The 144,179-nt window shown below is 40.7% G+C and overlaps 2 protein-coding genes across 5 annotated transcripts in view; both read left to right on the forward strand.

Annotated features, from left to right (window-relative positions):
• Positions 1 to 405, forward strand: part of TACSTD2 (tumor associated calcium signal transducer 2) — a 1,865-nt gene extending 1,460 nt beyond the window's left edge. The window contains exon 1 of the mRNA XM_019957375.2: positions 1 to 405. This exon is cut by the window's left edge and continues 1,460 nt beyond it. The gene's annotated coding sequence lies outside the window, so the exon portion shown is untranslated.
• Positions 406 to 20,104: 19,699 nt separating this feature from the next.
• On the forward strand, positions 20,105 to 114,609 carry OMA1 (OMA1 zinc metallopeptidase). Of its 4 annotated transcripts, none has more exons than XM_070786458.1 (9): positions 20,105 to 20,209; positions 30,635 to 31,153; positions 34,418 to 34,646; positions 40,204 to 40,377; positions 40,489 to 40,596; positions 43,165 to 43,293; positions 47,004 to 47,078; positions 64,354 to 64,503; positions 111,910 to 114,609. In XM_070786458.1, the coding sequence occupies exons 2-9, from the start codon at positions 30,654 to 30,656 to the stop codon at positions 111,925 to 111,927; spliced, it is 1,383 nt and encodes a 460-aa protein (XP_070642559.1). In that variant the 5' UTR covers positions 20,105 to 20,209; positions 30,635 to 30,653; the 3' UTR covers positions 111,928 to 114,609. The 4 variants fall into 4 exon arrangements, with proteins under 4 accessions (XP_070642559.1, XP_019812935.1, XP_070642558.1 ...); XM_019957376.2 differs by lacking the exon at positions 111,910 to 114,609 and adding an exon at positions 84,493 to 85,340; XM_070786457.1 differs by lacking the exon at positions 111,910 to 114,609 and adding an exon at positions 84,493 to 85,340 and having other exon boundaries at positions 20,131 to 20,153.
• Positions 114,610 to 144,179: the final 29,570 nt, after the last annotated feature.

Consider the following 144,179-nt stretch of genomic DNA (forward strand, 5'->3'; position numbering starts at 1 on the left):
GAAACAGCTGCTGTCTTGGGTTTAAGTTATTTCATTAGCTCCACTTGTCTCGTGGCCTTCCTGATGAGGAGTTCGCTAATTGGGCCCATGCTGTATCTTCATTTCCCATCGTTTGTATTACTGACCACACATGCTTGTCACCGGGAAGGAAGCCTGTCTGAGCTGCCTGCACATTTTAGATGTCTTTATTTGAGGGCAGACTTTGGCCCAGAAACTCAGCATCTGTTCCTCAACTTGCCCTTATTACAGCTGATACTAGTAATGTTTCTTTTGTAAAATGTTTGTACATAGGTTGTCTTTGATAATGCTGTTGTGATTTTTTTTTAAACATGAATTTAATAAAATATGGAAAAGGCACAAACCAAAAGATGGAATTTGTGAAAACTTGCTCCAGATTTAATATGATTTGGGACTGCTCTAATTTCCTATGACTCAGATTTCTTATTTCAAATTCTAACACTTCTTAGCAGGATGGGCCTTTTCCCATAGCCACTCTGGTGTTTCTGAGATCCCTGAGCTGGCAAGTGTAAACACAGGTGTTTCTAAATAAGGTTGTTTAGAAACCCACTGCTTGAGGGTAGGTCTGAGGGAACCGCCTAGAACCAGCCAGTGTTGTCAGGAAAGGGGACCAGCCTAAGGTTATCACCAAATGAGAATTCTCCCCTGGAGAAGAAAACTCTACCTTTGTCTCTGAGTTAAATGACTTTCGCACATGGGCACAGCCAGTCTGTAGCGGGCTCCTGCTCTGGCTGTGTGTGCGCATGCGCCCACGTAGTCTGTTTTCTTAAGATTTTACTAGTAAGGTGCTTTAAAAACGTACTACGTTTTAGCTGCAAAAACTCTTGTCTCACATTTATCTTCTTGTTTTTACTCATTCACGCTTATTTATGTGAAGCAGGGTGTGTTAGAAGGTCACGGTGGGGTAGCCTAGTGGTAAACAAGTTACTGCAGTTCTGGGAGTTGCTGCAACCACGGGCATGTACGAGGATGGAGCGGTACATCCAACCCCAGATAGCTAGGTCCAGGACCTCAGTTTCTTCCCCAGAATACATCTCACATTCCTCCTCTGACTTGCACTCTGGTCTATGCCTGCCCCTCAGGAATGAAGCACCAGTAAGATTTGGCGTGAGAGAGCTCTAAGCTGCTGCCTGGGCAGCTTGGCGCGGTGACAGGTGTGTGTTGAAAGAATGATACCTTATGGTCCCCAGAGTCTCTTCAGCCTGCAAGCACTCCTGCTAAGGGAAGGCTTCAAACATCCTTTCAGGTGAAAATAAGGCTTAAAAAGCGGAGAAGGCTGATGTAGGCTGGCTGTGGAAAGGACAGCTGACGTGCCTGAGGTTAGAATGAGAACCTTAACAACGAGTGAAACAACTCTCAGGCCACCTTCCAACCCCTCACCCACCCTCCGCACCCCCACTCCCCCCGTCACTGAAATACCTTAGCTAAAGAGACCTTGGCAATCACTTCTATCCTAACCTCTCATCTTACGGATGAAAGGGTGAGTGACTTCTCAAGATTAATGTTTCTGTGACCCAGCTGAAACTAGACAGATTCTTGATTCCTCATCCAGTATTCTTTTCACTGCATCACACTGCCATTGTTTCGAGAGTCACTTCAGAAAACTATCACTTGACTGCCCAGAAAGTAAACAGATTAAGGACTGAGTGGGCGGCTGAACAAAGGAAAAAGTTCTGAGCAACCCCATTCTTCATCAGAATGTGGCTTTTGAATAATTTCTGAATGTCTGCATTAATTCTGGGCTGAGTCATTGATTGCACTTTGTTTACAGTTTGTAAAGCACTTTCGCTTGTATCATCTCTGAGGCGCTGGGTTACTGACAATCAAGTGTTGACAAACCTGGGTTCAAATCCTGCTTTACTGGGCAATAAGTCACTTAACTCTCCACTTTCCTCATCTGCTGAAAACTACAAATCTCTATTATAAAAATTAAATGAAGGTAATTGATAGGAGTGCCTAGAACTTGGTGTTCAGTTTTTCCCTCTCTTATAGATTAGGTCCCCCGTAGCTCAGTTGGTAAAGATTCTGCCTACAAACGATTCCTGGGTTGGGAAGATACCCTGGAGAAGGAAATGGCAACCCACTCCAGTATTCTTGCCTGGAGAATCCCACTGACAGAGGAGCCTGTCAGGCTACAGTCCATGGGGTCACAAGAGTCGGGCACAACTTAGGACTAAATCACGATGGATTATGTTCATTTCACATGTCAGAAAACAGGTCCACAGAGGCTGAGGCTGAGTGACTCATGATCACACATCCTCCATGTGCCAAAGCCAGAATGTAGAACCCTTGTTTTAGCTTTCTAGCCCAGGTTTCTACCCCAGGCACCAAGCAGGTTCCATGCCTGTGTGCTCAGTCGCTAAGTCATGTCTGACTCTTGGCGATCCCATGGACCACAGCCCGCCAGGCTCTTCTGTCCATGGGATTTTCCAGGCAAGAATACCAGAGTGGGTCGCCATTTCCTCCTCCAGGGGATCTTCCCCACCCAGGGATCGAAGCCAAGTCTCCTGTGTCTCCTGCATTGCAGGTGGATTCTCTACCCACTAAGCCACTTGGGAAGCTCCAGCAGGTTGAGACATCTTTCCTATTCACTTCTTCCAAGGAAGAGCTCCTCATACTCTGTTCTGTACTCAGCTCACTTCTGTCAGTCACAGAACTATACTATCCAGAATTGGCTCTCTCCAGGGGTTTAGCCACCACCAGATTCCTCCTTCCCACCCCCCTACCCCAACTTAACATTTACTATTTTGAGCTCTGGCCTGGGGCTGCTTTTGACAGGAATGTGAAGAGCAGGTATGATTCACCTTGCAGGTCACAACTTGTCTTCTGAGCCCTGCAGGAGGTTTCATTTGATTTCCTTGTTTTGGTCACCAGGGCTGTCTCCACTCTCGCTATTTCCTTAATTGGAGCAGTTTTTTTGGACCCACCTCATGGCTTGTGAGATCTTAGCTCCCCAACCAAGGATTGAACCCATGCCCTCAGCAGTGAGAGCATGGAGTCCTAACCACCTGTACCACCTGGAAATTCCAAGAGCAATTATTTAAATCACATACTTTTTACCTGCTTACGTACTTTTGGCGTCACCGTTTTTCGAATAGAATCACAACGTCAGAGCTGGAAAGAGGATCATTTAGTCCAAGAGTGCATTTTCTGGATGAAGAAACTGAGGCCCAGAGAGGAGAATGGGTTTAACCAAGTCTTGCAGATAGTGGCTGAGCTACTCTATAGCTCCAATACCCTGACTTCTGTCTTGGCTAATGTCTGTTCCACTTGTCTCCCTAGTCTCCTCTTCATTTTCACTCTATCATTTCTGTTCTTAAATTGTGCGTTTCCTTTAGTTTCTTAATATCACTTAAATGGGAGCGATACTTTGGTCGAGTGTAAAATGTGTGGATTTTGAATTTACCTGGCCTTTCAGACCTCTTTTTTTCTTGTTTGTAAAACAAATGAGTCTTGTCTATTATGCTTGGTTTTAAAGATTAGACATAAGAAAAGATTGAGTACATATTTAGTAAATGATCAGTCTTGATAGAATGACAGCAAGACCCCTCAAGATCCAAATAACTAACTAGTCACGGTTGAACTCTCTCCAATGCAATGCAAACAGCACTTTCAGCCTGCTTCCCTAAAGGGACTTCTCTGTCCATAGGCGTTTGCTCTTAGGGAGATGAGAGCAAACTTTGAGGTTACCTGTTTATAGAGGTGAAGTCACAGTCTGCCTGGTTTGTATGAAAGGGCTGCCAAAGCTGAGTGAGATACCTTCAACTCTGATGTGAGAAAGAAATAAATGCTTTTGTTTTTAAATTATGTCATTGTTGGGTCTCTGTAAGAGTCTTTTATTTTAGCATAATCTTTTACCCAAACAAGTATTGGTGGCCATATTATTATTCCTGTAACAGACAAAGGAAAAAAAAAAAAGACACTGAAAGTTAAATTACTTGCCTGTAGTCACACATCTAATAAGTGGCATATCTGAGTTTAGAGCCCTGGCAATGCTGCTGCTGCTAAGTCGTTTCAGTCGTGTCTGACTCCTAGCGACCCCATTGATGGCAGCCCACCAGGCTCCCCTGTCCCTGGGATTCTCCAGGCAAGAATACTGGAGTGGGTTGCCATTTCCTTCTCCAATTCATGAAAGTGAAACGTGAATGTGAAGTCGCTCAGTCATGTCCGACTCCTAGCGACCCCATGGACTGCAGCCTACCAGGCTTCTCCGTCCATGGGATTTTCCAGGCAACAGTACTGGAGTGGGTTGCCATTGCCTTCTCCCAGAGCCCAGGCACATTGGCTCTTAAACCCAGATTCTTAACCAATGTATTATACTGTCTCCTAGGGTTTATAAATTTGCTAGCCAGAGTATACTAGCTTCTGTTACAACATATTACTGCAAATCTAGTGGGTTAAACAGTACACATTTATACATAGTTATTACCTTACAGTTCTCTAGATAAGAAGGCTAGAAAAGACACTGGTTTCATTAGGCTAAAATCAAGATATCTGCATGTTGCATTCCTTTCTGAGGGTGCCAGGGGAGATTTTGTTTCCTGCTCATTCAGTTTATTGGCAGGATTCAGTTCCTTTTCAGTTATGGGACCTAGATGTTTGATTTCTTCTCACAGGCTGTAAACGAAGTGCTTTCCCCAGTTTGTAGTGGCAGCCTATGTTTCTTACCTCATGCCCCACTTTCTTCATTTTCAAAACCAGTGATGGCAAGTAGAAACTTCACACTGAATCTTTCTCCATTGTCCCATCTTTTTACGAAAAGTGTCTCACTTGTGAGGACCCACGTGATTAGGTTGGGTCACCCACATAGTCCAGGATAAGATTATCTTCCCTCAAGGCCTCTAACTTTAATCATATCTGCAAAGTCCCTTTTGCCATTAATGTAACATATCCACAAATCCTGGGAATTAATTTGTAGGCACCTTGACTGGGGAGGGCATTATTCTGTCTACCCCTCAGAGAATGCCCTGTTCCCCACAAATCCATGCTCTTAACCATTATACTCTACTGCCTCTGTAAAATTTCAGGCCTGAGTGCAATTCTGTATTTTGTGATAAAAGAGCTCTTTCCCCCATGACCCTCTGCTTTGTCCCTTTTTGAACAAAGCCTTCACAAGGAGCAAAATGAACTCTTGGGAGAATTATTCCTGTATCACACATGGGGTCATGCAAGATGCCTAGCTCTGAATAGGCTCTCAAGAAATGTGTGTTGAAATGAAACCATACCAACTACTGGCATTTACTGAACATGTATAATGTGCCAGACACTGTCCTACAACTTTACAATGGATTATCTCATCCATTTCACAACAATCCCATGAACAGAAGATATGTTCTGTTGTTCCTGCTGAGGAAACCAAGGTATTAATAAGTGACTTGCCAGAAATCACATTGCTGGTAAGGAATACAGCTAGAATGTAAATCCAGGGCTACCTTCCCCAGAGTCTGTGCTTCTATCACCACGCTCTACAATACCACAGGGTAAAGAACCATGTTCCGTGCCAAAAAGAGATGATGCAAGTTGAGAAGCTTATTCTCAGGGACCCAGAGGGAATCCCCTGAAGGACCACTTAGGAATGTAACACATTTCTTTTACAATCAACAGCATACCCTGATGGGCATCTTCCAGTTGTAATTTCCCTCCTGGAGCCATTCTCTGTCATTGCTAAACACCATCGGCGGTATCGTTACTGCTCTGTATGATGAACTCTAGGAAGGAATTACTGGAAAGGTGGGGATACATAAAGGGTTCTAGTTTCATTCAGCGTTAGGAATTCCACTGAGCTCAGGAGAACTGTGTCCCCTGATTCCACAGTAAGCTAAGATATCCTCAATGTCAGTGGAAACTCTCAGGTCCATGCTATACCAGGAGGGGATGGAGGGGAAGAGAAATGTCCCAGAGCAGCAGTGTGAACACTCAGCTTACCAACATATCATGTCTTCTTGGACAGACAGGGCCAAGAGTCTCTTGACTAGATCAGTTTAACATTTCAGTAGCCTTAGGTCCTCGTGGCTCCCACTCTGGAGCATCGCAGCCCCTTTGGGGTCCCACTACTCTCAACTCACTGGTTGGTTGGTACTGTTGGAGGAAATGTTCCGATCACCCAAACATTTTGATGGGAAGCACATTATCACGTGCTATCGAAACACAGCTTGATACAGAAGGTGTCAGTTCAACTAGGTCAGCAAGGAAGCTTGATGTCTTGGTTCTCTCTTTTTAGCCATGTGATCTTGAATCTGGTAGTTTACCTCCCTGGTCCTCACATTTACATCGTCTAATGGATCTAATAATATCCAGTCACTCTGGTTCATAGCACTCTTGTCTTCTAATCTCACCTCAATGGGACTAAGGTAAGTGTGACCAAGAGGCTAAGTTTGGCCAGTACTAGCCAAACTAGTACTAGGGAAGAGGTCTTGAGTAACTGTAAGTGTTACCTGGACGCCCTCCCAAATTGGACGACCTATGTCCTTAAGGATTCTGAAGTTTTATCATTCACTCATTCTCTCAAATTTTTTTTTGTCTTATTTTATGCCAGATATTGTACTAGCTTTTGGAGTGTTTGATGCACTGAATAGACATGGTTTCTCTGGTGTTTGTTTTTTGCTTGACTGGCAACCCTTCTCAATGAGGAGACACACCCATTATTATGTGAGTCTTGGTGAGAGGCTCGGTGGTCCTGCTCCTGGCTGATGGAATATGCGTGTGTGACCTGGCTTAGTCAACTGAACTCTCCTGCCTGGGACATTGATCTAGAGGACAGGAAGCCATCCATCAGCCATCCATCACCTGATAAATTAGTCCCAGCAGCGTTAACTTTGCCAACTGTACAACCGCTTTATAGATGTCAACTGTCCAGTAGCAGCATACCAGTGGGCCATGCTGATTAGACTGTCCCATTGCTTGCTTCTGGCCGTATTCCTACTGCCCAGCCAACCTACTTCCTGACCATTTTCTGAATCTGGTTCTCCAGTCTTCCCACTGATTCTGTATATTTACCCCAAATCCTCCAATAAATTACTTTTATGCTTGAGTTTAGCCAGAATCAGTTTCTGTTGTTTACAACCAACAATCCAACTGGTAGAGTCCCTGACTTTGTATAACTGAAAGTCCAGAGGCCAAGACAGTCTTTAAGTATATGATCATAAAGGTAAGGGCACAATTGAAAAATGAGATAAGTGCTCTGAAGACAAACAGCACATATGGAAGTTCTGACTCTGCCTTAGAGGGAGTCACATCCTTAAGGAATTGATGCTTGATCTAAGAGTATGGGTAGATGTTATTTATGCAGGGAAGGAAGGATTTTAGCAAAGGAAAGTAGCAGGTGGGAAGGTCCTGAAGCAGAGGGAATATGGCTTATCTGAGAACCTCAGAGTAGACCGGCACCCTAGAATGTAGATAGCAAGGAGAAGGGTGGTGCTGCTTGAGGCTGGAGAAGTGGGCTGGGGACAGACTTGTTTAGTGGCTCACTTGTATCCAACTCTTCTGCAACCCCTTGGGCTATAGCCCACCAGCTCCTCTGTCCAGGGGATTTCCCAGGCAAGAATACTGGAGTGGGTTGCCATTTCCTTCTCCAGGGGCTCTTCCTGACCCGGGGATGGAACTCATTCTCCTGCATTGGGCAGCAGATTCTTCACCACTGAGGGAAGCTCCAAGGACACACTAAGAAAAGCCTTTCAAGTGAATATTTTGAACTTTGTGCAAATTAGTATAGGGCATGCCTCTGTACAGATAAGCAGAAACGGGCCTCCTGTCTAGTTGGACTTGTAGTGAAGGGCTTGACAAATGGGTGAGTGGGGACCTTTGTATGAAGAAAAAGGGGCTCCCTTCTCCCTACTGACACCACCTTATCCCAACCCCATTCAAGAGTAGCAATTTTACAATATATTGTTGTTCAGTTGCTCAGGCGTGTCTCTTTGCAACCCCATGGAATGCAGCATGCCAGGCTTCCCTGTCCTTCACCATCTCCCAGAGTTTGCTCAAACTCATGTCCATTAAGTCAGTGGTACCATCCAACCATCTTATCCTCTGTCATCTCCTTTTCCTCCTGCTTTCAATCTTTTCCAGCATCAGGGTCTTTTCCAAGGAGTTGGCTCTTCTCATCAGGTGGCCAAAGAATTAGAGCTTCAGCTTCAGCATCAGTTCCTCCAGCGAATATTCAGGATTGATTTCCTTTAGGATGGACTGGTTTGTTCTCCGTGCTGTCCAAGGAACTCTCAAGAGTCTTCTCCAACACCACAGTTCAAAAGCATCGGTTCTTCATCACTCAGCTCTCTTTATGGTCCAACTCTCACAGCCATACATGACTACTGGAAAAACCATAGCTTTGACTAGGCAGACCTTTGTTGGCAAAGTAATGTCTCTGCTTTTTAATACACTGTCTAGATTTGTCATAGCTTTTCTTTCAAGGAGGAAGAGTTTTTAAATTTCATGACTGCAGTCCCTGTCCACAGTGATTTTGGAGCCCAGAAAACAGTCTGTCACAGTTTCCCCATCTATTTGCCATGAAGTGAAGGGACTGGATGCCATGGTCTTCATTTTTTGAATGTTGAGTTTTAAGCCAGGTTTTTCACTTTCCTCTTTCACCTTCATCAAGAGACTCTTTAGTTCCTTCTTTGCTTTCTGCCATAACGGTGGTGTCATCTGCATATCTGAGGTTTACAATATATACAAACATCAAATCATTATGTTGTATACCTGAAACCAACAGAAGATAGAAAAGCCCAGAAAGTAAACATACATTTCAAACAAAAATAAGTAGGGTTCCATGAAAGTTTTGTTTCTACTGTATTTATGTGTATAGGTGGGTAGGAGAGTTGGCTGACAATGTAAATTGTATTTTGTCTTGTGGATTTCTTGTTCAAAAGAGTCTAAATCCTTTGATATAAAGCTTCTTAAATTCCTGTGCAAAGTGACACATGAGCTGCATTAGTAACACAGGACCATGTAGTTCATAATGTATTCAATAAGCAATTCATTTAGTGAAAAAAAAAATAAGTGTAGTAAAAATCATTGAACATGGAGAAGGAAACAGCAACCCACTCCAGTATTCATGCCTGGAAAATCCCATGGACCAAGGAGCCTGGTGGGCTACAGTCCGTGGGGTCGCAAAGAGTCGGACACGACTGAGCGACTTCTGTGTTTTTGAAGCTCAAAGGGATATGGGCCACTGAAAAGGATATAAACCAGGGCAGAATTTCTTAAAGAAGTAACAGATTAGTTAGTTACAACATCAAGATAAATGGAATTGAAAGAGAGATGCTACCAAGAGAGTTGGGCAGTACTGCTTAAATAATGCTCAAGAGTTTCTATTCTTAAATTGTTTCCTCTTGAGAGAAGATGAGCAGCACTGGGCCCACTCACCTCTGCCTTTTTTTTGTTCCCCACTTTGGTTATGTGTTGTTACTTTCAGAATTGCACTTTTTTCACCTTGTCATAGTAGCTGCCAAAGTGTGTTTTTATAAACATGGGGTTCTAGAGCACTGGCTTCCTGGGGCAGAGGAAAGAAAGAAATACGTGTTGTACAAAATCAGTACGTTCATATGTTTAATAAAATAGTTCTGTTATTGAAAAAAAATAAAAATAAAAATCATTGAACATACATATATATGTGTACACACACACACACACACACACGTTTACACAGATGTGACATGGGCTGCCGTCCATGGGGTCGCACAGAATTGGACACGACTGAAGCGACTTAGCAGCAGTAAACATAATCCAATTTTGGGAAAAAAAATCACTCTGGCTGGAGTCTGGAGAATAGACTGAAAAGGAACAAGAGTAGAGGCAGGGAAACAGGAGAAGACCAGATTCTCAGGTGAGAGATAAAGGTAGTTTAGACTGAGAACAAGTGTAGAGGATAGTGATGGTGATGGAGAGGAATTAGTGTATTGGAGGGATACCCAGGTCACAAAATCAGTAGGAGTTGGGGCTGGAGTCCACCTGGTGGTGAGGAAGTGGGAGGTGTCAACAACAGTTCTCTGGTTTCAGGCTTTCATGACTGGTTGGGGATACCATTACCCACGATAGAGGACTCAGGAAAGAGAATGTGTTTGGTGGGAGGAAAATAATGTGTGCTATTGGATATGTTGAGTTCAGTTAGGAGTTGGATACAGATGTCTGACATATTATGTATGGGCAGCAGATGGGGATTTGGGAGAAGCTGGCATATAGGTTTTGGGAAGCACTAGTATGTAGGTACGGAGAAGGCAATGGCACCCCACTCCAGTACTCTTGCCTGGAAAATCCCATGGATGGAGGAGCCTGGTGGGCTTCCGTCTATGGGGTCGCACAGAGTCGGACACAACTGAAGAGACTTAGCAGCAGCAGCAGTATGTAGGTAGGACAAAAATCTATAATCACAGATGTAAGTGGCTAGAGGAAAGCGATAAATGGAAAAGGGGAGAGAACTAGTTCCAGGCCTCTGAAGACTTCAGCGCTTCAGGACATGAAAGAGGAGGATGAGCTGGCAAAGGAACCAAGAATGGTCAAAACCAGGCATTGAGATAAAAGGACCAGCCCAGTTTGGCCTCAGGAGATGAGACTGAGTCAGAAAGTGGTGGCTACTGAACAGATGGTTGAGGGGAGCATTGGTGGGAGCAAAAGCCCAGATCAAGAGAGCCTGAGTGTCTGACACTTACAGATTTTGTCCACCAGCTGCCTGGTCTTTGGGGACAGCTATATGGGGAAAAGGAGAGGTTTTGAGTAGACAGTTCAAGAGACTAATCTGTGAGCTGCTTGGAGGGACCCAGGAGGCTGAGATTGCCAAATGCAGCTTCTGGTAAAGTTCCTTTTCAGCATATGATCTTGGACCAAATCGCTTAAACTTCCTGAGCGTCATTTCCTTACTTGTAGAAGGGCTTCCCAGGTGGCTCAATGGTAAAGAATCCTCCTGTAATGCAGGAGACCTGGGTTTGATCCCTGGGTTGGGAAGATCCTCTGGAGAAGGGAAAGGCAACCCACCCTAGTATCCTGGCCTGGAGAATTCCACGGACTGTATAGTCCATGAGGTCACAAAGAGTCAGACATGACTGAGCGACTTTGACTTCACTTCACCCCTTGGCCTTGGCGTAGCACATACACAGAATAACTTTACAAGATGGCCTGTTTTCAGTAAAAAAAAAAAAAAAAAAAAAGACAAAGGTCACAAATAGACAATTCTGGAAGAGAAACTAGAAATGATAATAAACATGTTTTAAAAATATTGCTAGGACTTCACTGGTGATGAAGATAAAATGGAGGAAGTCCTGTTCAGGTTTCAGAAGCAGGAGAGCAGAACTTTGAACTTGCTTCTGACCTGCTTGGACACAGCCCAGATTCTGTGCCTGCCCGCAAGCACAGCTAGCCAGGCGACACTTTAGATAAGAGAGAAATGGAGTGTGTCTTGGAATTCTTGAGCCCCTGGAGGCCTAGCCAACCCCCCAGGATCTAGTGAAATCCTATGACTTAAAAGGTGAAAAAAACAGCATTGTAAAAATGTTACAGGAAAACCAGAGCTGCATTTTTGCACGCAAGATCCTTGGGTCAGGAAGATTCCCTGGAGAAGGGCATGGCAACCCACTCCAGTATTCTTGCCTAGAAAATCCTATGGATAGAGGAGCCTGGCAGGCTATAGTTCATGAGGTCACAGAGTCGGACACGACTGAAGTGACTTAGCATGCATGCACAAAGGTTTACATATAAGACATGTTCCCTGCAGCAATTTTATAATAACAAAAAGCTGAAAATAATCGAAATATCCAACAACAAAGGGACGGTTATACACATCCACAACTCTGAGATCCAATGTGTTTCAGAATCTTTGAATTTTCAAAAAATAATTTTGTGCATATACTATTTAGCATTCTCAATAAGGTCTGGAGCAACATCATCAACACATCCAGATTTCTGCCATGAAACTTACTAATAGCCACACTAATTGGTATAAATAGACCATAAATAGCTATAGGCCACTTCTGGTCATTGGTCATCAAATGAGTTGGCACTAAATTTTCAAAAGTTTTCAGAGCATTCTGAATTTGTGGATAAGGGATTGGGGATCTGTATAAATTATAGTATAATCTTTTAGGACTTTTTAATATGAAGAAATGATTACAATATATTGTTAGCTGAAGGAGCGAGGGAGGGGAGAGAGTACCAAAGTGACACAGTGGCCCCCCTCCACTTTAAAAGAGAAAAATGGGAACAAATTTGTTCATTTAAATGCAAAATTGGCTGTTTTAAATCCAAACTGACCATAGCTGCTTTTGTTTTCCTCTTTTTTCTTTCTGTTTTTAATCTTCAAGAGCAATAGTATAATTTTTATCAGTGTAGAAATCAGCCATTACTTCACTCAGCTTTCTTTGACTAATTTTTCTCTTTTGGCCCCAGTGCCTGGCAATACAGAACTTCTCTGACCAGGAATCAGATCCATGCCCCTTGCAGTGGAAGCACAGAGTCTTAGCCACTGGACCACCAGGGAGGTTCACTGGTTTTCTTTGAACGGTCTGCTGGGGCGGGAGAAAGGGAATCCCTCCATCCCATCTCCTACTTGGTGAAGCAAAGGATAAGGTCAGCTAGTAAAGAATCCACCTGCTATGCAGGAGACCAGGGATTGATCCCTGGGTCTGGAATATTCCCTGGAGAATAGAATGGCAACCCACTCGAGTATTCTTGCCTGAAGAATCTCCTGCACAGAAGAGCCTCGTGGGCTACAATCTATGGGGTTGAAAAGAGTCTGACATGAGTGAGTGACTAAACCCTTGCTCCGAGGACTGGAAAAAGAAACTAAATTGCTTTGCACAAAGAAGTGGGAGGAAATCTGGGGGCATTGAGTGGAAGCAGGGGGGTGAGTGTGGGGGTAGAGAGGGTGGAGAGGTGGGGAGAGGAGATCACTCAGCATGGGGTTGACCCGTGTATTAGTTTCCTGGGGTTGCCATAATTATGCACAATAAATGTAGTGGCTTAAAATAATACAAAGTAAATTTCTCACAGTTGTAGAGGCTAGAAGTCTGAAATCAAGGTGTCAGCTGGGCCGCATTCTCTCCGAAGCCTCTAGTGAAACAGCCTTCCTTGCATTCTCTAGCTTATTGGTTCCTTAGCTTACGGCAGCATAATTCCAGTCTCTGCCTCCTTCCCACACCTGTCTTTCCTCTGCGTGTGCTGTGCCGTGCTCAGCTGTGTCTGACTCCTTGTGAGCCTGTGGACTGTAGCCCACCAGGCTTCTCTGCCCATGGAATTTTCCAGGCAAGAATACAGAAGTGGGGTGCCATTTCCTTCACCAGGGGATCTTCCCCACTCAGGGACTGAACCCACATCTCTCGTGTCTCCTGCGTTGGTGGATGGATTCTTTACCACTGCTGCCACCTGGGAAACCTCTCTTCTGTGTGTGTGTCTGTGTCCAAATTTTTCTCTTCTTATAAGACACCAGGCATTGGATTGGGCTGTGCTGCAATTTAGTATGACTTCATCTTAACTTGATTGCATCTATGAAGAGCTTACTTCCAAATAAGAGAACATGTACAGGTTCAAGGTGGGCATGAATTTTGGGGGGATACTTTCCAACTTCATCCAGACTACTAGTGTGTGATTTGGCTAAGGAATGGAAGTTCTAATATTCCATTTTTAAACGGAATGAATGAATGAATGATAAATATGGAACTGTGATATAAAATTTCTCTTTGTCTTTACCCCCAGATTTTTAGGGTAAGTTGGCTATGCAAGTGTGGAAATCAAGGAAAAGGCATCTCTCTGTTTCTGTGAGATAAGAAGGGGACACACATGAGAAGTGAAATCAGGAATGCTGGAGGGGGGATCCTGAGAAGGTAAGGCCAGGAAAGTCCCTGGGGACAAGAGCCAGGATCTGAACTGATATCTGGTTACAGACATGCAGAGAAATAAAACACAAAGATTCATCAGTGGGGATAATGGGGCTTCTCATTTTCTCCAACCGTACTTCTATGTATATTCCAAATTTTGTATGATGATTATAATTTGTTTCAACAATCAGGGAAAAAAGCAAAAGTTATTTAAAAGAAGCCCATTCAAGGTAATGGATTGTTTAGATTTAAATTCAGATCTTCAGAAAATGCCTAAAGAACTGCAAACTGAGTTCTTCCTTTCTTTAAGTCTCATCAGACAGCTCAGTATTATTAAAGCCGTAATCTTCATCCTCCGTGAGTATAATTATCCTTTTCAAATTATTCCCTTTGATCAGCTTGGGAGTTTTCAAGAAATTATTATGATGATTTTATTAAGAAATCCCTAAGTTAAAGCAATTAGTAGTTTCCATACTAAAAATTAATCAGGACATATTACAGTTGTCCAGTAGCCACACAGACACACAGACACACACATGAAGTAGCTATGACTTATAATTGGTCATAGTCTATTTTACTTTGAAAAACAAATGAAGATTGAAGTTGTGAATGAACAGACAATAATCACCTACTACTTTCATCACTATGCTATAAACTGGAATATAGCAATAAACAGAATTTTTTTCTGTTCTCAAAGGTCTTACATTTCAGCACAGTGGAAGTGTTAGGATTGTTGTTGTTTAGTTGCCAAATCGTGTCTGACTCTGCAGCTCCATGGACTGTAGCCCACCAGGCTCCTCTGTCATGGGATTTCCCAGGCAAGAATACCGGAGTGGGTTGTCATTTCCTTCTCCAGGGGATCTTCCCTACCTAGAGATCAAATCCACCTCTCCTGCACTGGCAGGTGGGCTTTTTACCACTGAGTCACCAGGGGGAGGAGGGGGCAACAGAGAATGAGATGATTGGAGGGCATCACCGACTCAATGGACATGAGAGAGCAAACTCCAGAAGACAGCGAAGGACAGGGAAGTCTGGTGTGCTGCAGCCATGGGGTCGCAAAGAGTTAGACATGACTTAGTGACTGGGCAACAACAACCAGGGAAGCAACCTTAGGATCGGGGAATAAATTAAACAGACAATTACAACGACGTGGTATAAGTGTTATGATAAAGGAGTGCTAGGCTATGAGAACATCCATCTGGTAGAACTGATGTAATCTGGGGTGGAGGAGGGGGAGGTTTAGGGAAGGTCTACTCCAGAAAGTTTGAACTGAGCTCTAAGAATAAATAGGACTTTGTCAGGTATAAGAAGAGAAGGGAAAGCAGATCCATCAAGGAAGAAATTAAATGTGTAGTACTTGATTGTATTAGTAAGTAAGAACTGTTTCAGTTGCTGGTGTTAGTGACTCAAACTAGTTAAGCAAAAGGAATTTGTTAATTCATGTAACTTGAAGGTGAAGAGGAAGTGTTAGCTTCACGCGTGTCTGGATCCAAGGGCTCAAATAATGTCAGGTTTCTGTTTCTCTCTTTATATCTTTATTATGCTCATGACTTGGCATCATTTTCTAGGGCAGCTTCCTCCTCATCTGGAGCAACAGGGCCACTAGCAGTTCAGTCTCTTATTCTACTAATTCAAGAACCACACAGAATGTTTTCTCCCTCCAATTTCCACTGGAAATAGTCTTTGTAGATGTTAACTCCTCTTGGTGATGTTAACTCTGGGACATGGTGAAGGATAGGGAAGCCTGACATGCTGTAGTCCATGGGGTTGCAAAGAGTCAGACACAACTGAGCAACTAAATAAGAGCAACAACTCCTCTTGAGAGGAGATCATCCTGACCGAGGGAGGGCCCTAAATCCAATGACTGGTGTCCTTATAAGAACAGAGGACACAGAAACACAGAGAAAACAGTGGTATGAAGACAGAGGCAGAGCTTGGAGCTGTGTCTCTACATCCAAGGGGCTCACTTGTATGTGAGCATGTTAGTGGTTTCATCCTGGGATTTGGAGTCAGGAGCCAATTTGGGTCTCAGAGCCACTTACAATCTCTTAGTAGGAGAGACATGAGAACAAAGTGCTGCTGGTGCACAGAAAATGGCGCAACTCACCAGGCTGGCTGCATAGGCACGCAGGACTTTTCAGAGGGTGACTTCTGCCTTGTGTTCTAAAGAATGAATTAGCTGGGTGACAGTAGAAAAGGCATTGGTAGCAGATGTTAGTGGTGCCCACTTACACCTCCCTGGATGTTGCTGCCTGGCCCAACAGGTGTATTTCTGCACATGCTCATTATACTTGCAAAAATCAGCATCTGAACGCCTCTGCTTGAGACTTCTGGACCTCCCAGAAACATATGCAAGAGGCTGGAAGTGCAGAGAATTAATCAGCCTCGGGACAACTTTCCCTCAGTGACTGGTTAGAGTTGGTAGATAAAAAACCAAGCAAATTCATCCTTCAGCTGGGAAAATTCTGAGTGTGTGTTACATAGTACCCCCATACTCATTAGAGAAACTCCGCTTCATTTGACTCCATCTGTAACCAGTTTGTTAATGCATCATTTATTGGCTTCCCTTCCTTTCCCTGCCTCACTTTTCTGCTTTGAACCTCAACTGGTACTTCCTGGGATGGTCTCCCAAATAAATCACTTGCATTTGATTTCTTGTCTCAGGGTATCCTTCTGAGGGAACCCCAAATTAGATAACATTCCACACAGAAAGGACAGCATGTACCAGAGTGTAAGAATGTAAGCATGGACATCTCACAACATATTTAAGACATTATCCCAATTATTTGAGAATTTGCTGCCTGGTCTTTTGGTCTAAAGTGTAAAGAATTATCCGGAGCTTAGAAATAAATGTGTACCATGTTATAACGACCCCTCTTTAATTCTGGAAATTGTTGGAGTCCAAAAGAAAAGCTGGGGATTGTTCATTTTCCCTGGAGCCCTCAGACCTACACAGGGCCCAGCACATGGTGTGCACTCAGTAAGTATTTTTTAAAAATACTGTATTGTTGATTGACTGATTTTTGGCTGTGCTGGGTCTTTGTTGTTGTGCGTGGGCTTTCTCTGGTTGCCGTGAATGGGGGCTATTCTCCAGGTGTGGCGTACGGGCTTCTCATTGCAGTGGCTTCTCTTGTGGACGCACAGGCTCTACGCATGCAGGCTTCAGTAACTGCAGCTTGGATGATCCAGAGCACGGGCTCAGTAGTTGTGGCACATGGGCTTAGTTGCTCTGCAGCATATGGGATCTTCCCAGACCAGGGATCAAGCCCCCATCCCCTGCATTGGCAGGTGAATTCTTAATCACTGGACCATCAGGGAAGTCCAATAAGTATTTTTGAAGTGATGATTTTATTGTGCTGAAATTGGGGTATTGCAAAATTCCAGTGCTTAGTATACAATCAGATCAGATCAGATCAGTCGCTCAGTCGTGTCCGACTCTTTGCCTACTATACCCATCTGATAAATACTTTTTGAACAGAACTAAAGTTCACTTTTCACTTTCGTGCATTAGAGAAAGAAATGGCAACCCACTCCAGTATTCTTGCCTGGAGAATCCCAGAGACAGGGGAGCCTGGTGGGCTGCCGTCTATGGGGTCGCACAGAGTCGGACACGACTGACGCGACTTAGCAGCAGCAGCAAAGGACACTTAACAGCCAAAAAAATTTTAAAAAAGCCTTTCTTTGTCAGGCATTGTGCCATCTAGTGGTGACTTTGAGGAGGGGGACTTTGCAGGCACTGGTTGTGTGGTCTAGACTCTCAGGAACTTCGATTTTAGTTAGGGTGCAAAGTTGTAAACTGAGTTCTTTGTAAGATCAAAACAATAGAAATAGTTAAATGTCCACAACAAGGGAATAATAAATTAAATGATGCAATATCATTTCCATAAAACATTACGCAGTGATTAAAATGAATTAACTTGATAAGAAATTTCTCCAAGACTTGCTATTCAAGTGATAAACTGAAGTCACAGAAAATACATGTAATATGATGTCACCATGTCAAAAAAATTCACCAAAATACACCCCATCTCTTTGCTTGTTTGATTGAGTGGGGTGATGAGATGATTTTTAAGTCCTTTCCAGTTCTGAGATTCTGTAATTTTAAGACAAGTCAAAGTCTATAGTTTCTTTAAAAAACATACTGCTTTGACCCATCATATAAGAAAACTGTAAAACTTTATGGAGGGACATAAAAGAAGATCTGTATAAATGGAGACACATGCCAGTTTCCTAGATTGATAGAGTCAACACTGCAAAGATATACTTTTTTTTTCAGAATTAATATAAATTTAAAAACACAGTGATAACAAAACCAAAGTCTCAATGCACTTTTGATGGAGAAGATTTGAAAAAAGTTCTAAAGTTCATCTTCAAGGTCAAATGTATAAGAAGGGGCAGAAAATATTTGAAAATAAAATCTGTATTGTAACGTTAGAATAATTAGAATTGTATACTAGTGCCAGAACAGACAGACAAAGGAACAAAGAGAAAGTCCAGAAACAGATGCAGGTATTTATGAAAATTTAGTATGTATCAAAAGTAACACTTCAACTGAGTCAGGAAAGGATGGGCTACTCAGAACTGTTGGGACCACAGTTATCTTGGTGGTCCTTACCACAGGAAGGGCATATGCATGTGTTTGTAAAAGCTCCACGGGCCTAATCATTCAGAAAATATTTTAGAATATTTTCTAAATATTCTAGCCAACTGGTTTCTGCTTAATATCTATGACCAGAAAAACACAAGAATGGAGGAAGAGGAGTCTCAGTGTGGTTATCCAAATAAAAAGTCATGTTCCTTTCTTAACTCTCATATCTGAGTAAATTTTCAGACCTAGACCATGGAACCCATTGATCAAAGGAGGTGGCTAGGTCCCTAGGAAGAAGGACCCTGCAACACTGAGACAAGTATACTGGGGAAAGAAGAACATCCAGATATTTCTCAGGATTTGAAAGGATCTTGTTACCCAGAAATACAAAGTACCACCATGGCTCCTCTGTAAGAAAGGGGACTTCTGAGTGTCAGGTAATGAGCAGAGTCCTTGATAACACAGAGCTTACAATGGTCCCTGGGCCTACAGACCCACCCATTTCCCCACTCTTGAATTCACAATTGGGAATATAAATTGGGCAGTTGGAGCAAGCCTGCACATTAGGTTCTTGGCCTTTAGTTCTCATGTGGGGAAGTCCAAGTGAACACCTTTGAAACTATCCCTTCTCTATCAAGTTGAAAAAATAAAATAAAATCAATATTTCATCCAAGGGGATGTGGAGGTGACGGTAGAATTAATGCTGCCATGAACAGCCTAAAGGATGCAGGAATGGTCACCCCTTAAGTGGTCACGTTTCCATTTAGTTTGCCTGTCAGCCCTCTTCAGAAACCAGGAGGATGGCTTACAAACTACTGCAGACCTAACCATGTAGGAGCCCTGATCACAGCCATCGTGTCAGCTCTGTGACCAACATAATACAGAATCTGGACCACTTGGGCATGCCACAGAACACAGAACACCTGTTTCACTGATGACATGATGCTAATCAGGCAGAATGAGCAAGAGGTGGCTAGTATATTGGAAGGATATTTCCTTGTTAGAAAACATGCCCTTCAGAGGGTGGGAGATAAATCCGTGAAGATTCAGGGAACTGCCACTTCAATTTTCAGGGAACCAGTGGTTAGAGATATGCCAACATAGTTCCTTTGAAGCAAAAAGCAAACTACACAATACAGACAAGCAAGATAAAAGAAAAAATTATTTTAAAATGCTCTAAAAGTGATACCTAAAAATAGTGTTTCTATCCTTTAAGATGTTCTTCACTGTGCATAGAATATAACAGACTAAATTTGTAATTAAAGTATATCACTATCTGGTATCTTGAAGTCTACTATACACATCACTTTGTAGCCAGTTATTTTCAACTAACTTCCAGACGCCGCAGGTTATCCCTCATCTTCCTTAAAACGTGCCATGTGAAAGCAGACAGATCTCACACTCCGAAGACTACTTCTATCAGTGCAACTTCTGAACCAAGAAACCTTAGCGTTATGGTAGCCTTCGAATCACTTTCCTTTCGGCCAGCACAGCAGGCCGTATCTACAGCAGGCACACCCTTGACTGGATCACACTAGTGAAGATGTTCCTAGGCAAGCGGCCTAGCCCATAGTCACGTCCCTCCTCCAGCCACGCGGGGGCACTAGAGCGCCATAGTTCACACGGGACCCCGGCCCTCTGGGAGGACGATCTGGGCGGGTGTGTTGACTGCCCGGTGTGGGCGGAGCAAAAGGCGTCCCGGTCCTTGCCGAGGGCAGGAAGTGAAGAGGCCGGGCTTCTCTGACGAGGTGTGCGCGTGCGCATAGGTCGAGTCGGCGGACTCTTCGCTTTTGCTACTGCTGGGGTCTGTCATGGTGGGGACGCCTTTGCTATAGAGTGGGCCGGGCCCCGGGGAGGGGACAGAGTACTGGAGTTGGGCCGGAGAGAGCTTTCAGGGGCGCTGGGGTGCGGAGCAAGGACCCTGTGTACCCGGCGGGGTGGGGATGGCGAGGCCTGGGGTAGGGGAGGGACGACAGGGCGCCCGGGCGGGAATAGAGGGGGCGGCGTGTGGAGTCGGGGAAGAGGGGAGAGGGGGAAAGGAGGACGTGGGAGTAAAGCCTCCTTCTCCCGCCTGGTCCCCTTTTGGTGTGAATTGCAGGGACTCCAGGGCGCTACCGTGTAGCGCGGGAGTTCAAATAGACAGGTGGCTGTATTTCCGGCAAGATGACCTCCCTCTCCCAGCGTTCTCTTTTAGGCGTCCCTTTTTAAAAGTTGTGTTTCTAATTAACGTAATATGGCTCACAGTAACACCTTCTCCCGTGGAAAACTGATTCCAACCGATTTAGGCATCTTGAGACTCAAACCTCTTGTACTTCCTCACTCTTAAAGTAGAGAAAAGTTTTCCTACCTAAACCCCAGTGAAAAATAGGAAATTCCCTGTCTGAACAGCTGTAGGGTATTGAAACAATTTCTTTATGAACTTGTCTACAAAAATCACTTTTTGTGCTCTTTAAATAATGTCTCTTGTTTGTGTAATGTGGAACAACAGTTAACAATGTGCATGAGAAATTTTAGTCCAGGGAAATGAAAATACTTGCATTGAGAATTCAGGGATTGATCAGCTATAGTGACTCCAACCAAAGCAACCAAATCCTCACTAAAAGGGATTTGGGTTCGTATCCATCATTCTCAGCTGTGGTGAAAGGATGGAGGCTGACATTTGGAAGCCTAAGAACCAAGTCTGTTGCCTTCCTATTTATTATTATTTTTTTAAGCCTTCCATCATGTGTGTACTTTGCTTGAATGATTATTTTAAAGTACATGTCCTATTTTTGCCGATCCGACAGCTGTTGCCATAGAAACTAGAGAAGAAATAGTCATTTTCAGCAGAGTTGTTAAAACTGTCTTCTAGGCTTCAGCTGTGAGTGCCAGTGAGGGCTGTACTTGCGCATTCTGAGATGGTACTTAAAGAATTAAGGATCTGAAATGTTCTTAGAAGCTAACAATCCAAATTGTTTAATTTCCTCACATCGTTAATTTAATAATCCTAGAAGTTTGCCAGCTATGTTTGTTGACCTGCTGCTGTTCTTTGAAGAGGATATGTAAGCCCGGATTCTTCTGCTCTGTGTAGTCTAGTCATTGGTTCTTTGAAAATGTATAAATAGACTCCTTCTCCCATTCTCTATCCTTTAAGGATAAAGCAGGGATTACAAACTATCAGGCACTATTTCTGTTCTAAGTGACACTTGTCGGTGATATAAATGATAGTGTTTTTGCTTGTATGTGTAATAGGTATGGTGTTGGGCTTTTGCTTATACCTTCTGTGTCAGTAGAACACTTTACATTTCACGGAAGTCGAGAGTGATGAGCAGGAGTTTGCTTGACATATGAGCAGAGCTAAGCAGTGTAAATAGATACGCGCAGACAGAGATGAGAGGTTTTTTTCTTTATTTCCGCTGAGAGGTGTAAGTAAATCCATGGGTCTGGAACTTAGGAGTTGGTGAAGAAAGGGTGGGGAAGGTGCCTGGAGAAATAGTGGGAAGTGGTAATTTGCAGGGTTTGGTCTACAGTATGTAGGAGTTTATTGAAGTGCATGGAAACCAATGAAAATTACAAATACAGTTGGCTTTATTGGCTTGAGGCTTACAACAGTAGTCACACATTCTGTAAAAATGTAAATAGCACAGAAATACAGAAGATGGGAATGCTGAATCCTTAAAACCATCATCCTGCCGCTCCAGATAACCACTGTGAATGCTTTGGTGTATATTCCTTTAGATTTATTTATATTTGTGTATACTGCCATATTTTAAGCTTTACTATTTTTGCAAATTAGGTAGTGATTTTTGTCTGGTTTGTTTTCTGTGGTATCCCTGGCATTCAGAAAGGTATGTGGTATGGCATGTAGCAGGCACTTATTAAATATTTAATGTATGAATGAATAATAAATAATTCAGAGGTCAGAATCAAAAGGGACAAACATGGCAGTCTAGGCCTATGCCCCAAATTTAGGCTGTAGAGTGTACTTAGAAAAAGGGAGTGTGGTTGATAAGTGACTGAAACTGGTCCCCCAGAGTAATGAAAAGAGAATGTTTGTTTTTGCAGTTTGGACTTGTGGTAGAAGACGTTCTATATATAAACCTTAAGTACACTTTCATATTTGAAATCTTAAATTTTTTTTTATGCATCTGCCCAAATGGTGTGCATAATAATTGCCTTCCTGAACTATTTTGCTACTCAAAGATATACTTTCTTTTTTAAAATTCATACAGTGTATGGCACTTAAGGCCATGTTTTACTGTCCTTTAATAGTCTTACTAAAGTACTTTCCCCCCAGTCCCAACTAGATTATAACCTCTGTGAGGTCAGGGATTGAATTTTATGCTGTGTCCATAACTCACATACCACCTAGCCAATGAAGAATCTTCCTAGCTACCCAAATACTAATTTTAAAATGATTTCCAGGCCTAAAATATTTTACCACTTTTCAGCTAGGTTCAAAGGAGAAGAAAACTAGAAAATATCTTGTTATTAATGTTAAACTATTATATACAATATCAGCTTCAACTCTACTGATTTAGAATTGGTAGGAATTCAAAAAGGGTTAACTAGAAGTTAACACTTGCTTAGCATGCTCTTTATTCAGATTATACATTAATGCAAGGGCAGAATGTATAAAGTATGTAAAAATGTTGAACAGTATTCAAATAGTTTGATATATAGATAATACTATTTATGAAAATTGATGTTCTGAAGCATCTTTCCAGATAATAGTATATTAACCTAGATGAATTAGATTTATGTATTTTTACCTTCAAGTTTTATTGGGCTTCCCCAGTGGCTCAGCTGGTAAAGAACCTGCCTGCCAATGCAGAAGATGCAATTTTTATTATGAAGATTTTGAAACACTAAAGAAAACTGAAAAACAAATTTAATGGCACGTATATAACCACCACTTTACACAAAGATTGCTACCATTTTTAGTATATCAGCTTTATGTCCTGTGTGTATGTATGTAGGTAATTTTATTATAAAATTTGGAAGTTTCATTCATGATGAAGAGAGTGTTCAGCAAGTATTTCAGGTATAAGATACTCACCTCCATAACCACATCTTTTGTCAACTAAGAAAATAAGCAGTACTTACCTAAAAGAATCTAAAAGCAAATTCATATTCAGATTATTCCAGTAGTTCCAATTGTCTTCTAAGGCTAATTTTTTTCTTTCAAAGTAGGATCTAATCCGAGTTTACACATTGTGTTTGGTTGCCTCTTTTTAGTATCTTTTAAAAAAATATCTTAAATGTATAGTTTATACACAGTAAATTGGACATATTTAAACTGCATATGTTTGGGCTTAGTGTATATTTATGAAATCAGCAACACAATCACAATAGTGAGCATTTTAATTGTCCCCCAAACTTTGTAATTCCTCCTCTTGCCCCTCTTTACCTCTCCAACCTCTGATTTCTCTGTAACTATAAATTAGTCTGCATTTTCTACAGTTAATATTATAAAGCTGGAATCATAGAGTATGTTTTTTGGAGGGAGAGTAGTGTTTTTTCCTGTGTATGGGTCTGGCTTCTCTCACTTGCTAGTATGGAGAAATAAAATTGTTTTTGTGTACTGCTCTTGTATTCTGCCACCTTAAGCTCATTCTAATAGTTATTTTATTTATTTATTTTTTTGGTTTGGTTTCTAGATTTCTTTGGATATTTTGGATAGACAGTCATGTTATCTAGGAATAAAGATGATATATATTTCTTATCTGGATGCCATTTATGTACATATTTACTCAATTCAATCACACTCACCAACATCTCCAGTAAAATGAATAGAAGTGGTGGGAGTGGACATCTTTTCCTTGGTCGTGATCTTAGGAGGAAAGTATATCCTTTACCAGCAAACATACTGTTGGATATGCTGCTGCTGCTGCTGTCACTTCAGTTGTGTCCGACTCTTGAGACCCCAGAGACGGCAGCCCACCGGGCTCCCCCGTCCCTGGGATTCTCCAGGCAAGAGTACTGGAGTGGGGTGCCATTGCCTTCTCCACTGTTGGATATAGATACCTGTAAATATCTTAGTTTACTGAGTGTTTTTAAAAGATTGGTTGTTGACCTTTTTGGGGGCTGTGTTGGATCTTTGTTGTTTTATTCTAGTTGCAGTGAACAAGGGCTGGCTCTTCTCTTGTTGCAGTGTGTGGGCTTCTCATTGCAGTGGCTTCTTCTGTTGCAGAGCACGGGCTCTAGGGCCTGCAGGCTCAGTGTTGCGGCTCCCAGGCTCTGGAGCACAGGCTCAGAAGTTGCGGCTCCCAGGCTCTGGAGCACAGGCTCAGAAGTTGCGGCACGCAGCCTCTGTTGCTCCTTGGCATGTGGGATCCTTCTGGGTAAGGTATTGAACCCATGTCTCCTGTGTTGGCAGATGAATTCCTTATCACTGAGCCACCAGGGAAGCTCCTGGTTGTTGGGTTTTATCAAATGCTTTTTCTGTGTCTTCTGAGATGATCACGTGGTGTTTTTTCAGTTAGGGTGAATTACTTTGATGTATGAATTTTTATTCAGCCTTACATTCCTGGGACAGATGTTGCTTGGTCATGATGTATTGTCTTTTTAATATATTGTTGAGTTAGAATTCCTAAAATATTAAGAATTTTTGTATCTATACTCATGAGGGTTATTATTTTGTGGTCTTTTTGTAATTATCCTTTTTTTTTCTGTCTTTGTTATCAGGTGATGCTGGTCTTAAGGAATGGGTTGCAAAGTATTCCTTTTTAATTTCCTGAAAGAGTTTATATAGAATTGTTATTTCTTCTTTAAATATTTAGTAGAATTCCCCAGTGAAGCCTTTTCGTTCTGAAACTTTCATTGTGGGAAGGTTTTCAACTACAAACTCAATTTAAAGATCGTGTATAAGGTTCTTTAGGTTATTTATTTCTTCTTGAGTGAGCTCTGGTAATTTGTGTTTTTCAGGGAATGTGTCCATTTAATCTAAGGTGTCAAATTTAAGATTTTCTCTTTCATTGGTTTTAAGAAATTTTATATACCTTGGAGTAATTTTGTTTGTGTTTCCAGTGTGTGTGATTTGTTAAACTTCTTGATTTGCAGGTTTACAATTTTCATCAAATTTGGAAAATTTTCAGTCAGTCAGTCACTTTAGTCGCTCAGTCGTATCTGACTTTGAGACCCCATGGACTGCAGCACACCAGGCCTCCCTGTCCATCAACAACTCCTGGAGTTTACTCAAACTCATGTCCATTGAGTCAGTGATACCATCCAACCATCTCATCCTCTGTTGTCCCCTTCTCCTCCCACCTTCAGCCTTTCCCAGCATCAGGGTCTTTTCAAATGAGTCACTTCTTCGCATCAGGTAGCCAAAATATTGGAGTTTCAGCTTCAGCATCAGTCCTTCCAGTGAATATTCAGGACTGATTTCCTTTAGGATGGACTGGTTGGATCTCCTTGCAATCCAAGTTACTCTCAAAGGTCTTCTCCAACACCACAGTTCAAAAGCACCAATTCTTCAGCACTCAGCTTTCTTTATAGTCCAACTCTCACACCCAGACGTGACTACTGGAAAAACCATAGCCTTGACTAGACAGACCTTTGTTGGCAAAGTAATGTGTCTGCTTTTAAATATGCTGTCTAGGTTGGTCATAACTTTTCTTCCAAGGAGCAAGTGTCTTTTAATTTCATGGCTGCAGTCACCATCTGCAGTGATTTTGGAGCCCCCAAAAATAAAGTCTGACACTGTTTCCATTGTTTCCCCATCTGTTTGCCATGAAGTGATGGGGCCAGATGCCATGATCTTAGATTTCTGAATGTTGAGTTTTAAGCCAACTTTTTCACTCTCCTCTTTCAGTTTCGTCAAGAGGCTCTTTGGTTCTTCTTTGCTTTCTGCCATAAGTGTGGTGTCATCTTCATATATGAGGTTATTGATATTTTTCCTGGCAGTCTTGATTCCAGCTTGTGCTTCATCCACCAAGACATTTCTCATGATGTACTCTGCATATAAGTTAAATAAGCAGGGTGACAATATACAGCCTTGATGTACTCCTTTCCCTGTTTGGAACCAGTCTATTGTTCCATGTCTGGTTCTAACTGTTGCTTCCTGACCCGCATACAGATTTCTCAAGAGGCAGGTCAGGTGGTCTGGTATTACCATCTCTTTCAGAATTTTCCAGTTTGTTGTGATCCACACAGTCAAAGGCTTTGGCATAGTCAATAAAGCAGAAAGGGATGTTTTTCTGGAACTCTCTTGCTTTTTCGATGATGCCACAGATGTTGGCAATTTGATCTCTGGTTCCTCTGCCTTTTCTAAAACCAGCTTGAACATCTGAAAGTTCACGGTTCACGTACTGCTGAAGCCTGGCTTGGAGAATTTTGAGCATTACTTTACTAGCGTGTGAGATGAGTGCAATTGTGCAGTAGTTAGAGCATTCTTTGGCATTGCCTTTCTTTGGGATTGGAATGAAAGCTGACCTTTTCCAGTCCTGTGGCCACTGCTGAGTTTTCCAAATTTGCTGGCATATTGAGTGCAGCACTTTCACAGCATCATCTTTTAGGGTTTGAAATAGCTCAACTGGAATTCCATCACCTCCACTAGCTTTTTTCATACTGATGCTTCCTAAGGCCCACTTGACTTCACATTCTAGGATGTCTGGCTAGGTGAGTGATCATACCATCGTGATTATCTGGGTTGTGAAGATCTTTTTTGTATAGTTCTTCTTTATATTCTTGCCACCTCTTCTTAATATCTTCTATTTCTGTTAGGTCCATACCATTTCTGTCCTTTATTGAGCTCATCTTTGCATGAAATGTTCCCTTGGTATCTCTTAGAATTTCTTGAAGAGATCTCTAGTCTTTCCCATTCTACTGCTTTCCTCTATTTCTTTGCATTGGTCACTGAGGAAGGCTTTCTTATCTCTCCTTGCTATTCTCTAGAAAATTCTGGCCATTATTTTTCAAGTGTTTTTCCCTGTGTGCTATCCCTTCCCACTTTTCTTGGAGTCCATTTACTCCTTTTGAGTTATCCCACACCTCATTGATGCTTTATGCATTTCTTACAGTTTATTTTTTCTCTGCATTTGATTTTCGATGGGTTTTATTGTTATTTCAGGTTCATAAGTCTTTATTTCTACAGTGTCTAATTTGCTGTTAGTCTCATCCAGGGTAATTTTTATTTAAGACATTGTATTAATAGTTTTCCTATCTGGAAATTCAATATCAGTCTTTTGAAAAATTATATTCTTTGTCTCTATATAACATGCTCAAACTTTCCTTTAAGATTTAACACATGTGCAGTGTATATAACTACTTTAATATCCTTGAATTCTCATCTTCATCTCTTTGATTTTGGAGGACCATTGGGCTGCGCTAGGTTTTACCTTTTTGCGTAGTGGCCTGAAAACTCTCCAGGCAGGAGATTGGGGTGGCCATGAGGTTCCTTTATCTGTTTTCTCCCTGTCTCTCAGGGATGACTGGTCTTCATTGCCTAATGTCCATATGGTGCAACCTTTGTTTTCAGTTTGGTCGCTCAGTCGTGTCCGACTCTTTGCTACCCCATGAACGGCAGCATGCCAGGCCTCCCTGTCCATCACCAACTCCCAGAGTCCACCCACACCCATGTCCATTGAGTCAGTGATACCATCCAGCCATCTCATCCTCTGTCGTCCCTTTCTCCTCCCGCCCTCAATCTTTTCCCAGCATCAGGGTCTTTTCAAATGAGTCAGTTCTTCGCATCAGGTGGCCAAAGTATTGAAATTTCAGCTTCAACATCAGTCCTTCCAATGAACACCCAGGACTGATCTGGTTTAGGATAGACTGGTTGGATCTCCTTGCAGTCCAAGGGACTCTCAAGAGTCTTCTCCAACACCACAGTTCAAAAGCATCAGTTCTTCGGCGCTCAGCTTTCTTCACAGTCCAACTCTCACATACATGACCACTGGAAAGATAGCCTTGACTAGACAGAACTTTGTTGACAAAGTAATGTCTCTGCTTTTTAATATGCTGTCTAGGTGTCATAACTTTCCTTCCAAAGAGTAAGCGTCTTTTAATTTCATGGCTGCAGTCACCATCTGCGGTGATTTTGGAGCCCAGAAAAATAAAGTGTTCCACTGTTTCCCCATCTATTTCCCATGAAGTGATGGGACTGGATGCCATGATCTTAGTTTTCTGAATGTTGAGTTTAAGCCAACTTATTCACTCTCCTTTTTCACTTTCATCAAGAGGCTTTTTAGTTCCTCTTCACTTTCTGCCATAAGGGTGGTGTCATCTGCATATCTGAGGTTATTGATATTTCTCCTGGCAATCTTGATTCCAGCTTGTGCTTCATCCAGCCCAGCATTTATCATGAAACCTTTGTTTTATTTACTCTTTTTAAAAATTATTGAGGTATAGTTGATTTACAATATTGTGTCAGTTTCAGGTATACAGCAAAGTGGTTCAGTTATATATATATATTTTTTTTTTCAGATTACCTTCCATTGTAGTTTATTACAAGATATTGAATGTAATTTCTTGCACTATATAGCAAGTCTTTGTTGATTATCTGTTTTATGTATGGCAGTTTATAACTGTTAATCCCATACTGATAATTTATTCCTCCCCTTTCCTCTCCCCAATAATCTTCAGTTTGTTTCCTGTGTCTTTGAATATGTTTTTGTTTTGTATATAGACTCATCTGTATTGTTTTTTTAAGATTCTGAATATATGTGATGTTATGTAATATTTATCTTTCTCTGTGTGACTTATTTCACTAATATTCTCTAGGTTCATCCATGTTGCTGCAAATGGCAGTATTTCATTCTGTTTTATGGCTGAGTAGTATTTCATTGTGTATACATATATATACCACATCTTCTTAAGCCAGTTATCTGTTGATGGGCACTTGGGTTGTTTCCATGACTTGGCTGTTGTAAATAGTGCTGCTGTGGGCACTGGGGTGCATGTATCTTTTTTCAATTAGAGTTTTTTCTTTTCTGGATAAATAGCCAGGAGTGGAATTGCTGGATCATATGGTAGCTCTATTTTTAGTTTAAGGAAGCTCCATACTCTTTCCCATAGTGACTGTAACATTTATATTCCCACCAACAGTGTAGGAGGGTTCCCTTTTCTCCACACTGTCTCCAGCATTTATTGTTTGTGAACTTCTTAATTATAGTCATTCTGAGCAGTGAATGGTGATACTTCATTGAAGTTTTGATTTGCATTTCTATAATAATTGGTCCTTGTTGAAAGGACTGAAACGAAAGCTGCAGTATTTTGGTCATCTGATGTGAACAGCTGACTCATTGGAAAGTCCCTGATGCCGGGAAAGATTGAGGGTAGAAGGGAAAGAGGGTGTCAGAGGGTGAGATGGCTGGATGGCAGCACCAATACAATGGACTTGAACTTGGGCAAACTTTGGGAGATGGTGACGGGCAGGGAGGCCTGGCATGCTGCAGTCCGTGAGGTCACAAAGAGTTGGACGTGACTGAGTGAACAACAACAATAATAATTTTCAGTGTTGAGTACCTTTTCATGTGCTTGTTGGCCATCTGTATGTCTTCTTTGGAAAAATGTCTATTTAGGTCTTCATATTCTGTTCTTTCAGTTGTTTTCAGTGAGAAGATAAGTCCCTTTCCCTCTGTCTTGACCTGAATCAGAAGTGTCAGCATAATATTTGAAAGGAACAAATTGGTATTTTAAAAAATACATTTTGTGTTAGACTTTAGTATTCCATTAAATGCTCTTTGACCTGGTTACTACCAATTACTGAAACTTTCCCTGGTGGCTCAGCTGTTAAAGAATCCCCCTGCAATGTGGGAGACCTAGGTTCAATCCCTGGGTTGGAAAGATCCCATGAAGAAAGGAAAGGCTACCCATTCCAGTTTTCTGGTCTGAAGAATTCCATGGACCGTGTACAGTCCATGGATTTGCAAATAGCTGGACACGACTGAGCGACTTTCACTTTCTTACTTTCAGTCTTGTTTTTGTTTAATCTATTTCTTGTTCCCCAAATAATTTAGCTGTTAAAATAAAAATAGACTTCTTTCAACTAAAATTAAAAAAATGAAAAGAAGCAAAAAGGTCAGATTTGTTGGACATTGGAGGTACATGTTGCTGAGTTTAAAAAAGTTAGTAAAACCTCTTTGGTTTTTGTTGTTAAGAGGAATTGCTGCGTGAGTGGTGAGTAGAAACCCAAGGTAATTTGGTTGGAGACGTGTTGAAGGAAGAACTTTTCAATGTGTTATATTTCCAGTTTGGTAATAAATATTTTGCTGGGATTATTTATAGTTTATATTTTGTGTTCCAGATAATCAAGTAAAACAAAAATGAGCTTCATCTATGGACTGCAGTCTGCTGCTAGAAACTGTTTTTTCTTCCGATTTAATTTACTGACCAACTGGAGAAAATGTAACACACAAGCTGTAACCTCACGAGACTTTCATCAAGTGAAAATTAACCATATAGTAAATAAATCTCTGGGCCTGGGAGTAAATCACGGTGATAGATGGACTCCTTTGCCTGAAAACTTTCTCTTCTATAGGACTTTTAATACCAAAAGAAAAGGCTGCCTTTTGAGTTCCAGAAGTAAGGAAATTTGGATGATTAGCCGAAAATGTACTGCATGGACTGACTCTTTTTCAAGACAGCTACCGATGAAGAATGTTCCCGTAGTTCCTGCTCATTCAATGTCGCATCCCTTGAACTGTTTACCCACAAGAGACATCAGGAGTTTCCACACTTCTCCACGGTGCCAAGCTGCTCCTGCTCCTCTGTTGTTGATGATTCTTAAGCCAGCGCAGAAACTGCTTGCAATCATTGTGGGCAGGTAAAATGCTTTTCAAAATATAAGCTTTTATATTAAAAGTTTGTAAAACTGTACTTTTAAAGAAAAATTGGTAGATTTCCCTCCCATGATTAGCTCAGTTCAGTTTCTAAATAGTTGGTGTGTATATATATATATATATGTATGTATATATATGCCTTAATAATCTTGAAATCATTTGCTGCATATATAATACAGAAATGTGATCTGTGAGAATTATTCTTATATATATTATCTAGACACTGTTTTAAAGATCTTATAATTACAAAAATCAAAAATATTTATTACAGTTCATGTGTAAGAACTGTACTTAAAACATTCCTTTTTAGTTCATGAAATTTGAGGCAATGAATCATGAAACTGAAGAACTTTGCTCATTTAAGAAAGAACTCCTAGCCAAGTTAACTCTTAATTAGTATTTGTTTATTTTTCTATTCTGTTTCCAACAAATCTTTATTTTCTTTTGGTGATCCTTTATAGCATTTAATGTTTTTAAAGCTAAATAATGCTTCGTATTTAACTTAAAACTCCTCCCTCATAATTAATCTTGTTTTCTCTTATTTGCTCCATGAAGATTGAAGAAAGGTAAAGTTAAGCATTGTCTCCCTATAAACTTATTTCATATTTGATAGTTATGAAGTGCCTTCTAGCTTTTTTACTTCCATAATTATCCACCCAGTTTTCTTTTTATCCAAAATCGAGAACTTGTACTCTAATTTATTGTGTTCTTTATGACTAAGCTTTGGCACTCAGAAAATACACAGTTAATTTAGCTCTCAATTTAAGTATGACTTCGAAGAAAGCTAGGGTTAGGCAGTAGTCAAAGAAGTAAAACCAGCTTTTATTCAGAACTTTTGTGGTAGGAGAAAAGAGACCTCAGTATAGAACCAGAGTCAGTTTTGAATACACCATGGGCTGTGCAGGTAGTGTGGTGGTTGGTAGATGGAAAACTACAGAGGAAACATCAGGAGCCAGGAGGGATTCTACTCAATCTGGTCTACCAGAGTTACTGCCGAAACAGGTGAGAGTGATCAGATACCACCCAACCATGGTGCCTATCCATGGCCTGTTCAGAAACACAACTTCACAGCAAGAGGTGAGCAGTGGGTGAACAAGCAAAGCTTCATCTGTGTTTAACAGCTGCTCCCCATCATGTGCATTACTGCTTGAGCTTTGCCTCTTATTGGATCAGCAGCAGGATTAGATTCTCGGATCAGCAGCAGGATTAGATTCTCATAGGAGCATGAGCCCTACTGTGAACTGGGCATGTGAGGGATCTAGGTTGCGTGTTCCTTATAAGAATCATCCCGAAACCATTCCCTCACCACCACCCCAGGTCCATGGAAAAATTGTCTTCCACAAAACCAGTCCCTGGTGCCAGAAGGGTTGGGGACCACTGACCTGGGGGATACTGGAGAAGGCAATGGCACCCCACTCCAGTACTCTTACCTGGAAAATCCATGGACGGAGGAGCCTGATAGGCTGCAGTCCATGGGGTCGCTAAGAGTCGGACATGACTGAACGACTTCACTTTCACTTTTCGCTTTCATGCATTGGAGAAGGAAATGGCAACCCACTCCAGTGTTCTTGCCTGGAGAATCCCAGGGACTGGGGAGCCTGGTAGGCTGCCTGTGTATGGGGTTGCACAGAGTCAGACATGACTGAAGCAACTTAGCAACAGCAGCAGCAGCAGACCTTGGAGATGATGAATGATAAGTAACAGGTTAGATATCACGAGTAATCAGATATGGAGGATAAGGGATTCTGACTTAACTGACCTGTGCAGAGATGAACACAGGAGTCCCGAAGTCAAAACATTCATGGGCGTCTAAGTAGAGTTTGGTCCAGGAGAGAATCTTTGTCACAACTCAGCCCAGGCTCTTGGGCTGATAGATCTTTTTCCTCCTTTTAAATTATTTAACTTTTTGTTATTACTATTATAAATCACCTGACATTTTGTTTTAGGTTATGTTTTCATACATTTTAAATAATGGTGTCATAAATTTTTAAATTGGAAATAAGTATACTTCATAGCTTGATCTAAGTCTTTTTAGGTTGAAACACTTTAAGGGCCTTTTAGGTATATCACTTAGCAGGACTAAAATAACTTAAAGAAATTGTTTTATAGAATAAATTTTGTCTAGAGAATGATGTATATATTTTAAATATTTGTTGTAATTTCACAGATGAACTCATGGGGGAAATTTTTTGTTCAGGTACTGAAAACAGCATTATTATTTTAGTTGCTAAGTCGTGTCCAACTCTGCGACCCTGTTGATTGTAGCCCGCCAGGCCCCTATGTCCATGGGTTTTCCCAGGCAAGAGTATTGGAGTGGATTGCCATTTCCTTCTCCAGGGGATTTTCCAAACCCAGGGATTGAATCTGGGTCTCCTACTTTGGCAGGCAGGTTCTGTACCACTGGGCCACCCGGGAAGCTACTGAAAACATTACTGGTTGTCACAATGTCTGTGAATCCTAGGAAGCAGCAGAGAACGTTGTTGCCTGGTAGAGTTGGACCTCCTCAGATGTTATCATAAAATCTCTGATTTCTGTGTTTACAGTGCCTGTGCTCTTATTACCTCTCCTTTGTCGTGTTCTCTGTAGCTTAGTGGAGTTTCTGCTACTGTGCAATATTTGTTTCTAAAATCAGTGCTGAGATAGTTTCCCTTGCATCTGACTGAAGTACTGGCAGATTGTGCCAGATGTCTGATGTCTGATGAGCAGTGGGGGGACTGGTGGTTAAAGGTGAAGATTCATTGTACCATAAGCCTTCAGTTGTTTATTTGCGCAGTTCATCCCTATTATCACATTGCCTTCCTGATTTTCCTCTTATTAACTCTGTGACCTTGGATAAGTTGTTTAACTTCTCTATGCCTCAGTTTTCTCTTCTGTAACAGGGTTATTATGAAGATTAAATGAGATGACATATGTACAGCAATTAGAAGAGTACCTTGAATGTGCTCATTAGTCAATAAATGTGAACTAATGGTAGAGTAAAACAACTTCTCACTTAGCTCGTTTAAAATAACCGAAGAAGAAAATTCAAATGAACATTAGAATTTTTAACTATAGCTCTGTATAATTGATTGCTTTTTTATCATTCGGCTAAGAATTTTATAAACTGGAAAAAAACCCCATCTATACAGACATATATAAAAATTCAAGCCTTTGATGACAAAATTTTAGCATAAGCATAAAGTTTTGGTGGTATGTACTGATTTTGTTATCAGAACTTTTTGTTATCAGAATTTTTCTTTTTGCTCTAGGGGCATAAGAAAATGGTGGCAGGCACTTCCTCCTAACAAGAAGGAACTATTTAAAGAAAGTTTAAGGAAGAATAAATGGAAGCTCTTCCTTGGCTTGAGTAGTTTTGGATTGCTTTTTGTAGTGTTTTATTTTACACATCTGGAAGTGAGTCCAGTCACAGGAAGGAGCAAGCTACTGATACTGGGGAAAGAACATTTCAGACTTTTATCAGAACTGGAATATGAAGCAGTAAGTAGAAAGACTCATTTTTTAATTAGATTGCTTGATATAATATTCAAAGCAGGAAAGTTTCTTAAACATGAACAATGCACTACTTTTTAATTTTAATTTCTGATGGGGAATTAGCCTTTTTTCCAAAAAGTCTCAGACCTTTCATGCTTTGTATTCCTGCCATCTACATTGCCTTTCCTCACAACCACCTAGCCAATTCCTGATTGCAACATGTCACCTTAAATGTCACTTTCTCAGGAAAGCCTTCCTCGATTATCCCGACTGGGTTAAGCAGTGAGGCTGTGTTAGGCCCTGGGGGGCATCCTTCATAACAGACTGCATTATGAATCAGTCATTTGTAGCTTGATCACTGCTTGACTATATTGGGGCTAGGTATCCTACTTTTATTTTCTCTTTGCATACTGTACTTTCCTTTTAAAAACCACTTATGAGGGTAGAAGCATCATAATTATTTGCATAATTATCTATTTGCTGATCTGTCTCCCTTGCTAGACTAACTCCAGGGGTTCAAAGAGCCTGTTTGTTCTGTTTATCATTTTATTTTAAGTACTGGTACAGAGTACAAAGTATGCTTACTATGTATTTTTTTTTAACAAATAGATCTATAATTTGAATTTTTGTATCTTGAAAATTAAGTAGAATAACATAGTTCCCCATCCCCTAAACATCAATTGGGGCAGTTTATGTATATATTTTCTTTTTCATTAAAAAAAAAATCTATTCATTTATTGGTTTCCCTGGGCCTTCACTGCCGCGTGAGGGCTTTCTCCAGTTGCAGCAAGTGGGAGCTACGCTCTAGTTGCAGTGTGCAGGCTTCCCACTGAGGTGGCTTCTCTGGTTGTGGAGCACAGGCTGTGGGTGCACAGGCTTCAGCGGTTGCTGTGTGGGCTCAATAGTTGCAGCTCCTGGACTCTAGAGCACAGGCTTCTGTAGTTGTGGCCATGGGCTTAGCTGCCTCGTAGTGTATGGAATCTTTCCAGACCAGGGATCGAACCCATGTCCCCTGCAATTGGCAGGCAGACTCTCAATCACTGGGCCACCAGGTTGCCACAGTTTATTATGTTCTTTTTAAAAGATTTTTAAAAATTATATTCTTTGAATACAAAATAAAGTTGGATTTCAGAAGCCTTAACTCCTTGGAAAGTATAGTAACTCAAGTGAACATCTTACACCCTTAGTGAGTTCCTTGAGGGCAGATCATCTTTCTGTCCCTCATGCTTAGCACACATACGGTATACACACTTCATTTTATTGTTATTTGCTTTATTACACTTTGCAGATACTGCATTTTTAAACTTAGGAGGTTTGTGGCAACCTTGTGTCAAGCAAGTCTGTCGGCTCCATTTTTCCAGCATCATTTGCTCACTTCCTATTTGTGTCACTTTTCAGTGAGGCAGTATTTTGAGTCTTTTCATTATTATTTGTTAGGCAAAAGAGATTATGTCTCTCCCAAGGCCTAGGTGATGCTTAACATTTTTTTTAAGCTATGAAGTGTTCTTTAAGGTGTGTGCATGCACACAATAAACAGTGGGAAACCGAAAATTCTTGTGACTCACTTTACTAAGACATGCACTTTGTGGTGAATATCTCAGCAAAGATATTGAGAACTGGAACTGAACCCACAATATCTCCAACGTGTGCTATATATGCTTAATTAATATTTGTTGAATTTATAGCCTCACTTGACAACTTTGCTGTGGTTAGATTTTTATATATCAATATTTTTATTGATATATTAAAATATTTATATATTTTTATTGATATATAAAAGATATATAAGATAAGATATATAAAGATAAGACCAATCTCTTTTATACAGCTTATACAGAGATTTGAGATGTTTCTTAGAATAGTCAGAAGCAAGTTTGACAAAAGTGTTTTATTAAGGTTGATAAAGGCCTAGTGTTAAATTAGTGTATGTTCTACCATTTATATCACTAAGAAGTTAAAAAAATTACATACATGTACATATATTTTTAACTTATTTTTAGCCTATGCATGTAATACCTGCTTGATATGAAAATTCAAGCACATGTTCTTATGGGATTATTATAAAGTACTGTAATTACATATAATCTTGTTGTATCTACTTCAGTAGTGTTCTTTTAAGACAGTTTACATTGGTGACTTGTGCTTTTAGAAAATACTATGTAAAGATTTTAAAATTCATATTCTGTAAAATCTTGTTTGTAATGTATTATCAAGGTTACAGACTTCTTAATTCATATATGAAAGAAATTACACATTTTTTGGAAATTTAGTAGTTTCAGAACATCCTTAATTTTCAAATGGATGTCTGAGGAACTTTACAAATAGCTGCTGCTGCTAAGTCGCTTCAATCGTGTCCAACTCTGTGCAACCCCATAGACGGCAGCCCACCAGGCTTCCCCGTCCCTGGGATTCTCCAGGCAAGAACACTGGAATGGGTTGCCATTTCCTTCTCCAATGCATGAAAGTGAAAAGTGAAAGTGAAGTCGCTCAGTCGTGTCCGACTCTTAGCGACCCCATGGACTGCAGCCCACCAGGCTCCTCCGTCCATGAGATTTTCCAGGCAAGAGTACTGGAGTGGGGTGCCATTGCCTTCTCAGTACAAATAGCTGAGGAAAGAAGAAAAGCGAAAGACAAAAGAGAAAAGGAAAGATATACCCCTCTGAATGCAGAGTTCCAAAGAATAGAAAGGAGAGATAAGAAAGCCTTCCTCAGCAATCAATGCAAAGAAATAGAGGAAAACAATAGAATAGGAAAGACTAGAGATCTCGTCAAGAAAATTAGAGATACCAGGGGAACATTTCATGCAAAGCTGGGCACAATAAAGAACAAAAATGGCATGGACCTAACAGAAGCAGAAGATATTAAGAAGAGGTGGTAAGAATACATAGAAGAACTATACAAAAAAGATCTTCATGACCCAGATAACCATGATGGTGTGATCTCTCACCTAGAACCAGCCATCCTGGAGTCTAAAGTCAAGTGGGTGTTAGGAAGCATCACTATGAACAAAGCTAGTGGAGGTGATGGAATTCCAGTTGAGCTATTTCAAATCCTAAAAGATGATGCTGTGAAAGTGTTGTACTCAGTATGCCAGCAAATTTGGAAAACTCAGCAGTGGCCACAGGACTGGAAAAAGTCAGTTTTTATTCTAATCCAAAAGAAAGACAATACCAAAAGATGGTCAAACTACCACACAATCACACTCATTTCACATGTTAGTGAAGTAATGCTCAAAATTCTCCAAGCTAGGCTTCAAGTACATGAACCGAGAACTCCCAGATGGTTTTAGAAAAGGCAGAGGAACCAGAAATCAAATCGCCAACATCTGTTGGATCATCGAAAAAGCAAGAGAGTTCCAGAAAAACATCTTCTGCTTCATTGACTACTCTAAAGCCTTTGACTGTGTGAATCACAACAAACTGGAAAATTCTTAAAGAGATGGGATGCCAGACCACCTTACCTACCTCCTGAGAAATCTGTATGCAGATCAAAAGCAACAGTTAGAACCAGACATGGAACAGCAGACTGGTTCCAAATTGGGAAAGGAGTTCGTCAAGGCTGTGTATTATCACCTGGCTTATTTAACTTCTATGCAGAGTACATCATGAGAAATTCTGGAGTAGACAAAACAGGCTGAAATCCAGATTGCTGGGAGAAATATCAGTAACTTCAAATATGCAGATGACACCACCCTTGTGGCAGAAAGCAAAGAGGAACTAAAGAGTTTCTTGATGAAAGTGATAGAGGAGAGTGAAAAAGCCGACTTGAAACATTTAAAACACTAAGATCATGGCATCTGGTCCCGTCACTTCATGGCAAATAAATGGGGAAACAAAGGAAACAGTGACAGACTTTATTTTCTTTGGCTCTAAAATCACTGCAGATGGTGACTGCAGCCATGAAATTAAAAGACACTTGCTCCTTAGAAGAAAAGCTATGACCAACCTAAACAGCACATTAAAAAGCAGAGACATCACTTTGCTGACTAAAGTCCGTATAGTCAAAGTTATGAATTTTCCAGTAGTCATGTGTGGATGTGAGAGTTGGACCATAAAGAAGCTAAGTGCCAAAGAAGTGATGCTTTTGAACTCTGGTGTTGGAGAAGACTCTTGAGAGTCCCTTGGATTGCAAGGAGATCAGACCAGTCAATCCTAAAGGAAATCAATTCTGAGTATTCATTGGAAGGACTGATGCTGAAGCTCCAATACTTTGGTCACCTGATGCGAAGAGCCGACTCACTGGAAAAGACTTAATGCTGGGAAAGATGGAAGGCAGGAGGAAAAGGGGACTACAGAGGATGAGATGGTTGGATGGTATCACCGACTGAATGGACATGATTTTGAGCAAGCTCTGGGATTGTGAAGGACAGGGAAGCCTGGTGTGCTGCAGTCCGTGGGGTCACAGAGTCAGAGATAACTGAGCGACTGGAACAGCAAAATTTTTCAAAGTATACTTGGAAGAATCTCTCATGCATATAGCTTCAGAAAAAATGTCTTTGTATGGTGGTTAGTCTTAACACAGTAAAAAGAAAATGATATGCTCATTAGTTCTACAGTTCCAGTAATTTCCTTTCAGTCGGTGTGAATAAGACACTTTAAAATTAATGAAATGTTGTCCTTTTTCTGGTAGAAGTTTAGCTTTCTTATTAAGCATAGGGCATTTTATGTTATGAAAGAAAGTTTTCATTAATTTTTATTGGAGTATAGTTGGTTTACAGTGTTGTGTTAGTTTCTGCTATATAGTAATTTCTTTTGTGTTTTGCTTTCTTATATAAAATCTTTATGTTCTCTAGGAAATGCTTTGTTTTCTAAAATATTTAGGAAAGTAGAAATAATATTTAAGCATTTTATTTGTTTATAAGCTAATAGAAAAGATGAATGAAATTTTTATTTCAACCAATTTATAGGAAAAATCTTAAGTTATTAGAACTTACTCCATTTGTGAAAAGCCAAATTTTTGCCTTTGCATAAATAATTCAAATTTGAAAAATTTGAGTATTTACTATATGCAGATTTTTCCATATTTAAAAATTAAAGTATTCAACAACATAGTGCATATAAATCACTCCTTAAAATAAAGGCTTCCCTAGTGGCTCAGTGGTAGAGAATCCACCTGCCATTGCAGGAGATGAGGGTTCCATCTCTGGGTTGAAAAGATCTCCTCGAGAAGGAAATGGCAACCCACTCCAGTGTTCTTGCCTGGAGAATCCCAGGGACGGGGGAGCCTGGTGGGCTGCCATCTATGGGATAGCACAGAGTTGGACACGACTGATGGTGCTTAGCAGCAGCAGCAGTGGCTCAGTGGTAAAGAATCCACCTGCCATTGCAGGAGATGAGGGTTCCATCTCTGGGTTGAAAAGATCCCCTGGAGAAGGAAATGACAACCCGCTCCAGTGTTCTTGCCTGGGAAATCCTATGGACAGAGGAGCCTGGTGGGCTACAATCCATGGGGTCGCCAAGAGTCGGGTACAACTTAGTGACTAAACAAACAACAATAAAAGCAGTATAAACGTTTTGTAGAGCTAGCACTCTCTTAGAGACTACTTTTCTTTTTAACCTTTCAGTGGATGGAAGAATTTAAAAATGATATGCTAACTGAGAAAGACGCCCGATATGTGGCTGTTAAAGCAGTGGTTCATCATTTAATTGAATGCAATCAAGATATTCCAGGGATCTCTGAGATCAATTGGATTATTCATGTGGTTGATTCCCCAGATATAAATGCCTTTGTACTTCCAGTAAGTAAATGTTACCCAGCCTAATTTTTAATTGTTAAATTTAGTGTCCTTGTTTGTTTGTTTTTTTAAAATGGTGTTCTCATTGCTTGCATTATTTTCATTATGGTGCAGAATGGACAAGTGTTCGTCTTCACTGGACTTTTAAATAGTGTGACTGATATTCATCAGCTTTCCTTCCTTCTGGGCCATGAAATAGCACATGCAGTACTTGAGCATGCTGTAAGTATCTGAAGTGAATGTTCAGTTATTGAAATACTCCTTTGGAGTCATCTTTTAGAGAACTGAATCTTTTCAGTTTTTTTAAATTGATGGTATTTTAGTTTTTAGTAATTGACTTACTCTGTTGCCTCAAAAAATATGACTGGCTAATTTTGAGAATTTCTATGATCTTTAGTGTTTGATTCTGAATAATTAGTGTTTCTCTTAAATACTGTTTTTATCACCTGTCTTTTTTGGTAAGAAGTAATTATTCTCAACCTCTAATTATTTCAAATTAGATTTTAAACTTTCCATAATTATTAACATACTTACAATCTAGTCAGAAAATTAACTGTAGGAAAGTGATATTACTATTTAAGTGGTAAATCAGTTTTCTTGCTTTTTTATTCATTTTCAGAGAATAACTTAGAGCATCTTGGAAAATGTCTAGAATGATATGCTGTATATAATGAATGCAAAGTAATAATGATACCTTGCTGTTTTACAGTTTACTGAGCTTTTTAATATATACCTTCTCATTAATAATTTTAATACTGTCCTCATGAGGTAGGTATTTAATATCCTTATGTTATATACAAGAACAGTAACATTTAAAAAGACCTTAAATGAAATGACTAATCTGACAAACTGGCAGAATTGGAACTTTAATCAAGGCTTTGTCTTTGCAAGTCCAGCACTGCTTTCTGTTACCACAGTTACCTGGTGGTTTTCAGGTCAATTTATCATACAATTCAGGTTGATTAATGCTCATGTGAATATACACATCTGTTTGACTTGGTATGAATCTAGAAAAATATTTGTTTATTCATATTTTTATTTTGATGCACTAAAAATGTACATGGCTCATTTGTCCGCATGAGTAGAAAAGGTATATTTTCTAATTAAAAGCACAAAGGTAAATACTGAAAGGATTGTAAAATGTTGTATCAGAAATGCAAGTAATATTAACTTCAAGTGGAGAAGATAATGTTATTAATCCTTCTAAAAGTCATCTCAAATTCTGTCTTTTCCTTAGAGTATTAATAAGATGAGGTAGGCCAAAGTTGTGCTCTTCTGGAGTACAAATAGTAATTATTACCTTTATTTCTTCTGAGTTATAGGAAAATTAAAAAAAATTTTTTTCCTTAAACAGATACATGCAAGAATCAATCTAAACAGTTGAAATGCATTATATCTTTCTAGAAATGGTTTCATAACTGCAAAATCAATTTTGGTCATTTTTAGCTTTTAAAAGGTATTCATTTCAGTACATTAATTTTCCTGGATCTAGATCAATGTGTTATTCAGCATAATGTTGTCATCTCTGTCTCTGCAAGAACAAAAATTAGATGAGACATAAAAAGCAAATAGCAGGCTCAAAAATAGGAAATAGTTATTAATATTTCTTTGTTAGGCGTCTTAGCCATTGTCTGTACTATGTTTTCTCTTTCAGGAGTCTCCATTTTTATTTGATCTCGCCTTTTATGTTGTTTTTGTTATTCCACAAATATGGATTTAAAAATTTTTTTTTAGTTTTCTAAGATTATGTAATAGCAATTATATTCTTTAGTAATTACAAGGATTTTCTCTTCTATAATGACTTCATCACTTGGACTTGTATTTTCTAGTGCTAAAATAATTCCGTAATTGTTTTTCATGACTCTCAGTTCTTATAATGAAGCAAAAATTGCTTAGTGAGGGCAGTTTGTATTAAGAAGTATTCTAGGTGGTTATTTTAGTTGTCAGCCATGTTTCATACACTCAAGTAATGTTTCCTGTATTGTCAGTGTCAGCCTGACAGTAACATTTATTAATCAACAATAGTGGGGAGCGGTGAACAGTCCAGTGCCTTAAACTTATATTTAGATATCGCTATTCAAAACAACCACTTTAGAACTTTTTTTGGTTACTGCTATAAGTAAATACAAAAAAATCTTGTAACTAAATTTCTTGGTGGGCAATATCAGACTGATAAAATTTCAAACTTGCTTGACTTTTCATATATTAGCTCATGAAATCAAAAGATTTTTATTTAAAATAATTTCCAATATTTTCCTGAATTGTTCTTGTTTTAACTTCTTCATATGTTCAATAGTGTTTGGTCTCTGTCTAAAAGTAAAAGCATAATAAACACATTTATTTGATTTTTAAAAAAGATTTAGCGACAATATTAGAAACTAACTTCCTGGGTTTGATTCCTTGTTCTTTTTACTAGCAGCTATGTGAATTTGGGCAACTCTTTTAACCTCTCTTCATCCTAGTTTATCTATAAAATAGGAAACGATTGTACATATTTTACAAAATTAGTATGCTTGTTAATATAAGACTCTGTAGGTTAATGAACCTGTCATTATATCTGAATAGTGGTAATAGTTGAAGCAGATATTAGTTGTATGAGTAAATGAATACATAATGTGTAAGCAAGAGACAGGAAGGATAAAGCTCACAGAAGGAAGAGAACTTGCAGTCTTACTTGGCGAAGTTCAGTTAAACACATGTAATTATTTAATGTGGTTACACACAGTGAACTAGAAAATGTAAGCCTGTCTGAATTTATTAAGTATAATTTATTGTTTTGATTTTTCTCAGGCAGAAAAGGCTAGCTTGGTTCATTTACTGGATTTCCTAGGTCTGATTTTTCTTACGACGATTTGGGCCATTTGTCCTCGAGATAGTTTGGCACTTTTGGGCCAGTGGATACAGTCTAAACTGCAGGAGGTAAGTCCGAGACAAAAACTTGAATTTGCAATAGCTTGTGGTGCGGATATTTTAATATTACTGTAAAGAAAAAAAAATCAGAAATCTTTTCATATTTTATCCTTACCATGACACATGGCTACTATGTTTTAGTGTCTTACATTTTCTCATTTGTAGTGGATACTCTTAATAATAGGCATTTAAATTAGAAAATACTACTTCTCTTAAATGATGGAGATGGATGGGTAGGAAGGGCTTGGCAGCTTCTGGCGAACATAATTTTTTTGGCATCTTTATTGTTGCTACAGAGAGAAAACCCAGTCACAACCCTTTCTTTCCTTCTGTTGTTTACCTTCAGATGTTCCTTTTGTCTCTCATAGTGACAGTGGTGTACTCACTGGATGACTCTTCCTTTCCCCAAATGTTTAAATTTCGATGGGGAACTTTTTTTTTTTGGAGGATAATTGCTTTACAGTGTTGTGTTGGTCTCTCCTGTACAACAGCGTGAATTAGCCATAATTATACGTATATCCTATCCGTCTTGAGCCTCCCTCTCCCTCCCATCGCACCCCTCTAGGTCATCACAGAACACCAGGCTGGGCTCCTTGTATTGTATAGCAGCTTCGTTATCTGTTTTACACGTGGTAGTATATATATGTCAGTGCCACTTTCTCAACTCTTCCCACCCTCTGCTTCCCCACCTGTGTCCAGAAGTCCTTTTCTGTCTTCATTCCTTTCCTGCAAATAGGTTCATCAGCACTCTTGGGGAGCTCTTAAAACCTGTAAACTTTTATGGATACAGGGTTGGCAGAAGCTGCCTAATTTCTCCCACCACCTCATTCCAGCTAAGCTAGTATTACCTGGTAAATATTGAAAGGACAGTTTTAATAGGTGTTTGTTAACTTTTGCTTTATGCATAATGATAGTCATCTGATAAAATTTGTGGGGTCCTCCATCTTGCTCAAAACAGTACACTACTGAAAGGAGGTCTTGCAGTCTTAATATTTGCTTTGCTGGCTGTGATTATTTTATTTTACATCTTTACATCTTGTCCTGGGAGGTTTGGTTATTTAGGAACAATCTGTTATTTGTGTATATTCAGTGATTTGTGGAGCACCCATCAGAGTGCCATCTGGGTGCTGTTTAAATCTAATCTGTAAAATTCTTTGAGACAAATTGCTTTGGAAATTGAATAACTAAATCTTTTATTCAGTGTTATTGTATCATTTGGTTTCATTTGTATTGAAATAAAAGTTCTTAAAGGGAAAGAGAAAAAATGGTTATTGCTTAAGTTACAGAATCTCATATTTTGAATTTTATTTTTATCGTTCATGTGCTGGGAAGTCAAAGAAGGTAATGCAGGTTTTCCACCATTTATCAGTAGATAGCATTTTGTGTAATGGAATCAGAAGATTAAGTCATAAGGAAGATAACTGGAAGCTGTTTCTCTGTTGAAATGCTTGATGATCCTGTTGCTTGAGTATAATTCTTTAATAATTACACTGAAACTCAAGTAAGGATTACTTCTGTTTGAACTCTTTTTTTTTTCCTCTATTTTTTTTCTCTGAATCAAGGCCCCCTCCCAATAATTTTGGTGATGAGGAAATGCTTCTTTCTCTAGAAGTCTTGCTCATGGTAATGGGAGGGCAGAGAGGATTCTGATAGTGAAGTTATTGAGGGGGAAATGCTGACATTCTTTTGTCAGAGAAAGGAAGAGAGGAAGGAAGAAGGAGGGGCTCTCACTTAACCATTTGGATATAGTGTAGCAGCCCTCATAGAGCGCTACCAGTTAAGGTTTTGAGAGCTATTAGTAATACAGTAGCTAGCATGTATTGAGTACATACTATATGGTAGGCACCACGATAAACACTGTAACTTAATTTTGTACAGGGGCTAAGAATACAGGCTCTCATCAGATGGATCTATGTTTGAATTTAATCTCTATTAGATTTAAATTCTGTAGAACTTCAACAGATGGCTGCACTTGTTATAGGTCTCAGTTTCTTTATCTGTAAGTTCAGATAGTAGTAGTGGCTAACTCAAAGCATTACTGAAGGTTTAATGATAACATTTAAAGCAGTATTTCTCAATATAAGCACTATTCACATTTTGAATTAACAAAGAATTGACAAGATAATTCTTTGTTGTGGGGAATTGTCCTCTGCATTGCAGAAAGTTTAGTAGCCTCCACACATTTAGATGCCTCTACCCACTAGATAGGGACTTCCCTGGTGGCTCAGATGGTAAAAGCATCGGCCTACGATGCGGGAGACCTGGGTTTGATCCTTGGGTTGGGAAGATCCCCTGGAGAAGGAAATGGCAGCCCACTCCAGTATTGTTGCCTGGAAAATCTCATGGACAGAGGAGCCTGGCAGGCTGCAGTCCATGGGGTCGCAAAGAGTCGGACACGACTGAGTGACTTCACTTCACCCACTAGATGCCAGTAGCTCTCCCCACTTCTTCCCACCCCTAGCTGCAGCTGTGACAGTCAAAAATATCACCAGACATTTCCAAATGTCCCCAAGGGATAAAAATCACATTCTGTTGATAACCACCGGTTGAAAGCATTTAGCCCAGCACCTGGTATAAAGTAAGGACTCAACAAATAGGAGTTATTACTTACTCATTTTAACCCTCTGCAACTCTAGGAGTTTGGTACTATATGAAGTACTGCTATACTTTGCCACTATATGAAGTCACTGCTTCATTTTACATATGGTACTATTGGGCTTAGAAGGGTGGAAAAATACAGCCCAGAGGTAATAGTTAATAAGCACTCAGGCTTGAACATGTTTCTTTCCTTTCAAAGCCAATGTTTTTCGTCAGTTTATAGTAGTTATACTATTAGTGCCAGTCAGTTTGTGGGAACACCTGTGGAACAGCTTTTGGTGATGAAGCCAGTATATAATACAGCTCAGCAATCTGAAACAGACATGATCGAGAAGGAAGCAAGTCATACCTAATGGTCATGTACTGTGGACTAGATCGACTTAGTTATTTCTAGCCGTCACTGACAGGTAATTAATTGCTTCCCCAATTAATAGCTCTTTTCTCAAAAAGTCCTGCCTATCCATCTTCTACAAAGTTTTAGTACTTACTGAAAATTAGTATTTAACTGGAAAGCATTCACATAAATACAAGTAATTAGGAAAATTAAAGTTACAATATCTATTTGTATTTTTTTATTGAAGTTGGAAGAAAGGTTCATTTTCCTAACTAATCAATACTTAGAAAACAAATAAGAAATTAAGATAATACATCAAAGAAAGAACATTGTGCTATGTGGTTAATTTTCTAACTGAAATAAATCTCCTAGTAGTGTCACTGGCTAGTATATAGCTGCAGTTTTTCAATTTTCTTTTAAGACTGAAAGATCAGGATGTTTCTTGGCCATAATTAAAAAACCTATGTCAATAAACTTTCTCAGGGAATCCTCTACATAGTAAGTGGAGATTATAATCAGAAAAAAATAAAAGGACTCTGATACTATGGACTCTCCCAAAATTTGTAGGCATGGTTTTTTCCTATTTGTTCCTTATTTTTAAAATATTAATCTCTGATGGGGGAAATAAAGGTTGTATTGTTTTATACCATGGTGTGCTTTAAATGTTAATCATAGCATAAGAACTATATCCTAGATAATCCATGAAATTTATTTTAAAAATCTCATTTTGTTGCTTTTTTAAATGAAATAAATAGCCTGAATGGAACCTTTCTTTCTTATTTCTTAGTTTTTGTTTGATAGACCATATAGTAGAACGCTGGAGGCTGAAGCTGACAGAATTGGACTACAGCTTGCTGCCAAGGTAAAAAGTTTAGAAGTTGAAAATACACTATCTCCTTCATATAACAAAATACAATTGTATGTTGTCTTAACGAGGTTTGGCGTGGGCATAGAATGAGAGTTTGACTATATATAATTTTTCACTAATACCTTTCTAAAAATAATTTTATTTATTTATTCTTGGCTGTTCTGGATCTTTTTTGCTGCATGGGCTTTTCTCTAGTTGTGGCGAGTGGGGGCTACCCTGTAATTGTGCTGCGTGGGCTTCTCATTGCAGTGGCTTCTCTTGTGGAACACGGGCTCTAGGGCACATGGGCTTCAGTAAATTGCCACATGTGGGCTCAGTAGTTGTGGCTCCTGGGCTCAAGAGCACAGGCTCAGCAGTTACGGTGCACAGGCTTAGTCTCTCTGCAGCATGGGGGGGCAGGTGCGGGGAGGGTCTTCTTCCTGGACCAGGGATCAAGCCCATGTCTCCTGCATTAGCAGGTGGATTCTTTACCACTGAGCCACCAGGGAAGCCCGTCATCAATATCTTTTTAAGTCTGTCCTCTCTGGAAGCTATTGCTATCTTTATTTGACTCTTTTCCCTTGTTTTGCTGATCTAAGGAGGCTTTCTGAATAAGATGATGTACAACTGTTCTTCCCCACTTGGAAAAGGGTTTATCTTGTTGTAGCTATAATCTCAGCTGAACAAACTGAATTTTTACCATTTAAATAAATGGTAGAAGAACAGTCTTATTACTTTGTATCTTTTAGGTTATAATTTTTGTTATAGCAGATGACTTATTTTTGCTAGCCACAGAGAGCAGCTCTGGGGTCTTATTTTGGTTTATGTTGGGTTTATTTGAAGCTACTTTTATGCCTGGCTACTGTTTTTTATCATGTGTGATAAATGTGTATTAGTAGGATTTAACATTAGAAGTAAAACTGCATTTTTAAAAATTGGTGAAAACAGTGCCACTTCAAATGTTAAATTCAAATTGTATTTGATTCTTTGTTGAGTTTTCAGTAGTTATCAGAAATCCTAACTATTGAAAATCACTCTTACCTGAATTTCTCATTATGAGTTTTATGTATTTAATTTCATAAATCGAGATTAAAATTCAAAGTTCAAAAAATTCAATAAATCCAAAAAAGCTATGTTCTTTGAATGTTGCATAAACAGGATTAAATGAATTCTCAGACCTCATAGATTAAGGGGTTCTCAAATAGTGGGCCACAGGTTAACTCTTTCAAGAATTTCCCAATTTTAATGTACTATGGTCTGTGAAATTTTCCCTCTAGGTAAGTGCCTTCTGTGTTCTGGCTCAGAAATATTTGCTTATTTCAATAAGTTGTTCCTGTTTTATTTCCAAGAAGTTTTCTTGTTTTTTTAAATATAAGGAAGAGGTCAAGATAATTTTTTCCCCATGTGGATATCTAATAGACTCAGCACTGATTATTGCAGATTTTCTTTTCTCCACTAAACTTCAATTTCTGTGTCATGAATGTGGGAGGCTATATGTGAGTCTGTTTTTGGACTCCCTGTTGTATTCCACGAGTTCGGTATTTATCTTTGAGCCAATACCACCTTTTCATTATAACAGTGTAATAAATTTCGACATCTCATTTCTTGATGCTGAAGCTGAAGCTCCAATCCTTTGGCTACCTGATGTGAAGAGCCTACTCATTGGAAAAGATACTGATGCTGGGAAAGATGGAAGGCAGGAGAAGGGGGCAGCAGAGGATAAGAAGGTTAGATAGCATCACTGATTCAATAGACATAAATTTGAGCAAATTCTGGGAGATAGTGGATGACAGAGGAGCCTGGCATGCTGCAGTCCATGGGGCCACAAAGAGCTGGACATGACTTAGCAACTAACAACAACAACATGCCCAGTAGTGGGAATACTGGATCATATGGTGGTTTTTGGAGAAGAAAATGGCAACTCATTCTGGTATTCTTGCCTGGGAAATCCTATGGACAGAGGAGCTTGGCAGGCTACATTCCACGGGGTCGCAAGAGTCGGACACAACTTCGCGACTGAAGCACCACCATGGTGGTGTTAGGCGTAACTTGTTAAGGATCTCCATGCTGTTCTCCACACTGACTGTATCAGTTTACATTCCCACAGCAGTGCAGCGTGGTTCCCTTTTCTCCACACCCTCTCCAGCGTTTATTGTTTGTAGTTTTTCTGATGATGGCTGTTACAATTGCTGTGAGATAATGCCTAAAAGTAGTTTTGATTTTCATTTCTGTTATAGTGAATAATATCGAACATCTTTTTATGAGCTTCTTGGCCATCCCTGTGTCTTCTTTGGAGAAATGTCTGATTTCTAAGTTTTGACTCTCTAGTCCTGATAGACAGTCAAAGGCTCTTCTGCCTCCTTCTGCTTGGGTTTCTTTTGATTTCTGCATATATTCTTAGTCTCTTGCTCTTCACTGCTTAAAATTTAATAAGATTTGCTGGTTGGAATTGTGAAACAGAGGATCAGACTCACCTCAGTGAGCTTTCCTTCTTTCTGGGATTTTGGCTTTTCTAGTCTTGGTTGACTTGATAACTCTCCAGTACCTTTGAACAAGTGTTATTTATGTTTTATCCAAATTTTCTAATCACTTTTGATGGAAACTTTGGTCTGCTATAATAAGCTACTTGTCTCTATCACTGTTAGGAGAGGAACTCCCTAATGCAGTCTTTTAAATAGCTATCTAATATTCTGTAATTTGGATAACTCATTTAACTATATGCTTATTGATGAACTTCTGGAGGTACTTCTAGTTTTTGTTGTTGTTACGGTTTTTATTGCAATAATTCTGAAATTGACAACCTTATACACATATCCTTCCGCTCCTTGGGCTTTTATAGCTATAGGGTGGGGTTGCTGGCATTTCAATGTTTACTTTAAAAGACACTCTCAATTATTTCAGAATGTTACTAGCAAGTCTTACCAGTGACAAAACCAGAATGCCTTTTTAAACTCCCCTCAACAGCACTGTTCTTAATACCTTTTTTGTTAATTTGGACAAAAAATGAGATCTCAAAAATTGCTTTTAAAACTTGAATTTTCTTGCTTAGCAGTAAAGCTGAGCATAATGTTTTATTTTCATTGGCTCTTTTAAAAACAATTTCTTCTTTTGTGGCTTGCCTTTTATTGTGTAAAAGGCAATCTACTTTTGATGAGTAGATTTTAAAAATACATATTCTAGCCTCCCCCCTTGGAAATTCAGAATCAGTAGCTAGGTGACCAAGGTCTGAGTCTGGAGTGTCTTTAGGAGCTGCAAGTGATTCTGATATCCAGTCAGATTTGGAAATTACTACTTTGAGTAATCAAATGTCAGTTTTGTTTTTTGAGGTCATTTGGTAAGTTAAATTTCCTGTTTTATTAAAAAAAAGGAATTAAACTAGAGAAGTTATTAAAGAAATATTGATATTCCTTTGATTATTTATGATATGCAATCCATATTATATATATTTTAAAGAGTATATCTGGGTAGATAAAACTATGATTTCACTTTCTTTGTGTTGTGGACTAGTGACCTTTTACCAGTTGTGATATTATGGTTTGTTTATTTAGTTCAAAGGAGAAAACAGTATTGCTGCAGATGTTAAGTGATGAATCCATAGTGATGAAGTAATATCTTTATTATGGAGCACTTAGGATATAAAAATGCCATCTCTGAATACAAGTATTTCTTTTCCTTCCAAAGGGAGAAATAAGTATGAAAACCTCAATTATGTTCATACTACCACTTTATTCTGTGTCACCTTTATAGATAGTAACACCATTATCTGCCATTTAATATTTATTATATTTTTATACTTTGCTTAGCATTTTAAATGATCAGATTGATCATATTCTTTGCAGTCAAAGGTGGAGAAGCTCTATACAGTCAGTAAAAACAAGATTGGGAGCTGACTGTGGCTTAGATCATGAACACCTTATTGCCAAATTCAGACTTAAATTGAAGAAAGTAGGGAAAACCACTAGACCATTCAGGTATGACCTAATCAAATCCTTTGTGATTATGCAGTGGAAGTGACAAATAGATTCAAGGGATTAGATCTGATAGAGTGCCTGAAGAACTATGGATGGAGGTTCATGACATTGTACAGGAGGCTGTGATCAAGACTATCCTCAAGAAAAAGAAATGCAAAGAGGCAAAACTGTTGTCTGAGGAGGCCTTACAAATAGCTGAGAAAAGGAGAGAAGCGAAAGGCAAAGGAGAAAAGGAAAGATATGCCCATTTGAACGCAGAGTTCCGAAGAATAGCAAGGAGAGATAAGAAAGCCTTCTTTAGTGATCAATGCAAAGAAATAGAGGAAAACAATAGAATAGGAAAGACTAGAGATCTCTTCAAGAAAATTAGAGATACCAAGGGAACATTTCATGCAAAGATAGGTACAGTAAAGGACAGAAATAGTAGGGACCTAACAGAAGCAGAAGATATTAAGAAGAGGTGGCAAGAATTAGCAGAAGAACTATGCAAAAAAGATCGCCACGACACAGATAATCACGATGGTATGATCACTCACCTAGACCCAGACATCCTGGAACGCAAAGTCAAGTGGGCCTTAGGAAGCATCACTATGAACAGAGGTAGTGAAGGTGATGGAATTCCAGTTGAGCTATTTTAAATCCTAAAAGATAATGCTGTGAAAGTGCTGCACTCACTATGCCAGCATATTTGGAAAACTCAGCAGTGGTCACAGAATTGGAAAAGGTCAGTTTTCATTCCAATTCCAAGGAAAGACAATGCCAAAGAATGCTCAAACTACCACACAATTACACTCATCTCACATGATAGCAAAGTAATGGTCAAATTTCTCCAAGCCAGGCTTCAGCAGTATGTGAACCATGAACTTCCAGATGTTCAAGCTGGTTTTAGAAAAGGCAGAGGAACCAGAGATCAAATTGCCAACATCCGTTGGATCATTGAAAAAACAAGGGAGTTCCAGAAAAACATCTCCTTCTGCTTTATTGACTATGCCAAGGCCTTTGACTGTGTGGATCACAACAGACTGGAAAATTCTTAAAGAGATGGGAATACCAGACCACCTGATCTGCCTCCTGAGAAATCTTATGCAGGTCAAGAGGCAACAGTTAGAACTAGACATGGAACAACAGACTGGTTCTAAATTGGGAAAGGAGTTCATCAAGGCTGTATATTGTCATCCTGCTTATTTAACTTCTATGCAGAGTACATCATGAGAAATGCAGGACTGGATGAAGCACAAGTTGGAATCAAGATTGCCGGGAGAAATATCAATAACCTCAGATATGCAGATGACACCACCATTATGGCAGAAAGAGAAGAGGAACTAAAGAGCCTCTTGATGAAAGTGAAAGAGGAGAGTGAAAAAATTGGCTTAAAACTCAACATTCAGAAAACGAAGATCATGGTATCTGGTCCCATCACTTCATGGGAAATAGATGGGGCAACAGTGGAAACAGTGACAGACTTTATTTTTGGGGGCTCTAAACTCACTGCAGATGGTGATTGCAGCCATGAAATTAAAAGACACTTGCTCCTTGAAAGAAAAGTTATGACCAACCTAGACAGTGTATTAAAAAACAGAGACATTACTTTGTCAGCAAAGGTTCGGGTAGTCAAAGCTATGGTTTTTCTAGTAGTCATTTATGGATGTGAGAGTTGGACTATAAAGAAAGCTGAGCGCTGAAGAATGGATGCTTTTGAACTGTGGTGTTGAAGAAGACTCTTGAGCGTCCCTGGGACAGCAAGGAGATCCGATCAGTCCAACCTAAAGGAAATCAGTCCTGAATATTCATTGGAAGTACTGATGGTGAAGCTGAAACTGTCAATACTTTGGCCATCTAATGTGAAGAACTGACTCATTGGAAAAGACCTTGATGCTGGTAAAAATTGAAGGCAGGAGGAGAAGGGGATAACTTAGAGAGTCAGATGGTTGGATGGCATCACTGACTCAATGGACATGAGTTTGAGTAAATTCCAGGAGTTGTTGATGGACAGGGAGGCATGCTGCAGTCCACGGGGTCGCAAAGAGTCAGACATGACTGAGCAACTGAACTGAACTGATCCTCGATGGTCAGTTTGAGTATCCGGAACTTGACTCTTATTTGTGGCGTGTGTCCTCTTTTTGGACACTGATGCATCAGACTCCGTTGACTTCTTGCCACTTAATAGTCAGATCACGTAATTCTCTTATTCCTAATCCTTTCCTTATCAAGCAACCTTCTGATTGTAGTCGGACTTCCTTTGCCTGGACTGCCTTGCCTGCGAGGGAGAGAACATGCTGACTTGAGGACACACATGCCCTGTGCCCTTGTAGTTTGGGTAGTGATAGTTACTGCTGTCACCTAATAGGTTGGCATTCTGATTTTACGTCTGTCTAGTGAGCTTGGTTAATGGAAACTGTTCCTGAAAGATGGATCTATTGGTCATGTGCTGTCCCATTGGATTTATGAGCTTTTAAGGCCAAGGGCTAAATAGAAATATGGAAAATCCATTAGAATCAAGTTACTCGAGATGCCTCTTTCATGGTAAGCAGCTTCTCTCTTCTAGAGACACTCTTTGTCTACCCTGCTATTGGCTGTGAGTGAGTTTGTTTTTTATATTTGCATTCTTATAGTTTTAATTTTTCATTTAATTTTTATAAAAATTAAAAAGTTTTAAATTATCATTATATAAATAACCAGAATGACAAATACAGTTGTAAAAACGGATAGAACTAAGGTGTCCTAAGCACAGAGTAACAGCTAACTGTCCAGCTGACAAAAAGATAGCCTGATTTTGTTGTGTGTTTATTCATTTGTCCCTGTAAAAAGAATTTGACACTTTACCGTCATTTACAGAAATGACTCTTGTTTATTTGATTTCACAAAAAGCTGTACCATGTTCATATATTTTTTGAGTATCTGTTTCTTAAATATGAGAAAGAAAACTAGTTTTCTTTTGTTTGTGCTAAGCTGGGGGACAGCCTCTTGATTATTTTTGATTGTCATACTGACTGTGGAGGTAGGATTGCTGATGTTTAGTGGGCATGCAGTGGGCAGGGATCTTAAATACCCTGTAGTGGCCCAGAGAGCTCTCCAGAATGAGGTATTGTCCAGCCCCCAAATCTTGAAAGTGCCCCTCTTAAGAAACATAGTTGGCTGATTGCTTCAAGTGATCTGAATAACTGTGCACATAGCACCATCTAGTGGGGGAAATATCAATAGGTAATAAGCAAAACTTCCTTTCATAGCAGGAGTAAGAAAATTAAAAAATCTGAACTCTCTGTAAAATGATAAGTTATAGAATCCCAGATTTTTGAAGCAGGAAGGAAAACTGGAGATAATCTGATCCATCTTCTCCTTTTACAGATTAGAAAATTAGGGCCCAAAGAGGTGCAGTGATTTGTCCAGTAACACACGTGTGTGTGTGCGTGCTAAGTCGTTTCAGTTGTGTCCAACTCTGCAATCCTATGGACTGTAGCCCACCAGGCTCCTCTATCCAGTTGTTCAGGCAAGAATAATGGAGTGGGTTCCCTTGTTACGGGCTTCCCAGGTGGCTCTAGTGGTGAAGAACCCGCCTATCAGTGCAAGAGATGAAGCACACGCAGGTTCCGTGCCTGGGTCGGGAAGATCAGGGCCATGGCAACCCACTCCAGTATTCTTGCTGGAGAATCCCGTGGGCAGAGGAGCCTGGTGGGCTGGAGTCCATAGAGTCGTAGAGTTGGATACAACTGAAGCGACTTAGCACGCAGTTAGTACTACAGCAAGAGCCAGGGCTAGAATTCAGGTCTCAGTTTTCCAGGTTGGTAATCTGGCCTTTTACATAGCGAACTGACTATCTTTGTGTCCTATTTGTGTTAAAGTCTTATGTTTTTAGTGATTTATTTAAGAAAAAAAATAATAAATGAGAACGTCTCATTTACTAGGTGTGCCATGAAGTCAGCTCCCCTAATGCACGTGTTATAGATTACATCTTATTTTGAACCTGATTGTTTCACCTAGAGAAAAGAGACAAGCTGTTGTGATTTCATTTAATTTTTTTTTAGTTGCTCTGATTTCAGCACAAGTTTTTGAATCTTATGATAAAACATTTTAGGATAGATAAATAAATGCATGAAAATTTATTAAAATTATGTAGAACTGACATGTTGGCAATCAAAAATGCAGAAAACTTTAAAATGAAATGAATTATAGAATAATGGAAGTTGTCATTTTTCCTCTTTGTTAGGGTACATAAAATTGGTTTTGATAAGTCATTGTTTTTCTTTTTAAGTGAGTGGGATTGGCACATATTGAGAATAGTTTAGCAATAACCATCTCAGGACTATGTCACATTTAGTTGGTTGTAAAAGAGCAGTTTTTAATTATTGACTGGAGAATATTGTTTAAACAAGAAGTGGGTTATAAGGTGAGCTTTAACAAGTGGTACGATATTGGCAAAAGGAACCTATAAGAGACTGAAATAAACTGAGACATCCTGGTAGATGATGATGGTAATGGTAGTGATGGTAACAATGATGATGATTTTTGACAACAGTGATAATAATAGTTCACATTTCTTTATGTATTGCTCATGTTCTGAGTGTTTTTAAATATGCTACCTCTTTTAATCTTCATAGCAACCCTGTGAAGTACAATTATTCTTTCATTTTTATGGATGAAACTGAGGGATGGAGAAAGCAAGTAACTTGTCAAAGGGCTCACAGATAATAAAGTTTTCTCCTCCTACTTCTGAAATGGAACTTTTTGATAATATTGGTTTGGCCAAAAGTTTTGCTCTGTAAGATGGTATGGAATAACTCGAACAAACTTTTTGGTCAACCCAATACTTTAACCTGCTAGGAACAGTTTTGGACATCTGTCCTGTTGTCCGTAAAATGACCATTTTTATATATGTTTTCAGTTCCTTTAAATTTAATTTTAATATAGCCTCAGTGTATTCTTCTACATCTAAGAATCCAGTTACCCTTCTGCTACAGTTCTTTATAGTGTTATCTCAGATGGCTGTTTTATCTACCACATGTCTGTGTAGAATACAGGGGAGAATGCCAGAATGACTCAGATAAGTGTAGGGTGTTGTTGCCATTCCAAAGAAAAATTCAGAACTGCTAGTGTCAGAATTTACCTCTTAGAGAACATGGTATCTGGCAGGAGTTTGGTTGGAGAGTCTAGGTGAAAAGAAAGACCAAGATTTAGAGATACTTTTCTTCTGCTGCATTTCTCTTTCTCTCTTCCTCTGGGACTTCTATAATGTATAAATTGGTCTGCTGATGGGTAATATTGCATAAATTCCTTAAGCCTTCTTCATGAGATGATTTCTAATGCCTTGTCTTCGAGTTCACTGATCCTTTCTGGATCTAGTCTGATGTTGAATCCCTCTACTGAAATTTGTCAGTTTATTTATAGTATTCTTCAGTTCCAAGATTTTTGTTTGGTACTCTAGTAATTTCTATCTCTTGGCTGCAATTCATGCATTTCTCCTGACCTCGATGAGCAGCTTTATAATGGCTGGTTTGAATTCTCTATCAGGTAAATCGTCATTAGGGTTGATTTCTGGAGATTTAGCTTGTTCCTTCAGGACTCATTTCCCCATTTCTTCATTTCTCTTGACTTATGGTATTGGTATCTTCACAATGGAAAAAACAACCACTGCTTTCAGTCTTCACAGACTGGCCTCAAACAGGAGGAGATCTTTGCTGATCAGCCCAGCCAGAGACTTAGGTAACCTCTCAAACATTCAGGCTAGTCTGAATCTGTCTTTGGTCCCCGTGCTCCCCAGGCATCTAAAGTACTCTAGAGTCTATCAGTGCCTTAGATAGATGTGACAGTGGCTAGTCCCTTGGGCAGCTCCTAGAAATGTAGGAGCACTACATGTGTGGTTCACCTCCTACTGCCCCAGGGCACTGGGATTTTTGTTGTTGTTGTTTATGTGGTGTATCCCATTGATTTATTTGTGGACATTGAAAAATCCTTGCATCCCTGGGATAAATCCCACTTGGTCATGGTAAATGATCTTTTTAATGTATTGTCGGATTCAGTTTGCTAGTATTCTGTTGAGGATTTTTGCATCATGTTCATCAGTGACATTGGCCTGTAATTTTTGTGTATATGTGAGATCTTCATCTAGTTTTTGGTGTCAGGGTGATGCTGGCCTTACAGAATGAATTAGGAGGTGTTCCTTCCTCTTCGGTTTTTGGGCATAGTTTCAGAAGTATAAGTGTTAACTCTTCTCTATGTTTTTGGTAGAATTCACCTGTGAAGCCCTCTGGTTCTGGACTTCTGTTTGTTGGGCGTTTTTAAATTATTAATTCAATTTCATTACTGGTAATATATTTTCTGTTTCTTCCTGGTTCAATCTTGGGAAATTGTACCTTTCTAAGAATTTGTTCATTTCTTCCAGGTTGTCCATTTTATTGGCATATACTTGTTTGTAGTAGTCTCTTATGATCATTTGTATTTCTGTGATATTGGTTGTAGCTTCCCCTTTTTCATTTCTAATTTTATTGATTTGAGTCCTCTCCCCCCTTTTTTTTTCTTGAGTCTGGCTAAAGGTTGATCAGTTTGTTAATTTTTTCAAAGAACCAGCTCTTAGTTTCATTGATTTTTTTTTTTTCCCCATTGGTTTTTGTTTTGTTGCTGTTTCTTTCCTTCTACTAATTTTGGGTTTTGGATTTTATTCCCCTTTCTCTGGTTTCTTTATGTGTAAGTCAGAGTTGTTTATTTGAGAGTTTTCTTGTTTCTTGAGGTAAGTGTGTATCACTATAAATGGCCCTGTTAGAACTGCTTTTGCTGTGTCCCATGGGTTTTGGTCTATTGTATTTTCATTTTCACTTATCTCTAGATATTTTTTGATTTCCTCTGTGATTTCTTCAGTGATCCATTGGTTGTTTAGTAGCATAGTGTTAGACCTCTACTAAACAGTATACTTTTAAACAGTCAAAGAATTTAAAGAAGAAATCACAAGGGAAATTAATAAATATAGAGATGAATGAAAATGAAAACAATGTACCCAAAGTTAGCTCTCAAATATACAACTTAACTTTACAACTTAGCTAGAAAAAGAATAGACTAAACTCAGAGCTAGTAGAAGGAAATTTAAAAAAGATTAGAGTGGGGATAAATTAAATAGAGAATAGAAGAACAACAGAGAAAAATCAACAAAACCAAAATTTTGTTCTCTGAAAAGATAAACAAAATTGACAAATCATGAACTAGCTGGACTAATAAAAATATAAAGATGACTCAGATTACTAAAATCAGAAATGAAGTTGGGGACACTTTTACTGATTTTGTAGAAATAAAAAGATTATAATAGTGTGCTGTGAACAATTGTTTGCCCCAGATTGGATAGCCTAGATGAAATGGACAAATCCCTAGAAACACAAAACCTACCAAGACTAAATCATGGAGAAATAGAAAATCTGAATAGACCTGTAACTACTGGTGCTAGTGGTAAAGAACCTGCCTGCCATTGCAGGAGACGTAAGAGACACAAGTTCGACCTCTGAATTGGGGACATTCCCTGGAGGAGGGCATAGCAACCTGTTCCAATATTCTTGCCCAGAAAATCCCATAGACAAAGGGTCCTGGTGGGCTACAGTCCATGGGGTCACAAATAGTTGGACATGACTGAAGTGACTTAGTACACATAACTAGTAATTAGATTGAGTCAATGATCAGAATCTTCCAACAGAGTGAAGTCTTGGATCTGATAGCATCACTGAAGAATTCTGCCAAATATTTAAAGAATTAATATCATTACTTCTCAAATTTCCTAATAAGATTGAAGAGGAGGGAATACTTCCTTATCTGTGAAACCCGTATAATTCTAATATCAAAGCCAGACAAAGATGAACAAGAAAAGAAGGATTCCCTGGTGGCTCAGAAGGTAAAGCGTCTGCCTGCAATGTGGGAGACCCAGGTTCGATTCCTGGGTTGGGAAGATCCCCTGGAGAAGGAAATAGCAATCTACTCCAGCAGTCTTGCCTGGAAAATCCCATGGACGGAGGAGCCTGATAGGCTACAGTCCATGGGGTCACAAAGAGTCAGACACGACTGAGCTACTAGCTACTACTATGAACATCGGTGCAAAGATTCTCAAAAGAATACTAGCAAATAGAATTCAGAAGCCTATTACAAGGATTTTACACTGTGGCAAAATGAGATTTATCCCTGGAATACAAGAATGGGTCAATATACAAAAATTAATCAATGATATGCTATTATCAACAAAATGAAGGAAAAAAGCTGTGTGATTATCTTAACTAATACAGAAAAAACATCTGACAAAATTCAGCACCCTTTCATGATAAGGAACAGGCAACAAAATAGAGACAAAAAGAAAACCGTATCACTGCAATGAAAACCATACATGAAAAACACAGCAGCAAAGACTGAAAACTTCCTTTAAGATCAAGAACAAGACAGGGATGCCCAGTTTCACTTCCACTCAACATAGTAGTAGTAGAACGTTTAGCCAGAGCAAGAAAAAGAAATAAAAAGCATCCAATTAGAAAAGAAGAAGTAAGATGATATGTGTGTAGAAAATCCTAAAGACTCTCCCAAAAAAGCTGTTTAAACTAATAAGTAGCAGGCTACAAAATCAGCACACACAAATCAGTTGTATTTCTATTCATGAACAGTGAATAATCTAAAAATGAAAACTACAAAAATAATTCCATTTGTAATAGCACCCATAAGAGTAAAAGACTTGGGAATTAACTAAGGAGGGAAAAGGCTTGTACAGTGAAAACTACAAAACATTTCTGAAACAACTTAAAGATGACATGAATGAATGGAAAAGCATCCTGTACTTATGGATTGTGAAACTCAATATTGCTAAAATGTCAGTACCCAAACCAATCTACAAATTCAGTGTAATCTCTGTAAAATGCCAGTGATCTTTTTTTTTTTTTTTTTTTGAGAAATAAAAGAACCCATCCTAGAGACTTCCCTGGTGATCCAGTGGCTAAGAGTCCACATTTCCACTGCAGGGGTTTCAGATTCAGTCCCTGATCAGGGAAGTTCCACGTGCCACATGGCATGGCCGAAAAAAGAGAAAAACCTATCCTAAAATTCATATACAATCTTGAGGAACCTGAGTAGCCAAAACAATCTCGAAAAAGAACAAAACTTGAAGACTCATGTTTCCTGATTTCAGAACTTACTCTACAAGTGTGCAGTAATCCAAGCAGTGTGGTGTTAGTATGAAAGACTTATAGACCAATAGAATAGAGTAGATAGCCCAGAATTAAACCGTCATGCATATGGTCAAATGATTTTTTGCCAAAAGTGGAAAATGGGTAAAGGACAATCTTTTCAGGAAATAATTCTTAAAAAAAGAGGATCAGTTCAGTTCAGTCACATCTGACTCTCTGCGACCCCGTGGACTGCATCACACCAGGCTTCCCTGTCCATCACCAACTCCTGGAGCTTGCTCAAACTCATGTCCATAGAGTCGGTGATGCCATCCAACCGTCTCATCCTCTGTCATTCCCTTTTCCTCTCGCCTTCAATCTTTCCCAGCATCAGGGTCTTTTCCAATGAGTCAATTCTTCGCATCAGGTGGCCAAAGTATTGGAGTTTCAGCTTCAGCATCAGTCCTTCCAGTGAATATTCAGGACTGATTTCCTTTAGAATGGACTGGTTTGATCTCCTTGCAGTCCAAGGGACTCTCAAGAGTCTTCGCCAATACCACAGTTCAAAAGCATCAGTTCTTTATCACTCAGCTCTCTTTGTAGTCCGACTCTCACATCCATACATGACTACAGGAAAAACCATAGCTTTGACTGTACGGACCTTTGTCGGTAAAGTAATGTCTCTGCTTTTTAATATGCTGTCTAGGCTTGTCATAGCTTTTATTCCAAGGAGCAAGCGTCTTTTAATTTCATGGCTGCAGTCACCATCTGTAGTGATTTTGGAGCCTAAGAAAATAAAGTCTGTCACTGTTTCCATTGTTTTCCCATCTATTTGTCATGAATTGGCAAATGGGTTCAGATGCCATGATCTTACTTTTCTGAATGTTGAGTTTTAAGCCAACTTTTTCACTCTCCTCTTTCACTTTCATCAAGAGGCTCTTTAGTTCCTCTTCACTTTCTGCCATAAGGGTGCTGTCATCTGCATATCTGAGGTAATTGGTATTTCTCCCTGCAGTCGTGATTCCAGCTTGTGCTTCATCGAATCCAGCATGAAGCATAATGTACTCTACATATAAGTTAAATAAGCAGGGTGACAATATACAGCTTTGATGTATTCCTTTCCAAATTTGAAATCAGTCCATTGTTCCATGTCCAGTTCTAACGTTGCTTCTTGACCTGTGTACAGATTTCTCCACAAAAGAGTGGAGCTGGACCTTTATTAATACTGTATACAAAAACTAACTCGGACCTAAGTGTAAGACCTAAAACAAAAACTCTTAGGAAAAGAGCACAGGGCAAAACCCTTCACAGCATTCGTTTTGGAAATGATTTCTTAGATGTAACTCCAAAGGCACAATTGACAAGAGAAAAAGTAGACAAATTGGACTTCATGAAAATTAAAAAAAAAATTGCATCAAAAGACACCATTCACAGAGTGTTAGTTGCTCTGTTGTGTCCAACTCTTTGTGACCCTATGGGCTGTAGCCCACCAGGCCCCTCTGTCTGTGGGATTTTCCAGGCTAGAATACTGGAGTGGGTTGCCATTTCCTTCTTCAGGGGATCTTCCCAACCTAGGCATTGAACCTGGGGCTCAAGCAGATTCTTTACCACCTGAGCCACCAGAGAAGCCCTATCTCCAGAGTAAAAAGAGACAACTCACAGAATGGCAGGAAATATTTGCAAATCATGTATCTGATAAGGGATTAATATCCGAATATATAGAGAACTTCTAAAATTCAACAATAAAAACCTAATTCAAAAATGGGCAAAAGACTTGAATAGACATTTCTCCAGAGAAGAACTATGTGAATTGCCAATAAGCACATGGAAAGATGTTCAACACCACTGATAATTAGGGAACTGCAAGTTAAAACTACAATGAGATACTACTTACCATTCATTAGCAAAGCTATTATCAAAATAACATAAAATAACAGGTGCTGGCGAGGATATGAAGAAATTGAATGGAAGTGTAAAATGGTCCAGACACCATGGAAATGAAATGTTGGTTTCTGAAAAAATTTTAAATTAAAATCACCATATGATCCAGCAACTCCACTTATGGGTGTATTCCCTGGGAGATTGAAAGCTTGGTCTTGAAAAGGTATTTGTACACCCATGTTCATAGCAATATTTTCACAATAGCTAATGTGGAAGCGACCCAAGTTCCCACTGACTGTTGAATGGATAAACAAAATGTGGTACATACATACAATGAGATGTCATCCAGCCTTTTTAAAAAGGCAGAAAATTCTATAGTATGCTATAACATGGATGAATCTTGAGGACATTATGCCCAGTGAAATGCCAGGTGTAAAAAGACAAATACTGTGTGATCCATTTATTTGAGGTATTTTAAGAGTAGTCAAAGTCATAAAGACAGGAATTGTTGTAGTAGTTGCCTGGGGCTGAGGGGAGGGAAGAATGGAGGGTTGTTTAATAGGTACAGAGTTTCAGTTTCACTAGATGAAGAGTTATGAGTCTAGTTATGGGTACAGATGACTGTACAATAGTGTGAATGTTTTCAGTACCACTGAGCTGTATAGTTAAAAGTGGTTAAGATGGTCAACTTTGTTATATGTATTTTACCACAATAAAAAAAGAATGGTGTTGCTTTAAACATTGAATAAAACTTACTTGAATTTCAAATCATTTTTTCTTTTCATTTTCTGAGTATTTAAAAATGGCTTTAATGGTGTTTATTAAAAATGATGTGGCATAGTTGTTGACTGTCTAAATTAGCGTACAGTATTCTTTATTTGTCTTTTTGTTTGTCACAGTTGCACTGTTTTAAGGCTGATAGCACATTAAGGCTTTTGATAGCACATTTTAGTCAATACAGTGTAATTTAAAAAATTGTTTTAATCAAAAGTAAAACTGGTTGGGAATATAACTACTTTTTTCCCAGCCACTTTTTATAGGAAAAATAAGAAGTGTGAAAAAATTGAATAGGTTTATAATAATATTTACTAAATCACTTTATGTAGGATTTAGAAAATAAATTTTAGTATAAAATAAATATATTTTAATACATTTCAGAAATAACCTCCTCCACCATCAAACACCCCATTTATCTCTTAGGGTAGCTACTATTAATGTTTTTTAAATAGCTTTCCAGAAATGATCTATGAATAGATAAGTATATATATATGAGTATATGATGGAATTGTACACACACATACACAAAATCTGTATACCCCATCTTTTTTTTTAAAGATTCATTTTTTTGTAAGGTATTTTGAATGGCTTAATTCAAATGTTCTTCAGTAAGTTCAAGGAAAAGTAGACAAATTGATGTGTACATTAAAACTATAACTGTCTTTAACAGAAAACAACAAAATTCTGTAAAGCAATTATCCTTCAACTAAAAAGTAAATAAATTTAAAAAATACATTACTCATACGTTGATAAATGTTCACTTCAAGTGAATTGACGAGGTAAATGTAAACAGATGTATTAAAAAGAAATCATAGAGTAATATCTCTGATTTCAAACTTGTGAAATCCTTCTTAAGAATAAATACAATAAAAGAAATTTGTAAAGGAGGAAGTTAAGCTTTGGCCAAAAAAATGTCAACAAATAAAACCTATAGTGTAGGTTTAATATCCTTTAAAAAAGATTTCCAAGAGGGAATGACTGATTTTAAATGTAAATGAATGCTAATAGTGGGTGGAATCAAACAGCATAAAAACACTAAATTTTTTCTGGAGTCAGCACTTTAATCTTATATTCTAAAACGCAGAACCATTTTTGTAGTAAGATATAATGCAAATAAAATTGGAATTTCACATAAAAGTGTAACTGTCTTTATTTGAGGTCTTCTAATTATTCTGGTAGTATAGATGAAGAGTAAACTTTCTTTATTATAGTTTGTTAACAGATTAGATTTTAAAATCTTTTTATGAAAACCTAAAAAATTTTAATTTGTATGGAAGATTTTTGCCCTCAATATACATTCTTAATATCCATCACACTTCTTGGGAGTGGGATTATTGTGACGTTGTCTAGTGGGAGGGAGAGGGAGGAGGATGCTTTACCATATTATTGAGAGTTGTTGTTGTTTTTTTTTTAAGCAATGAGCGCGTTTTACTTTTATTAAAATGATAATGGTAAATATTTTTAAGAAATGTAATGACATAAAGGTAATTTAAAAATAATGTCCTCATTACTAAGCTTACGTTGTGCTTTTATTAATTTTGGTTTTAGGCCTGTGTGGACGTCAGAGCCAGTTCAGTGTTTTGGCAGCAGATGGAATTTGCAGAAAGCCTCCATGGTCATCCCAAGTTGCCAGAATGGTTGTCTACACACCCTTCTCATGGCAATCGAGCTGAGCACTTGGATAGGCTCATACCTCAGGTGAGCTAACACTGCATAAGGCAAGACTTTATTGTTATGGTATCATTTATTTTTAATACTGTTACTTCCTGTGCCTAGAAAAAGAGCACTAGCCTGTCAACCATTTTTATTACCATTAGTTTTCAAAGGATTTCACTGAAAAGTAAAAAATCCTGCTAGTCCACAAGTCCTGGTGAATAAATTGGTATGTATAGTTGACTTTTCATGATAGTCAAGGTTTAGCACTTTTAGTATCATACTTTTTAGTTTTAACTGATTCTGTGAAAGTCTAAAAGTCAAGGTATGTTTTTCATCATACTGATCATAATCTTAGTGATTTCAGCTTATCATTAAAAATACCAGTTAATGAATTATGTGAAATTTTGGGTTGAGTATTAATTCCAGTAGTGATGCTGGAATTTGTTTTGTTTTGTTTTTTAGGAAAAAAAAAAAACCTTCAGATTAGTTTGCTTTCTGGTTAGTTCTCTTAAAAGATAGAATAAAGTGTGTGCTGTGTGCTCTTTTTTTTTTTCCTTTGTAGAATTCATTAATGGATCAAGCTGAAACAGCTTTCTCCCAAGTAGTATTCACTCTCTTCTAAAACTCTTTTGATTTAACATATTCAGAAGTGCTTTCCACATAGGTACAAAATGAATGTCAGTCGTCTCTAAGGCAGCCTGCATCCTCTCTTCTGCCTCATGTGCTTAAAAGCAGAATATTCGTTACCAATTTAAGAATTAGTCTTGGGCTAATTGCTAAAGGGATAACACAACAGATACAGATATATTATAAACGTCTCTTTAAATATGACTTCAAATTCAGAAGAACAAACATTGAGTACCTGCTATAAGAAAGATGCAAAAGAAATAATACATAGTCTTGATATTTTAAGATGCTAAAATAAGTAAAAAATGATTCTTAATATAATAAGGAATATTATTTATCATAAGAAAAGTAGAATACAATGGTATACATTGTGAAGGAAGAATAACCTTATTACTTGGTGTAATAATAATAACCGTATTTTGGGGGTAAGCCTCTTATTTGTGGTAAGAAACTACCACAAGATTCATTCATTTATTCATATGATCAACATTTATTAATATTCATTGCTAATGTACTGTTCTGTGTTGTATTGTGCCGGGGAGTGAGCAAGGAACAAAGCAGCCTCTTATTTTCTTAGAGCTAACATTCTAGTTAAGGAATGCAAATAATAAACAAGCCAACAAACATACATATAGTATGTCAAGCAGTTATAAGCACGTTGCAGAAAAACAAAGCGGATGAAAGGTGGGAGAGAGGCCTGGGCAACAGAAGGTATACTAGTCAGTGTTCATTTGTCAAGGAAGACCTTAATACACAGAATTTGGAAAGAAGCAGGGGAGCAAGTCCTGTGGATATCTGGAGGAAGAGTCTTCTAGGCTGAGGAAGCAGCTGATGCCCAGGACCGGAAGTGAGACTGTGCTTGCTTGGTATATTCAAGGAATAGCAAGACACTGGGGCTGAATGGAGTAAGGGAGGGGAGAATGGTTGAGGTGTGAGGCGTCTTCTAAACCACTGTAAGGTCTTGATTCTTATTTCAAGTGATATGGGAAGCTAAGCGAGGGCTTTGAGCAGAGGAGGCTTGATCTGGCTCAAGTGTTTTATAGTGATCACCGGGTCTCTTTTGTGGACTATAGGGGAGCAAGGGTGGAATCAGGAAGCCTATTTAAGAGGCTCTTGCAGTAATCCTGGTTAGAGATGATGGAGGCAGAAGAGCGGGAGAGAAATGGTCAGATTTTGGATGTATTTTGAAAAGAATGATGACTGGATTTGTTGATTTTTTGAGCTTACTTTATGCCTTTTGTGAGCACCGGGTCAGCCAGACATAGGTTATTGAGACCTATCCTAAATACATTTCATTTATACTCTTAACTTTAAGGAAAAATACGTGAGAAAGAAAGAGCAGTGAAATTTACTTGATATAACGTGTAGTAGTTATTCCCCTTGAGAGACAACATGGGACTGGGACAGTCAGTTTCATAAGTAGCTGATTTGTATTGAAGAGCGCTGACTCTGAGAGTCTTCTTAGTGGCACCCCAGACCCAGGAACCTCATACTACCCTGGGAATGGCTTAACCTATCTCTAAATCCATAATAACCATATGGTTTTCTCTTAGAATTTCCTTTGCTTTTTGCTTAATGAAATTCTAAAAATACATGGTTTGCTTAAACTGGATAATGAGTTCTACCTAACTTTTATCTGAAGCCTGTCCTAAATTCTGGGTTTTTGTTTCATCATCAGATAACTAATGATCTTTAAAGAAGTAGTAAATGTTCTTTAGAGAAGTCTTTAAAATAATAATAAATTGAGTAGTGAGTATGAAAAAAAAAAATGGTTGGAGAAACAGATATGTTATTTGGAAGCCAGTGACGAAGAAAAAATTAAGAGATATTTTTCTTCTAAAAATAAACTATTCTAGTTCGGAAGCTTAATTTGAAAACCTCATACAATTTCTTGTATTTTTCCCCCCAAGTGATTAAATTCAATTTGAAGGTAATAAAACTCTACTACAATATTGGGAGTAATTCAGTGATTGAAGTGAAACTGATAGTAGAAGAGTATATTGTTAATTAGAATACATAGTCATAATTCAGAGATCGGAATTCCCTACTATCATAGGTCTAATTTCTGTAATGAAAGAAAACGATTCCTCAGGCAGTATCTGGAATTATGTGAGTCTGTGTCGTCTTAGAGACTATCTTTTTTGGGTTAGATTTTCTTTAAGGTTTCTTTCCTACTAAAGTGAGGACAGTGTTGGGTTGCACCTAAAGCTCCTGTCCTCTGCCATTTCAGACAGTGATGTACATCTAAAGGGTGGTTGGGCACCAGTGTGCAGAGGTGTCTCGGTCAGAGATGAGGATTTCAGAATCACCAGGAAATGCTGGTAGTTGAAGTGGTGAGAGTGAGTGAGTTCACTTAGGAGGTAAGCACAGGACGTGCTCTTGGACACTTAGCTGTGTTAGGTAGAGTCCATGCTTAATTGGTAGGAGGAAGAGCCTGTAGTAGATTAGGTTCGTAGGAAAAGACCAAGAAAGTCAGGAAAATGAGGTTCTTTGGTCCTCTGAGAATACAAATCTTGGTAACTTTGATGTTTTAAAATTTAAGTTTTTGAAGATTGTATATTTTTCTTTTTTATTGTTTTCCTGTAGATCATTACAGAAGTATATTGTCTTACCATAGCATATTAATGTTTATGATGTTTTAAATCTATATTTGAGCATTTTTCAACAAATATTTATTGATTACCTCTTACGTGCTAGATTATAGGTATTGTAGGTGTTGTGACCAAAATAGACAAAACCCCCTGCCCTCAGGAAGTTTATTTGGCAGTAAAGGGTGAGAGACAGTGAATAGAATAAATTAGTAATATACAGAATAAATCACCAGTATATTGCATGTTAGTAATAAATGTAAGGGAGGAAAATAAAGAAGGAGGAATTGTGTATTATCTTGGGCTGCCATAACAAAATCCATAGACTTGGTAGCTTAAGCAACAGAAATTAATTTATTCACAGATTTGAAGGCTAAAAGTACAAGATCAGGGTTCTGCCTTAAGCAGCAGAAATACACTTTTCTCAATTCTGAGGGCTGGAAGTTCAATAGTAAGGTTCTGGCCGGTTCAGTTTCTGGTGAGGTCTCTCTTCGTGTCTTGTATGTAGCTGTCTTCTCGCTGTGTCCCGCGTGGTATAGAAAGAGTGATTGCTTTTGTGTCTCTTCCTCTTCTTAGGAGGCACTGTTCCGTCACAAGGGTCATACCCTCATGACCTCATCTAAACATTACCTCCCAGAGGCCCCATCTCTAAATACTGTCACAATGGGAATTAGAGCTTCAGCATACACATTCCCAGATGACACAGTTCATTCCATAGCAGATAGGTAATGTGTGAGCAGAGGTAGTCATGGTTGCTGGAATAGCTGTTTGAAATGGGATTGGGTCAGAGAAGGTTTTACTGGGAAGAAGGTATTTGAAGGAAGACTTGAAATAAGGGAAAGAGTGAGCCATGTAGCTTCCTGGGAGGAGGAGCTGTCCAGGCAGAGGGAATAGTAAGTACAAGTCCTTGAGCAGGAGTGAGCCAGCTATATTTGAGGACCAGCAAAGAAACCAATGTAACTGCTTGGGGTTAAACAAGGGAAGGTGGAGGGAGCAGGTTTTATAGGCCCACCAAAAAAAAGAGGGGGGGGCCTAGGTTTTACTCAGAGATGGAGCAGCAGTGGGGGCTTCCTTGGTGGCTCAGTGATACAGAATCTGCCTGCAGTGCAGGAGTTGTAGAGGACTCAGGTTTCACCCCTGGGTCAGAAAGATTTCCTGGAGGAGAGCATGGCAACACACTCCAGTATTCTTGCCTGGAGAATTCCATGGACTGAGGAGCCTGGTGGGCTACAGTCCATAGGGTCACACAGAGTCGGACATGACTGAAGAGAGCCTCAGTGGAGTGTTTTGAGCTGAGGACTAGAGGAATAACAGGATCTGTGTTGTATTTGAAAAGAGTGTAATCTACAGCTCCTACAAAACAGTATAATCATGTAATTTTGGAGTGTTTTAGTTTAGTATATTGTTCAGAAAATAAGCCAATTCCTTTTTTTGTTTTGTTTCTAAATCAAGCCTCCAAATTGGAAAAAAATATCCTTGCTTTTTAAAAAAATGTGAATTCTGAGATAATGCATGTGTAAATGCCTAGTTAAATATAGTCCTGTGATCCACTAGTATTTAAAAAGGATAAATAAAGAGTTATAGTAATGATATTATTTGTAGTTAATGATACGGTATGTTATAATTTTATTTACTTGAAATAATCAGTTAAATTTAGGAAACACATATCCCACATATTCCGTTACCATAACAACTTGGGTGAAAAATTGAAGAACAGATGTTATATCAACCTGTTGATGTTTAATAGTATGACAATTTTAAAATTATATTCAAATTTTAAATTTATATATACCATACATAATCCTTGAAAGAGATAACCTTATTTAATTTTTTCTGTAAGTATCATTATACTATATGAATAGATGTTAATAAGAAAAATTGTATAATAACCTGGGGTTGAAATTTACTTGGCGGATTTATTTTACAACTGAAAACATTGATACTAAATTTTTTATATTTCTTCTCTTACCAACTCTGTCATCCTTTCCTTGGCATGGGGAAGGGGATAGAGAATAATAGAGTAAAAAGGGAAGGCATTTAATTTGGAATTACTGTTTGTCTGGGGTTATGTTATTATAATCATAATTTTGAATAGGATTTATTTTTTAATACTCTTAGAACTTTCAATGTCAGCTTTATTTGTAAACTGTTTTTTAAATCTTGAGTTTCAAATTTACTACATTTAATTTTTAGGTACAAGAATCACTCAGTGGCAGACCATAAATGCATTCATTTTAATCTCATTTTACTTCAGATTCTTTAAACTTTCAGGAAGCTGGGGGTTTTAACTCACGTGTAAATCATTCTTACATATTTATAATTGGACAAAGTAAATGCATAAATCATTAATATTATACATCGCATAAGGAGAAAATATGAGAGTGTTTAACATTGAAGTGAAATGTCGTTGTTGGCCAATGTACACAAACACACTGTTCACCTCACAGAATTTCATTTTGTCTGACATGAAGAGTGTTGAGGAAAAGGCAAATATCATAGCAGCTACTGTAATTGAATTGGCCTCTGAATCATATAAAACCAGTAAGCCTGACAGTACCATTGTCTTAAAACCTTAAAAAAATATTATGGTGCATTTGATGTGTATCTACTTGAGGCTGAAATGAATGGGCTATTAGAAAAAAATTGCTTTTAGGAGGAAAGGGGAGAAAAGTAATGATATCTTTAGAAAAACATGTTTAAAAAATGGAGGTGATTTTTTTTTTCCCCTTGAAATGTCTTGGTTTCTGTTTTCAAAGGAGGCTTTTAGCCTAACCATGAGGCTTCTTTGGCATTAATTTTTTTTCTGTTCTTTTTCCTTTTTCTCTTTTGAACTTAGTTTATTTTTTATGCATATGTAATTGCTGTTTTACTTGATATGTAGTACCAGATATCATTCATTTCCTTTTCTGTGGCCAAGTGTCATTTACAGTGTTGTAAGTTTTCTACAACTTACAGTGTGGTAAAGTAGCTCTAAGGCTGTGAAAGACAGAGATAATACCCAAGGATGCACTTGACAGGGCACCGAATGACTGTTTACTGCCCGTTTCAGAGTCTTTCACAGCTTTTCTCTTTGTTTCCTATTGTCTCCTGTTAACCTTTCAAGTAGACACCAGATCAGATCATCCTGTCAGACTAATAAAAACAAGTTTTTTGGTTGTTTTTAAGTAGCCACACATTGTATTGTGTTTTCTGGTGTATTTCCTATTCCTTGAAGTGGTAACCTACTATTCTTATTATTTTCTCTTAAGTTTATTTCTAGTGAGTTTTTGCACTGAGGTTATTGAAACTAAAATTTTAGATCTTTTGAAAAGTATATGCTTACCTTCAGAAATTAAGGTAAAGAGTTGGAAATTCAGAGGGTGTAAAGGGACTGCTTTCATATTTCAGGAAAAACATTTAAACCTCTCATGAGCCATTTAGAATTAAAAGATATTGATGTAAAATCAAGGTTGAAGTTATAGAAGTGTAAAAATGACAAAGGAAAAGTAAGGTTGTTTTTTTTTTTAAGAAAAGATTTTTAGTTTTATTTTTGATGGTAAAAATGTTAAAACATATATAAAGATAGAGAATAATTTGAATAATTTAATGAACCCCCATTTTCAGTCACATTCAGTAGTAGTAAGTTTTTTATACATTTGCTTCATTTGCCCCTTCTCTTATTTCTTTCCCCTGAAGTATTTTAATGCAAAACTTATACATGAGGGCTTTCCCTCCTAATACTTCCATATTCATTTTAGAAACTAGTACTGTTTTCTTCTGTAATCATACCACCATCATAGCTAAGAAAACTAAGTAATTTCCCCTTAATAAAGTTAAATATCCTTTGTATACTCAAATATCATCCCAAAATATAGTTCTATAATTAGTTTATTCAAATCCAACAAATCCATATAGCATTTCCCTGCTTTGTCCCTTAAGTCTGTGATTTTAGAACAGTCTCCCTGCCCTTTGTTTGTTTTTAAACATGTTATTGATGTGTTGAATAAATCTAGACCCACATTCTGGATTTATCTGATTACTTCTTTGTGGCCTTGACCAGCCTCTTTCTCTGTATGCCTATAAGTGGAAGTTAACTTTTGGCAAGAATATTTTATAGGTGGTGCAGTTAAGCTTCATATGGCTTCACATCAGGAGTCTCTTAATCTGGCTGCTCCATGTTCAGTGATGTCACATTTGATCAGAGGGTTTGGAGGGTGATACCGTAACCCCTCCTTTGGGGATGTGGTTTTCCCCCTCATAGCCAGCAAGTGATTGTGAGGTGGTGAGACGGCACTCTGCCAAAGATCCAGTTCTTCAGCAACCTGAGAAGTGTCTTTAATTGAAGAAATATCCTCCTCTCTCTTAAAAGGCTAAGCTGATTGTGTCTTCAGAAAGTGAAAGTGTTAGTCGCTTCAGTCGTGTTCGACTCTTTGTGACTTTATGGACTGTAGCCCGCCAGGCTCCTCTGTCCATGGAATTCTCCAGGCAACAGTACAAGAGTGGGTAGCCATTTCCTTCTCCAGGGCATATGCCCAATTTAGGGATTGAACCCAGGTCTCCTGCATTGCAGGCAGATTCTTTACTGTCTAAGCCAGCAGATAAGCCCCGTGTGTCTTTAGGAGGAATCTACCTAAGTAGAACAGTGAAGAAGGAACTCCGACCAGCCAAGTCAGCTCTAATGGAACAAAAGATGTTGCAGGCACATTTTTCTCCTATTTAAGAGTAGATTTAAGACGTAGGTAAGTGAGGTTTTTTTTTTTTTTTTTAAATCACAATGATGATTAGTGCATAAGAGTTGAAAGGAAAGTTGGTCACAGATAATTGTATTGATATTTAATAAATAGGTAGTGTCTGAGAGTCCTCAAATAATAATACCACAAAGATCTTCATCTCAACTAAATCTAGCATTAACGACAAAAACCAAAGCCCCCCAAATGCCCATTTTCCTCGAATAAGATAAGCTTTAAATAATAGAAAAACTAAAAAAAAAAAAGGCAAATCTCAAGCTAATTTAAAAAATTTGCTTCATCAGAGATGCTTTCCTGGTGGCTCAAGTGGTAAATAATCTGCCTGCCAATGCAGGAGACTTGGGTTTGATCCCTGGAGCAGGAACATCCCCTAGAGGAGGAAATGGCAACCCACTCCAGTGTTCTTGCCTGGGAAATCCCAGGGGCAGAGGAGCCTGGAGTGCTACAGTCCATGGGGTCACAAAAGAGTTGGACACAACTTAGTTTAGTTGCCCAAATTAGTTGCACATGCAGAGGCAGCACCATGTAAAGCTGCATGATAAGGCTGATTCAGCTACATTGAAAGTGACAGGAAGAAGAAGAATGACTTTACAAATGTAAGACACACCCACTTCAAAAAGTTACTTCACTTGTGAATACTGCAGAGTAGCTATTGGAAAGAACAGAATTGATGCTCCAGAGCAAAGACTTACTGATGCTCAGAGATAGGGCAACATACATAGCACAACCAAATTAAAACATCTGAAGCTAAAAAAGGTGTTTAAGAAAATGGAAGCATATTGAAGACACAAGGAAATCCAAGCTGCATGTAACAGTGATAAGGGTCATTTGTTTGGTCTTTTGACAAGACAGAAGACATTTCTTTGACTAGTTTCTATGTCACATTTTTAATTTAGATAACATTTCTCAGGAAAAGTTTTTAGAAGAATCCCAGAGCATCATGCAAGAGAAACCTGACATGAACATACCTAGATACATACATTTATCAAATGTTTGCCCTTCATTGCAAAGATAGGCTTTTACGAGATGCCGTGGTATAAAGAGAAATTTTAAAAACACTTAAAGAAACTTTGGATCTTACTTTTCAGACTTTGGAGAAGTGTAAGAGTTTAAAGGGGAATGGAACAAAACCAACCAACCAAAAACCAATGGAACGAATACATTTTGCTATGGTATCTAACCAAACCAACTTTCATTGCTTTTAAGATGGTGTGTGCTCAGTCACTCAGTCTTGTCTGACTCTTTTTGACTTCATAGACTGTAGCCTACCAGGCTCCTCTGTCCATGGAATTTTCCAGACAAGAATACTGGAGTGGGTTGCCATTTCCTACTCCATGGGATCTTCCTGACCCAGGGATCAAATCCGCGTGTTCTGCATTGACAGACAGCTTCTCTACCACTGCACTACCTGGGAAACCCCTTTTATGATGAAAGATCCCTTAATAAATGAAACACATACAACGAAGTGTCAGTGAAGTACTCAGTAGCAGTGGTGAACTTTCCAAATCCACTGATGCTTGAGAATTAGATAAAATATATAGTTTAGCTTGCTATTTAGCAATATATAGGATTGTGATTATAGCTTGCACTCTGCTCTTCTTAGAAAACCAAAGATCATGTAAAGAAATTAACAGAGAATTGAGTTGAATAGTACAAAAAGAAGATTTAATGGACATTAGAAACTAAATGCTTGGGAATGAATGTTTATTTTCTTCTTTACTGCGTGAGTGCTCAGTTGTTCAGTTGTGTCCAATTCTTTGTGACCCTGTGGACTCTAGCCCACCAGGCTTCTCTGTCCATGGGGTTCTCCAGGCAAGAATACTGCAGTGGGTAGCCATTCCCTTCTCCAGAGGATCTTCTCAACCCAGGGATCGAATCTGGGTCTCCTGCGTTGCAGGTGGATTCTTTGTCATCTGAGCCACTGGAGAAGCCCTGGTGGGGCTAGTAGTAAAGAGCCTGCCTGCCAGTACAAGAGACATAAAGAGATGTGGGTTTGATCCCTGGGTCGGGAAGATCCCCTGGAGAAGGAAACTGAGATAGCAGTCTCTCCTGGATGTTTAATGAATGTTTTATGTATTTGTGCGGAGATCATGCCTCCTTCCCTCTTGGCCTAAGAAAGGGAAACTTTCTCCTTCCCTCCCTCCACTGTAAGATACTTTAATGATAAGTATTTAACACTGAGCCCAGGATTTCAAAGTAGTTCATATCATAACCCCAATTTAGATAGAACACCTGGCACAGTGCAAGACACATAGAAAATGAATGGTAAATGTTAGTTTCTTTCACTCCTAGTGGGAATCTTTAGGCTGGCTAATCCCATATTTAATGCTACGTCTTCCATGGGATTCTTAAAACTGTATATTCTTATGTGAATGCATTCCTGCTTTCTCTTAGGCTGTAAAAACTCTTAAGAATGTTTTTCCTATGACATTTATCATAATGATTTATTCATAGCTTGTGTTCTATAAATGTTTGTTTAAAATTCAGCATGCATTTATTAAGTACTATTATGTGCAGTGCATGGAGTTAAATACAGAAAACAAAGTAAGGGAAAAAGCATATTCTAGTTATATAGTAGGAAAGCATTGCTTACTTTAAAAGAGAGGAAGGCATATTTAATAAGATAGATTTGAATTTATAAAAAATAAAAGATGGTACCACAAAGCATAATGAAATAAATGTGGAAAGTAAAGTGAAAAAAAGAATGTTTTACCAACATATGTGATAAAAATCTTACTATGCAAAACAGATGAAGACTTGATGAAAATATACATGGTCTGTAACAGGATTCTGCTTGATAGGTAGAGGAGAAAAACAGTTGACGTGTGAAGAAATACTAATATAAACCTTTATGAAGTATATATAGTTTTTCTAGCAGTTAAGGAAATGTAGTTCAGATGTTGCCAAAGTACGTTTTATTCAGTAAAGGATTACTCAGGAAACATAATGTGCAAAAAAAAAAAAAGAGAGAGAAAAAGAAACCACATTAGTACATGTAATGCAGAAGTATAAAAAACAAAAACAACAAAAGTGGGTTCCAATTCCTTTTTTCTAAACCTTTTTGCTTTTCCATGTGCTGTGCTGTGCTAAGTGGCTTTAGTCATACCTGACTCTTTGAGGTCCTGTAGACTGTAGCCCGCCATATGCCCCTGTCCATGGGTTTCTGCAGGCAAGGGTACTGGAGTGGGTTGCCATGCCCTTCTCCAGGAGATCTTCCCAATCCAGGGATCGAACCTCGTCTCTTATGTCTCCTGCATTGGCAAACGGGTTCTTTACCAGTAGTGCCACCTGGGATTACTTCCATGCCAGCTTTTGAAAAAGATAGTTTTGTTTTTAAGACAGATCTTAGGTTCATAACAAAATTAAATGGAAGGTACAATTTCCTATCTACCTCTTGCTTCCATGTGGGCACATCCTTCCCCTCTATCAAAACCCTGCACCAGAGTGCTACATTTGTTATTATAGATGAATGTACATTGCCACCATTATTATAGCCCAAAGTCCACAGTTTACATTGGGGTTCACTCTTAGTTGTACATTTGGTGGTGTTCTGACAAATGTATAATGCCGTATTTATCCTTATAGTACTACGTAGTGTAGGTTTCATTACCCTAAAAATACTCTTGGCTCGTCTGTTCATCCTTGTCTCCCTCCTACCCCCTAACAGACAAGGATCTTTTTAGTGTCTCGATAGTTGTGCCTTTTTCTGAATGTCACATATATCACTGGAATCACACACTATGCAGCCTTTACAGATTGGCTTTTTTTTTTCCTCTTAAAAACACGCATTTAAGGTTTCTCCGTCGCTTTTTATGGCTTGAAAATTTTTCTTATTAGTGCTGAGTAATATTCTGTTGTCTGCTTGTAGCACAGATTATTTATGCGTTCACCTACCAAAGAACATCCTGGTTGCTTCCAAGTTTTGGCAATTACAAATAAATAAACAAATACTAGGCAGTGTTTTGTTTCCTGCCAGTCACTTAACCTCTCTAGGGTTCAATTTTCTTCTCTGTAAAATTTAACGCATGATTTCCAAGAATTCTGAGATTTGAAATTATGTGGTTATCTTGATAGAAATCATGCACTCTTACATGGATTAGGTCAGATATGATTGCATGATGATGATATTATAGGGTGATAAACCCTTCCTAGTGAAAGCAGTCTGGTCCTATATCACAAGAATTACACTCTGTTCTTATGCTTTTGATCAGATCATTTTATTTTGGGGAATTTTCCTTCCCAACTGGAGGTTAGAAAATAACATCTTTTTTTTTTTTTTTTAAACAAAGATTTTCATAGCAGGGTAACTTATGAAAGCCACATAAAACAAAACTATGGAAACTATTCACAAGCCCAGTAATGGGGAAATGCAAAGTGAATTGCTTGAGGGCAGGGATCATGACTGTTCGGATTCGGGTGTACCTAGCACTTTACTCAGTATTGGGTTCTAAGTTTCTGTTGAAGGCAAAAGTATTGACGAAAGGAAAGAGAAGAGTTTTACTGAATATAAAAGACTATTGGAGATGGTATTCTCCTCTCTTTGTTTGCTTTTTCACATCTCTTATTGTTAAACTCAGCTGTACCCCGTTACCTGCTGAACCCCACACTTGGGCCTTTACGGACACCCAGGAACGCCTTGGGCGTGTGATGTAGCAGCCGTGACAGGATGGCTTCTCACTTGGGAAAGAACATCAGCCTGGTTATAAAGGAGTTAAAGCAAGAGTAGCATGTCCCAGTTTTGCCAGGACAGTCTCAGGTTGTGCCTGATGTCATGGTGTAAATCTTATTTTAATAGCATTTCCTTTCACTCTCAGAGGTATCCTTGTTTGGACAGTAGGTCACCATTTGGCTGAGGGTCTGAATTTCTGTTTACTTTAGTGCTGTAGCTGGGAAACATTGTTTTTCTTTTTTCAGTTCAGTTTAACAAACATTTACTTAACACTGAGTACATATCACATTCTGTCATATTGTGAGATACAAAGAAAATTCAGACAAGACCTCTGTCACCAAAGAATTTCACTTCAGTGCTTTTTCCTCTTTATTTTGGTAACTCACAGCCTCATTCAGAGTCCTAGACCCAAGCTCTTGCCCTGACCTCAGCCAATTGGAAAGACCCTTTTCTGACTTGCCTCTGGTTGTATGCCCTCCTCTCCTGTGAGACCTAAGGGAATAGTCCCTTTTAAGAACCTATGCTGTCATCATTTGGCATAATGGAATTCCCCACCCAGATCCTTTGGAGCCTGTTTCCAGGGCCTATGTGGACCTCTTCCCTTGGACATGCTCACACAAGGTCCCTCCTAGTGCCAGGTGGGCGGTTGTGGTGGGAGAAGGGAGTGGACAGCAGGCCAGTGGCAGCAGCCAGGGTAGGCTCCCTGCAACCTTACAGTGAATTCAAGGATGCTAATTTTGTGTTTGGCCATCAGCGTCATTTTGATTGTCTGTTCCTCAAAGTAGAACAGAACATTTTTTATGTAGTCATTTTAGATATTTAAATATATGGTGTCTGAGCCTCCGTTTGCATTCTTGCCATGGACCCCACAGATGTCAGAAAGAGGCGCACTCAGAGTAAGACCCAGATCCCTTCCCTGACCTGTGAGATCCCACACGATCTGCACCTGCCACATACCCACTCTGCTGCAGCTGTCCTGGCTTCCACACTGTCTGGAACATGACTCTCCCATCTCAGGTTCTGGCACTCACTGCAGCATTTTGGAAGTATCTTCTTCTGGATACCCGAGTTACTTCTTCCCTCAGGTCCTGTCCTCTACGTCTTCCCTCCACCCCTCCAGGTCATTATTTTTTCAGTGAGACCTAGTGAAATGTTCAGTTTAGTCCCTCAGTCATGTCCCACACTTAGCGACCCCATGGACTGCAGCACGCCAGGCCTCCCTGTCCATCACCAACTCCCGGAGCTTACGCAAACTCATGTCCATCGAGTAGGTGATGCCATCCAGTCCTCATCTTCTATCGTCCCCTTCTCCTCCTGCCTTCAACCTTTCCCAGCGTCAGAGTTTTTTCCAGTGAGTCAGTTCTTTGCATCAGGTGACCAAAGTATTGGAGTTTCAGCTTCAGCATCAGTTCTTCCAATGAACATTCAGGACTGATTTTATTTAGGATTGACTGGTTGGATCTCCTTGCAGTCCAAAGGACTCTCAAAAGTCTTCAACACCACAGTTCAAAAGCATCAATTCTTCGGCACTCAGCTTTTTTTTTTATAGTCCAACTCTCACATCCATACATGACTACTGGAAAAATCAGAGATTTCACTAGACAGACATTTGTTGGCAAAGTAGTGTCTCTGCTTTTTAATATTCTGTCTAGGTTGATCATAACTTTTCTTCCAAGGAGCAAGCATCTTTTAATTTCATGGCTGCCGTCATCATCTGCAGTGATTTTCAGTTCAGTTCAGTGGCTCAGTTGTGTCCGACTCTTTGCGACCCCATGAATCGCAGCACGCCAGGCCTCCCTGTCCATCACCAACTCCCGGAGTTCACTGAGACTCACGTCCATCGAGTCAGTGATGCCATCCAGCCATCTCATCCTCTGTCGTCCCCTTCTCCTCTTGCCCCCAATCCCTCCCAGCATCAGAGTCTTTTCCAATGAGTCAACTCTTCATACGAGGTGGCCAAAGTACTGGAGTTTCAGCTTTAGCATCATTCCTTCCAAAGAAATCCCAGGGCTGATGTCCTTCAGAATGGACTGATTGGATCTCCTTGCAGTCCAAGGGACTCTCAAGAGTCTTCTCCAACACCACAGTTCAAAAGCATCAATTCTTCGGCTCTCAGCCTTCTTCACAGTCCAACTCTCACATCCATACATGACCACAGGAAAAACCGTAGCCTTAACTAGATGGACCCTTGTTGGCAAAGTAATGTCTCTGCTTTTGAATATGCTATCTAGGTTGGTCATAACTTTCCTTCCAAGGAGTAAGCGTCTTTGAATTTCATGGCTGCAGTCACCATCTGCAGTGATTTTGGAGCCCAGAAAAATAAAGTCTGACACTGTTTCCACTGTTTCCCCATCTATTTCCCATGAACTGATGAGACTGGATGCCATGATCTTCATTTTCTGAATATTGAGCTTTAAGCCAACTTTTTCACTCTCATCAAGAGGCTTTTGAGTTCCTCTTCACTTTCTGCCATAAGGGTGGTGTCATCTGCATATCTGAGGTTATTGATATTTCTCCCAGCAATCTTGATTCCAGCTTGTGTTTCTTCCAGCCCAGCACTTCTCATGATGTACTCTGCATATAAGTTAAATAAGCAGGGTGACAATATACAGCCTTGACGTACTCCTTTTCCTATTTGGAACCAGTCTGTTGTTCCATGTCCAGTTCTAACTGTTGCTTCCTGACCTGCATACAGATTTCTCAAGAGGCAGGGCAGGTGGTCTGGTATTCCCATCTCTTTCAGAATTTTCCACAGTTTATTGTGATCCACACAGTCAAAGGCTTTGGCATAGTCAATAAAGCAGAAATAGATGTTTTTCTGGAACTGTCTTGCTTTTTCCATGATCCAGCGGATGTCGGCATTTTGATCTCTGGTTCCTCTAACTTTTCTAAAACCAGCTTGAACATCAGGAAGTTCACGGTTCACATATTGCTGAAGCCTGGCTTGGAGAATTTTGAGCATTACTTTACTAGCATGTGAGTTGAGTGCAATTGTGCAGTAGTTTGAGCATTCTTTGGTATTGCCTTTCTTTGGGATTGGAATGAAAACTGACCTTTTCCAATCCTGTGGCCACTGCTGAGTTTTCCAAATGTGCTGGCATATTGAGTGCAGCACTTTCACAGCATCATCTTTAAGGATTTGAAATAGCTCAATTGGAATTCCATCACCTCCACTAGCTTTGTTTGTAGTGATGCTTCCTAAGGCCCACTTGACTTCGGATTCCAGGATGTCTGGCTCTAGGTGAGTGATCATGTCTGGCTCTAGGTGAGTGATCACACCATTGTGGTTATCTGGGTCATGAAGATCTTTTTGGTATAGTTCTTCTGTGTATTCTTGCCATCTCTTGTTAATATCTTCTGCTTCTGTAAAGTCCATACCATTTCTGTCCTTTATTGTGCCCATCTTTGTATGAAAAGTTCCCTTGCTGCTACTGCTAAGTCACTTCAGTCATGTCCGACTCTGTGTGACCCCATAGACATCAGCCCACCAGGCTCTCCTGCCCCTGGGATTCTCCAGGCAAGAACACTGGAGTAGGTTGCCATTTCCTTCTCCAATGCCTTAAAGTGAAAAAATGAAAGTGAAGACGCTCAGTCGAGTCCGACTCTTAGCGACCCCATGGACTGCAGCTTACCAGGCTCCTCCCTTGGTATCTCTTATTTTCTTGAAGAGATCTCTAGTCTTTTTCATTTTATTGTTTTCCTCTGTTTCTTTGCATTGATCACTGAGGAAGGCTTTCTTATCTCTCCTTGCTATTCTTTGGAACTCTGCATTCAAATGGGTATATCTTTCCTTTTTTCCTTTGCCTTTAAAGTGAAAGTGAAGTCGCTCAGTTGTGTCTGACTCTTTGTGACCCCATGGAAGGTAACCTACCAGGCTCCACAGTCCATGGGATTTTTCAGGCAAGAATACTGGAGTGGGCTGCCATTTCCTTCTCCAGGGGATCTTCCCAACCCAGGGATCGAACCCAGGTCTCCTGCATTGCAGACAGACGCTTTACCGTCTGACCCACTAGGGAAGCCCTTTGCCTTTAGCTTCTCTCTTTTTTTCAGCTATTTGTAAGGCCTCCTCAGACAACCATTTTGCCTTTTTGTATTTCTTTTTCTTGGGGATGGTCTTGATCACTGCCTCCTGTACAATGTTATGAACCTCTGTCCATAGTTTTTCAGGCACTCTGTCTATCAGATACAATCCATTGAATCTGTTTGTCACTTCCACTGTAAAATCAGAAAGGATTTGATTTAGGTCATACCTGAATGGTCTAGTGGTTTTCCCTACTTTCTTCAGTTTAAGTCAGAATTTTGCAATAAGGAGTTCTGAGGCACAGGCAACTCTCAGTCTTGTTTTTACTGACTGTATAGAGCTTCTCCATCTTTGGCTACAAAGAATATAATCAATCTGATTTCATTATTGACCATCTTGTGATATCCATGTGTAGAGTCATCTCTTGTAGTGTTGGAAGAAGGTGTTTGCTATGACCAGTGCATTCTCTTGGCAAAACTCTGTTAGCCTTTTCCCTGCTTCGTTTTGTATGCAAAGACCAAATTTGCCTGTTACTCCAGGTTTCTTGACTTCCTACTTTTGCATTCCAGTCCCCTTTAATGAAAAGGACATCTTTTTTGAGTGTTATTTCTAGAAGTTCTGTTAGGTCTTCACAGAACCGTTCAACTTCAGCTTCTTCAGCATTACTGGTTGGGGCATAGACTGGGATTACTGTGATATTGAATGGTTTGCCTTGGAAATGAACAGAGATAATTCTGTCATTTTTGAGATTGTACCCAAGTACTGCATTTCAGACTCTTTCATTGACTATGGGGGCTACTCCGTTTCCTCTAAGGGATTCTCACATCCCCTTCCCTGCTTCTCTTCCCTTAATGTGCATCACTATCCAAGATTTAGAAGCGGTAAAAGACAAAACTAATTTTTTCCCTCAAATATGTTTTTTTCAAAATCCCTTAAGAATCAAGACTTTCTTCTCTTAAAAAATTTCTATTTTGGTTTTCATGTTTTAAAGTCGTTCATGTACCCGCTTTAAAGAAGCACGTAGTTCTCTGAGGCTAGTATGTGAAGCAGCAGTCTCCCTATCCTGCTTCCAATTTCAAGGGTAACTGCACCTCTATAAAGTGGTTCTTTCAGTATTTCCTACCATGTCCATGTAACATGCTTTTATGGCTATTTCCTAACTTTTCAGTATTGGGTATTATATGTTTCTTTTCTCCCCATGGAGGATGAGAATTACTGGGGTCCAACCCCAGTTGGATCCAGGGATTCCCTCGAGAGGACTGCGTTGGCAAAAAGGATAGAAATAGAGAAAGAGATAAGGAAAAAATTCTGCAGTTAAGAAAATAGAGGAGAGAAGAGAGGCCGATACTCCTTGGTTTACGCAGAAAGCCAATAAAGCCCCAGCACGGGACTTGCTCTGTTCACGTAGGCTGCAGGCGCCCTCTCGAATCGCGGAAGATGCCCCACCTTAGGCACCTTCTCTAGTGGGTCTTAGAAGCCCAAGGCAGGAAAGTGAACGCAGAGGGCCCCTGCGCCTCAGGGGATCAGCCTGAAAAGGAAAAGGAAAGAGAAAGAACGACATGGGGAGACCAAGCTTCAGTGAGCAAGGCCCGCAACTTTATTTTCCAAAGTAGCTTTTATACCTTAAGTTGTGCATAGAAGATAATGGGGTGGGGCGGGGGGGTAGAGTCATGCACGGAGAAGGCAATGGCACCCTACTCCACTACTCTTACTTGGAAAATCCACTGGACGGAGGAGCCTGGTAGGCTGCTGTCCATGGGGTTGCTGAGAGTCGGACACGACTGAGCGACTTCACTTTCACTTTTCACTTTCATGCATTGGAGAAGGAAATGGCAACCCACTCCAGTGTTCTTGCCTGGAGAATCCCAGGGACGGGGGAGCCTAGTGGGCTGCCGTCTATGGGGTCGCACAGAGTCGGACATGACTGAAGTGACTCAGCAGCAGAGTCATGCAAGGTCAGCAGTCCTTGATCCTTATCGAAGCCAGGCTTTCTTTCTGCAAACTTATGTGCAAAAGCTTTAGGTGATTTACATCATCTTCTGGCCAGGAGGCCTGTTAACATTTTATGACCCTTTCTTCAGAAAACTTATTTGTCTCTAAAAGTGATTATTCTAAAGTCAGGTGCCACCCTCTGAAAGCATTAAAGTTGCATTCCTATAGGGCAAAAGTGTGGTGGGCTATAACAAGAAAAGAATTAACTCAAGGGTCCAAGGTTACAAACATTAAAGCTACTACTTACATTTCTATACACCAACTATATTAATCAATACACTCCCAGGGACACAGTAGGTAAGGGATATGGAAACTTGGAAGCAAGCATTAGCTCAACAAAGAAATCCTGTACTAGTTCTATTCTAACAATTTTAACTCTCTAAGAAGCTCTGCATTGTTAGAATATCTTAAGCTTCCTGTGCCTCTTGTGATTGGGAGGCTGTGAACAATCACATGCGTAGCTGCAGGAGTCCAAACAAACCTGTCAGGCAATCTAGAAAGTCATCAGAGGGGTTTGAATTGAAATAGTCCTATTATGCCCAGGAGACTTATTAACTAGAGTTTTAAGTTGATTTTCTTACAGAGAAAGGTGGTCAGGGATAGCCCCCCGTTAACGTCAGAAGAGTTGGTGAAAGTCGTGAAATAGTGAAACAGACAGATTTTGGTTTTGGGGTAGATGCTCAGGCTGGTCCAGGTGGGGGCGCTCTTGAGCCCTGACTCGCCTTGCCCATCAGGGCGCTCCTGCATGACCTTGTCATGGGTGGGAACTCCCGTGCTGGCTCCCGGCACACTGTCACATCCTGTGCATACACAGGCATGAATATAGCTTTCCCCCTTTTGGTTAGATAAAGATCGATTTTTTAAACACTGTAAACACTAATCACAGCTGAGCCGTTTGTATACTGTGCTTACTTTTCTTTTTCCTGCAGCATTCTTATTTTCCCTGGAGTTAAAAGGTGTCATGATTTTGATTTGCTTACTTGTCTAGGTTATTAGCATCATTTCCACCCCAGACTGTCCCACTTATGTATATCTTCTTTCAGTGTGTTCACATCTTTTTTTTTTTCTCTCGAAAAAAAAATCTGAGTCTTCAGATCTTTTTGATTGGAATATTATTCTCAGGATTGGCTCGAGTTTGACAAGTCGTAGAGATACCTTTAAGAAGCCTTGTTTATCCCCAGTAGAACAGTGGGCAGTCATTGCAGATACAGTTGTTTTTTGCAAATACCTTATTGTATGGATAAATCATGTAAATACGACTATTTACTATGAATTTACATATGTTCTCTTTTACATATTGTATTTAAGATCCCTTTATTGCAGAAATATAGAATGTATTCTTATTTTTCATTGTTTTAATTAATTTATATGTGTGTATATATTTTGTATTGTATTCTTTCTTTATAGGCTCTCAAAATTAGAGAGACCTGTAATTGCCCACCACTTTCTGGACCAGACCCTCGATTACTATTCAAACTCAGCATGAAGAATTTTCTTGAAGCAGAGAAAGAAGACCTAAATATCACTGTTAAACAGAAAATGGATGCTCTTCCCATCCAAAACCAGAAGCAAATACCATTAACATGCATAGTGGACAAAAGAACTGGCAGCTGAATTAAAATTTATGAGACACAGGATACATGAAGAATGCAGCAGTCCTTATCATTTTCATGTTATTTTTTAAAAAATGATGTTTGAAAGGAAAAAAATGGATACTCAGGGTCAAATCATGTATATTACAGGTGTTATCTAAATTCTTATACTAGGTATTTATTTTTCATGAAATGTTGATATATTTAATCAATTTAAAAATATCTTTAATGAGGAAAATGCCACAGAATAAATTTGTATTACACTTTTTTTTGAATCTTGATTTTTTTTTAATCCACAAAAGTGAACTAGCAGTTATATTTCTTATTTTCTTTGATGTTTTGTTTCATTACCTTGTGGTAACTCAGATGTTAAGGGAGTTGAATCAGGCTGATACCAGTATGAAGATAATTTAACTGATGAACTCTTTTTAACACAGAATATTGAGCCTGTTGTGTATCCTTGTCATTGGTTCCAGCACTAGATCTACTTTTTCAGTTCTGAAAATAAAACAGACTAAGAAATCATCTTGGTGGTTAGCTATCAAATGCAGGAGTTTGGTTGACTATTAAAGATAGCTGACTATAGGTGGAGGGTTTTCATGCACAGTGAATGATACTGCTGAATGATAATTTGGTAAATATTAAAGAAATGGTGGAGATGGATTTCTTAGCTCACTGTTTTGTTCAGACGTTGTGGTCTCAACTTATTTGAATATCTCCAGATGTTTAATATCACTGATTGCCCTTTAAAAAAATGTTATGTAATGTTTGATACATGGAAAAGGGTATACAAATACCCTATAAATCTATAAATTGATAGAACATTATCAACACATTGAGGCTACTGTGTGAGGAGGAGCTTAACTCATTTACTTCATTATTATAGCTTACTAAACATTCGTCCATAATTAAATACTTCTAGAACGCCACTTCTGTGTCATCTGCCAGCTGTCTGGTGTGAACCTGTGTTCTTTATTGGTCAGTTGGTTCAGTGTTTGAGAAAAAAAGAGCTAGACATGGACCAGAGGGGTGTTAGGATGGGCTGGAACTGGCAGTGTCAGTATCTGTGACCACATCTAACCAAGAAGAGAAATCCTATGGCTGCTTCAGTTCCTCCTCTGGCATCTGAAGTGAATTCCTCTTTTGGCCAAATCTGCCTGGAGCCATTTGTGACCAGGGATTCTGGGACATGTAGTTCCACCTAGGTCAAATTGCTACAGTACAAATCTGCACATGTTCTGTTCCTATACTTGTTTGTTGTATTGTAAACAAGAGACATTCATCATTATTTCTGCTTAGAAAATATCAGAAGAGTTATTTAAGATATCAGAATAGTTTAAAAATAGTTTAACTTGATTATGTCATTGTTTTGTTTTCCATTAAACCATATCTTTTATTTTCAAAGCCATGAGATAACTTAAAATAGTAATGTAATCTTACCTTCTTCTGTTGAAAGAAAGAATTCTTTTAATTTGATAAGTAAATTGAACCTTGAGCTAAAAATTTTTTTAAAATTATCCAGTACGGTGCTATCTAGTGATAAATAATTTACTTTCTGGTTGAAGATCACTGCTACATTTTACTTCTTGATAAATCAAGAACTTCACTTTTAATCATGCCTAACTCCTTTTTTTTTTTTTTAATTCTATAACAAAATTACGTTTTATTTATTTTTTATTTATTTTAATTGGAGGCTAATTACTTTACAATATTGCAGTGGTTTTGCCATACATTAACATGAATCAGCCATGGATGTACATGTGTTCCCCATCCTGAACCCCCCTCCCACCTCCTTCCCCATCCCATCCCTCTGGGTCATCCCAGTGCACCAGCCCTGAGCACCCTGTCTCATGCATCAAACCTGGACTGGCGATCTATTTCACATATGATAATATACGTGTTTCAGTGCTATTCTCTCAAATCATCCCACCCTCGCCTTCTCCCACAGAGTCCAAAAGACTGTTCTATACATCTGTGTCTCTTTTGCTGTCTTGCATATAGGGTTATCATTACCATCTTTCTAAATTCCATATATATCTGTTAGTATACTGTATTGGTGTTTTTCTTTCTGGCTTACTTCACTCTGTACATAGGCTCCAGTTTCATCCAGAACTGACTCAAATGTATTCTTTTTAATGGCTGAGCAATATTCCATTGTGTATATGTACCACAGCTTTCTTATCCATTCGTCTGCTGATGGACATCTAGGTTGCTTCTATGTCCTGGCTATTATAAACAGTGCTGTGATGAATATTGGGGTACACGTGTCTCTTTCAGTTCTGGTTTCCTCAGTGTGTATGCCCAGCAATGGGATTGCTGGGTCAGATGGCAGTTCTATTTCCAGTTTTTTAAGAAATCTCCACACTGTTCTCCAGAGTGACTGTACTAGTTTGCATTCCCACCAACAGTGGGATGCAAATTTCCCTTTTTTCCATTCCATCTCCAGAATTTATTGTTTATAGACTTTTGGATAGCAGCCATTCTGACCAGCATGAGATGGTACCTCATTGTGGTTTTGATTTGCATTTCTCTGATAATGAGTGACGTTGAGCATCTTTTCATGTGTTTGTTAACCATCTGTATGTCTTCTTTGGAGAAATGTCTGTTTAGTTCTTTGGCCCATTTTTTGACTGGGTCATTTATTTTTCTGGAATTGAGCTGTGGGAGTTGCTTGTATATTTTTGAGATTAATTCTTTGTCAGTTGCTTCGTTTGCTATTATTTTCTCCCATTCTGAAGACTGTCTTTCACTTTGCTTATAGTTTCCTTCGTTGTGCAAAAGCTTTTGAGTTTAATTAGGTCCCATTTGTTTATTTTTGTTTTTATTAACATTACTTTTGAACTGTGGTGTTGGAGAAGACTCTTGAGAGTCCCTTGGATTGCAAGGAGATCCAACCAGTCCATTCTGAAGGAGATCAGCCCTGGGATTTCTTTGGAAGGAATGATGCTAAAGCTGAAACTCCAGTACTTTGGCCACCTCATGTGAAGAGTTGACTCATTGGAAAAGACTCTGATGCTGGGAGGGATTGGGGGCAAGAGAAGGGTACGACAGAGGATGAGATGGCTGGATGGCATCACTGACTCGATGGACATGAGTCTGAGTGAACTCCGGGAGTTGGTGATGGACAGGGAGGCCTGGCATGCTGATTCATGGGGTCGCAAAGAGTCGGACACGACTGAGCAACTGAACTGAACTGAACTGGGAGGTGGGTCATAGAGGATTCTACTGTGATTTATGTCAGGGAGTGTTTTGCCTATATTTTCCTCTAGGAGTTTTATAGTTTCTGATTGTACATTTAGATCTTTAATCCATTTGAGTTTATTTTTGTGTATGGTGTTAGTAAGTGTTCTAGTTTCATTCTTTTACAAGTGGTTGACCAGTTTTCCCAGCACCTCTTGTTAAAGAGATTGTCTTTTCTCCATTGTATATTCTTGCCTCCTTTGTCAAAGATAAGGTGTCCATAGGTGTGTGGATTTATCTCTGGGCTTTTTATTTTCTTCCATTGTTCTATATTTCTGTCTTTGTGCCAGTTCCATACTGTCTTGATGAGTGTAGCTTTGTAGTATAGCCTGAAGTCAGGCAGGTTGATTCCTCCAGTTCCATTCTTCTTTCTCAAGATTGCTTTGGCTCTTCGAGGTTTTTTGTATTTCCATACAAATTGTGAAATTATTTGTTCTAGTTCTGTGAAAAATACCATTGGTAGCTTGATAGGGATTGCATTGAATCTATAGATTGCTTTGGGTACTATACTCATTTTCACTATATTGATTCTTCCAATGCATGAACATGGTATATTTCTCCATCTATTAGTGTCCTATTTGATTTCTTTCACCAGTGTTTTATAGTTTTCTGTATATAGGTCTTTTGTTTCTTTAGGTAGATATATTCCTAAGTATTTTATTCTTTTCATTTAAATGGTGAATGGAATTGTTTCCTTAATTTCTCTTTCTGTTTTCTCATTGTTAGTGTATAGGAATGCAAGGAATTTCTGTGTGTTGGTTTTATATCCTGCAACTTTACTATATTCGTTGATTAGCTCTGGTAATTTTCTGGTGGAGTCTTTAGGGTTTTCTATGTAGAGGATCATGTCATCTGCAAACAGTGAGAGTTTTACTTCTTCTTTTCCCATCTGGATTCCTTTTATTTCTTTTTGCTCTGATTGCTGCGGCCAAAACTTCCAAAACTATGTTGAATAGTAGTGGTGAGAGTGGGCACCCTTATCTTGTTCCTGACTTTAGGGGAAATTCTTTCAGTTTTTCATCATTGAGGATAATATTTGCTGTGGGTTTCTCATATAGCTTTTATTATGTTGAGGTATGTTCCTTCTATTCCTGCTTTCTGGAGGGTTTTTTTTTTTTTTTTATCATAAATGGATGTTGAATTTTGTCAAAGGCTTTCTCTGCATCTATTGAGATAATCATATGGTTTTTATCTTTCAATTTGTTAATGTGGTGTATTACACTGATTGATTTGCAGATATTTAAGAATACTTGCATCCCTGGGATAAAACCCACTTGGTCATGAAGTATGATCTTTTTAATATGTTGTTGGATTCTGTTTGCTAGAATTTTATTAAGGATTTTTGCATCTTTTTTCATCAGTGATATTGGCCTGTAGTTTTCTTTTTTTTGTGGCATCTTTGTCCGGTTTTGGTATTAGGGTGATGGTGGCCTCATAGAATGAGTTTGGAAGTTTATCTTCCTCTGCAGTTTTCTGGAAAAGTTTGAGTAGGGTAGGTGTTAGCTCTTCTTTAAATTTTTTGGTAGAATTCAGCTGTGAAGCCTTCTGGTCCTGGGCTTTTGTTTGCTGGAAGATTTCTGATTACAGTTTCAATTTCCGTGCTTGTGATGGGTCTGTTAAGATTTTCTATTTCTTCCAGGTTCAGTTTTGGAAAGTTATACTTTTCTAAAAATTTGTCTATTTCTTCCAAGTTGTCCATTGTATTGGCATATAGTTGCTGATAGTAGTCTCTTATGATCCTTTGTATTTCTGTGTTGTCTGTTGTGATTTCTCCTTTTTCATTTCTAATTTTGTTGATTTGATTCTTCTTCCTTTGTTTCTTGATGAATCTGGCTAATGGTTTGTCAATTTTATTTATCTTCTCAAAGAACCAGCTTTAAGCTTTGTTGATTTTTGCTGTGGTCTCCTATGTTTCTTTTTCATTTATTTCTGCCCTAATTTTTAAGATTTATTTTCTTCTACTAACCCTGGGGTTCTTCATTTCTTCCTTTCCTAGTTGCTTTAGGTGTAGAGTTAGGTTATTTATTTGACTTTTTTCTTGTTTCTTGAGGTAAGCCTATATTGCTATGAACCTTCCCCTTATCACTGCTTTTACAGTGTCCCATGGGTTTTGGGTTGTTGTGTTTTCATTTTCATTCGTTTCTATCCATATTTTGATTTCTTCTGTGATTTGTTGGTTATCCAGCAGCGTGTTGTTCAGCCTCCATATGTTGGAATTTTTAATAGCTTTTCTCCTGTAATTGACATCTAATCTTACTGCATTGTGGTCAGAAAAGATGCATGGAATGATTTCAGTTTTTTTAAATTTCAAGGCTAGCTTTATGGCCCAGGATGTGATCTATCCTGGAGAAGGTTCCATGTGCACTTGAGAAAAAGGTGAAATTCATTGTTTTGGGGTGAAATGTCCTATAGATATCAATTAGGTCTAACTGGTCCATTGTATCATTTAAAGTTTGTGTTTCCTTGTTAATTTTCTGTTCAGTTGATCTATTCATAGGTGTGAGTGGGGTATTAAAATCTCCCACTATTATTGTGTTATTGTTAATTTCCCCTTTCATACTTGTTAGCATTTGCCTTACATATTGTGGTGCTCCTATGTTGGGTCATATATATTTATAATTGTTATATCTTCTTCTTGGATTGATCCTTTGCTCATTATGTAGTGTCCTTCTTTGTCTCTTTTTAGAATCTTTATTTTAAAGTCTATTTTATCTGATATGAGTATTGCTACTCCTTCTTTCTTTTGGTCTCTATTTGTGTGGAATATCTTTTTCCAGCCCTTCACTTTCAGTCTGTGTGTGTCCCTTGTTTTGAGGTGGGTCTCTTGTAGACAATATATATAGGGGTCTTGTTTTGGTATCCATTCAGCCAGTCTTTGTCTTTTGGTTGGGGCATTCAACCCATTTACATTTAAGATAATTATTGATAAGTATGGCCCCATTGCCATTTACTTTGTTGTTTTGGGTTCGAGTTTATACACCCTTTCTGTGTTTCCTGTCTAGAGAAGATCCTTTCATATTTGTTGAAGAGCTGGTTTGGTGGTGCTGAATTCTCTCAGCTTTTGCTTGTCTGTAAAGCTTTTGATTTCTCCTTCATATTTGAATGAGATCCTTGCTGGGTACAGTAATCTGGGTTGTAGGTTTTTCTCTTTCATCGCTTTAAGTATGTCCTGCCATTCCCTTCTAGCCTGAAGTGTTTCTATTGAAAGATCAAACAAACAACTAATCTCCGACAAACAACTAATCTCAAAAATATACAAGCAACTCCTCCAGCTCAACTCCAGAAAAATAAATGACCCAATCAAAAAATGGGCCAAAGATCTAAGTAGACATTTCTCCAAAGAAGACATACAGATGGCTAACAAACACATGAAAAGATGCTCAACATCACTCATTATCAGAGAAATGCAAATCAAAACCACTATGAGATACCATTTCACACCAGTCAGAATGGCTGCGATCCAAAAGTCTACAAATAATAAATGCTGGAGAGGGTGTGGAGAAAAGGGAACCCTCTTACACTGTTGGTGGGAATGCAAACTAGTACAGCCACTATGGAGAACAGTGTGGAGATTCCTTAAAAAACTGGAAATAGAACTGCCTTATGACCCAGCAATCCCACTGCTGGGCATACACACTGAGGAAACCAGAAGGGAAAGAGACACGTGTACCCCAATGTTCATTGCAGCACTGTTTATAATAGCCAGGACATGGAAGCAACCTAGGTGTCCATCAGCAGATGAATGGATAAGAAAGCAGTGGTACATATACACAATGGAGTATTACTCAGCCATTAAAAAGAATACATTTGAATCAGTTCTAATGAGGGGGATGAAACTGGAGCCTATTATACAGAGTGAAGTAAGCCAGAAGGACAAACACCAATACAGTATACTAACGCATATATATGGAATTTAGAAAGAAAAAAAAAAAAGAAAGATCAGCTGTTATCTTTATGGGAATCCCCTTGTGTGTTATTTGTTGTTTTTCCCTTGCTGTTTTAATATTTGTTCTTTGTGTTTGATCTTTTTTAATTTGATTAATATGCATCTTGGGGTGTTTGCCTTGGGTTTATCCTGTTTGGGACTCTCTGGGTTTCTTGGACTTGGGTGACTGTTTCCTTCCCCATTTTAGGGAAGTTTTCAACTATTATCTCCTCAAGTATTTTCTCATGGTCTTTCTTTTTGTCTTCTTCTTCTGGGACTCCTATGATTCGAATGTTGAGGCATTTAACATTGTCCCAGAGGTCTCTGAGATTGTCCTCATTTCTTTTAATTCTTTTTTCTTTTTTCCTCTCTGCTTCATTTATTTCTACCATTCTATCTTCTACTTCACTTATCCTATCTTCTGCCTCTGTTATTCTACTGTTGGTTCCCTCCAGAGTGTTTTTGATCTCATTTATTGAATTATTCATTATTGACTCTGTTTTATTTCTTCTAGGTCCTTGTTATGCATTTCTTGCATCTTCTCAATCCTTGTCTCCAGGCTATTTATCTGTAACTCCATTTTGTTTTCAAGATTTTGGATCATTTTTACTATCATTGTTCTGAATTCTTTTTCAAGTAGGCTCCCTATCTCTTCCTCTTTTGTTTGGTTTGGTGGGTACTTATCCTGTTCCTTTACCTGCTGAGTATTTCTCTGCCTTTTCACAGTTTAGATTGCTGTGTTTGGGGTGGCCTATCTGTATTCTGGCAGTTTGTGGTTCCTCTTTATTGTGGAGGTTACACACTGTGGGTGGGTTTGGATGAGTGACTTGTCAAGGTTGCCTGGTAGGGAAGCTTGCATCGGTGTTCTGGTGGGTGGAGCTGGATTTCTTCTCTCTGGAGTGCAATGAAGTGTCCAGTAGTGAGTTTTGAGATGTCTATGGGTTTGGTGTGACTTTGGGCAGCCTGTATATTGAAGCTCAGGGCTATGTTCCTGCATTGCTGGAGAATTTTCCTGGTATGTCTTGCTCTGGAACTTGTTGGCTCTTGGGTGGTGCTTGGTTTCAGTGTAGGTATGGAGGCTTTTGGATGATCTCTTATCAATTAACATTCCCTGGAGTCAGGAGTTCTTTGGTGTTCTCAGATTTTGGACTTCAGCCTCCTGCCTCTGGTTTTCAGTCTTATTCTTATAGTAGCCTTAAGACTTCGCCATCTATACAGCACCAATGATGAAACATCTAGGTTAATGATGAAAAGCTTCTCCACAGTGAGGGACACCTGGAGAGGTTCACAGAGTTACATGGAGAAGAGAAGAGGGAGGAGGGAGATAGAAGTGACCAGGAGAAGAAGAGGGGGAATCAAAAGGGGAGAGAGCAAGCTAGCCAGTAATCAATTCCCTATGTGCTCTCCACAGTCTGTACGCCTCAGACAGGTTCACAGAGTTACACAGAGAAGAGAAGAGGAATGAAGGAGACAGAGGCGACCAGGAGGAGAAAAGGGGGAATGAAAAGGAGAGAGACAGATCCAGCCAGTAATCAGTTCCCTAAGTGTTCTCCACAGTCCAGAACACACAAAGAAATTCACAGAGTATGCTAAGAAGAGAAGGGGGAGGGAGGAGATAGATGCGACCTGGTGGAGAAAAAGGAGAGTCAAAAGGGGGAGAGGGCAATCAAGCCAGTAATCACACTCCCAAGTTAAAATGGGTACTGAAGATTGGGTTCTTAAAGGTACAAAATTGATAACAAATACTAAAAAGCAAAGATTAAAAATCTAGAGTAGTGGTTAGACTCTCAAAAATACAATATTAAAAGAAACCCAAAGTCACAAAAATTATAAATATATATATATGAAGTTTGCTTTAAAAATAGGGTCTTTTTTTTTTTTTGCAAGTTAATAGAACATTATAAAAATGAAAATTAAAGGAGTAAAAGAGGACTTAAAAAAATTTTTTTTCATTTTTTAAAAATTTAAAAAGTGATAATAGTAAACAGCTCTGGAGCTGTTGCAGGTAGTGTGTGGTCAGTTCAGTTTCAGATATTTCCTTGATCTGGCTTATACTTCTCAAGATCTATAGGCCCCTTCCAATGTAGTCGGTGCTAACTAGAGGTTTTAATCTGTTGCACCTGTCATTTCCAAAGTGATTCCCTCTGTTTATTTTAGCTTCTTCTGTTTGCTGGTCTCTTCAGTGTCTAATTTCTGCCCTGACACAAGGGGGCGAAGGTGGTCACTTAGGCTCACTTGTGCAGTCATGCTGTGGGGAGGGAGAAACACTGCAAACAAATATCACTGGCGTGTGTGGGCAGTGCTCACAGTGCCTGGGCCACACTGGGTTTGCTCCTGCTCATGGTGCATGCACTTTCCCAGTCTACACTTCTCAGGCTCTAGGTTGCTCTGCCAGGAACTGTCAGAGGTGGGCCCTGGGTTGTACGCGCTTCCCAGGTCTAAGCTGCTCAGGTTCAGGTTCTCGGGTACTCCACAAAGGCGCAGACTCGGTTGGGTCTGCATTTTGTGCCTTTCCCAGGTCTGAGCAGCTCAGGTGACCAGGTGCTTGGCGAGCCAGTCTCCCCAGGTGGGGCGGGGCGTCTTATCACCTCCCTGATCCCAGCAGCTCGGTTTCCTGGGTGGCAGCGGGTGCGCCCATCTCAGGTGTGCCGTGCGTCTCCTGGGGAGCTGATCTCTGGTGGCGACCGTCCTGGCAGATGTCAACCACCCAGAATCCCAAGAAGTCTTGGTTAGCAACTGGGAGCCTGCTTGCAGTTTGTTAGAAGATGCTGTCTCTGGGGCTGAGATTGCCCCTTTCTGGCTCTGGCTGCCCCCTCCTGCCTCCCTGTCTCCAGTGGGGGATGGGCCAGTCCGCAGCCAGCTAGCTCTCCTCTGTTATTCGCTCAGTCCTTTGTTCTGTGAGCGGGCCTGGCAGTGCCTTAGGTTAGGGCTTTTTGCAAGATAGTTCTCTCTCTCTCTCTCTCTTTTTTCTCTCTCTCTGGCTATCCCACAGTTTGGGTTGCTATCTCACATTAGTTCCCTCAGATTGCCCTCAGAGCATTCAGGCTCAGTCCTTACCCTAAACAATGTAGCCCATGCCTCCCTGTTCAGCCTCTGCTTGGCAGATGTGAGCACTGGGAGTTGCCATTAGGCATGTAATCTGTGGGCTTTATTTATTTATTTTTCCTCCCAGTTATGTTGCTGTGGGAAAACTCAGTAGTGGCCACAGGACTGGAAAAGGTCAGTTTTCATTCCAATCCCAAAGAAAGGCAATACCAAAGAATGCTCAAACTACTGCACAATTGCACTCAACTCACATGCTAGTAAAGTAATGCTCAAAATTCTCCAAGCCAGGCTTCAGCAATACGTGAACCGTGAACTTCCTGATGTTCAAGCTGGTTTTAGAAAAGGCAGAGGAACCAGAGATCAAATTGCCAACATCCGCTGGATCATCAAAAAAGCAAGAGAGCTCCAGAAAAACATCTATTTCTGATTTATTGACTATGCCAAAGCCTTTGACTATGTGGATCACAATAAACTGTGGAAAATTCTTCAAGAGATGGGAATAGCAGACCACCTGACCTGCCTCTTGAGAAACCTATATGCAGGTCAGGAAGTAACAGTTAGAACAGGACATGGAACAACAGAATGGTTCCAAATAGGAAAAGGAGTATGTCAAGGCTGTATACTGTCACCCTGCTTATTTAACTTATCTGCAGAGTACATCATGAGAAACGCTGGACTGGAAGAAGCACAAGCTGGAATCAAGATTGTCGGGAGAAATATCAGTCACCTCAGATATGCAGATAACACCACCCTTATGACAGAAAGTGAAGAGGAACTCAAAAGCCTCTTCTGTGGCGGATTCATTTTGATATTTGGCAAAACTAATACAATTATGTAAAGTTTAAAAATAAAATAAAATTAAAAAAAAAACACAAAGTACCTCATATTAAAAAAAAAACAAACAAAAGCCTCTTGATGAAAGTGAAAGTGGAGAGTGAAAAAGTTGGCTTAAAGCTCAACATTCAGAAAATGAAGATCATGGCATCTGGTCCCATCACTTCATGGCAAATGGATGGGGAAACAGTGGAAACAGTGTCAGACTTTATTTTTCTGGGCTCCAAAATCACTGCAGATGGTGACTGCAGCCATGAAATTAAAAGACGCTTACTCCTTGGAGGGAAGTTATGACCAACCTAGATAGCATATTCAAAAGCAGAGACATTACTTTGCCAACAAGGGTCCGTCTAGTCAAGGCCATGGTTTTTCCAGTGGTCATGTATGGATGTGGAAGTTGGACTGTGAAGAAAGCTGAGCACCAAAGAATAGATGCTTTTGAACTGTGGTGTTGGAGAAGACTCTTGAGAGTCCCTTGGACTGCAAGGAGGTCCAACCAGTCCGTTCTAAAGGAGGTCAGCCCTGGGTGTTCTTTGGAAGGAATGATGCTAAAGCTGAAACTCCAGTACTTTGGCCACCTCATGTGAAGAGTTGACTCATTGGAAAAGACTCTGATGCTGGAAAGTATTGGGGGCAGGAGGAAAAAGGGATGACAGGATGAGATGGCTGGATGGCATCACTGACTCAGTGGACATGAGTTTGAGTGAACTCTGGGAATTGGTGATGGACAGGGAGGCCTGGCGTGCTGCGATTCATGGGGTCGCAAAGAGTCGGACACAACTGGGTGACTGAACTGAACTGAACTGAGATTCCAAAACTCCCCACAGACCCGCCAATGAGTGTTTCCTGGTGTTTGGAAACTTCTCTTTTAAGACTCCCTTCCCTGGATGGATCTTCATCTCTACCTCTTTTGTCTGTCCTACCTCCTTTTCAAAGACAATGGGCTGCCTTTCTGGGCGCCTCATGTCCTCTGCCAGCATTCAGAAGTTGTTTTGTGGAATTTTCTGAGTTCAAATTTTCTTTCGATGAATTTGTGGGGGAGAAAGTGGTCTCCCCATCCTCTTCCTCTGCCATCTTAGGACCACCCCTGTTTTACACATTTTACTGTGTCTTATACTTTTGATTTGGGGGGAAAACCTCTAGTGGGTGAAAAATCAGAATATCAGAACGTAAAATAATTGTTATCATCTAGAGGGTTCCAGTTGAGCCTAAACTGAATTTAAGAGTCTGGGTGGTTGCAATGAACTAGGAAATTGATGGTCTGAAATATGCAGAAATTGGTTTGCAATAGGACTGCAATTGTGTGGAGTAGGCACCTTTGACTAGAGAGTTTCCTGATCCTCATCTGTGGGCCATGAGTGATTAAGAAGAAGCTGAAGAAGCTCTTTCCATAGGCAGACACAAGTAGTGCTGTTTGAGGTCTAAGTGATCAAGTGAGAAAATGGGGAGAAGGATCTTCTCTGCAGACATGGTATGCTTCTGGTGCACTGAAGCCGTAGCAGGAAGTTGTGTCATCTGAGCTTGTTGGTGATATTATAGTCTCAGTACCTCGGGGGTTCTCAGAGAGCACAGCCAACCTGTTCTCACTGAGGTATCACAGAGACGCAGGCAGGGGCGAGATGTAGTCCCCAAGTTGATCTTTCTGGCAGCAGACATCGAAAAAGATCTGGATGAAGATGAAAGAAGCACAAGACACATCCCTAGTGATACCCAGAAATTACTATATTCCCTACATGTAGAAATAGGTTGTAAAAATGTATTATTGTTTTTGTATGATTTGTACTCCCAAACTGGTGAAGTCTAGTGATGTTGAGGTTATATTAAGAGGGATATTTTTCTTATAACACGTTAAATCAAATAAATAGTTTTATAGAAAATTAAAGGGAAAATAAGCTACCTTTTACCTGTGCCCATTCATCACACAACCCTGTGAAGTAGTTCTTATTACAGGCATACCTCAGAGATACTGCAGGATCGGTTCCAGACCACCACAAGAAAGTGAATATCACAGTCAAATGAGTCGCAATTTTTTTTGGCTTCCCAGTGCATATAAAACTTACGTTTATACTGTACTGTAGTCTATTACATATGCCATAACATCATGTGTAAGAAACAATGTACACACCTTAGTTAAAAAATAATGCTGTTGGGACAGTGTGACACAGTCTTGCCACAAACCTTCAGTTTGTAAAAGACATGATAATGCAAAGTGCAATAAAGTGAAGCGCAGTGATATGAGGCATGCCTGTATTTTCATTTTATGATGAGAAACAGGCTTGCAGAGGTTCAATGATACACTCAGTGTCTCTCACCTAGAAGGAGCAAGGCCAGACGTGCCTGACTACAAATATGTCCACTTCCACACCCTCAGCTTTCTAAAAACTACCAAAAGGAACAAGCTATTCTAGGTTGCTTGTCAGCTTCCTCATGTATGACTTTGATATCGGTAAAAAACCGTCTAAGCTTAAAATCAAGGATCACTTGTATCATCTATAAGACTGTTTTCCAGGTCCTCCTCTCAGACGTTTCTATCAGGTCTCGTGTGAAAAACCTGGAATGAGGCAGGACGGAAGTGAAACCTCTCGCCCTGCCTGTGAAATTCTGTTACTTCTCACCGGGGATATGTTTGGATGCAGTTACATTTTCTTTGACAAAATATTGACCTAGTTGTTAAGAAGACCAGTCCAGAGTGTATTTATGTTTTTCGAGGCTTTCTATTTATTGCTCGGAAGGAATTCCCTCATCTGCCCACAAGACAACACTTGTAAGGCAGAGGTTTGGATTAACCATTCTCCCTTTGGTTGGTCTTTCCTCCCTTAGTGGTTGGAGTGCTGTCACTCCATGCCATGTAGCGGCATCTGGAGAAGATCCCCTACAGGTCAACAGTAAAATGCAGTTTTAGATTTCCCTGTACATTTCCTAAGAAAATTATGTAGTGAAGACCCTAGTCTATTTGTTTTTCTTCTATTCTCACATCTAATTGTATTGTTCAGACTTCCTAGAAAACATACACAAGTTTACATCTTGTCAGAAAGAGCAGAGACAATATAGAGATGATAATTTTATAGTGTACATGAAAAAGATTTTTTTAAAAACTAGAATCAATAAATGTAAAAGAAATGTTACATTTCAGCTCAGGGTTTTAGGAGAAATTAAATAGTAATTGGAACATAATATGTGTACATATGCTTTAAGTTGTACATGGAAACGACCTCTCTATGTCCTGCATTTAGTTGCATAACTTACTTTCAGTGCTTTTTATGTGCTTGGAGGATTTAGATGCTGTTGGCTGGAAAATGATGCTGGATTGTTAATCCAGAGCACAAATTCAATTTAATTTCTTTTATAATCCAATAGTTTTAATACTATACCCTCTAAAACTAAGCTCAAAGAAAAATGTATATTTACTGCTATATCTCTAATACCTAATCATTTTTAGCACATTTGCATTTTGATGATAATGTACAATATCATCTGGTCGAAAGATTAGAAAAAAGGAAAAGTAATGATATTTGATGAAATCTCTGCCTTTTGGTAGCCATGGGACCCTGGACAAGTCCCCTAAACCCTCTAACCCTCATTTCTTCATTTGTGAATGGAGATAGTAAATCCCACTTTATAGGTTAACATGGTGATTAAGGGAAATGATGTACTGAAAGCATTTAGCACAATGTCTAGAGCTCCAAACATAATAAAAATAGCCACAATTTATTGAATTCTTACTTTGTACTAAGCACTGTGCTAAGCATTTTTCAAGCACTATTGAACCTCACTGTAACCCTCTATATGATAGATATTATATTATCCCCTATTATAGATCAGGAAACTGACGTTCAGGGGGTTAATGAAACTTGCTCAAGGTCACATGGTATATTTCTTAAGATTATTTTACTTGCAAGAACAGAAAAACCAACTCAAACTCAATCAAGAAAATTTATTGTCTCAGCCAGCAAGCCCAGAAGTGCACTAGCTCTGGACACAATTCAGTCCAAAGGATCATGATATCAGCAGAGCGATGGCTCTTTGTGATTTTTCTCAGCTCTGGCTTCTCTCACTTCTGATGATAATCAAGATGGCTGTAGGCAGCTGCCAGGTTTACTTCACATCTAGGTAGGAAGAGTGACTCACTTTGCAACTTTTGAAACAAAGCCTTCATTTCTAAGTGCAGCCTCTAAAGAGCATCCCAGAAGCAGTCACCATCACCATGGTAGAGGATGGTATTGTCCTGACTGGCAGGAGCCAAGGATGGGTACAGTCAACAGCACCCAAACAGAGCTCTATGACATGGTGGGGACATGCAACCGTAGGGTCTATTGAGTGATGAATAAAGAAGCCTGTTACCTTTGCCTCTGAGCAAGTAAGGAAACACGATCCTTTGAAGATTGGTCTGAAATGATAATCTGGACAAAAACACTGTAGCGAAATTTTATGTTGATATGATAGTGGGTTTGTATTGAAATGTTTGCTTTTTCATTTATAATTTTTTTTTTTTGGCCTGACCTGAATTATATCCTCAAAATCAACCTATGAGATTGGAAGGACAAGTGAGTTTTGCTCATAGGGGATAAAACTAAAGCTTGAAGGAGTTAGGCAAGTTATCCAAGTGAATGGCTGAACTGGGATCAGAAGGAAAAGATTCGTTGATTTATAATCCTGTGCTCATTCAACAGTAACACCACACTGTAACTCCACTCTCTTTGGAGAGGCAGGCCTTACCTCCATTTTTTATATCTCAAAACTGAAGCTCAAAGATACTAAGCAACTGCCCAGCACTGCTCAGCAAGTAATGGCAGAACTGAGATCCAAGCCTTCATCTTCTGATTCCAGAGTCTGTGCTCCTCATCCATTTACTACTTCAGCTGGCAAATCTCATAAAGGAAGTGGAAATGCACAGGGTTCCTTTCCTTTCACTCCTCACTTGCGAACAGCAGGGCCAATACCTTCTCTTCCCTTTCTTAAAAGCACTCGTTTTAATGCTCTATGGCATGTGGTAAAAATATCTATTTTAAGCATATTCATATACATGAAGATAAAATTCCTGGTAATTGTTCTATAATATAACATTTTTTTAATTGAAATACACTTGATTTACAATGCTGTGTTAATTCTGCTGTATAGCAAAGAGACTCAGTTTTATATATATGTATACACACACACATATATTCACACAAATTCTTTTTTATATGCATCACCATTATGGTTTGTCTCAGGATATTGAATGTAGTTCCGTGTGCTATATAATAGGACCTTGCTTATCCATCCTAAGTGCAGTAGTTTGCATCTTTCAACCCCAAGTTCCTGGTCCATCCCTCCCCCATCTCCCTCCTTGGCAGCCGCAAGTCTGCTCTTTATGTCTGTGAATCTGTTTCTCTTCCATAGATTGGTTCATTTGTGTCATATTTTAGGTTCCGTATATGAGTGATTTCGTATGGTATGTCTTTTTCTGATTACTTCACTTAGAATGATAATCTCATTGCATCCGTGTTGCTGCAAATGGCATTATTTTGTTCTTTTTTATGTCTGAGTACTATTCATTGTATTTGTGTACCATATCTTCTTTATCCATTTGTCTGTCGATGGACATGTAGGTTGTTTCCATATCTTTGATATTGTGAATAGTGTCACTGCGAACATTAGGTTGTATGTATCTTTTCAAATTAGAGTTTTGTCTGGATATATGCCCAGTTGTGGGATTGGTGGATCATGTAGTAATTCTACTTTTAGTTTTCTGAGGAACCTCTCTACTGTTTTTCATAATGGCTGAACAAACTTAAATTCCCACCAACAGTATAGGAGGGTTCCCTTTTCTCTACACCTTCTCCAGCATCTGTATAATGTATTTTTATTGAAACCTAGAGAGTTCCTTTGGAGAAGGCAATGGCAACCCACTCCAGTACTCTTGCCTGGAAAATCCCATGGATGGAGGAGCCTGGTAGGCTGCAGTCCATGGGGTCGTGAAGAGTCAGACACGACTGAGTGACTTCACTTTCACTTTTCACTTTCATGCATTGGAGAAGGAAATGGCAACCCACTCCAGCGTTCTTGCCTGGAGAATCCCAGGGACGGAGGAGCCTGGTAGGCTGCCGTCTGTGGTGTCACACAGAGTCGGACACGACTGAAGTGACTTAGCAGCAGCAGCAGAGAGTTCCTTAATCTGTGGTAAAAACATATATATATATAAAAAAATATATATATATATATAATTTCTCCTTTATTTATTTATTTATTTCTGCTTTATTGACTATGCCAAAGCCTTTGACTGTGTGGATCACAATAAACTGTGGAAATTTTTCAGGAGATGGGAATACCAGACCACCTGATCTGCCTCTTGAGAAATTTGTACGCAGGTCAGGAAGCAACAGTTAGAACTGGACATGGAACAACAGACTGGTTCCAAATAGGAAAAGGAGTTCGTCAAGGCTGTATATTGTCACCCTGCTTATTTAACTTATATGCAGAGTACATCATGAGAAACGCTGGACTGGAAGAAACACAAGCTGGAATCAAGATTGCCAGGAGAAATATCAATAACCTCAGATATGCAGATGACACCACCCTTATGGCAGAAAGTGAAGAGGAACTCAAAAGCCTCTTGATGAAAGTGAAAGTGGAGAGTGAAAAAGTTGGCTTAAAGCTCAACATTCAGAAAATGAAGATCATGGCATCCGGTCCCACCACTTCATGGGAAATAGATGAGGAAACAGTGGAAACAGTGTCAGACTTTATTTTTCTGGGCTCCAAAATCACGACAGATGGTGACTGCAGCCATGAAATTAAAAGACCCTTACTCCTTGGAAGGAAAGTTATGACCAACCTAGATAGCATATTCAAAACCAGAGACATTACTTTGCCAACAAAGGTTCGTCTATTCAGGGCTATGGTTTTTCCTGTGGTCATGTATGGATGTGAGAGTTGGACTGTGAAGAAGGCTGAGCGCCGAAGAATTGATGCTTTTGAACTGTGGTGTTGGAGAAGACTCTTGAGAGTCCCTTGGACTGCAAGGAGAGCCAATCAGTCCATTCTGAAGGACATCAGCCCTGGGATTTCTTTGGAAGGACTGATGCTGAAGCTGAAACTCCAATACTTTGGCTACCTCATGCGAAGAGTTGACTCATTGGAAAAGACTCTGATGCTGGGATGGATTGGGGGCAGGAGGAGAAGGGGACGACAGAGGATGAGATGGCTGGATGGCATCACTGACTCAATGGACGTGAGTGTGGGTGAACTCTGGGAGTTGGTGATGGACAGGGAGGCCTGGCGTGCTGCGATTCATGGGGTCGCAAAGAGTCGGACACGACTGAGTGACTGATCTGATCTGATATCTCATTTCACTGTGGAAATACAGCACTATCAGGGCATCCCCGCTTTACTCCTTGGCCCCCTAATTTCCATCAGAAAACCCATAGCCCTCCAGAGTAGGCCAGTGGCTCTAGCTTTTAAATCACCAAGAATTCTTTTTACATGATCTGGCTCTGTGTGCATGGATGTTTGCACCAAGTTCTCTCTGTCTTGAAGGGTTGGAATGTCTCAACCCATGACCAGGGTCTCTTGCTGCACTGGCTGCTTAGGAGCTGAGATAGTTGGGTAAGGGGCATAAGTCACAGTGTGGTTCTGCTTCCAGGTCTCAGAGTTTCTGTGATGCCATTAATGACCAATCAGGACTGCTGATCATCATGTGATCTCTGGTGTTACCAAATTCCAGCCAAAAGAAAGATTTGTGATTTTAATTAGTCTGTGTGGCCTAATTATATGAGAGAAAATATAAAATTTTTAGTTAGGTTCTTTGAAAGATTCCAATAACATCTTTACAGGCCACAAGGGGCCTGGGACCTCTTCCCAGGAGGTTTACAGTCAGATTCACTTTTTTTCCTCCAGAAGATGAAATAAAGTAAAATTAACATGTATTAACATTGACCAGTATATTAAATTATAGCCATATTTCTGTAGGTTAGGGATGATGGACAGTCTACTGAAGGTAGACAGGTCTGTTGTTCTGTATATAAGGATATATTTTTTAAGTATCATTTTTGCAGAAAAGCAAGTTGAATTTAATTTTTTCCACAACTGTTCCCCTCTGATGTTAGAATACCTTGAGAAAAATCAAGAACATGACTAATCTTATTTTTTCTTTAGGAAAATAGGATGATAACATTTTCCCTGCCTACCTCCCGCAGTTATTATGGGTTTTAAATATAGTTATGTGTCTCTGCTTTGTACATTATCCAAAATGCTGCATGCAGTTTGGGGCTGGCTTTTTATCGTTTTGTATTTAAAACACCTACAATTTATTTTTGTATTCCAAGATATACAACCAAATTTATGCCATTAATTTTATTAAAAACTGCTTCATTTCTCTTTCAAAAAAAAACCAAAAACAAAAAACAACGCTGTATGCAGGCCGATTCTAGCATCATCTTAGTCTGGGTGATAAGTTTATTATTTAGGAGAGGTCATTTCCAAAAGGATGACCATTGCCTGATGTGATACAACCCAGAACTGATGATCATCTGTTCTTACCCAAGGGTAAGAAAAGGGAAACCTATCTGTAGCAGGTTTAGTTTTAGTGTGATTTATGAGCCTATAGATGTGTGTGTTTAGGCTCATGTCTGGCTCTAAATCATGTCTGGCTCTTTACAACCCCATGGACTGTAACCCTCCAGGCTTCTCTGTCCATGGGATTTCCCAGGCAAGAATAGTGGCGTGGGCAGTCATTCCCTTCTCCAGGGGATCTTCCCGACCTAGGGATTGAACCCAGGTCTCCTGCATTGCAGGTGGATTCTTTACCACTGAGCCACCTGAGAAGCCGCATCACAGTTTTAACCCTGTCATTAATCCATACTGCAGCGGTTTCTCCCTCCCCGCTCTCTCTGTCCACTTCCTTATATGAGTTCCTGAGAGCAAGGCCAGATAAACCACCTCAGGCCTACCTACTTTACCTGGTGCCTGCGTCGGCCTTATTTTGGGGGAGACCCAAACTGGGAAGTTAGTTATCAAACACTGTTATTATTATTGAATGCCTATAACAACCCCACTTAGCAGATGACAAAACTAAAGTTCAGAGACTGGGGATTGGCCCATGGTTACACAGCAGGGCATAGTTTAAATAACCCTTGCCTCTCGGGGTTGTTATGAGGAGGTAATGAGTCAACACTTAAATATAAATGGGCTTCATAAACTGTAGTACTGGGCATGAGTGGCTTATTGTCCTTTCATAATGCCACCTTTTCTAATGATGGTGACACAAAAGTGATCATCTGATGCTCAGAGTAGCCATAAACATGCCCACATATAATAAGTAAACATCCCTCATTCAGGCCCATCATCAGGCCCCAGGGCAGCCTCGGAGCTGGAATCTATTATCTCTGATTCATACAATCTGGATCCGGAGTGACCCTAATAACCAGCCATGTAGTGGGAATTTTGACTTGGAAATCAAAGTCCAGACATAAAGTGGTTTTTACACACATGTGACAGCCCGTCCGGGAGCAGAAGTTTATTTAACAGCCGGAGCAGATGGCAGAGTCACACTCAGAGGCCTTGTCCAATACAAGGAATCTGTCAGGAGTCGAAACATGGAACACAGGCTGGGAAGGCAAACCAGTTTTGAGGAAGCCAACTCAGAAGTGCTCCAGCTTACTCTGCAGAGGACATTCAGGTTGGGTTGTTTTGGAAACCGGTCACTGGGGCTTCCCTGATGGCTCAGATGGTAAAGAATCTGCATGCAATGCAGGAGACCAGAGTTCAATCCCTGGGTTGGGAAGATCCCCTGCAACCCACTCCAGTATTCTTGCCTGGAGAATTCCACAGACAGAGGAGCCTGGTAGGCTATGGGGTCGTAAAGAGTCAGACATGACTGAGTGACTAACACTTTCACTTCACACTTCTCAGTTCACTTCAGGGCTCAGCAAGATCCAGTCACTGACAGTAAGACCAGTAAGCAGAGCAGTAATAAGAGCCACCATTGGTTAGTGGATGAATAATTAATCGCCTCTTACAAGCCAGGACCCAAAAGCACTTGACATCCAGGGGCTGATTTGATCAGTGCAGCCATTCTGTGAAGTGGATATGATCGTCTCACTTTATAGATGAATGCATGGGAATCAGAGCCTAGAGAGCATGGGTGTTTTGACCCAGAGTCACAGTTTGGACTGTCCCCATCCTCCAAGCTAATGGGCTCCAGATTTAATGCCATGTGAAGGCATTCGATGAGGGTGGGTTGGCTATTTGACTGACTAGTTTATGATGAACAAAAATACAGTTTGATGTATTGGAAAAGACTCTGATGCTGGGAATGATTGAAGGCAGGAGGAGAAGGGGACGACAGAGGATGAGATGGTTGGAGGGCATCACTGACTCAATGGACATGAGTTTGAGGAAGCTCCGGGAGTTGGTGATGGACAGGGAGGCCTGGCATGCTGCAGTCCATGGTGTCACAAAGAGTTGGACATGACTGAGCAACTGAACTGAACTGAACTGACAGTGTGATGTGGATAAATGTCTTTTGAATCAGACAGACCTTAGAAAATTCCTTCACTTTCCCAGGACTGATTTCACGCCCACCAAATATTGGTGATACCTGCTTCACAGAGCAGCCAGGAGAAGGCAGTGGAGTTATGTGCAGAGGTGCCTGGCACATGGTAACTAATTACCATTGTTCTAATTCTTGTTCTTTCTCTTACCCCTCAAACATATGCCTTATAGTCCACTTACTTCCAAAGATGATTTGCAAAGGAAAGTTTGGGGCCAAAATCTGACTCTTCTTATCAGGCCTCAGATGATATAAGAGATTCTTTTGTAAGGCAGAGAATATCAAGAGACAAATACAAGAAAGGTTTTTCAACAAAGTCTTTTGTTTTCTACTCAAGATAGCATTAAGTAATATTCAGGAAATACCTGCCCTGGTTTCTCTACCCTTTGCTGATAAGTCTCTTTGAACTGTTTCAAAGGTGACAGCAGAAATGGAAAGCCTGCCTTCCCCCCAGGCCCACTGCTGTATGAAGGGCAGATAGAGGTCCCATGGTCAAGTTCAATGACCACAACTGGTCACTGACTCTATCCCTTAATGGGAGCTGCCTGTCCCTATTTTCACTCAAGATATTGATAAGATGTTAATCCAGGCTCAATTCCTAAGTGAGACGTACGAGTAAGACAAAAAAGCTAAAGTTTTTGTAGGGTCAAATATACCAAGAACAGGAGGGGACTGCTTATGGGAGAAGACGGTATGGTGAAGACAGATGACACAGAAAGAACTATTTTACTTCTAATAGGACCAAGGCTAGCAGTCACACAAGTTATATCCTGCACAACTCCAGAGGGCGCCATCCACCCAGACTACAATGTGAACAACTCCCAGTAGAGTAAATGCAACAAGGCAGTGCTACCTTTAATGCTTTTATCTTTTCTGTCAAGAAGAATGATCCTCAAGGTAGAACATAATTAAGGGTGAACTGAAGTTCTAGGTGGAAGAAGAGATTGTCAGAGGGAAACTGGATACCTTTGTTAATGTTTATCATCATAATAGGCAATAGTAAGAGTTAACAAGGAGTAAAACATGTCAGAAATTACTAAGCACTGTGCACATATCCCATTTTACCCTCAAGTGCAATATTGTTGCTGTTCAGCCAACAGCTAGCAAGGCTTCATTTTGTTTAAATGGCAATCTGCCCTGCCCAAGGAGATAAAACATGGTTGTCTAAGTCAATCATGGCAGTACTATCTCCCTCAGCTAGTGATTGGTCTAGAAGTAGGCATGTGACCAGATCTGACCAATGAGAAATAGAGACAAGTCTAATATTTTGCAGGATGGCAAATGTTTTCCACCTGATAAGAGAGAGGCCATGAAAAAGTCTGGTTGTTTTATTTTATTTTACATTTTCAATGGAAATATAGTTGATTTACAATGTTATGTTAATTTTTGCTATACAGCAAAGTGATTCAGTTATACATTCTGAAATACATGCATACATATGTATATTCTTTCCATTATGGTTTATCTCAGGATATTGAATATAGTTCCCTGTGCTATACAGTAGACCCTTATTGTTTATCTACTTTGCTTTATTTTTAAACCTGTGTCTTCTATCCCTGCTTTGCAAGTTTTGTGTTAAGATATGATACTTGTTGCTGCTGTGGCCTTTTAATGAACTTGAGGGCAGGCCAAGAGAATCATGAAGATACTAACCTGAAGCCCAACATCACTGTGTTGCTGAGCGAGTGCCAGTGCTGCCTCCCTTGCAATTGTTTATGAAATGAAAAATTAAGTGTATTGTTTATGCCACTGTTAATTAAGTATTCTCTTGTTCAGTTGCTCAGTTGTGTCCAACTCGTTGCAACCACATGGACTGCAGTGTGCCAGGCTTCCCTGTCCTTCACCATCTGCCAGAGATTGCTCAAATCATGTCTGTTGAGTTGGTAATGCCATTCAACCATCTCGTTCTTTGTCATCTTCTCCTCCTGCCTTCAATCTTCCCCAGCATCAGGATCTTTTCCAGTGAGTCGGCTCTTCACATCAGGTGGCCATTCTCACACCTGCACCCAAATGAAATCCTACTGATAAAATATTATTGGTTGCATTTTGCAAATTAGTTAACTTTGCCAGTTCACCTAGCTAGTAAATGGAAAGTCCATACTTCAGGGCAGGTCTGCCTGAGCTTTCACCTATGCTTTTATGCCTGCAGCAAAGTCTAAGGTCCAGGGGAATTACCTTCCTAGGGCACAGATAAGAGGAGCTCTCTTATGGACAGCTCTGGCAGGGAGGGAGCTCTTGGTTACTGGAAATATTCAGGCAAAGTCTTGTCAGACTACCATTTGTAAGGTTTGTTGGAGAGGAAAGTCTGGCTCTGAGTAGGCAGAAGTGAAGAAGTGGGACTGCAAGTGAGAGACAAATGTTCTATGTATATGTTCTGGAGTAGAACCAACTGGATCCAAAGACTAGGCAAAAATAAGTTGCAGCCTTGGCTGACTGGGCTTTCACTCTGAGCCAGTGTCTTAGGCATCTGTGCTCAAGGAATGGGTATGATGGCTCTGCTCCTGAACCACCAAGGGCAGTGGTGTGGTGGCTGGTCAAGGTTAGGTCCGAGGCTACATCACGGTCCTAATTCTTCCATTTCTTACTTGGGAGCCTCAGCTTCCCCTTTTGTCAAATGTGAAGAATGAGTTTGGTACACTTCACAGGGGCATTGTGAGGATTCCATGAGTTGACTGCATATGCCACAAACATTTATTGAGGACCTACTATGTCCCTCTGTTTATTTAACTTATATGCAGAGTATATCATGCAAAATGCCAGGCTGACTGAAGCACAAGCTGGAATCAAGATTGCTGGGAGAAATATCAATAACCTCAGATACACAGATGACACCACCCTCATGGCAGAAAGTGAAGAAGAACTAAAGAGCCTCTTGATGAAAGTGAAAGAGGAGAGTGAAGAAGCTGGTTTAAAACTCAACATTCAGAAAACTAAGATCATGGCATCTGGCCCATCACTTCATGGCAAATATATGGGGGAACAATGGAAATTGTGGCAGACTTTATTGTTTTGGGCTCCCAAATCACTATAGATAGTGATTACAACCATGAAATTAAAAGACGCTTGCTCCCTGGAAGAAAAGCTATGTCCAGTCTAGACAGCATATTAAAAAGCAGAGACATTACTTTGCTGACAAATGTCCATCTAGTCAAAGCTATGGTTTTTCCAGTAGTCATGTATGGATCTGAGAGTTTGACTATAAAGAAAGCTGAGCATTGAAGAATTGATGCTTTTGACCTGTGGTGTTGGAGAAGACTCTTGAGAGTCCCTTGGACTGCAAGGAGATCCAACCAGTCAATCCTAAAGGAACTCAGTCTTGAATGTTCATTGGAAGGACTGATGCTGAAGCTAAAACTTCAGTACTTTGGCCACTTGATGTGAAGAACTGACTCATTGAAAAGACCCTGATGCTGGGAAGGATTGAAGGCAGGAGGAGAAGGGCATGACAGAGGATAAGATGGTTGGATGGCATGACCAACTCGGTGGACATGAGTTTGAGCAAGCTTTGGGAGTTGGTGATGGACAGGGAAGCCTGGTGTGCTGCAGTCCATGGGGTCACAAAGAGTTGGACATGACTGAGCAACTGAACTGAACTGAACTATGTGCCTAGCCTTCTGCTGAACCCTGATGTCTGTGTCAGCCATGAAGAGTTCCCCAAATTTAAAATGTTAACTATTATTCATTATTTTTAAAAAATCATCCAACTCCTCTCTCCTTCCAACCCCACCAAGGGAATAAAAAAAGGACCCCATTTATCTATTTTGAAATAAATTGACCTCTTATCTGGGAAAGTAGAAGAAATGGCTCCAACAGACAGAGTTTCCAGCAAGACAAATCCCCCAATGGCCTCTCTCTGCCACCGCTCAATAATGGTGTTTGCTATAAATCAGAGAGCTTCTTTATCAAGTGCCTTGGAAGCTCTTGGGACTGATTTAGCCCTAGAGTGAGATTAATCACAAATGCTGCTTTAGAAAGAGTGATGGGTGTGAATAAGAAGGGTCAATGGAGACCATTTCGATTCACCCTGATTGCTATAGCTGGAGTTTGCAGAACTAGGGCTCTAAGTTTTAGCAGTTCTGTTTGAGAAAAATTGTTCCATCCAAGAATGTTGGGTGAGGAACCTAATGTTTTTTAAATCACCTACTATGTGTGCCAGGTGCTATGTTTACATCACCTCTTTTAATCCTCATAACAGCTCCATGAAATAGGTCTGGTTACCCTCATTTTTGAGACCTAGAGCAAGGTACAAAGGTCTTTGCACAAGTGACCAAGTGGCAGAGAAAAGAATAAAAACAGGTCTGTATGACTCCAAAATCTTACCCTGAAGACTCTTGGGACCTTGACTGTAGATCCCTGGCAGTAGAGCTCTATGTGGTCACCAGACAAAAATGACTTCCTGCGGCTGCTGGCCCCAGTGATGAAGTCTGAAACAGTCCTCTAGGGACCCAGCTTTCATGGCACTGTTCTGTGATGACCTTCTGAAACATCTCAATTTGTTTCTAAGATAGAGAATGAATGAACAAATGAATAAATAAGTAGGAATCTGCCTGTTCTCTGCTCATGCACAGTATGGCAGCCACAGAGGTTGTGGACCCATTCAGCACCCCATTCCAGAGAACCTGCTGTGTGGAGCTTAGCTGACTGATGCCCCAGCTGCCACACCTTCAGATCCAGTGTGACATTTCATCTGGATGGCTTCCAGCCAGTGACTGGACACAGCAGCAGTGCTAGAGCTGGACGGGGCCATTCTGGCCTCCCAGTGGGTACCTATAATGGACAACCTTTGCTTGAGGACTCCCTGTTGGCCTAGCTGAGACTTGCTTAGAGCCATGCTAGTCAGAAATCTTCCTGACTCAGTCCTCCTTCCTTCCCACTCTCCTTTCCTGTGTCAGACCTGCATTGTGGTCTGAAGGCTGTCCCTGCCTACTCCTCCTCCCCTACCCACATCACTCACCTGTGTCTCTCCAATTCATCTCTTTACATCTGATCCCATTTTGGTGTCTGCTTCTTGGAAGTCTCTAGTAGACAGAGTGACTCTATTTCCCCATTGCAAATGTTTTTCACCAGGAACACAGATCAATACTGTGATATTGACATGCAATGGAATGCTACAGAGCAGTGAAAATGAATGAATTAGAGATAAAGGCCTCAATATGGATACATCTCAAAAGTACAGTATTGAGCAAAAACAACCAAAAAAGTTGCAGAGTGATACATACAGGATGTGACATTTATATAAAGTTTTAAAACATGCAGAACCAAGCAATACATCATTTGTAGATATGTGCATACATAATAAAAGTCTAAGAACACACTAGGGAGTGATTAAGCACAAACTTCCGGATTGAAGTTGCCACTGGGGAGAGAAAGAAAGAAGAATGCAGTCAGGTGTTCTGTTTTAAGCTGAGTGGTTGGTTCATGATTGCTCTTTGTACCTGTGCCTAAAGTATTCCATGATAAAAGTAACCCATATTAAATCATACTCCACAGACTACCTTTTTTGAAAATATATTAAATGACTTGAAATTGGCTCTGCTTCAGAAAATCTTGGGTCTTTGTTATCACATGTCAGCAGTTGAGTCTTAGCCTATTGTGGCTTTTCCTGCCCTGAGTAGCAATTCTTTATTTTTATGCTTGTTTCTACTCTCTTTCTCTCCCAGACCCTCACTGGACCATGAACTCTAAGAAGGAAGATTCTCATCTGCTTATTTCTGAATCCCCAGTGCTGATGACAAGCAGTATGTGCTTATTATGTTTTTACTAATCAGGAGATGGAAAATCGAGGGAAGAGAGAAGGCGGGTAGACCAGATAGTAGAACGTAAGTAACTGTTTTGAAAGTCAGGAAAGCAGAGCCTCTGCCTCTGTCTGAGCACTGCTGTATGAGGTGATAGATCTATAGTGGAGGACCTGGGGGGCCAGGTCAGAGGGCCTGATGCCTGATTTCCTACTACTGTGACAGCCACTTTGTTAAATGCCTCATGTGTTTTATTTTCAGTCTTCACAACTTGGAGAGTTGAACATTAAAATCCCTTTTTACAGATGACAAAACTGAGGCTCAGCAAATTTGGGGTCACTCAGCTGCTAATTAGCAGAGCTAGGTTCACATGAAAGTCTTTCTGGTGTCAAGGGTCCACTGCGGTGCTCTGCCTCCAGGTTCTGTGTCTGTTTTATACAAGGCAAGTGATGTGTTTGCTATGAGGCCAATCATCCACTTATTGATGTGTTCGATCATTTCAGTCATTGATTTACCACTCCTACATTCCAGGCACCAGAATACAGTGACAAGTAGCACAGACTCTGACCCACCACCCAGGAGCCCCCACCCCTATCTAGCAGGAACACAGAGGCATGGACAGGTGCCCGGGCAGTGGGATGAAGTCCATGAGAGATGAAGGTCGGGGCAGTGGCAGCACTGAAAGTGACACATCACCCCGTGTCACGGCATCAAGGCTTTCTGGAGGAAGTAACCTCCAGAAGAGAACCAGGTGGAGCCAGGGGAAGGAAGAGAGGATGGCGTGTGGCAGGGGAGAGAGATTGTTCCTGCAAGAAAGAACTTCCCCCTCCCTGAGGCCTGAAAAAGGAAGCGCAAAGTGACAGTGCTTCGCATGAGACCACTCGAGCATCCTCCCTTTCCTCTACTATCCAGGCTCAGAATCCAGTGCTCCACAGACTTCAGCTGGGCACCCACGTGGCTTCTGTTTACACTTACTTGATCTGTATTAGTCCAGGTCCATAGAAGAAGCAGAAACCAGAAACAGACAGGATTAAATGTATAGGAAATCTGAAAAGGAAGAGAAAATGAAGGGGAAGTCAGGAGAGATGGGAGGAGCTACAGCGTGTGAAGTTGATGTGACCCTGAGTGAAGGACAGAGGGAAGGCAGAGGGTTGGGTGGAAATTCTTAGACAATCCTGAGTCTGGCAAAGCTGTCTGGGGGTCCTTGAACCCAAGTTGCCCGGGTGAGGAGGCCCGAGTCTCCCCTGAATGACCCTGCTGAGTGTCCCTCGCTGGGTTCTGCCTCTGGCTGGGAGCTGCCAGGAACCAGCATGGTGCAAAAGCAATGCTGGACTTCAGAGCACAGTGGCTGGGACCACTGGTCAGTTACGCTCCCTGAGGTTGGACATCTGAGAGGCACATTCTTACAGCCACCATACTGCTCTAGGTTTCTTCCTCTCCAAAATCTGGCTTCTCTCTTGGCCTCAGGTCCTGAGTTTTAATGGGGAAACATTTCTGAGCAGAGGTGGCATAGGGGTACAGCTTGGAGTCATCCCCCCAGCTCAAACACTTACCAGCTGGGTACTTTAGTCAAGCTACCTAAGCCCCCAGTTTTCTCATCTGAAAATGTGGATTCCCACACTGTGTCATAGGAGCAAATGAATGAAAGCACATGGCAAGTGCTCCATAAATGTTATCCATTATAACTGTAGTGGAGCCATTTTGATTTGCAGGCTATTTCAATGCATCACCTTGACAGGACTGTATCAAATGTGAAACACCGTGTGTCCTACCACGGCCTATGTCAGATACACCCACCTCACTCTGCCCATCTTCCTGCAAAGCTTCTCCTGGCCCCAGGGGTTGGTTTTAGGATCCTCCTCTGATTCTGCTTCCCTGGAGGCTTAGATGGTAAAGAATCTGCCTGCAGTGCAGGAGACCCAGGTTCAATCTCTGGGTTGGGAAGTCCCCTTGGTAAAGAGAATGGCTACCCCCTCCAGCATTCTTGCCTGGAGAATTCCAGGGACAGAGGAGCCTGGTGGGCTACAGTCCATGGAGTCACAAAGAGTTGGATATGACTCAGAGACTGACTCATAGCAACAAAGGTCTAAAGACAAGAGCTGCCTCATGTGGAGGTCTGGATCCTCCACATCCTCTCTCAGACTGTCACCTGGTCAGTGCCTTCTCAGGAGCCTGCTGGACTGAGCCCCACTCATCACATATGCTATGTACTGTATACTTTATTAGGTGACTTCATATTTCTTACTTCCTTTCATTGTCACAATTGCCTAGTAACAATAATTGGTATTATTATTTCATCTTGCAGATGAGGGAAATGAAACTCAGAGAGGTTAAATAACTTGCCTAAGACCACAGACATTCTAGGAATGTCGACATTCTAGGAATCAGTGAACTGAAATGGACTGGAATGGGTGAGTTTAACTCAGATGACCATTATATCTACTACTGCGGGCAGGAATCCCTCAGAAGAAATGGAGTAGCCATCATGGTCAACAAAAGAGTCTGAAATGCAGTACTTGGATGCAATCTCAAAAAACAGAATGATCTCTGTTCGTTTCCAAGGCAAACCATTCAATATCACAGTAATCCAAGTCTATGCCCCAACCAGTAATGCTGAAGAAGCTGAAGTTGAATGGTTCTATGAAGACCTACAAGACCTTTTATAACTAACACCCAAAAAAGATGTCCTTTACATTATAGGGGACTGGAATGCAAAAGTAGGAAGTCAAGAAACACCTGGAGTAACAGGCAAATTTGGCCTTGGAATACAGAATGAAGCAGGGCAAAGGCTAATAGAGTTTTGCCAAGAAAATGCACTGGTCATAGCAAACACCCTCTTCCAACAACACAAGAGAATACTCTATACATGGACATCACCAGATGGTCAACACCGAAATCAGACTGATTATATTCTTTGCAGCCAAAGATGGAGAAGCTCTATACAGTCAGCAAAAACAAGACCAGGAGCTGACTGTGGCTCAGACCATGAAATCCTTATTGCCAAATTCAGACTTAAATTGAAAAAAGTAGGGAAAACCACTAGACCATTCAGGTATGACCTAAATCAAATCCCTTATGATTATACAGTGGAAGTGAGAAATAGATTTAAAGGCCTAGATCTGATAGATAGAGTGCCTGATGAACTATGGAATGAGGTTCGTGACATTGTACAGGAGACAGGGATCAAGACCATCCCCATGGAAAAGAAATGCAAAAAAGCAAAATGGCTGTCTGGGGAGGCCTTACAAATAGCTGTGAAAAGAAGAGAAGTGAAAAGCAAAGGAGAAAAGGAAAGATATAAATACCTGAATGCAGAGTTCCAAAGAATAGCAAGAAGAGATAAGAAAGCCTTCTTCAGCAATCAATGCAAAGAAATAGAGGAAAACAACAGAATGGGAAAGACTAGGGATCTCTTCAAGAAAATCAGAGATACCAAAGGGACATTTCATGCAAAGATGGACTCGATAAAGGACAGAAATGCTATGGACCTAACAGAAGCAGAAGATATTAAGAAGAGGTGGCAAGAATACACAGAAGAACTGTACAAAAAAGATCTTCACGACCCAGATAATCACGATGGTGTGATCACTGACCTAGAGCCAGACATTCTGGAATGAGAAGTCAAGTGGGCCTTAGAAAGCATCACTACAAACAAAGCTAGTGGAGGTGATAGAATTCCAGTTGAGCTATTCCAAATCCTGAAAGATGATGCTGTGAAAGTGCTGCACTCAATATGCCAGCAAATCTGGAAAACTCAGCAGTGGCCACAGGACTGGAAAAGGTCAGTTTTCGTTCCAATCCCAAAGAAAGGCAATGCCAAAGAATGCTCAAACTACCGCACAATTGCACTCATCTCACACGCTAGTAAAGTAATGCTCAAAATTCTCCAAGCCAGGCTTCAGCAACCATGAACTTCCTGATGTTCAAGCTGGTTTTAGAAAAGTTAGAGGAACCAGAGATCAAATTGCCAACATCCGCTGGATCATGGAAAAAGCAAGAGAGTTCCAGAAAAACATCTATTTCTGCTTTATTAACTATGCCAAAGTCTTTGACTGTGTGGATCACAATAAACTGTGGAAAATTCTTCAAGAGATGGGAATACCAGACCACCTGACCTGCCTCTTGAGAAATCTGTATGCAGGTCAGGAAGCAACAGTTAGAACTGGACATGGAACAACAGACTGGTTCCAAATAGAAAAAGGAGTACGTCAAGGCTGTATATTGTCACCCTGCTTATTTAACTTATATGCAGAGTACATCATGAGAAACGCTGGACTGGAAGAAGCACAAGCTGGAATCAAGATTGCCGGGAGAAATATCAATAACCTCAGATATGCAGATGACACCACCCTTATGGCAGAAAGTGAAGAGGAACTAAAAAGCCTCTTGATGAAAATGAAAGTGGAGAGTGAAAAAGTTGGCTTAAAGCTCAACATTCAGAAAACTAAGACCATGGCATCCGGTCCCATCACTTCATGGGAAATAGATGGGGAAACAGTGGAAACAGTGTCAGACTTTATTTTTCTGGGCTCCAAAATCACTACAGATGGTGACTGCAGCCATGAAATTAAAAGACGTTTACTCCTTGGAAGGAAAGTTATGACCAACCTAGATAGCATATTCAAAAGCAGAGACATTACTTTGCCAACAAAGGTTCGTCTAGTCAAGGCTATGGTTTTTCTAGTGGTCATGTATGGATGTGAGAGTTGGACTGTGAAGAAGGCTGAGTGCTGAAGAATTGATGCTTTTGAACTGTGGTGTTGGAGAAGAGTCTTGAGAGTCCCTTGGACTGCAAGGAGATCCAACCAGTCCATTCTGAAGGAGATCAGCCCTGGGATTTCTTTGGAAGGAATGATGCTAAAGCTGAAACTCCAGTACTTTGGCCACTTCATGCGAAGAGTTGACTCACTGGAAAAGACTCTGATGCTGGGAGGGATTGGGGGCAAGAGGAGAAGGGGACGACAGAGGATGAGATGGCTGGATGTCATCACTGACTCGATGGACGTGAGTGTGGGTGAACTCCGGGAGTTGGTGATGGACAGCGAGGCCTGGCGTGCTGCGATTCATGGGGTCGCAAAGAGTCGGACACAACTGAGCGACTGGTCTGATCTGAAGACCACAGAGCCAGTAAAAGGTGGAGTTCAGACTTGCACACAAATCTATACAGTAGAATGCCTGAACACTTTCTTTACATTGCTTATTTTTTTCTTCATTGTATGTTTCACTCCTCCATTTAGAAACTCAGGCTCAAGGGACATGCTTCCACTTTGTTCCAATTCCTCCCAAAGACCTCATGTATGCAATAGGTGCTGTCTAAACACGGCCTGAGTAAAAGCCAACATGCAGTCATATCATATGTCAACCCCCAGAGAAGCCCTGTATAGAAACACACCCTGTGTATGCACACCAGTCCTCAGGCTGTGTGCCCTGGGCAATGGGTGTGGCGCCTTTAAGGAGACATCTCTGGTTAAAAAGCAAGATGCTCTTCTGTCTGTGCCTGCCCATTGGTGGTGGATTTGTCAGCCAGATCTCTGCTCCCCCCTCTTGCACTGTGTTCTTCCTTGTCCTTTCCTCCCTGAAGCCCAGGCTCCACATCTCCTCTCATTTAGGTCCACTCTTACTTGACCCCTTTGGCAGTGAGCTCACTTTCTCCCAACCACAGCTCCCTGCCAGTTCCTAGCTTTGGGGTATTCACCCAGAGCCCCCCAGACCCGACTCCACAGGTATCCCGTGGGCAGCAGCCCCATAGCCTGCCCTGTCTCAGAACCAGGCACTAGTGAGATGCACAGTAAGAGCTGTACAAACTCATATATATTTGTGTTTAGACTTGAACACAAATCTAGACAGTGATGCCAGAATCTCACACAGATGGATCCACCTGGCCACAAGGATCCATGCCCACTGGGCCAAGAGCAGAGACCCAGACATGCATGTGTGCCCATGGGGGCAGACACAGAGCCCGCAGGCAAACCCACTTGTGTTTCGCATGCAATGTGTGCCCAGATGCACAGGTACACGCACACACAGACTCTCTGGTGTGCATATGACCTTATGCATCTGAGAGTTCATACCCTTGGGTTCATGAATACCAGTGTATGCAAACTCAGTGCCGTGTTCCCTTCCATGGTGACACACACAGGCATGCAAGGGCGAGGAAGGCAGCCTTAACTGCCTCCTCCCCCTGAGGGATTCCATCCCAGCTCATGGCCTTTTCAAAGACAGGTTCACACCTTCTCTTTGGGGTCAGCTCTGCCTGTGTCAAGCTGTCTGCCCCCAGGAACAGAGCCCAGGCTGGTGGTCTAGGATTCCCCAGGTGTGCACACGATGGCCCGTCACCTCCACACTCAGCCTCCCCTCCCACCAGGAGCTCGCTGCTCTCGGCAGGGAAGGTGGTGAGGCTGGAGGTAATTAAATCTCTCTTTTCACTTCAGCAACATTGATCTGTACAGGGACACACTCTGACTCCAAAGGAACAAAGCTTTTAATTTCCCGGCTGGAATGTGCTGTTCTCAGACTTGTTTCATGTGTGAGTCAGAAAACTGAAAAGTACAACACATTCTGTCATCTTCGGAGCACGCTGTAGCTTGTAAGCACTATTGTACCGTTTCATTTGAGTCTCACAGTATGCCTGTGGGTAGTAGGTAGTATGTGCACTCTCCTATTTTACTGATGCAGAAACCGAGGCTAAAACAATAACGATAGCTGTCACTGATTTCCTGCTAGATGTCAGGCACTGTTCTAAGTACTTTGCATGTTTTGATTTTTAAAAATCCCAACCACAACTCTTAGAGGTATGTCTGTCCTCACCCCTATTTTATAGTTGAGGAAACTGAACACAATAAGGTCTTATCAACAGCCTGAGGCATTCATTCGCTCAACAGCCAGTCTGGCTTCACCAGATGCGGTATGAAGTTGAAGGGACTTGATGCAGGGTACTTGCCATTTGGGTAAAAATCTAAAGCAATGACTTCCCCCATTTTGACCACCAATGACCCATACATGATTTTCATACATTGATTGACTCCACCCTTGAAAGATTTTACCCAGTACAAGCACTGTATTTACTGGTAAATAGCCTGTCTCGTGCCATTTTTTAGACATTTTGAAGTTTGGAGAATACCCTGAAGTTTTGGGTACCCTGAACCTCTGAATACCTTCAGAATACCCTGAACCTCTGAAACACTGCTATAGACAGAGATTCCTTGGGATTGAGGTGACTCAGTCTGGGGACACTTGAGATGTGGCAGAGAAAATTTAAGGTACTTCCCTTATTGATCTGGGTCCAAATCCTGGATCTGCCTTTTACCCTTTAGGTGTCCTTAATCAAATGACCTGTCTGAGCCTCAGTCCGCTTCCTTGCAGTGTCAGATGGAATAAAGAGCACCCGTAATTGTAGCATCAAGGCACAGCGGAGTGATCACGGATGCCCCACAACACCACCGAGTGAGCAAAGAAGTATTTGTAATTGTCAGAAACACAGTGTAGCCAGCACAAGTATATGCAATCAGTTACGTAAATTGTGAACTATATGACAAAGTTCTATTTGTCCTGAGACAGGGTGGAATCAGCACATTTCTCATCAAGATAGAAAATAAAAACAGAGAAAAATCATGAGCCCTTTTGAATAACTGAGTCTCAGGGAGAGCTCATTCTCTTCACGGCAGTACTACCCTTGTTCATGTCGATGCTTGCCTGCCTCGGTGTCCTTTAATGTACACCTTTTGACTTATTTTTTTAAAAAAGCTCTTGAGTAGTTTAGCTGGGTTCAGTTGCAGTTTCGTCCTTGGTTACTGTACTTATATGAAATCAACTTCAGAACAAACCTTGCTTTCTCCCTGGCAATCCCTGAGCAGCTCTGACTCTCCAGAGCGGCCATCTCTTGTGTGCTCTCCATCTCTGCTCTCTCCTTTCTCACCCATCCTGCCTGTTCCTTACTTAAAAATGTTTCAGGAGAATGAGCATGAGTATAAATCACATTGGCAATAACTGGGCTCTAGATCAGTCCTTTTTGATCATGAGCCTCGATTGGCACTGGAAACTGAGCATCCAGGATCAATGTATACACATTGCTTTGTTTAAAAATTGTATCGTTACATGTGTACTAATATTTTGTGTGTAAGACAAACACAAATGGAGATTTTTTTCTTTTTTGGCTATGCCACGTGGCATGTGGGCTCTTAGTTCCCTGCCTAGGGATACAATCTGCACTCCTCACTGGAATTTCAGAGTTTTAACCACTGGACCTCCTTCTCTGGTGGGAAGTCCACAAATGGAAATTTTTAAGATTGGAATTTTTTGAAAGCCTGAAATAAAAATAAACACTAATTGAAAAATAATTAGTGACCCAGAAATACATACTCACACTAAAATATTGTGATTTTGAAAATCTTGCAACACTTTCTGAAATAGTTATGTAAACGTTTGGCCCAGGGCCTTCCCTGGTGGCCCAGTGGTAAAGACGCCATTGATTCCTCTGCAGAGGGTGCAGGTTGGATCCCCGGCCGGGAACTAAGATCCCTTAAGCTGTGCAGTGTGGCCAAAAAGTTAAAAAAAAAAAAACTGAAAGTTTGGCTCAAAGTTTGATATATCTGAGGGGTTGAATTTAATCATTGTCTTAGCTATAAGGGACTGCCAACAGCTGTTTTCATCACAGGAAATCTCAGTAAATTCCAAACCTTTGTCGTTTTTAAAAATAATTTCATCATCAATTTTTATCTCATCTCTCTTCTAGACAACTCTTTTAAGTATTTAGCTCTGGGATAACTAGTGAGCCTCTATTTGGTATAGAAGATTTTCATAATCTTCACCCAACTCTAGTATCTCAGACAATAATTTGTAAAGTCTCTTAATTATACTCATGTCCATACAGTAAACCCTTAAATGCTGAAAAGTAAAAATTGAATGAGGATTCTGTGGGTAGCCTTTCTGTCTTGTGGGACACTTACCTTTTCTTCAGAGAAAGAAAAGAGAGTAGAGAATAGGTGACAGATAGACCCAGTAAGAGCATCAGAGCTTATCTGCATATTCAGTTCAGTTCAGTTCAGTGGCTCAGTCGTGTCCAACTCTTTGCGACCCCATGAACTGCAGCACACCAGGCCTCCCTGTCCATCACCAACTCAGGGAGTTCACCCAAACTCATGTGCATCAAGTCGGTGATGCCATCCAGCCATCTCATCCTCTGTCGTCCCCTTCTCCTCCTGCCCCCAATCCCTCCCAGCATCAGGGTCTTTTCCAATGAGTCAACTCTTCTCATAAGGTGGCCAAAGTATTGGAGTTTCAGCCTCAGCATCAGTCCTTCCAGTGAACACCCAGGACTGGTCTCCTTTAGGATGGACCGGTTGGATCTCCTTGCAGTCCAAGGAACTCACAAAAGTCTTCTCCAGCACCACAGTTCAAAAGCATCAATTCTTCAGTGCTCAGCTTTCTTCACAGTCCAACTCTCACATCCATACATGACCACTGAAAAAACCATAGCCTTGACTAGATGGACCTTTGTTGGCAAAGTAATAACTCTTTTTAACATGCTATCTAGGTTGGTTTCCTTCCAAGGAGTAAGCATCTTTTAATTCCATGGCTGCAGTCACCATCTGCAGTGATTTTGGAGCCCAGAAAAATTAAGTCTGACACTGTTTCCACTGTTTCCCCATCTATTTCCCATGAAGTGATGGGACCGGATGCCATGATCTTCGTTTTCTGAATGTTGAGCTTTAAGCCAACTTTTTCACTCTCCTCTTTGACTTTCATCAAGAAGCTTTTTAGTTCCTCTTCACTTTCTGCCATAAGGGTGGTGTCATCTGCATATCTGAGGTTATTGATATTTCTCCCAGCAATCTTGATTCCAGCTTGTGCTTCTTGCAGTCCAGCATTTCTCATGATGTACTCTGCATATAAGTTAAATAAGCAGGGTGACAATATACAGCCTTGACGTACTCCTTTTCCTATTTGGAACCAGTCTGTTGTTCCATGTCCAGTTCTAACTGTTGCTTCCTGACCTGCATATAGGTTTCTCAAGAGGTAGGTCAGGTGGTCTGGGATTCCCATCTCTTTCAGAATTTTCCAGTTTATTGTGATCCACACAGTCAAAGGCTTTGGCATATTATAGCTTAGTAAACATTAATATTTTACTTATTTTAAGTTTAAACATATAAATAGAGGGCTCCACCAATGTGTTTTCCTCCACAACTCCCATGAATCATTAGAATAGGTCAACCTTATTTTGGAGACCACTCAGAGAACAATAGTCTATGGGTCTCAAAGAGTTGTGGACACAACTGAGCATGCAGAGAGCACTGCAGGTTGGATCCCTGGTCAGGGGGGCACCAACAGAGAACAATGAGATTCAGGACTATGGACAGGTATACACATGAGTTGGGGGACACCATATCTAGGTGGCTCAGTGGTAAAGAATCTGTCTGCCAATGCAGGGGACACAAGAGATGTGGAATTGATCCCAGGATCAGGAAGATCTCCTGGAGTAGGAAATGACAACCCACTCCAGTATTCCTGCCTGGGAAATACCGTGGGTAGAGGAGCCCGGCAGGCTACAGTCCATGGGGATGAAAGAGTTGGATACAACTGAGCACACACAAACACACATGCACACACACATTTTAATAATCTGTCTTTGACACCTATCTGATAGGATATTTGTGAGAAATACAATGACATAGCAGCTATTCAATAAATATTAATTTCTTTCATCCCCTTCTCTGCTGCTCAACCTAGGGCCAAGTGAAAGAAAGGAGATGGATTCAGGGAAGGTGCTCTGGCTAGAAATAAAACAATGCAAGTTTGGAAGTGTTTCTGGTGCCTCGTTCCCCAAACACAGTGCCCCAATTAGGAGAAAGAATTTATATACAATTAGTGTATGTCCTATTATAATACAGGTGATGTGCCCTTCCTTCCCTGCCCCACACATATGCATAAACATTACTGATACGTCCTACTGCTGCCAACTTCTTCGTCTGCCTTTTGCTATCTTCCCAGATCTGACTCAAGCTCCTGGATGGTAAAGTGGTATTTATGTGCCTAGACTTTTTGTCTTTGACTCCTGGTCCATCCAGGCACTCTGCTCAAAGGAAGACCTGGGCACGCAGCCCAGTCCGTGCTTGTGGTGGTTTTAATATATGTCCACAAATTCTTGGATGCTTCTCCTTACAAGCTGTAGAGCTTAATTCCTCTCTCAGTCCAATATGGGCTGGATTTAGTGACTTGCTTCTAATGAATAGAACATGGCAAAAGTGGTGGTATGTTCTTTTTGAGATTACCTTGTGAACAGACTATGGGTTCTCTCTGTCACTTGCTCTTTCTACCCCTTGGGTCAGTTGCTCTGGGTTAGCTTCCATGTCTTAAGAACTCTTATAGGGCCTTGTGTAGAAGCCCATGTGGTAAAGACCCAAGAAGACCAAAGAGAGCTAGAGAGAAATGAGGCCCCCTGACAGCAGTCTTGGGACTAAATTCCCTTGCAAGTTGATTCTCCTGCCCAGCCAAGCCTTCAGATAATACAGCCCCAGCCAACAACTTGACTGCCACCTTGCTAGATACCCTGAGCAAGAGGCACCCAGCTAAATTGCTTTCAGATTCATGACCCTCAGAATCTATGAGATAATGAATCTTTGTTGTTTTAAGGCATTGAGTATTTGGGTAATTTGTTACATAGACAAATAATGTAATGATCAAAATCCGGGGTTCATCTTTACTGTTCCTGGTTGTTCTGTTCTTGAATTTTCCAAAACAAATGATTTCTGAGTGTTTCTTTATCTCTGGTTTTAAATCACTATTGTACTTCTGTCATTTAGAGCTCAGATTCATCATCCAAGGGGATGGAAGGAATTCGTATTTAATGAACATTTAACTATGCCATTTTATTTATTTCTCAAACTAACCTATCAGGTAGGTGTCAGATACAGATTATTAAAAGATGGTATCCCCTAACTTGTGTATGTAGCTGTGTCCATAGTCCTAAACTCATTGTTCTCTGAGTGGGCTCCAAAACACTGAGCATTTATCCCATACCAGGATGTGTACACAAACATCTTACTACAGAATATGAAGTGACCCTATTATTATCCCTACATGATGAATAAACTGAGGCCCAGAGAGGTTAAAAAAAAATGACCCAAATTTATACTTACATTTTAATAGGTCGTATTGCAAGTCACATGGTCTGAACCATTTTGCTTTTCTACCTGTAGCTTTGATCCTGTTTCCTTTACTTACTTATAGATTTTGGGTAGGAGAAACCTGAGTTCAAACCTTGATTCCACAAGTGACCACGTGGTCCCTGCTTCCTCCTCTCTAAAATAGGGGAAACTATGCTTACCTCAAAGGTTCTGTGAGGGAGAGATGAAATAATATAAAGTGTCTGCCTGTCCCACTAGACCAGTGCTGTCTAACTGAAATTTCTCTGAAGATGGAGATGTTTCCTGTCTATCCAATGTGGTAGCTACTAGCCACATGACTACTGAACACCTGAAATGTTACTAGTACAATGTGAAGTGAAAGTCACTCGGTCATGTCTGACTCTTTGTGACCCCGTGGACTATACAGTCCATGGAATTCTCTAGGCCCAATTACTGGAGTGGATAGGCTTTCCCTTGTCCAGGGGATCTTTCCAACCCAGGGATCAAACCCAGGTCTCCCACATTGCAGGCGGATTCTTTACCAGCTGAGCCACAAGGGAAGCCCAGCTAGTACAAAGGAGGAATTGAACTTTTGATTATACTTAGATCAGTTTAAATACATAGACACTTGTGGTTCGTGATCACTATACTGGATAGCACAGAACTAGATTAGAAACTCCAGGAAGGCAGGGTCTCTACCTGTTTGGCTCAGCAAGGTATATTCAGCTCTTTGCACCATGCCTGATGCCAAAGAGGCACGTGTAATTAATTGTTGAACAGATGAATATACACAGGAATGTGTGTCCCATTGTGGGCATTTGAAGAATAGCTTCTCTGTGCTGGGTAAAGATAGATGTTTCTCGGAGCCCTCCTGCCAACGCACTTTTTGCCTTTTCTCCCCTCGTCCACAGCAGCCAATTATGCTCTTCTGCAGAAATGTCATTTGAGCCAAGAATCGGACAGAGACTAGATTTCAGGTGACTGGGGGAGGAGGGAGAGAAGCCCCCTGCATCTCTAATGGGCCACAGAGGACAGGAAGCCCCCTCCTCATCCCTCCAAGGCTGACTAGAAAGTTTGTCTGTAACAGAGACGGTTAAATTAATGATGAGGCTCAGTGACAGGGAGGCCAGAGCGGCCCCCCTAAATGTCACCTTCATTATTTTCCAAGCCCACACGACGAACTGCCTTCCCAGTCAGCATCCGTGTTGTTATTGTTCTGCCTCGGGGTGGAGGGATTTTTTTCCCCCTAATCCCTACAACATGAGCAGTATAAGTTCAGCGGGGGCAGGAGATGAGATGGTACAGGACGCTTAATAAGGGCTTTTGCTGTCAGGAGCAGGGGCTGTTGTGTAGACGCAGGGAGGGGACAGGGTGGCCTGCTGGGGCTCCCTTTCTCGCTTCTTTCCCGTAACATGGAGTCAGCCTTTGCAGACAGGAGAGTGAAGGAGCGCCCTCTGACAGTCTGACCCAGCGCTCGGATGGTTTTCCTCACTACTTCTTCTCTGTATCAGAATTCTAGTCTAAAACAGAACACGGCATGTCTGGGAGCAGTGAGTTCTGGGCTGGGGGTCCGGAGAGCCAGGTAGGAGTCTGATGTGGCACAGCTGGTGTGGGTGACCTCTGGCAGCTCACTCCCTCCCTGGACCTCCATTTTCTTCTCTGTGAAATGGGGCTGGGCATGGCAATCTTTAAGACCTCTTTCAGCCTCTCAACCTACGAAGCAGCTGAAAGCATGGGCTTTACAGCTACATAAAGTCTGAAACTTGGCTCTTTTTCTTAGTTCTTCCTTAGCCTATCTGAGACAATAATAGTAGAACCTCATAGGGATGCCGGGGGGATTAAATGAGATAAGGAATTCCAGTGGTCTCAGCCCTGGCCGCATATAATAATCACCTGGGATGCTTTTTTAAAAATACCAATGCCCACAGCCTGAACCCCACAGATACTGACTTAATTGTTTGTGTCCAGATCTAAGTGCTGGGATTTAAAAAATAAACTTCTTGGGTGTTTCTAAATCATATTTAAGGCTTGGTGGGAGTTTTCGTATTTAGTAGATGCTTAATGAGTAGTAGCTCAATGGATTCTTTTTTTTAATATAAATTTATTTATTTTAGTTGGAGGCTAATTACTTTACAATATTACATTGGTTTCCATTTGTGTCATTGTCTTTTCCAAAACCTGGCTCTCTGGCCCTAAGTTACATATGCTAAAAATAGCCCCGGCCTTGGAAAATACAAATTCTTGTGGATTTCTCCTCTCTTCTCCTTTTCCTAGGCCTCAGAGTCCTCCATTGCCAGGTCTCTTCTGTGCATGCCTCCCTTCCACTCCCTCCTATGCCTGCTTTGCTCTGGACCGTCCATTATTATTGTAATTTTGGATGCTTTCACTAGCCTAGTATCTTTCTTTTTCCAGTATTCATTCTCAAACAGTAAACAAAACATCATGAGCATATGAACATAGACTCTGGAGCCACACTGTCTGGGCTCTAATCCCAGCTGAGCCATTTATTAGCTGTGACCGTGGATATTTTTCTTAACCTCTCTGTGCTCAGTACTGTCATCTGCTTACTGAGGATCCCAAAGATCCCAATTTTTGAAATTAGTTTTCCCTCCCACCATTAGACCCTCTTATAGGGTTGCCTTAGATTAGGGGAAGGAAAGAAAATTGAGAAATGAAAGTATTAACACAATGTTGAATATTTTCCATATGTTTATGTCATTTCATTCCCATAAAAGTAAGCAAGGTAGATAGGCCCATTTTATAGACAACAAAAGTGAGTTGTTGAACCAAAGTGAGAACAGTGAGTGGAGCCAGGGCCAGGATGCTGCCCAAGCCGGTCTGACTCCAGAGTCTTTGTGCTGTGTGCCTCTGGGAGAAGGATCGCCTCTTCGGGGATGTTTCTCTGCTTTGATTGACCCCATAGCTCTGAGAGGGATGCTGGGGCCATGGAGGTGGGGAGAAAGGAGACACCCACCCATAGATACCCAACCACAGTTTCTGAAACAATTACCCATTGGGTGGCATATATAACATTAGAGGATGTACTTGTCTACAAAATATTTTTTTTTTATTAAAAAAGTTTGTACTGAAGTATAGTTGATTCACAATATTGTGTTAGTTTCACATATACAGTGGAAGAACTGTTAAGAGAAAATAGAATAATTTACTAACCATACTCTGACCCCTTGGCAAGAATTAAATATCATGAAATTCATTCCTTTTGTGTATCAATCTTCGGTGATACAAAAGCTGATTCCTAAAGATCTCTGAGTGACCTTAATCGCTCATAATGCAGTAGATATTTGTTAAGCTCTGTCGCATCGCCCATATCCCCACCACCTTGTGACTTCATCTTCAGTTGTACCAAGTTCCACCGGCCAGTGCCTGTCTGTGCTGAGGGCTTTCTCTAGCTGCCAAAGCCTGCCTTGCCTGTCCTAGTGGTGGACTGTAATCCCAGGGAATTAAGGCCCCCTAGAAGCAGCCCTGGGCTTTCCAGTTGACTCACTGGTAAATAATCCACCTGCAATGCAGGGGACACAGGTTCAATCGGTGGGTCAGGAAGATCTCTGGAGAAGGAAAAGACAACCCACTCCAGTGTTCTTGCTTGGGACATCCCATGGACAGAGGAGCCTGGCAGGTTACAGTCTATGGGGTTGCAAAAAAGTTGGACATAGCAACCGAACAGCAAGAAGCATCCCTGACCCAATGACAGATAGGTGTTGGTGTATCACAACCAGCTTCCTCCAGTAGGATGACTCTGATAAGCACATGTTTCCCTGCCAGAGTTCTCCCAGTAGGATTAAGCTTCACTTGTCCCTATTGGTAACTAAGTTTTAATGGACTGTTTCATTGGCTGCTTCCCCATCCTTCCCTCTCTTACTTTTCCATCCCCACAGGTGTTTCCTGGAATTCCATCCCAAATGAACTGCTACTGCTGCTGCTGCTAAGTTGCTTCAGTCATGTCTGACCCTGTGCAACCCCATAGATGGCAGCCCACGAGGCTCCTCCGTCCCTGGGATTCTCCAGGCAAGAACACTGGAGTGGGTTGCCATTTCCTTCTCCAACGCATGAAAGTGAAAAGTGAAAGTGAAGTAGCTCAGTCCTGTCCGATTCTTAGTGACCCCATGGACTGCAGCCTACCAGGCTTCTCCGTCCATGGGGGTTTCCAGGCAAGAGTACTGGAGTGGGGTGCCATTGCCTTCTCTGCCCAAATGAACTACTCACCCTTAGATCCATAACTCAGAATCACTTCTTCAGGAGCCCAAATGCAGACCCTACTCAAAATTGTTCTAGGTGATGGGAAGCACAAGATAAAGATGCAACATCTGAGGAGCTCATGAACCATCAAAGGTGAAGAAAGCACACAAATGTAGCTCAGGATGCCACAAGTCACTGTTGAGGTGTGGCCCAAAGGCACCAAGGGCAAGGCCGAGTAGGCTCTGCTTCTGAGGTGCTAGGGAAGGGGAGGAACTGGAGCTTTCCAGAATAAACACACAGTTAAATGTGGGAAGAGGTGTGACAAAGTATCTCCTCTCCTCAGAAAGAGGACAGCTCTGTAGTGTCACTGCCCAGGTCTGGAGGGTTGTGTCTGGGAGCAGGTGGCACTCAGGATGTCTCATAAAGGTCTGTCCAGAGGTGATAGTTGGGGGGGCTCTCTATCAAGCCTTGGGTGAGGAGGATGGGGCCCGAGGTAGAAGGGAAAAGGCAAATGACACTCAGAAAGCAAAGAGGCGTGCTGCTAGGACACCTGTTTCATCTCCTCCCTTCTTCCAGCACCCTGGCATCTGCCTGCCCCTATGGACCCACCTCCTGCACCCTCCCCTCGCCAGCCCCTTCATCTGTCAGCAAAGCGGCTCTGTGTGGCCTCCACTCAAGGTGAACTTTGAGTCTGGGGCAGCCGCTGCTCTCGGCCTCCTGTACTAGCAGGCCTCCTGACCTCACTGTCTCTGACTCCTCTTGCTCTGGCTTGTCTGGAAGGCATTCTGATCACCAAGCAGCAGCTGGACAATGTCTTGATACTGAGGCTCCCCAAAAGGAGTTACCCCTGTAGCTGGACTCATGGCATTGACTTTGTGCAGAAGGGGAGCTATGTGTCTACAGCCTGACATACCAGTAAATTCATTTGAGCAGAACTTTTAAAAAACTTAATTTTATTAAAGTATGGTTGATTTATAAGGTTGTTAATTTCTGCTGAACAGCAGTGATTCAGCTGTGTATATATATATATATATATATATACACACACTCACACATTCTTTTTCATATTCTTTTCCAGTATGGTTTATCAGAGCACTTTAGAAGAGTCTGTCCTTGTCACAGCTCTTGGAAGAAGAAGCTCACAGTGCATTTGATCCTGTACTTCACCTAGCTGCTCATTGAGTCAGGGGTGGACACATAACCCAAGCCCGGAATTGTGTGGCCGACTCAAACAGCTGGGTTGAGCAAACTGATTGCTTTCCCCAAACTTTGAAACATAAGAGACTGCTGCCAGCATGTGATGGGCCCTGGAGCAGGAAGGTTACATGCACCAGAAGCTGAAGGAACTGGCGGGCCACCTACAAGCTGGTGTGCAAACAGAAGAGAGCAGGGCCAGTCCAGAGAATGGAGCAGACCCACGGAGAGAAGCAGAGAGCCGCAGGCCCTGCGAGAGAGGCCAGGTCTCAGGCCCCCTGGGACTGGCTCTGCTTAATTCTCTCTCATATGTTCTCCAAGGCCTCTGGGAAGCCCTGCGGTTAATGCCTTTCCCCCAGGCTAGCTCAAGTGGGTCTCTCTGCCATGCAGTCAAGAGTCTTGATGGAAACAGAACCCAAGGGTAGCTGCCACGCTGACACGTAGCAGCCCTGGAGGGCACCCTGAGGGAGGTGAGGCCGGACTTGCACCAGCATACTAGAGAAGCTGACCCCAACGGGCCTTATTGCACCAGGTCTTTTTGGCAGTATGCCTCGGGCTACAAGGGAGCACTGAGATGCAGTTAGAGAGGCATCTTGAGAGCTGGGATTCCAGGTAATTAGTGGGGATGGCCAGAGGTTCACATAAGCTGAGAAGAGGGAAGAAAATCCTTTATGGATGGGGACAGAGTGAACAAAGACATGAGAATATGAATATATTCATTCACCATTATTATTATTATTGCTATATAAAGTTACATAGAGTCCAATAAATTTCCTTTTTCTAGGTGTACAGCTCTAGGAGTTTTAATACATGTATATATTTATATAATCACCATCATAACCAGAACACAGAATAGCTCATCGCCTCAAAAGCACCCTGTGCCCCTTTGTGGTCAAATCTTCCTCCCACCCCTAACCCCTGGAAACCACTTCTCTGTCATTGCACTTTTGCTTTTTCCAGAATGTCATATAAATTGAATCATATAGTATGTAACCTTTTGAGACCATCTTCTTTTACGTAGCATATCCCTTTGACATTCATCGCTGTTGTTATTTGTTGTTATTGATTGCTGACTAGTAGCCCACTGTATGGATGGATCACATATCCAATCCATATGATTTCCTATTTTTGGTAACTATGACTAGAACTGCTATAAAATTTACGTACAGGGCTTTGTGTGAATATGTTATTTCTCCACAGTAATACTTAGGAATGGGGCTGCTGGATCATTGATAAGTGTAGGTTTAACTTTATAAGAAACTGCAGACTGTTTTGTGAGGTGGCTGTAATGTTTTGCATTTCCGCCAGCAATGAATGAAAGTTCTAGTTCACCCATATCCTCATCAACACTTGGTTTTGTTGTTCATTTAAAAAACAAATTGTATCCATTTACTGTGGTCTGAATGTTTCTTTCTCCCCTACTCTCTGAACAAATTCATTTGTTGAAATACTAATGATGGTGCTGTATTAATAGGTACATGAATCCTAATGAAAGTGTTAGTTTTCTCAGTCATGTCTGGCTCTTGGTGACCTCGTGGACTGTAGCCCGCCAGTCACCACTGTCCATGGGACTTTCTCAGCAAGAATGCTGGAGTGGGTTGCCATTTCCTTCTTCAGGGGATCTTCCTGACCCAGGGATCAAACCCAAGTCTCTTGCATTGCAGGCAGATTCTTTACCGTCTGAGCCATCAGGGAAGCTACCAGGGAATCCTAATGAATGTGGTGGTATTAGTAGGTAGAGACCTTTGGAGGTGATAAGGCCATGTGGTGGCTCATCCCAATCCCCAAGAAGGGCAATACTAAAGAATGTTCAAACCATTGGACTATCGCACTCATCTCCCATGCTAGTAAGGTTATGCTCAAAATCCTTCAAGCTAGGCTTCAGCCTTACGTGAATCGAGAATTTCCAGATGTTCAAGCTGGGTTTAAAAAGGCAGAGGAACCAGACGTCAAATTGCCAACACTCACTGGATCATAGAGAAAGCAAGGGAATTCCAGGAAAACATCTACCTCTGTTTCGTTGACTATGCTAAAGCCTTTGACTATGTGTCAAAGTCATAGCACACAACACACTGCGGAAAACTCTTAAAGAGACGGGAATACCAGACCATCTTGCCTGTCTCCTGAGAAACCTATATGCAGGTCAAGAAGTCACAGTTAGAATCCTGTATGGAACAACTGACTGGTTCAGGATTGAGAAAGGTGTGTGACAAGGCTGTTTATTGTCACCCTGTTTGTTTAACTACTATGCAGAGCACGTCATGCGAAATGCTGGGCTGAATGAGTTAAAAGCTGGAATCAAGATTATTGGGAGAAATATCAACAACCTCAGATGTGCGTATGGTACCATTCTAATGGCAGACAGCAAAGAGGAACTAAAGAGCCTCTTGATGAGGGTGAAGGAGGAGAGTGAAAAAGCTGGCTCAAAACTCAGTATCAAAAAAAGAAAACTAAGATCATGGCATCTGGTCCCATCACTTTGTGGCAAATAGATGGGGAAACAGTGGCTGACTTTACTTTTTGGTGCTGCAAAATCACTGCAGATGGTGACTGCAGCCATGAAAGTAGATGATTGCTTCTTGTCAGGAAAGCTATGACAAACCTAGGCAGTGTGTTAAAAAGCAAAGGCATCGCATTGTGACAAAGGTCCGTATAGTCAAGGCTATGGTGTTTTGAGTAGTCATGTACCGATGTGAGAGCTGGATCATAAAGAAGAAGGCAGAGTGCCAAAGGATTGATGTTTTTGAACTATGGTGCTAGAGAAGACTCTTGAGAGTCCCTTGGACAACACGGAGATCAAACCAGCAAATCTTAAAAGGAAATCAACTGTAAATACTCATTGGAAAGACTGATGCTAAAGCTGAAGCTCCAATATTTTGGCTACCTGATGCGAACATCTGACTCATTGGAAAAGACCCTGATGCTGGGAAAGGTTGAAGGCAGAAGGAGAAGAGGGTGACAGAGGATGAGACATTTTGATGGCATCACCAATTCAATGGACATGAACTTGGGCAAACTCTGGGAGATGGTGAGGGACAGGGAAGCCTGGCATGCTGCAGTCCATGGAGTTGCAAAGAGTCTGACACACCATGGTGACTAAACAACAACAACAAAAAGAGCCACCATATGGCTTATTTGCCATGCGTAAAATTGGAGCCACATGACTCCTTGAACCGGAACTAGAAGAAGCTTCACATTCATCCAGTGCATGGTCTAGATTTCAGGCTGCATTCGAGTCCAGGCTAGGAAATATTGGAGAAAAAAATGTATAAAAAACTCATCACTAGTTTGGTATCACTTGAAGTTCTGTTTCTTTTGCTACCATTTGCTTTCAGAGTCCTCAGAGGGCTCCCCCCTGCTTTCTCTCCATAGAGTTTTTAGTTGCTTTCAATGGGAATAAGACAGTGTGGAGGGTGTCTTGACTCCATCTTGACTAGAGCCAGAAAACACTCGTTTGCTCTTTTATTTGCTAATTCTTGCACTTATTCCCATTCATTCATTCACATATCCTTCATTTGTTAATTCTTTTATTCATTATTACTCATTTGCTTAGCAATTATATGTTTTAATCAGTATATCTGCTTTGAGCAGTTACTATTAATTAGATGCTATGTTAGTTGCTCTGGATACAGACATGACTGCAGATTCACACACAGACATGAAATATAGTTTCTGTCTCCAAATAACCTTAGGCTAGAGAAAAAGGAGATTAATTACCAGATAAACATAAATATGAGCTTCCCTTTGTGGCTCAGCTGGTAAAGAATCCACCTACAATGCAGGAGACCTGGGTTTGATCCCTGGGTTGGGAAGATCCTCTGGCGAAGGGAAAGGCTACCCACTCCAGTATTCTGGCCTGGAGAATTTCTATGGACTGTATAGTCCAAGGGGTTGCAAAGAGTCAGACACGACTGAGCGACTTTCACTTTCACACATAAGTAGAGGGGAATGATGCTATGATACTGTGGGAGCAGTCAGCTGTGGAATACTGTATTCTATGCTTTATTTAAGCAATCCCTTAAATGAAGGGATTCATAGAAAGGCACCCTGGCTTAGGGAAATTGTCTCTTGAAGGTGTGTGAATTTGGGGTAAGAAGGCACTTTACCTTGAAAGGACAGCATGGGTATAAAGCATGGGATTGAGAAGTCAAGGGGTCATGTTTGAAGAGAGGATGTCTCTCATCTTTGACCCTTGCACTCCTAGGTTTTTAGGACAGCAGTGTGGCTGAAAATAACGGTAGAGCAGACGATAGGACTCCTCTGAGATACTCCTTGAGTTTCGAAAAGTGGTATTTGGTGGTCTCTCCTATTCTTACCCATCCTGGTGGATTCCATCTGCTTGGTATTCTGTCACTTGCAAAAATGTACTCTTCACTCCAAGGAACCTGTGTAGTCTGTGAGAGGGCCCACCTGTCATCTGTAAAGAGCAGGGAAGCAGCAGAGCCTGCCTTTGCATCTGCATCTAGAAAATGCACGTGCATGTGTGTGTGGTGGGGGTGGGCGGTCAGGGGAGGCATATAACCTGACTCCTACTGATGATCAAATCCAATCCAAGAGGTGCCAAGTCCTGAGATTTCACAGTCATCTTCTATGACCTTCCATCTCCCTCTTCTCTCCTGAATCCCACCCCCTGGGAACTCAGAAATCCCTTGTTTATTCCGATATATACAGTATCTGCATCTTATCTGGCGTTTCCCCTATATTTGCTCATTTATTCAATCATCTGTGTACTCATTCATACATTGATGGATGCATCCAAGTGTATCCATTCACACTCTATGCCAGACCTTGTGTGACTGTCCCTTCCCTGTGGATATCTTGTTCTGCCGTCTTTACTATTCCCATTCCTTTCCTACCTCTCTGACCGTTCTTTCCTGTCTCTTCTGGTGGATTCCCTTTCTTGCTCCACTTTACAAGTGTGGGCGCCTCAACTTAGACCTGTTCTGTGGCCTGCCCTGTCCTCCTCTGGCCCTCCTGTCCTCACACTTGAGGCAGCTGTGCAGTCTAGTGCTGAAATGGGTGCGGGGCGCTCACAAGAGTTTTACTCAGTCACTAAGCCCAGCTGCTGGAGAAGGCAATGGCACCCCACTCCAGTACTCTTGCCTGGAAAATCCCATGGACAGAGGAGCCTGGAAGGCTGCAGACCATGGGGTCGCTAAGAGTCGGACACGACTGAGCGACTTCACTTTCACTTTTCCCTTTCATGCATTGGAGAAGGAAATGGCAACCCATTCCAGTGTTCTTGCCTGGAGAATCCCAGGGACGGGGGAGCCTGGTGGCTGCCGTCTATGGGATCACACAGAGTCGGACATGACTGAAGTGACTTAGCAGCAGCAGCAGCAAGCCCATCTGCTAGTACTTCAGTTCTAATAGCTGTGACTCCTGTCTCATTTCTGAGACCCTCATGGGATCTCTAGTTACAGTAGTTTCTTCTGCTCATGTTCCCTGTCTCCGAGTCTCTAGCTTGAAAACGTGTTGGGCCCTCTCTGCTCTCAGCCCCTTGTCTCCTCCCACAACTGGGGCTCCTTCACCTGCAGACTCAACAGCAGGACCAGCCCCTGATCTTGCGTCACAGAATGAAGCCTCCCTGAATCTGGTCCATCCTTCACTGCATGATTGGATGGAGAGGAAAGCATGACATCGGGATCAGATTCATCCATGCTCCAATCTAAAGTTGCAGGAGAGAAGTTGTTTAACTCTGAGATGTCAACTTCCCAATTGGCGGTCCAGTGGTTAAGAATCCACCTCCAAGGCAGGGTACATGGGTTCAATCCCTGTGTCGGGGAACTAAGACCCTACATGCTGCAGGGCAACTAAGCACATGTGCCACAACTAGAGAGAAGCCTGCCCGCTGCAGCTACTGAGCTTGCGGGCCTGGATCCTGCACTCCACAACTAGAGAGCCCAAGGGCTGCAACTAGAGAAGCCCCAGGGTCACGATCAAGAGCCGACACACTGCAACAAAGACCCAGCGCAGCCAAAAGAAAAACAAAAATCTAATTGTAAAACTGGTTGTGAGAAAAATTCTTATGTTCTACCTTGCTCATAAACACTGTCTTTGTTTAGCTATTAAACAATCACAGACTTCTGCGGGGTAGGAGTTGAAGTCTTGATCTACACTGATTGTGGTGGTAATTCCTTGATTGCTTTAGGAAAGGGCATGGGATGAAATTCTGGCCAAAAAGACATGAGTCAATGTCTATTGGTAGCTTTGGGAAAGGATTCCTTCAGTGGAAAAAGCCTCAGGGGAGGAGCACACTCACCATCTGTCTCCCAGTGCTGCCCCTTGTGTGATGCCTAGAGTTGTGACAGCCACCGCATGAGGCTGCACAGTGCAGTCTGCAAACACAAGCCCGGGAGGAAGACAACAAGGTGGAAAGATGGAAAAACCTAGTTCTGGATGCCACTGTTAAGCCACTTAATTGAGCAGCCCAGAAGCTGTGCTTCCTCTGGTCTTCTTGTTATGCAAGATAAATTTCATTTCACTTACATTATTTTTAGTTGAGTTTGCTCCTACTCACAGCCCCAAATATGCTGATATGGGCCTTATAATGCCTATTTCACAAAGTCCAAGTGAAAGACTTTCTGCTTATCCTTTAGAGCTCAGCTCAAACGTCACCTCCTCAAGGAAGCCTCCCCTGATTGCTCATGTTAGGTCATATCATCTTGCCGAGCATCAGTCACTAGCACCATGTAACTTTCCTTTTCTTTCATTGCACTTGTCACGGTTCACCTGCCTGATTGTTTACACTCTCCTTCACTGACCTCGGGGTTCTGTAAAGGCAGAGGCAGTGTTTCTTCTGCTGACCTTTGTGTCTCCTATGGCTACTAGCATAGTGCTTGACAGCTAATCAACTCTCAATAAATCTGTGTTGAATAAAAGAAGGAATTAATACATGAACATATGTAGAAAAGAGCTGGCACTGGCAGCAAAGTCTGCCTTCATGCCCTTTCTGAGACTGAAAAGTTGATCAACTCTCTTCTTATTTTTCATCTTGACAAATGACTCTGTACCCTACCATTGGCTGATAGATTTCAAAACAGTTTTAAATTTACTTTGAAATACACCATTATTTCATCCCCTCAGGAGCAGGTGCTACTTATTCCTCCCTACCCCCTCTCGCTACTGTTCTTTTAGCATTCATGACAGCTAAGCAAACCCCTTCTTTGATTTTTCTTCTTCTGCAGGCTGTAGGAGACTGATCAGTCATTACCTGTGAATAATGACCAGGGAGGTTGCCAAGCCAGGCAAGAGTCTAGCTTCCTCATCTCTGAGCACTCAGCTCTTAGATGGTGAAATGAAGGGAGTTTTGTCACCAACTCCAATCTGCTGGGATGTCCAAAGAGCTGCCTTTCACTATCTGAAAATGGCCACGGGGTCTGTGATTGCAGGGAGATACGAGGATTTGGGGAAAAAGAGCTGAAACAGTCTTGCCATTCTTCAGGAGTATTTCGGGGAAACAAGCCAGCATATCATGGTGATTTAGTTTTATAAAGCATTAGTTTGCCTTGGAAGGTGAAGGTATGGGAGTTTGGAGAGTCAGGCCTTGTGAGAAGCAGAGCTTATCCTCATGTTTCTTTTATTCATAGACAAGGAACAATGGCCTCAATAACAACAGCAATAACAGCAGTCTTCCCGAGGAGACTGGAAATGGAGTTGGCAGCAAGTCCACACACTATCTGGTCCAGCATTTCTCAAAAGATGTTTTTCAGATCATAAGTCCTCCAAATGCTCTTTGCTCAAAGAGCTCATGGTTAAACTGGAAAACATAGTATACACTTCACTCGGTAAATACAAAGGTCCCTGCAAAATAAAGAAAATCTGATCCACTTAATTTAACCCAGAGTTCTGGCGCTTATTTTACCAAGGAAACACTTATTTTTTGGTTACTAATATTAGTGAGTCCCAGAAGGAAGACATATTGGGAAACGTCAATCTGAGCAAAGGTGGTTACTAGATATTTTCATACAACAAACATTTACTGAGTGACTCATTCATTCATTCATGTAATCATTTATTTGAGGAAGGTCTATTGAGAGAATACTCTGCATAATGAGCTAGGAGCAAAGGATGCAGATTTGATCATTGCCTGCCTAAAGCTATAGTCTAGTGGACAAGACAAAAATAACACATTTCACAACTGGCTGTGTAATTACAACTGTGATAAGTACTAAAAAGAGAAGCATGGAGTGCATATAAACTCATACAACAGAATACGGGAGGTGGTTTGAGAGGCAATCCGAGAAGCCATGGACCAACCAACCATCCTGGTTTGCCCAGGAGTAGGAGTGTTCTGTGATGGGTTACTTTAGCAGTGAAAATTAGAACAATGTCAACGTCTGCTAAAATTTGGTCACCTTAGCAGAAAGTGACTTTTGAGTTTCTATCTGACGATCTTAACTGTGGCAAACAGAACTCTGGTGGGGGTGGAGAGCTGTCTTCTAGAACTTCTTCACTACCCTGGGCTTGCATTTCCCTACCTGAGGAAAGAAGAAGGTGGTAGCTCTTCTGTCCTCTCACGGGTCATTGAAATGGCAAGTGGAGGGATTGCCGGAGAAGACCTTTGCTAGGTGTTAACAGGCGTCCTAAGTGCAAGGAATTACTACTCCTGCAGGGGAACTGTAATTCATCAGTCCCTGAAGGAAAGTCCCCATTCCTCCAGGAAAGATTTTTCTGAGAGCATCACTAGCCATACAGTCGGGTTTCTAAATCCAACAGCAAGGAATACATTCCACAGCCGCAAGACCAGGAGCACATGCGCAGGCTCACCACAGGGAATGTACATTATGGAGAGGGAAACCATCCGGATGTTGTAGGGAAACACTTCCTGCAGACCGGAGAGGGGCCAGAGCCCAGCGGCACTGGGCAGGGCCAGATGAGGGCAGTGTCTGGTCTCTGCAGCCTGAAGAACAACGTTGCACGTTGTTTTTGGGAGAGTCTCATCACCTGCTGGGGTTTCAGGGTCTTCATCTATAAAGCAGAAATAATGTTCATGATATTGTCAGAATGTAATGAATTTACCATGCACAAAAAATTGTTGTGTTTACATATACCTATTGTTTTTCCTGTGGTCATGTATGGATGTGAGAGGTGGACTGTGAAGAAAGCTGAGTGCCGAAGAATTGATGCTTTTGAACTGTGGTGTTGGAGAAGACTCTTGAGAGTCCCTTGGACTGCAAGGAGATCCAACCAGTCCATTCTAAAGGAGATCAGTCCTAGGTGTTCATTGGAAGGACTAATGCTGAAGCTGAAACTCCAGTACTTTGGCCACCTCATGCAAAGAGTTGACTCATTGGAAAAGACCCTGATGCTGGGAGGGATTGGGGGCAGGAGGAGAAGGGGACGACAGAGGATGAGATGGCTGGATGGCATCACTGACTTGATGGACGTGAGTCTCAGTGAACTCTGGGAGTTGGTGATGGACAGGGAGGCCTGGGGTGCTGCGATTCATGGGGTCGCAAAGAGTCGGACATGACTGAGCGACTGAACTGAAACCTTACAAAAGTAGATTTTAATAATATTATTACCTTTCATGTTACAAATATAAAAAATGGTTTAGGGAGGTTAAGAGGCTTGTTAAAAGTAGGGTGACCAACTGTCTAGGTTTGCCTGGGACTGTTCTGATTTTAGCACTACAAGTCCAATGTTACTGGAAACCCTCAGTCCCAGGCAGCTTGGAATGGTTGGCCATGGTAGAAGGTCACATAGTTAGTAAGTGGTGGAGCTTGTAAATATTCGAGGAAGAAAAGTATTTGTTAAACTGTGAACAAAAATTATAACAACAAAAACTACTGATATAATTCTATTTTATTTAATAATTATATGGGGATAATATCTATTATATCAACTTCTGTTTCAGTATTAACCAACTGCTTCTAGTCTTTTAAGAAGATCCTTTTATTTTAATAATGATCAGCAGACATTTGCGTTACTCTGCAGTATTTGTAGTTTTCTTCTTTCTGGGCCCAGAACCTTTGATGTTTGGCATGACCAAAGGGCTTGTTTTGACCAATGGCATGTGATTGGAAGTGATAGGTTTCCATTCAGGACAGAAACGGGTACAAATCAGCGTACAGTTCTCCGTCTTCCCTACAGTGGGTGCTGGTGGGGCCTCTCCCAGATCCCTTTTGCTGGCTGGTGCCATAACCTCCCAGCTGCTGTGAGAGCTGGACAGAGCTTAGAACTGTCCTTGCTCTGCAGCGCTAAGAGGAGCAAGTCTGGAGCCAGACCACCCGGTTCAAGCCCAAGTCAGCCAGGAATGATCCTGGATACTTATTTCTCTGAGCCTAGGTATACTTATCTCTAAAGGGAGACTCCCTATCTCATAGTACAGACGCAAGGATTAAATGAGTAATACATGCAAGGCTCTTACAGTAGTTTGGCAGATGGTAAGTGTTCTGGTTGGCTATTTTTATTTCTCCTGCTTTATTCTGCCTCTAGGGTAGTATGACAGCCCACACCAATAGTGCCAATGCTGTCACGGAAGATGAGTTTTTAAAAAATGTGGTAACTCTGGTGTATTCAACTGACGGTATTTTAAGTGATCATCTCTTAGATTTCTTTTTTTTTTTTTCTTTTTTAAACTGAAGTACAGTTGATTTATGCTTCTCTGGTGGCTTAGTGGGTAAAGAATCCGCCTGAAATGTGGGAGACGTGGGTTCAACCCACGGATTGGGAAGATCCCCTGGAGGAGGGCATGGCAACCCACTCCAGTATTCTTGCCTGGAAAATCCCCATGGACAGAGGAGCCTGGTGGGCTGCAGTTCCGGGGTTGCAGAGTCAGACAGGACTGGGCGGCTAAGCACACATATAGTCGATTTACAATATTGTGTTAGTTTCAGTTGTACAGCATGCATATATATGTATATATATATATGTGTGTGTGTGTGTGTGTGTGTGTGTGTATTCTATTTCAGATTCTTTTCTCTTACAGGTTATTATAAATTACTGAGTATAGTTCCCTGTGCTATACAGTAGGTCCTTGTTTGTTATCTATTTTATGTATAGTAGTGCATATGTGTTAATCCCATCTCTTCATTTATCCTCACCTCCATCCCCCTTTCCCCTTTGATAACTGTAAGTTTGTTTCCTGTGTCTGTGAGTTTCTATTTTGGAAATAAGTTCATTTGTGACTTTTTTTTTATATTCCATATATAACGGGTACCATATGATATTTGTCTTTCTCTGTTTGACTTTCTTCACTTAGTATGATAATATCTAGTTTCATCCATGTTGCTGCAAGTGAATGGCATTACTTCATTTTTCATGACTGAGTAATATCCCAGTATATATATGTACCACATCTTCTTTACCCATTCATCTGTTGACAGACATTTAGGCTGCCTCCTAAAGAAGATAGTTTTGAGCAACAGATGAGAAAACCAAGTCCTGAGATATTTAATAGTTTGTTTAATGACACGTGGGTGTTGAAATAGAGGCAGGAGAGGTGAAATAGGCAGTCTCCAGGCAGAGACTGGAAAGTGGTGGCAGGAATCAGAAGAACATGGAAATGATATATTTTGAGATGAACTGTTATTTAGGAACAACAAGTGATAACTATAATTGCTATGTTTAAACAATGAAAAGTGTTGGTTATTAAGGTTTTTTTTTTAGAAGAGAAAACATGTTTGTTCATTTATTTACAGTGTTACACATGACATCTCCTATTCTAAATCTTGTCTTTTAAAAAATGAACTCTTCACTTCAGAATGACTTTAAAGAAAGCTTTCAAAGATAGTACAGCAAGTTCCCACATGCACTTCACCTTGTGTTGTTGTTTAGTCGCTAAGTCATGTCCAACTCTTTTGTTACTCCATAGACTATAGCCCACCAGGCTTCTCTGTCCGTGGAATTTCCCAGGCGAGAATATTGGAGTGGGTTGCCTTGTCCTCCTCCAGGGGATCTTCCCAACCCAGGGATCAAACCCATGTCTCCTGCATTGGCAGGTGGGTTCTTTACCACTGAGTCACCTGGTAAGTCCATCCCTCACCTAGATCTCCCTAATTTTAGCATCTTACTTTACTGTGGTATATTTGTCAAAACTTTTGGTACATTACCATTAACTAAACTCCAGACTTTTTTTTTTTCAGATTTCATCAGTTTTTCCACTAATGTTACTTGTTTATTCTAGGAGCCAATCCAGGGCTTACTGAATTTTTAGTGAAGAAAAGCATTAGAAAAGATGGGAAAGCTTGTTTGCTAATGAAATAAGGATTTGGTATTATTGCAGTAGAATTATAGGTGATTTCTTCCTCTGTTCAAAACTTTAGCAATCTTGTTACATGAACTGCATGGGGAATGCTGTTACAGGAAGCTTCCTGGTTTCAGGACATTTGGCATTGTTGAGCACAAACTAGGTTATGGATTGGAGCAGTCTTTAAATTATTTACTGGCCTCATGGGGTAATATGGGAGAAGCATGTATGTGTGTGTTGAGGGAGTGGGAGGTGATGGGGAACTGAGCCACCACAACTGTCATGAGGAGGGCACAGGAAGAGAGAGGGGCTGGGTGTATTTAAAGTCTACCTTGCGGGTCCCTAACTAGTGAGTAGAAAATCTAGGAGGATGACTCCAAAGGTTTTTGGGGTTTTTATCTTGAGCTTCTGTAATTCTTTGAATAAAAGTACACTGTGTATCTACAGTATGCCAGATATCTTTGTTGGCTGCTTTACCTATGCTGTTTCCCGTAATCCTCAAAATAAAATGTTCTTACAAATCAAAAGAGTGAGGTCAGAGAGGTTAAATGACTTGCCCAAGGCCACACAGCTTGTTAGTGGCAGAGTAAGGATTAGAACTAGGTCTATAGGACAGTATAGGTCTTTTATGCTCCAAATTGTACTTGTTTGACACCCTCTCAAAAAAAAAAAAAAAAAAGCCTCTCTGGACTTTGGTCTCAAAAGAGGATCCTTCTATTCTGATGGGTATTTGCATAAAGGGCCTGAAGGGATACCAAGGGAAGGAAATGGAAGCTTCAGAAGGTCCAGTGGGATTGTGTGTATGAATGTTGTCAATGGGTTGCTGGGTGGAAACCATTGCTTGAAAAAGATTGCCCCTCTCCTTCCTCAGTTGAGTAATAATAGGGACTCTTGTGTCAGCTCTCAGTTAAAACTAGCATTTTGGAGTTTTGGGAGTGGGGCCAGCACTGGCATGAACAAGAAGGGCTCAGTCAGCCTCTAGATCCATCCAGGGGTTCCCCTGGGACTGGCCAAGTTGAATTTCCTGGGCCAGATGCTTGGGAAATCTCCAACTTGGCTTTGGGGTGTACACACATGTGCGTGCATGCATACACATCAAAACAAAATAAAGTGGAATAAAAAAAGCTGGAGGCACCCCAGCGTGCCCTATTTACAAACTGTTTTAGCTCCTTCTGGGTTGTATTTGATTTTCTCCTTCACTGAGAAATGGGGAGACATCAGAATGACATATGTGCCAAGGAGAGGACTCCCGACCATCCTTCAGCCTCCCTCAGCCCCTCTGGTCCCTTTTGTATGACAGGATGCCCTCAATTACTCTCTCTGGGGGGGTCCTAGTCAGAAGAAGATGGAGCCAACCATCTGTTACCGACTCCAGTGAGCAATTTAATTTTCTCTTGTTCCCAATGAGGAGGATTTTGTAGGAACATAAATTACCATCAGTGCCAGTTAATCAGGAACTTGCTGTCTGAAGGGGCGGAGATGGTCAGGCTGGAGACACCCACTGACCTGTCCTCACCATTAGGGTGCCCTACACTTTGTGAAAAAGCCATATGAGAGGAGTAAAGACTGTCAGACAGGAGACTTGTACAGAGATCATCCAATCTGACACCTTTTATAAATGAGGAAATCAAGGCTAGAGAGGGGAAATGATCTGTCTAGTAGGCAGCACAAAGTTAGGGCTTGAACTAAAGAACCACATTCTCAAACTCAACTTTTTCAAGAAAATGCATGATAAAATTAATAGCAACTTCTTGCCCTTGGGTTTAATCTCTAAAAGGCAGGACCAAAAACAATAATCATGGCGGCAGTGACAACCATAAATGCTACACTTCATGTGACCAACAATCTAGGAGCAGCAGTGTAGTGTGGAGTTAATAGAATGAGCTCTGGATCCAAGTTGCCTGGGTTCAGATTCAGTTCTGTTACTTATTAGCTATGTGACCTTGGCAGGTTACTTAGCCTCTGGGACCTATAGCAGACATTGTCAGTTTTTGGTGCCTATCTCCTCACATCCGCTTTGTATTCCCACTCATTCCAACCCAACTTTCCGTGGCTAGCATCGGCATCTTTGTTGGAGAGCTATCCTTGGCCCTCCAGAACTCAGTTTATCAATGTACATTGCAGGCCAAGTCTTCTGGGGGCAGCCTTTAACCAATGACTGACAGATATGGGGATATAAATACCCAACCTTGCTTATTGTCTGGGATAATGACGCAGGTGTTTTGCACAATTCCTTAGAATTCTCTGCAGGATTAAGGTCTATTCAACCACCATAGCAGCTGGCTTAATAATGTACCTGTAGTTGGTATGTTCCTTTCCTCTGCTGTTATCATGTTCTTTGCACCGCTCCATAAACTTGTTGTGTTGTTGCTGTTTAGTTACTAAGTTGTGTTCAACTCTTTGTGACCTCATGGACTATAGCCTGCCAGCCTCCTCTGTCCACAGGATTTCCCTGGCAAGAATACTGGAATGGGTTGCCATGCCCTCTT

Source organism: Bos indicus, chromosome 3 (genome assembly GCF_029378745.1).
Source record: "Bos indicus isolate NIAB-ARS_2022 breed Sahiwal x Tharparkar chromosome 3, NIAB-ARS_B.indTharparkar_mat_pri_1.0, whole genome shotgun sequence".
Taxonomy (NCBI): Eukaryota; Metazoa; Chordata; class Mammalia; order Artiodactyla; family Bovidae; genus Bos; species Bos indicus.

What these genes read in the sequence shown, in the direction of transcription:
- OMA1 (XM_019957376.2), top strand. Translation starts at nt 30,654, where the DNA reads ATGAGCTTCATCTATGGACTGCAGTCTGCTGCTAGAAACTGTTTTTTC. An exon ending in TAAATGCCTTTGTACTTCCA is followed by an intron (nt 40,378 to 40,488) that starts GTAAGTAAATGT and finishes ATTATGGTGCAG; the next exon opens with AATGGACAAGTGTTCGTCTT. An exon ending in TGGATAGGCTCATACCTCAG is followed by an intron (nt 64,504 to 84,492) that starts GTGAGCTAACAC and finishes CTTTCTTTATAG; the next exon opens with GCTCTCAAAATTAGAGAGAC.